This window comes from Ahaetulla prasina, chromosome 2 (genome assembly GCF_028640845.1).
Source record: "Ahaetulla prasina isolate Xishuangbanna chromosome 2, ASM2864084v1, whole genome shotgun sequence".
NCBI classification, from domain to species: Eukaryota; Metazoa; Chordata; class Lepidosauria; order Squamata; family Colubridae; genus Ahaetulla; species Ahaetulla prasina.
In genome coordinates this window covers 159,798,717-159,942,895 of record NC_080540.1, presented here as the reverse complement: position 1 = coordinate 159,942,895, position 144,179 = coordinate 159,798,717, and the positions used below count along the sequence as shown (strand labels likewise).

The following is a 144,179-nucleotide window of genomic DNA, read 5'->3' as shown; positions in this document are numbered from 1 at the left end:
TCATCAAATAAACTTCTGCCTTCAAAGAGGTTTATTTGCTTGGGGAGGTGTCTGTGGAGATTCTCAATCATCCAGGTCATAACTGTCTCAAACTCAAAGGTGCTTTTTCAAAAGGCAACGGGACTGTGTTTTTTTTCCTTGAGGAAGAGGAACAAAACACTATGTTTCTTGTCCAAGAAACTTCACAACACAATTCTTGCAGCAGTTCCAAAAAGTTTCCACAACCAAGTGGTCTCTGATTCAGGTGACCCTGAGGGCAAGAGAGTACTAACAACCAGATGACTACAAAGAAACACTATCCTTCCAACCTACCCACTCCTCCATCCGGTCAAAACCTATTCTTCCAATCTCTACTGTCAGTACCAGGGGTGAAATCCAGCAGGTTCTGACAGGTTCTGGAGAACCGGTAGCGGAAATTTTGAGTAGTTCAGAGAACTGTCAAATACCACCTGTGGCTGGCCCCAGAGTGGGGTGGGAATGGATATTTAGCAATATCCTTCTCCCAGGTATGGGGTGGGAATGGGGATTTTGCAGTATCCTTCCACTGGAGTGGGGTGGGAATGGAAATTTGGCAGTATCCTTCCCCTGGAGTGGGGTGGGAATGGAGATTTGGCAGTATCCTTTTCCTGGAGTGAGATGGGAATGGAGATTTGGCAGTATCCTTCCCCTGCCACGCCCACTAAGCCACACCAAGCCCACCAAGCCACGCCCACAAAACTGGTAGTAAAAAAATTTGGATTTCACCACTGGTCAGTACCTATCCTTCCGTCACCCAACCCGCCATCACAACTGATGAAGCTTCTTGGATGAGAAACAAAACGTTTTGTTCTTCTTTCTCAAAGAAAAACAAACAGTCCAGTTGCCTTCTGAAAAAGCACTTTTGAGTTTGCATGGGGAGAGTTTATTAAGAGACGTAGGTTGACAATGCACAGACCCAGAACACAAAGAATTCAAGTTATCCACACTCTTTTTTCCTATGAACTAAGGCCCTGAAAGGTTTACCTCCAATGTTTGCATTGCTGTTTCTCTTTCGATTAGAGCAGTGTTATTTTTTTTTTTAACTTTGGCAGCTTGAAGATGTGTGGACTTCCATTTTCCACTGGCTGGGGAATTCTGGGAATGGAAGTCCACATCAAGCTGCCAAGACTGAGAAACAATATAATTGCAGCAAGTATCTCAGACCAAAGGATGAGCATAGCCCATTACTAGTGATATAACTGCAACCTAAAATAGATATCACGAAACCACGGGTCAACCTTATGTCTTCTCCAAGGCTTTCTAAATCAGGGGTCTCCAACCTTGGCAATTTGAAGCCTGGTGGACTTCAAATCCCAGCAAAGCTGGCTGGGGAATTCTGGGAGTTGAAGTCCACCAGGCTTAAAGTTGCCAAGATTGGAGACCCCTGTTCTAAATGGTCCCAGCTTTCTTCTCCATCTGCCACTTAATTTCAGTAAAAAAATGAGATTAATTCAGTTGTTTAAAAAATGTAAATGGATTGGCCAGGAGGAATCAGTTGACTTTCTAAAGAGTTTATAGATTTTAAGGGAGAGGGATACAGATGACAAGCTCTTTTTTCCTATGAACTAAGGCCCTGAAAGGTTTACCTCCAATGTTTGCATTGCTGTTTCTCTTTCGATTAGAGCAGTGTTATTTTTTTTTTAACTTTGGCAGCTTGAAGATGTGTGGACTTCCATTTTCCACTGGCTGGGGAATTCTGGGAGTGGAAGTCCACATCAAGCTGCCAAGACTGAGAAACAATATAATTGCAGCAAGTATCTCAGACCAAAGGATGAGCATAGCCCATTACTAGTGATATAACTGCAACCTAAAATAGATATCACGAAATCACGGGTCAACCTTATGTCCTCTCCAAGGCTTTCTAAATCAGGGGTCTCCAACCTTGGCAATTTGAAGCCTGGTGGACTTCAACTCCCAGCAAAGCTGGCTGGGGAATTCTGGGAGTTGAAGTCCACCAGGCTTAAAGTTGCCAAGATTGGAGACCCCTGTTCTAAATGGTCCCAGCTTTCTTCTCCATCTGCCACTTAATTTCAGTAAAAAAATGAGATTAATTCAGTTGTTTAAAAAATATAAATGGATTGGCCAGGAGGAATCAGTTGACTTTCTAAAGCGTCTATAGATTTTAAGGGAGAGGGATACAGATGACAAGCTCTTTTTTTCCTAGCTTATTTTTTCTGCATTAGTCCCCAATGGTGGCCTTTGATTCAAAAAAGATAGTACATCCATCCTTTATATCAGAGATGAGCACTTTTTTTCACTGGATGGCATACTTTGTTATTGTTGTTATTGTTAATTGCGAAGTCATGTTCGATCCATCGCCACCCCATGGACAATGTCCTCTACCATCCTCTGGAGTCCATTTAAGCTCACGCCTACTGCTTCTGTGACTCCATCCAGCCACCTCATTCTCTGCCATCCCATTTTTCTTTTGCTCTCAATCTTTCCCAGCATTAGGCTCTTCTCCAGTGTGTCCTTCCTTCTCATTAGATGGCCAAAGTATTTCAGTTTCATCTTCAGGATCTGGCCTTTTAAAGAGCAGTCAGGGTTGATCTCTGTTGTGTCTCATTCGCTTTCCCCGCAGCCGGGCCCCTCTTATCTTCTTCTGGACGCTGAGGAATGTCCTGGCATGCCTCCAGGCCCCAGCCCTGGCACCATGCCCAGACAGGCCGAGGAAGAAGTGCTTCCAGCCCCCAGCCCTGGCTCCATGCCCAGGCAAACGGAGCAACTAGACCCCTCCCCCTCCCCCACAGCATGTGAGCCTGAGGAAGGTCAATTACCAACAGCTCGAGCCTGGAGTGACCCTCGCTTCAGGAGAATTGATAGGCGGCGTCAACAGAAGGAAGGGAGGGGCAGGCCTGGATAAGTGCTGAGTCATGGAGCCACACCCCATGGCCTATATAAAGGATCTGCTTTCTGGCATTCTCTGAGTCAGGCAAAGTCTAACTTGGATTGCTGAAGTCACTTCCTGGTCTCCTGCCTGCCTTGAGAACTTTGCTAGGACTTTGGCAGAGCTGCAGAGGCACGCCTGATTTGGATTTCCCTGACCCGGCCATCAGCGGAGGAGTGGGACACGACATCCTCCTCTAGGACTGACTTGTTTGTTTGTCTTGCAGTCCAAGGGACTGCAGCACCAGAGTTCAAAGGCCTCAATTCTTTGGCGCTCAGCCTTTCTTACGGTCCAACTTTCACAGCCATACATTGCAACTGGGAAAACCATAGCCTTGACTATACGCACTTTTGTTGGCAGGTTGATGTCTCTGCTTTTTAGTACGCTGTCTAGATTTGCCATAGCTTTCCTTCCCAGGAGCAAGCGTCTTTTAATTTCTTGGCTGCAGTCCCCATCTGCGGTGATCTTGGAGGCCAGGAAAATAAAATCTGTCACTACCTCCATTTCTTCCCCATCTATTTGCCAGAAATTGAGAGGGCCGGATGCCAAGATCTTAGTTTTCTTAATGTTGGGTTTCAAACCAACTTTTGCACTCTCCTCCTTCACCCACTTCAAGAGGCTCTTTAGTTCCTCTTCGCTTTCTGCCATTAGAGTGGTATCATCTGCATATCTGACATCTGACATCTCTGACATCAATACAATTGAACGTGTCCAGAAATATTTTACAAGAAGAGTTCTCCATTCCTCTGAAAACAACAAAATACCTTATCCCACCAGACTTGAAATCCTAGGCTTAGAAAACTTGGAACTCCGTCGCCTTCGACAAGACCTAAGCTTAACTCACAGAATCATCTATTGTAATGTCCTTCCTGTTAAAGACCACTTCAGCTTTAATTGCGATAATACAAGAGCAACTAATAGATTTAAACTTAATGTCAACCGCTTTAATCTAGATTGCAGAAAATATGACTTCTGTAACAGAATCATCAATGCTTGGAATACTTTACCTGGCTCTGTGGTCTCTTCTCATAATCCTAAAAGCTTTAACCAAAAACTGTCTACTATTGACCTCACCCCATTCCTAAGAGGACCATAAGGGGCGTGCATAAGTGCACAAACGTGCCTACCGTTCCTGTCCTATTGTTTTTCTTTTCTTCTTCCTATATATATATATATATGCTTATACCTCCTTATATTTACTCATATATGTGTTTATATACTATATAATCTTTTTGTATGATGCCTACATATATTGCTGTGACAAAATAAATAAATAAATAAATATGTGAGGTTGTTTATATTTCTCCTGGCAATCTTAATTTCAACTTTTGATTTATCTAGCCCCGCCTTTCTCATGATGTGCTCTGCATATAAATTAAATAGGCAGGGCGACAGTATACAACCTTGCCGGACTCCTTTCCCAATTTTGAACCAATCAGTGGTTCCGTGTCCAGTTCTCACTGTTGCTTCTTGACCCGCATTGGTTCTGGAACCCAACAAGACAGACACAGACTTCAGAGGATAATTAGAACTGCAGAAAAAACAATGACTACCAACCTGCGTTCCATTGAGGATCTGTATACTGCACGAGTCAAAAAGAGGGCTGTGAAAATATTTACAGACCCCTCACATCCTGGACATAAACTGTTTCAACTCCTACCCTCAAAACAATGCTATAGAGCACTGCACACCAGAACAACTAGACACAAGAACAGTTTTTTCCCGAATGCCATCACTCTGCTAAACAAATAATCCCCTCAACACTGTCAAACTATTTACTAAATCTGCACCACTATTAATCTTCTCATCGTTCCCATCACCCATCTCCTTCCACTTACGATTGTATGACTGTAACTTTGTTGCTTGTATCCTTACAATTTATATTGATATTGATTGTTTCCTGATTGCTTATTTGTAGTCTATGACTATCATTAAGTGTTGTATCATTAAGTGTTAAATTTGTACCCAATGACTATCGTTAAGTGTTATAAGTGTTGTACCTTGCTGAAGGTATCCTTTCTTTTATGTACACTGAGAGCATATGCACAAATTCCTTGTGTTTCCAATCACACTTGGCCAATAAAAAATTCTATTCTATTCTATTCTATTCTATTCTATTCTATTCTATTCTATTCTATTCTATTCTATTCTATATAGGTTTCTCAAGATACAAATAAGATGGTACTCCCATCTCTTTAAGAACTTGCCACAATTTGTTGTGATCCACACAATCAAAGGCTTTAGCGTAGTCAATGAAGCAGAAAAAGGTATACTTTTTAGCCAACTATAATTTCAGCTGCTAAGAGTTATAAGATGCATCACCCATGAGGGTGGTCTTTATTGGGGGCCCTTTTTTCCTACTGTTGGTTGGTCTGTATCGGCTAAAAGAGGCAGTATACGTAGTATATTTTCTTCTTGGCTGATTAGAACTCTGTGCCATCTAATCTTGTTAAGGGAACTCTGGATATCAAAAGTCGCACACAAATGGCCCAGCCCAAGAGAGCTGGGGTGCCAATAAGAGTTTTAAGACTAGTGAACCTTATTTATTTATTTATTTATTTAATTTGTCACAACAGTATACATAAACATTGTCATAGTAAAAAAAAGAAAAACATATCATGAAATATATATATATACATATATACATACACACACACACACATACACACACATATATATAAAGGATATGCATAGCTATAAAGGATATGCATAGCTATATTAATTAGAAATAATAAAGAGAACAATAGGACAGGAACGGTAGGCACTTTTGTGCTCTTATGCATAGCTATAAAGGATATGCATAGCTATATTAATTAGAAATAATAAAGAGAACAATAGGACAGGAACGGTAGGCACTTTTGTGCTCTTATGCACGCCCCTTATAGTCCTCTTAGGAATGGGGTGAGGTCAATAGCAGACAGTTTTTGGTTGAAGATTTTGGGATTTTTTATAGAGACTATGGAGTCAGGTAATGAGTTCCAAGCAGTAACAACTCTGTTGCAGAAGTCATATTTTCTGCAATCAAGTTTGAAGCGGTTTACATTAAGCTTGAATCTATTTTTTGCTCTTGTAATATTGCGATTGAAGCTGAAGTAGTCATTTACAGGAAGGATATTGCAATAGATGATTTTGTGTGTTAAACACAGGTCATGTCGAAGTCGACGTAATTGTAAATTTTCTAATCCCAGGATTTCAAGTCTGGTGGCATAAGGTATTTTGTTGTTTTCGGAGGAGTGAAGAACGCTTCTAGTAAAATATTTCTGGACGCATTCTATTGTATTTATGTCAGAGATATGGTGTGGGTTCCAGACTGATGAGCAGTATTCAAGAATAGGTCTGGCAAATGTTTTGTATGCTCTAGTTAGTAGTGTAGAGTTTTTGGAAAAGAAGCTTCATAAAATTAGGTTAACTACTTTTAGAGCCTTTTTTGCTATGTAGTTGCAGTGGGCTTTGGCATTTAGGTCATTTGATATGAGAACTCCAAGATCTTTGACAGGGTGAGGGTCGTCAGTAAGGTAATGACCATCAAGTTTATACTTGTTGATAGGATTCTTTTTTCAAATATGTAAGACTGAGCATTTGCTGGTAGAGATTTGGAGTTGCCAAGTTTTAGACCAATCAGAAACTAAGTTGAGGTCTTCTTGAAGGGTAGAAGTATTGTTAGTGGTATTAAATAGTTTGACATCGTCAGCAAAGAGAACGCAATAACTTGAGATGAGGTCACAGAGATCATTTATGTATAGTATGAAGAGCGTTGGACCAAGAACACTACCTTGGGGAACGCCACTTTTGACAGGAACAGGATTTGATATAGCGTTACCAATTTTGACCACTTGTTGTCTGTTTGACAGGAAGGCGTTGCTTCCTTCAACTTATGCCATCAGTCTGAGTTTCCCTCTCTGTCCTTACAGGGTGCTTGAAAAAAAAGGCATGTGACCATTTCCAAGGCCACTTGGAAATGGTGCTTGAAAAAAAAGGCATGTGACCATGTGACCATTTCCAAGGCCACTTGGAATATTGCATCCAGTTTTGGTCGCCACGATGTAAAAAAGATGTTGAGACTCTAGAAAGAGTGCAGAGAAGAGCAACAAAGATGATTAGGGGACTGGAGGATAAAACATATGAAGAACGGTTGCAGGAACTGGGTATGTCTAGTTTAATAAAAAGAAGGACTAGGGGAGACATGATAGCAGTGTTCCAATATCTCAGGGGTTGCCACAAAGAAGAGGGAGTCGGGCTGTTCTCCAAAGCACCTGAAGGTAGAACAAGAAGCAATGGGTGGAAACTGATCAAGGAAAGAAGCAACTTAGAACTAAGGAGAAATTTCCTGACAGTTAGAACAATTAATTAAGTGGAACGACTTGCCTGCAGAAGTTGTGAATGCTCCAACACTGGAAATTTTTAAGAAAATGTTGGATAACCATCTGACTGAGATGGTGTAGGGCAGTGGTTCTCAACCTGTGGGTCAGGATCCCGTTGGGGGTCGAATGACGATTTGCCAGGGGTCGCCTAAGACCATCGGAAATATGGGAAGTATACTTGCGAGTCGAAGAATCGCGCTCCAATGGTTGACTCCACAAGCCAGCTGCAGGCTCTTCAAATCGCTAGCCAAATTCGGCTTCAGGCACGATGAATTAAAAAAGAGAGAAACCTTTGCTCTGATGTCTCCCTCTCAAGCCAGCTGCAATCACTCCCAATCGCTAGCCTAATCTGGCTTCAGGCGCGATAAACTTAATAGGGGAGGAGTCTCCACTTTAATGCCTCCGTCCTCAAAGCAATCGCAAGCAGTTCAGATCACTAGCCAATACGGCTTCAGGCGCGATAAATTCAAAATGAAAATAATTTTACGGTTGGGGTCGCCACATCATGGGGAATTGTATTAAAGGGGTTGCAGCACTATCAAGGTTGAGAACCACTGGTGTAGGGTTTTCTGCCTGGGCAGGGGGTTGGACTAGAAGGCCTCCAAGGTCCCTTCCGACTCTGTTGTTATATTATATTATATTATATTATATTATATTATATTATATTATATTATATTATAATATATTATAATATTATATTATATTATATTATATTATATTATATTATATTATATTATATTATATTATATTAAATTATATTATATTATATTATATTATATTATATTATATTATATTATATTATATTATATTATATTATATTATATTATATATTTGAAATGCTCACATATAAAGACACAACCATGTACCAATCACAGTATTTCCTTGTGAGGAGAGCCACACAATGCACAAGCACCAAAAACGAGAAAGAAACAGTAAGACAAACAAATTAGGGGTAAGAAAAAGGACACAGAATAACAAAAAATAACAGGGATGGAAGAGGCCTTGGAGATCCTCTAGTAACTAGAGGTTCAAGCCCCTGCTTTATTTATTTATTTATTTATTATTTATTATTTTGATTTTTATACCGCCCTTCTCCCGAATATAATATAATCCCGAATATAATATAATTATATTATATTATATTATATTATATTATATTATATTATATTATATTATATTATATTATATTATATTATATTATATTATATTATATTATATTATATATTTGAAATGCTCACATATAAAGACACAACCATGTACCAATCACAGTATTTCCTTGTGAGGAGAGCCACACAATGCACAAGCACCAAAAAGGAGAAAGAAACAGTAAGACAAACAAATTAGGGGTAAGAAAAAGGACACAGAATAACAAAAAATAACAGGGATGGAAGAGGCCTTGGAGATCCTCTAGTAACTAGAGGTTCAAGCGCCTGCTTTATTTATTTAATTATTTCTTAATTATTTTGATTTTATACCGCCTTCTCCCGAATATAATATAATTATATTATATTATATTATATTATATTATATTATATTATATTATATTATATTATATTATATTATATTATATTATATTATATTATATTATATTATATTATATATTTGAAATGCTCACATATAAAGACACAACCATGTACCAATCACAGTATTTCCTTGTGAGGAAAGCCACACAACGCACAAGCACCAAAAAGGAGAAAGAAACAGTAAGACAAACAAATTAGGGGTAAGAAAAAGGACACAGAATAACAAAAAATAACAGGGATGGAAGAGGCCTTGGAGATCCTCTAGTAACTAGAGGTTCAAGCCCCTGCTTTATTTATTTATTTATTTATTTATTATTATTTTGATTTTTATACCGCCCTTCTCCCGAAGGACTCAGGGCGGTGTACAGGCAAAAATAAAATAGACAATACAATGTACAATTTAAAATGCAAATTAAAAAACTTATTTTATAATTAGCCTAAAAAGTTTAAAATATATAATAAACTAAAACCCCATTTAAAATTATTAATAAAAAATTACCATTCCAGACAAATGATTGTCCAATCTCTTCTTGAAAATCTCCCTTGAAGGAGCACCCACAACTTCTGCAGGCAAGCCGTTCCACTGATTAATTGTCCATTGGATCTGTTTGAGTCAACTGTCTGAATTTGCTTTGTTGGGTGCTTCTTTTTTTTTAAAAAAAATTAACGATCAACAATACAGCTCTTCTCACATTCATAAATTTTGGGATTACCTATTGAGGAACAAAAAAGCTTAAGAGCTAAGGTGGAATAATGATAAAGAAGTTGGACTAAGAGTACAGAAACATGGGTTCTAGTCTCCACTCTGTAAGGTTACCATATATCTGGACAGGCAAAAGAAAGTATAAACAATTAGAAAAGAATGGAAGAGTGGGAATGAGAACACGTTAACTGAGTTTCTTGGCATCATGAGAAAAATTACAGCAAAAACTTGCAAAAACTGTACTTAGGCCTATGTATACATGAAATTATTTTTCTAGCATCTGGTTATTCGATTGTATTTTTTTTTTAACACATCCCGATTTTAAAGAACATATGCTAGTGATAATATAGAATTAATGACATGTTTTCTGTCAGCGTTCCAGAAAACCCTCCTGCAGAAAAGACTCCGAAGCAAACATCTTTCAAAGTTCTTTTACTAGCATAAGTAAACTGGCACAATTGGATAAATTCCAAATCTGGGGATCCGGGTTTTTCCTTAGTAAGACAAACTCCAAATTCACCACCCCTCTTCATCCCTCTGCCGATCACATGCTCCAATCGCCAACTGTCCCATCTCGAGACTTCACTCTGACCACTCCTTCTCCAGATGCAGTCTTGGCCTGACCTTGACTGGCAGGAAGAATGTTATTATGTCTAATAGCCCCTTCTACCAAATACCCCCTCCTACTTTCTCACACACGGGAAAGTGGCAGCGCGGAAGCCTCTGGCCTAGTATGGCTTCCAAAGCTGACACTTTCCAAATTTCACCATAGAAACGTATGAGGGATCATGTGAGTTACAGTCTACTGTAATTTTACTTTTGAAGGCACTGGATTGAAGCTGGTTGCTGGAATCAAGAAAGAAATAATGTAAATCTAAGTGGCTGAGGCAGTTGATGATGGATGAGGGGGGAAAAAGAAGCAGACAATTATCAAGATTGCAATATATGAAACTTTGAATAACCATTGTTGCAGAAACAGTCCAAATTAAAACAACAACAACAAGGCACTCAAAACGCTGGACAATATTTGATTTGAGGCTACTATATTTGTTGGATGAAGGGCATCAAGACAAAAGGAGGTCATGTCCTCCTTTTGCAAAATGCCCTGGTAACCCAAGCAATATCCACAGTGTTTGATTTTTACTGTTTTTTTTTAATGATTAGCCCTATTATTTGTGATGCTTATGTAACACTGAATATTTAAGCTATATTTAACATTTAGCATATTTAAGGCATTGCACTAAGTTTTCAGTGAAATCTTACACCAAATTAATCAGATGAAGGTAGATTACTATTATTTCCCGCTTCACGAAATTGGGAGCTGAAAGAACAGTCTTTTAAGCTAGGTGCAACTAACCAGTTGGTGGTATAGAGAAGATAATTGAGGTCTTTCTAGATTTCAGCTTAATTTCTTTAGCAGTCATACTGATTTTGTTCCCATTGGCAAAGACTTTAGCCCATGGACTCAGAAGAGACCTCATTATCTTTGAAAGTGCTTCAAAGAGGATGGATGGTCCTCAGCATTTTTTCCCAATTATTCACAAATAGCTCACATTAGGTTCAACTCCATGAACTTACAGGAAAAACTTTCCAAAATAAGAATATCCAGCAAAAAAGCAAAAAGTGGTGCTGTGTTGTTTTTTTTAGGCCAGTATGTCAGCTGTATACAGTACTTGGGATGGGAGGATTTGTTTCTGCATTTATCTCCAATGGAGAAACAGAACTTTCATAAAGGCAAAATCCAATGAATCACTGCAGTTGATAGGTTAGTAACCTGGCTGTTAAGTGAGTCGGGTTTCCCCATTGACTTTGCTTGTCAAAAAGTCACAAAAGGGGATCACGTGACCTTGGGACAGAGCAACGGTTATCAATATAAACCAGTTGCCAAACATCTGAATTTTGATCACAGATGCTGCGAAGGTCGTAACTGTGAAAAAAAGGGTCATAAGTCACATTTTTCAGTGTTATTGTAACTTTGAACGGTCACGAAATGAACTGTTGTTAAGTGGAACTCTAAAAAGCCATGTTTATGATTGAACCCTGTATTTCTATACAAATTGTATTTCTATACAAATAGAATGAGACTATTGCCTTATACACTGTAAGCCGCCCTGAGTCTTCGGAGAAGGGCGGGGTATAAATGTAAACAAAAAAAAAAAAAAAACCCTAAAAGAAGTGTGAAGTGTGTTTTCCTCCTGGCATTATTCTTTGCAGAACCCTGTACTTTTTTTTTCTGAGCACAAAGAGTCATCACTATACTACAGTACATGGTAATTGGGAGGAAAAAAAACAGCTTGACAGCCACACAAAAAAAATCAAAAGCTAGATCCTCATTTAAAGCGTATTATACGTGTTCAGACTTCATTATCTATTTGCGGTTCCTGGGAAAGAATTTGCAAGGCAGGAAAACATGGAAGGGCTCGACAGAAGGATCAGCCTACTAGACAAGCATGTTGATATGAACTTTCATAGGCCACGTGTCTAAGTTCCAGGCTCCAGGGAGGTGGCCAAGGTTCTTGCTATTGAACAACAAGGCTTCCATGAACTTACATATGTTTAAACATTATGACAGCCTTCCCCGATCTGCTAGAATTAAAACTAGGAATGTAGCCCATTAGGATTGCATGTCCTAAATTTGGTCTCAGGGGTGCTGGGAATTATGGTCAAGTCTCAACACATCTGGAAGACCTCAGGCAGGGAGAGCCCCTTAAGACCCAGATATGTGAACCATGAGCAGAATTAAGCTCCTAGAACTGCAGTTCTCCTTCTGCATTAGTCCTACTTAAAAGGGGTTGCTACAGATGAAAAGACCTTCAAGAAGAGTATTCAAAATGAACAGGATGCGAATTTAGGGAAAAGAGGGATTAATAAAAGTTGAACATCTTGCTTATAGAAAAATTGGACCAGCAGGACCAAAATTAAAAACACATGTCCATAAAATCTTCTAACGTTCAAGGAATTATGGAGAATAACTTCTTCATTTAGTTTGTCAAATTTTTAAAGCTGCCCAACAGTTCTGGGCAGTGTACAACATTAAAAACAAGATAAAAAATTTATATGCAACAGAGAAATAAAAACAGAACCCTCAGCTTCCCATATTCCCAAAACAGACCTGCCATCTTCTTAACCCAGGACTGACGGGAACATCCAGGTCTTCAAGACTTACATAAACAAAGGCCCGGGAAACATGTGTTTTCAGAGATGTAAGCAAATTCCTCTTCATCACTACATTTTTCATTCCAGTAATGGACAAAACCCAATTTTCAATACAGTATTAACAGACATCCCTCACTAATTGCAACATAGTCAAATCAATTTCATTTCAGTGGATTAATATAATGTCATAAGGGAGCAATACATACTTACAGTTCTACTGCTTTTTCAATTAACTACCACATTAATCTTTTGTGGCACAAAGCAAACAGATAAGAAATTTCATAACACTTCATTTCTCTGTTGTTGATCACTGAAAGGATGAAAAAAAAAATGTAATTAAATTGTAATTATTTTTTAACCCATAGGTATATCAGAAAATATTATGGAAACATTACCTAGATCCTCACAGTGTATTTCTTGGCCACAACGCACAGTTCATATCAAAAAGCTAAGGAGGATAGACTAGGTTAGTACTGAATGGGAAACCTTTAGGAAACAGGCGGGGTTATAGGCTGCTAGATTGTGAAGTTCAAAACAAAAGAAAAGAAAACCTGGAAGAAGCCATTGCTATACTATTACCAAGAAAACAACCTGGATGTATTCATAGAGTCACCAGGAATTGACCTGAAAACTTTATGATGTGGAAGACTGCTGGGCAATAAATTATATCCCAGCTATCAAATGCAAGGTAATAAATAACTTAAGTCACCAAAGTAATAACCTTCCGAGAGCAAACACACGGACATGCATAGACACACATGGACACACACATACCCAGAAAGAAAGGGGGAGGGAGGGAGAGGAGAGTACTATTGTCAATACACATCATTGTAAAATACTTTAAACCAGCTCTTCTCTTTTGTGGACCCTCGTCTATACTCTGCTGAATGGGATCTGGACTTCAGAACCAAAGATTTCTCACACAGGCACTGGTGGGTTGCCCCCAGTTCAGACCAGTTCTATAGAACCGGTAGTAAAACTGGTGGGAGGCTCCATCCGCTGACCCAAACGTCATCAAAACTCTTCTGCGCATGCGCAGAAGAGCGCGCACGCGGGCATGTGAACCGGTAGTAAAGGTAAGTAGAACCCGCCCCTGCACACAGGCATCACTCCATGGCACCTAAATTGGAAGAACTAGGTATGCCCTACAACTTCACATAGTGTATTCTGTTCGCTTAGATTTCAGCCATTCTGAGCCCTTGGTCTTCAAGCTTTTCCTTCAGCAATCCAAAGGCTACTTTAATGCTGATTCTGTATTTTGTCACACCATCCATTTTTAAGTTCTGAATTTTTAGATAAAAGGTAATCTTTGCTTGGATTAAACTCACTGAAATCAATAGGAGTAAACGATTTGCTTTAAATAGCGCTAAGATATAGTTCAGCCTTAATTTTGACAATAAATTGCTTGAGCAAGCTTTTTTTAAAAAAAAAACAACTACAAGGTTGCAGTTTCTACAAACATTGAATGCTATAGGCAGAAAAGCAGGATAGAATTTGTAAAAACAAAAAACATGATACAAAATATTTCGCAATATTTTGTTTCCTGGATACCTGAGTCTCAAAGACTTTAATTATGGTCACGCATTTGACCCAACATTCTTAAACTGATTGATTGGTGTCCCCGCTGATAGGAGAAAACTTGGTTTAATGAAATGGGCTCTCCCAAAATTTTCTTTCTCACAATAAAGTTGCTGATTCCTTTTGCACATTTACTTAAGAATATCATCCAAGCATTAGAGGCTTATTTCACTAGCGTGCCTCCGATTGCACTTTTGGCATACCCTAAAGCAATATGAATACCTTTGAAATAAAGCATTTTTGTTTTTAATGCCATTCAGCAATGTCTCTAGAGGGTCTGCTAAATTAACTTCCTGCTGGGAAATCTGACGGGGCCAGATGTTATATTTTGATCTTCCATAATAATTTACATGATGACTTTGTTTTATAGCCTGCCCGCCTGATTACAATTGGAAAGCTTTGTATAAATTGTATGTTTGCAGTTGTTAAGAAAGATAATTAAGAGGTCAGGTAAGTTTTTGATTTGTTGGTTAGTTTATTGACATCAAAAATGCAGGGTATTATATAACTGGAGAAAACAGTCTCCACTAGCAGGCTGTTTTCACAAAACTCAGATTCTTATATAAAAATGACTTTGTTTTCTGCCTGAATCTTTCTAATAGCATCTTATCAGAGACTAAAGATTATTTCTACAAAATACCTAGCAAATATTCAAAAACTCAAAATGTGTACATCTATATCTAATAAGTTAGATTGAATGTATGTATTTTTTTATGTGAAATTCTCTCTGTATAACGTTATTGTCCTCTGTTCTTCTCTTTCCAGAATAAACTTTTTATTCCCAGAAACTTGGCTTGGGAATTTCTACGAACAGGGCTGCATTGCTGCAATCTTACAAAATTCTGGTTAATTCTTTTTTCTGAGGTTTTGGAACGAAAACAAAAGTATCTTTCTTTCAACTTATTCCTATATCTGGGCTAAAGGAACTGATCTTTGGAGCCCAGAATTTTTTCCAAACTCGGTATACTGCAGTCAGGAAAGGATTCATCTGCAAGTAAAAAACATTGCACACTCCATTTATTACAAAAGTGAAAACAAAGCAGCTGGGTTTAAGGTGAGTGATACAGCTGATAAATGCTGCAGGTCAGCTTAATCCATCCATCCTTGTAACAGAGCCAAAATTATTTGTATAGGGAGGTCAAAGAACTCGCAGACCATTAACATGCAATGCTTATCCTCAGCATCTAGTTGATAATAACCGAGTTTAGAACAGGTACAGAGTTGAGGGGGTGAAAGAAAAGCTGATTAATAAAGTGTAGACCGAAAGGGGGCTAATTTCCCCATATTTTGTGCAAGTATCCTTCCAAAAAGGCAGGAGGGGAGGGGAGAAGATTTCCCCTAAGCAATTGAGTTTGAATGCAGGGTGTCTGTGAGATGCAGGCAATATTGTACATAGTTCTTTAAATAAACAGAGCGCCCTGGTTCACCTATGTTTAGCGAGGTTCACAGCAGTGAGCCACAAACCAGGCTATGTTGTGGCATAAACTGAATCATGGTAAGGGACGTGCATAAGAGCACAAGCGTGCCTACCATTCCTGTCCTATTGTTTCCTTTCGTTATATCCAATTAATATAGTTATTACATACTCATACTTACATATATGCTTATATATTGTATAGTTATTTCATGCTTATGCTTATATTCTGTGTGACAAAATAAATAAAATAAAAAAATAAAAATAAATAGTCTGGTTGGTCTAAGGATGCACTGGAGAGGCTGCTGATGTGCTTTCCCCCATGTTTCTAAAGGCTTATTTACTAGATATACTGTATTGAGACATCCCTTTCAATGTATTGTCAATACACAAATGGTTAGTTGTCTTTATGTATTGACAATACATGAAATAAAGAGGTCGTTCATCTGCAGACCATCTTCAAACTCTTTCACTCACCAGGAAGTGGTTAATACATCTACCTAATATATGCAAGTAGCCGGGGTTCGAATCCCAGAAGGGTATGGCTAGCTGATGAGAGCTAAATAGCTTGAAATAGATCTATACTGGTCTCCCTTCATTTCTTTGTCGGTAAACATAAATTCAACACACAAAAATAGTTTGTCATAAAAGTGATTGCCTGGGAAGGCTCCTGGATTGGGGCTGAAAGGTGAAAGCGGAAGCAGTATGCTCCGTCCCATAATTGGGTTGCCCCGATAGACCGGTCTCACCAGAAAAACACTCACTCACCAGGAAAGAGACTGGGAGACCACTGGTCCAGCTTCCTCCTTTCTCCTGTATCTAAACTAATAAACGAAAGCCCAATATCTCTCAGGTGGGATCATCACAATCACGAGCATGGATTTTTAACAAACAGCCTCAGGACTGGGCTAAAACTAATCTCCTTAGAGATGGGTCAATTGCCCGGGTTTGGGGGTTCATGCAACATGTTAGTCACAATTCCCCATGATCCACTTAAGTATGTCATGCAAAGAAGGCCGATGTAGACTCTCCCAGAACAGGAGACCTGGACTTGAATGAGACCTGACTCTAATGCCTAGCTTAATAGATCACATCCAGATGTGATCCTGGAAGCCAGCTTGTCAACCTTGGCTTCTGCAATTAGTGAGGCATATGAAACCTCTTTAAGTAACCAGTTGGTCTAAAAACCAGGCAACTATTTTGCAGATTAGGTGAAGAGAATCAGATCATGTACAATGTATACATTAACTTCTCAGTAACATTTCCTGATTTTGGGGAGACCTGGTTGGTGAATGTTCATACCATGACTGGAATCCTTTGGTAAGTTGCCTTGATCTCAGACCAGGACTGGGAAAATGAACATTGGAGCTGGCCGCGTACAAAAGAGGTTAATAAAAACCCAAGTTTTACTGCTTTTCTTTGAACGGGTTATTTTAAAATCAGGCTAACCTCATCTAATGCTATGCAAAGAAAATCTAGATTCCTTTTTCGAATGGAACCAAAAGTTGTTGATTTCCTGTCTTTTGAAAAAAAAATCATAAGTGGTTGAAAGAGATTTTCTGCAGCGATCAGATAGCAACAATATGAATTATTTTTCTTAGAAGGGGAGGGCTTTTACTTTGGAAATGAGGAACAGAGGGAAAAGGAGGAGCAGAGTTTGGAGAAATATGAGTCTTTTCCACAGAAACTATTTGGGGAGTATCTCGCATTTGAGGTCTTCTCTGGCCATAAGGAATTCATATTGCACAATTTCTATGAAACTCTAGAAATTTTTTTTCATGCTTCACAGTTACTTTAAGGAAAGGGAAATCAATTGTAAACGAAATAACATTATTTTTGAGAGATGGCGTGTAAAAGTTGCTAAGAAGAATGCCAGTGGAGAAAAATAATGTTTTAATAGAGTAAAAATATACAGATCACCAAGCTTGCCTTCGCTTAGAAACAAATGTCGCAAAATATATTTATGTGGTATGGTAAAAAATTGTGAGACATATAACACTCTCAGGAATAAAGGCAAATATACAAGTCCTAGGATAATGTTGCAAGACCCAATTTGGGTCGGTCACCAGGACCAGAGGTTACGTTTTCTGAGTTTTTCTGACTCGTGCTGGAGCCCATCCTGAGGGAACTTTTCTCTAGCAGAATCTACACATTCTGGAGAGAGAGAGAAGTTCTCTAGGGATGGATTCCAGCGTGAGTCCGAAAATTTGGAAGACTTAACCTCTGGTCCTGGTGACCGACCCAGATTGGATCCTGCATATAACACTCTCTTTGCTTGTTCTATATCCTTCTGCTTCTGATGGTTATTTCCATCTCACAGAGGAAATGCTTCCCTCTCTTTAACATTTAATTGCTAAATGGCACATTGGGGCTGTATTCATTTAGGTCATTCACAAAAGCTCCCATAAACTTTTGGGTCAGAGGTCTCTTGCTACCTTTAGCCATATTTGAGTCAGAGAGCTGCTGCAACAGAGGCCTGTAGCCAATTCTTCCCAGGCTCCTTCAGTATTTCCTCTACATCTTCAGGATATTAGCAAGCATGCATGGTACTAGGTAGCTGATTGATAGAATAGGGGTACACGTGAAGTAAAAGAGAGAAGAAGTTTTAATCAGAACCCGTATAGCTTATGTCTATATAGATTCCCAATCATCCAGGTTATAGTTGTCCCAAATGTGCTTTTTTAAAATGCAACTGGACTTTTCTTGTTTTTTTTCCCCCTTGAAAATGTTTTGTTTCTCATCCAAGAAGCTTCTTCAATTCTTCAGGACCGAAAAAAACCAACTGTGCAACTTATGTTTTTGTTCTTAGAGAACAGACAGCATCCATAGAATTACCTCACACAGGCAGATTCATAGAGCCCATTGTTTGAAAAAAAGGGCTGTTGTAGAAGCGTTGTTTGAATTAACTCTTACATGGCATGATTGGTAAATCCTTTCCTTTTACTGAGACACTACAATCCGAAAATTTCTACAAAAACCATGTAGTGCCGAACAGAAGATGCTCTGTTAGCTAAGGATTATGAATAGATGTAATTTTATATGATAAGATAATGACAAGAATAATGAAACTGCGTGCCTCAAGACATCCTTTGTAGAGTGGGAAATAACTCATCACTATATCCCTATTCAACAGTGGAGGAGATTGAACAATGCATTAAAACATCTTCCATATAAATGTCAGAAAGATTAAATTGCTACGGGAAGGTGAGAGTCTGAGTTGGTTAATGATCTGGTTTGTATATTTCTAACTTTCATTAATTTTCCTAAAGAGAAAAGAAATAGGGTTTTGATTTGTGTGTCTGTTTTTTCATAGAAGGTCACACACTCATACAGCAGAATTAGAAAAGGAGAGTTGTATTAATTACCAATATATGTTAAGTGGATATGAGTGGTGACAGATGGATCCCAACTTTTAACTGGTTGTTAAATACAGATTGATGCAGATGCCCAAAATTAAGTTGATGAAGTTTCTGATCCCTAGTATTTTCCTGATGCTTACTTGGACTGAAGAGTTATTTTAAAGATCATGTGAAGTGTTCTACCACTTTATAAGGCCTTGGTAAGACCACACTTGGAATACTACATTCGGATTTGCCATGATGTAAAAAAAGATGTTGAGATTCTATAAAGAGTGCAGAGAAGAGCAACAAAGATGATTAGGGGACTGGATGCTAAAACTTATGACCTGGAATAAACAGATGTTGTTCTTTAAAGATATTAAAGGTATTGTCGCAGGATGTAAGCCATTCAAAATAAAGCTTCTCTTTGCAATTGATTGATGGTGATTTGGGCAATGCTGATGGTGGTCAAAGAGATGCTCCAGATGTCTTGGAATTGCACCCAAGGCACCTATTATTATTGGTACTATCCTTGCTTTCTTTTGTAACAGTGGCTCTACTACTATTTGTTGTCTTTGTGTTTTGTGATTTTTCTCCAGTGTAATTTTCTCTAGTACTTCCCCCCCCCCACACCTATTCTGTTCTTTCCAAGTACTGCAACATTCACAATCCAGACTGTGTCTTTCTTATTAATTATTATTTTTTATTTATTTAATTTTGTCACAACAGTATACATAAACATTGTCATAGTAAAAAAAGAAAACATATCATGAAAACATATTATTGTTAAGTCTGAGATGCTGTGTGGCAGATACTTGTCTATCTGAATTCTAAAATCCTTGAGTACTTTAGTTTCTTCATTTTCTGTTACTTTGTCCACTGCTTGGTCCTCAGTTCTTGCTTGTAAGAAAACAGTATTTCTTAAGAGATATTCCAATGCACCATTGTTGCTACTTGCCATTGTTTGTAGTCAGCCTGTGCAATCATCTCGCAACAGCTAACTAAGTGATCCATTCTTTCTTCTTCACTGAGGTGGCATTTGCTGTCATCTCAGTTCTGGCTTTTTATGTTTATTTGTTATTACGGCTTGGTTTTATGTGCAGCCAGTAGTCTGTCTCTTTCTTCAACTTTCTTGCCGTTAGCCACTGCCAGATCTTGTTATCTGCTTTGCCTGTGCATTTGTGCATGTGAGTGCATGTGTACATTTGCACAGATGTGTGCATGCTGGCCATGTAATACTTTGCCTTACCATGTGTCTTTTCTATTCTTCGTTTGGTTTTTCTTGTAGGTGTCGAGTCCCAGTCCACGGCTCGACATACCTGGGGGTGGGGGAGTGGGTGACGCAGCAGCCGAAGCGGCCAGCGAGACCGCATGGGACGGTGGTGGGAGAACGGCCCGGAAAGCTGACAGCAGGGCAATGATCCCAGTGAGACTTCTGGCTGCTGGCGATGCAAGGTGATGGCAAATGACGTCACTGCAGCCCCACGCGAATCAGAGCGCCGTGCCAGGCGGGCTATTTGAAAATCTGCCAAACAGCTGAGAGGTGGAGGGATGTCCAGCGCCAGATGGTGGCTTGCTGGGGTGTGTGTGTGTGTGTGCATTGAATGACTTAACCTGCATTGACTCGTTGTGTGCTGAGGTCCGGGCTTGTAGCTGAACTAAAGCTCTGTACAGTTAAAGCAACTAAAGCCTGGATTTTGTGTATCAGTACGGGCCTAGCTTAGACCGGCTGAGAGTAGGCCTGTTTGGTCTCTTAGGTATTCAGTAAGCCTTCATGGAATACTAGTACATCTTCTACATTGTCCTTCAGATATTCTTCCAATGCCCTTTTAAATTCTTCAACTGCCTGGTATACTTGCAACATTGATATACTGACCATCAATTGTGTTGTAAATGTTGTACCTTGATGAACGTATCTTTTCTTTTATGTACACTGAGAGCATATGCACCAAGAGAAATTCCTTGTGTGTCCAACCACACTTGGCCAATAAAATTCTATTCTATTCTATTCTATTCTATTCTATTCTATTCTATTCTATTCTATTCTATTCTATTCTATTCCATGCCTATATATGCTCCTTGATAAATGAAGTCCATCAGTGTTCCTATGTGGATGAATACATTTTCATTGTTTTTCTGGTCTTCCTATCCAGGACTTTAGTTCTGCTTGAGTCCAGTCCATTATTTCAGTTGTCTTGCATTATGAAATTGCCCATATTTCTGTCATATTTTCCCTTTTATTTACCTAGAGAGTATGCCTGACTGCATTTTTATGACTTTCAGGAAAGAAGTCTTAATAGCATGTTCCTAGTTTCCTTACAGTCAGAATGCCCAATAGCTGAAAAAAAAATTGGTTTTTTTTTTTAAAGTGGAGCCACCCAACCAACATTTTTCTTCTCAACCAGAAATATGCCATAACTTCCTGCTGCTTTCTTACCAGCATGGGGTGAACTGTAACAACTTCTTTCCAAGGGAGTAGTAATTTATCAGCACAACAAACAATTTGCCTGAGTTAATTAGTTGAAAAGGAAAGTTATATTGGTTAACTTCCCTCAATGTATCCGTGGGTTTCTGTTTATTTTAATTGTGTATATGGATTTCCTCAGTTCAAGAACGAAGTAGTTAATTAGCTTTGCAAAGAAGGCCTCAGCCCTTATTGAAATAAAAATAAAAATGAAACCAAACGAAACGTTCAGGACAGCTTGCTACAGGGGATGATGCCAATCGCTGAGTCTAAATCAAGTGGCTGAAAGAGTTGCTGTGGTAGGAAATATGGTGTGAGGAGAGAAACACTTTCTTTAAAGCTTTTTCTTCTTCTTCTATGCATATTAACAGAGAGAAAGAGAGGTACTTAAGATACTAGATGCAAACAGAATGTAACAGTACTCTGCTGGGTCTGACTGAGTATTCTAGCCAGAAATTTGTGGGGTTATATACCCAACAGATCTGAAAAGTGAGCTGCAAAAAAAGAAAAAGAAAAAAAAAGACTACAATTGGCAATCTGCTTATTGGGGCAACGAGTTCGTCATACTTGTTTACTTTCCTTTGGTAAAAAAAACAAACATGATGAATGAGTACTTATAAAATATGGTTGTTATCTTTACAAAATGTTTAAAGATTTTGAGTTTCATAGCTGAAGCTGCTGGATTTTAATGGGTTGCTGGTTTTGATTTATCATACCCAGACATCTGCAAGCCAACTCAAGTCACAAAATAGAGGTTTGAGGAACATAAATTTTAAAATAAAAACAATTTATGTAAAGTCATTAAAGAGCGACAAACTTTCTTGTAGCATTCAGAACCTTCCTTGAATGGTCACTTGAATTATGAGGTTTTTTGTTTGTTTTTTACATGCCACTGGCTTAAATTACACATTATAGAAGATGCACATAAAAATGGGTCGCCCAAGAGCAATGTTCGGGGGATGCTTAAGAGGAAACATTTAATTTATCCAATGCATTGGAGATCCCTCTTCCCAGAATAAACAAAACTGGAGAATACTGTTTGGAAAGAAAAATCAGTTCGCCCAGTTGTTGGCGAGTTGTTAAACAAACAAAAACAGCTATTGAGCAATCTGCTGTCATACTCAAATAAAAGGCTATTGTTCATACACCTGAATTTCTCTCCCCACCCCCCACCCGTCTCTCTCTCTCTCTCTCTCTTTCTCTCTCTCTCTCTCTCTCTCACACACACACACACACACACACAATTGGTAAAAACTGAGGGGAGGCTCTGGAGAAAGCAACAGCAGATAATGGATCTCCTGTCTTAGAGAAAGAAGGTTCATGCACAAGATTCCTGGATTAAATGAATGTTTAGCTTTTCTTTCCCTGCATTAAAAGATCTAATAGCAGGACTGGACTGAAGGTCAGAAATTAAAAGAAGCACATCTTTCAGCACCGATGAGCTCTTCTTTGACTATCTTTATTGGATCTTGTTGAACTGAGACAGCTGGCTTTGGAAATGTTCAGTTCAGAAGCTGACGTCTAGGAGTAAATCCATTCATTAGTTTGGCATGTGCCCTTCCTAAGGACAGTCTGTTACGGAAGGTAATAATTTTGGTTTACCTAAATGCATGTACTCTCATTAAGTCCTTCAACGTACATGCATAAGAAGCAGACTAGGAAACTTAAGTTTAAGTAATCCTGGCGGCCTAGCGGCCGGCCGAGCCGCCGCCAGCCTTTTTCGGCGGTTTGGCGGCGGCGGCGGGGGGGGGGGTAGGGGGGCGTTGGCAGCACCCCCTGGACCCCTGCCTGGAAGACCTGGAAGACCTGGCCAGTGGAAGTTGGGTTTGGAGTTCTGGGCGTCTCCGGTGGCGATGGGAGGAGCCCCGGAGGGGCTGCGCCCCAATGAAGATCTGGAGGGCCGCCCGGGCTCCATCGGCCTCTTTGAATCCTGCGGTGGCGAGGGCGGCGGCCTGGCCCTTCCCTCTCCGTCGGGCGTTGGTACCGGTGAGCCCTGGGTCTGCTGGCGGATTTGGCGACGGGTGTCCCCCTCTCATCTGGGGGAGCTCCAGTGGCCTGCTCACGGTGGCGATGGGGGCGTTTCCGGTGGCGATGGCCTGGCGGAGGCGGTGGGCGGCGGCGGCCTGCCCCGGTGCCTTGAAGTGGCGGATGGCCCGATAGGCCCAGGGTGGCTGTGACCTTGCCCTAGTGGCGCGGATATGTGGCAGCGCCGGAGGAAGGCCCGCGGGTCCAGCGGACACCCCTCCACTATTTACCATCTTTATAACATCCCTACCATCGTTCCTCTCCCCTTCTTCCTTAGCCCACCCCAGGTCGTTTGTATGGGGTGGTGAACTGACTGAGTCAGCGGTTTTGTCATCTACCGCACATGGATTATCTCGAACTATTTCCCATCAGGACAGACTGGTCATGGTCATTTTATCATCTGTTATGACTTTTGCTGCCAACTTGACCAGCCCAGGATGGGCCTTGCCCGGACCGTCTCAGTGATGCGAACATTTACTGCGGCTGACCTTCTTGCCCTGCGAGATGCCCTCTCTCGGGTTTGGCCTCCAGATTATCGAGGGCCCACCTTGAGGACGGGCTTTGGAGTCCCGAGAGGTGGCATGAAAAATAGGAGGCTTAGGGTTTTTAATTGGCTGTTTTAATAGATTTTTAAGGGAATTTTAAAGGGATTTTAAGGGGAGGGAAACCGACGGGCTTGGGTTGGGGGGTGGGAGGGAAGGGGTGGGTGTCAGGGGTAACCCGTCGGGGGGGAGTCCAGTTCCTGCACATGCTCGTGGCGGGGGGTTGGTGGGTCCGAGGGTCATGGGGGGAGTCGGTGTTCCATTGGTCGAGGGTGGTGCTATTTCCACGGTAAGGGGGAGGGGCAGATATGGCGGAAGTGGGGGCTCATATCATGTTAGGGGGGTGCGCGCTCGATGCCTACAGGCGATCGCGCGCCCCGAGCCCTCAAACTTCTCCCGTTCCCCGGATGGTCAGGATCCTCAGGGCCCTGGCCTTCGGCTGATGCTATGCAATGCACGGTCCGTGGCCACAAGGCCCCTAATTCACGATCTTATTCAGGGGTGCCGCGGACCTTATGGGCGTTACGGAGACCTGGTTGGGCCCAGAAGGGGCGTGCCCTTGTTCAGATGTGCCCACCGGGTTTCGAGCATTTCATCAGCCGAGGGGCCAGGGTAGGGGTGGTGGGGTGGCGGTTGTGATTAGAGAGAGTCTAGAGCCGAGGAGACCACTGTACCTCAGATTGCCGGGTGCGAATCCTCTTGTGAGATGGGGTCATAGATGTCAGATGGGCTTGCTGGTCGCGTACCTGGCTCCTTGCTACGTGACAGCTGCCCTGCCCGAGCTCCTGGAGGTGCTTGCTGGGGTGGCAGTTGAGACCCCAGACTTTTAGTCGTGGGGACTTTAACTGCCATCGTCCGCTCGTCATCGACGGTAGCTCGGGAGTTCATGGCTTCCATGACGGCCTTGGACCTGACCCAAGTAATTGATGGCCCTACTCACGTTGGGGGTGGCACTCTGGACCTGATTTTTGTCTCTGGTCAGTGGTTGAGAGATCTGGACTTAAAGGAAATAGTCATTGAACCTTTGTCATGGTCAGATCACTCTCTTCTTCGTCTGGACTTTCTGACCGCCATTCACCACCGCAGGGAGACGGAGCCGACACGCTGGTTCCGCCCCAGGCGCCTGATGGACCCGGAGGGGTTCCGGACGGAGCTTGGGCCATTTCCTGAGGGTCTGGCACACGGCTCGGCTGAGGAACTTGTTGCGGCCTGGGAACGGGCCGCGGCGGGGGCCTTAGACCGGGTCGTGCCTTTGCGGCCTCTGACCCGGCGCAGGTCCCAACCAGCTCCTTGGTTCTCCGAGGAGCTGAGGGGGATGAAGCGCCGGAGAAGACGCCTAGAGAGTTCCTGGAGGTCTAGCCGTTCAGAAGCTGATCGGACACTAGTGAAGTCCTATACTAGGGCTTACCTAGTGGCAATGAGGGAAGCGAGGCGTACCTACGCCTCCTCCCTCATTGCATCGGCAGATAACCGCCCAGCCGCCCTGTTTCGGGTGACCCGCTCCTCCTACACCAGGGGAGCGGGATGACCCGTGCAGGGACGTGCTGAGGAGTTTAACGGTTATCTATACGATAAAATCGCTCAGCTTCGGGATGGTTTGGACCAAGATTGCGGTGATACGGGTGAGACGGCTGAGGGTGGTCTTGGTGACATTGTATGGGATGAGTTTGACCCTGTCGCTCCCGAGGACATGGACAGGTTGTTGGGGAGGCTGAATGCCACCACATGTTTACTGGACCCGTGCCCCTCCTGGTTGGTGCTGGCCACGCAGGAGGTGACACGAGGCTGGCTCCAGGCGATTACGAGCGCTTCTTTGGTGGAGGGTGTCTTTCCGGCCGCCTTGAAAGAGGCGGTGGTGAGGCCCCTCCTCAAGAAGCCTTCCCTGGACCCGGCTGTTTTAGGTAATTATCGTCGTCTCCAACCCGCTCGCGCGAAGGTTGTAGAGAGTATGGTGGCATATCAGTTTCCTTTGCACCTGGATGAAACTGTCTATCTAGACCCGTTCCAGTCCGGTTTCCGACCCGGTTACAGCACGGAGACGGCTTTGGTCGCGTTGGTGGGTGATCTCTGGAGGGCCAGGGATAGGGGTTGTTCCTCTGCCCTGGTCCTATTAGACCTCTCAGCGGCTTTCGATACCATCGACCATGGTATCCTGCTGCGCCGGTTGGGGGGTTTGGGAGTGGGAGGCACCGTTTATCGGTGGTTCTCCTCCTATCTCTCCGACCGGTCGCAGTCGGTGTTGACAGGGAGGCAGAGGTCGGCCCCGAGGCGCCTCACTTGTGGGGTGCCGCAGGGGTCGATTCTCTCGCCCCTTCTGTTTAACATCTACATGAAGCCGCTGGGTGAGATCATCAGTGGTTTCGGTGTTAAGTACCAGCTGTATGCGGATGACACCCAGCTGTACTTTTCTACACCGGACCACCCCAACGAAGCTATCGAAGTGCTGTCCCGGTGTCTGGAGGCCGTACGGGTCTGGATGGGGAGAAACAGGCTCAAGCTCAATCCCTCCAAGACAGAGTGGCTGTGGATGCCGGCATCCCGGTACAGTCAGCTAAATCGCGGCTGACCATCGGTGGCGAGTCACTGGCCCGATGGAGAGGGTGCGCAACTTAGGCGCCTCCTGGATGAACGGCTGTCTCTAGAAGATCATTTGACGGCCGCCTCCAGGAGAGCGTTTCTACCAGGTTCGCCTGGTGCGCCAGTTGCGCCTTTCTGGACCGGGAGGCCCTATGCACGGTCACCACGCCTCGTGACGCCTCGCCTGGATTACTGCAACGCACCCTTCATGGGGCCCCCCTTGAAGGGCATCCGGAGGCTACAGTTAGTCCAGAATGCGGCTGCGCGGGTGATAGATGGAGCCCCTCGTGGCTCCCGCATAACACCTATCCTGCGCAGGCTGCACTGGCTACCTGTGGCCTTCCGGGTGCGCTTCAAGGTTTTGGTGACCACCTTTAAAGCGCTCCATGGCATAGGGCCGGGTTATCTACGGGACCGCCTACTGCGACCAGATACCTCTCACCGACCCGTGCGCTCTCACAGGGAGGGACTCCTCAGGGTGCCGTCAGCTAGGCAGTGTCATCTGGCGACGCCCAGGGGAAGGGCCTTCTCTGTGGGGGCTCCCGCCCTCTGGAACGAGCTCCCCCCAGGACTCCGTCAACTTCCGGACCTTCGAACCTTCCGTCGCGAGCTCAAGACACATTTATTCATCTGTGCAGGACTGGCTTAGATTTTAAATTTTATAGGGGTTTTAAATTGATTTTAATATTTATATTTCTATTTTTAATGATAGGGCACTGGAATAAGTTTTTTAAAGATTATTTTAATTTTGTACACTGATGTTTTATATGCCTGTGAACCGCCCTGAGTCCTTTGGGAGATAGGGCGGTATATAAATTTAAATAATAAATAATAAATAAATAAATAAGTTTCCAAAGCACCAGAGGGAAGGACAAGAAACAACGGATGGAAACTAATCAAGGAGAGAAGCAACTTTGGAACTAAGGAGAAACTTCCAAACAGTGAGAACAATGAACCAGTGGAACACCTTCAGAAATTTTGGGTGCTTCATTACTGGAGGTTTTTAAGAAGAGTGGATAGCCACTTGTCTGAAATGGTATGGGGCAGGGGTGTCAAACTCAAGGCCTGGTGGGGGGCGGATCTGGCCTGCGGGGTCCTTAGATCTGGCCTACGAAGCCACCCTGGAAACAGAGAAAGGTCTGGCCCGCCAGTGAAAGCGGAGCTCGTGACGGTCGCATGTGAACCTCCCGAGCTCCATTTTCACTGGCAGAGGGTTGCAGGAGGCCGTTGCAGCCAAAAATGGAGCTCGGGAGCCCGTTTTCTCTGGCAGAGCACTTGAGCTACCACAGGCACCCCAACACGAGTCACATCCAGCTGGCCATGCCCACTTTTGCCCCCGAGGTCAAACACAACCTGGATGCGGCCCTCAATGAAATCAAGTTTGACACCCCGTGGGTATAGGATCTTCTGCTTGAGCAGGGGGTTGGACTAGAAGACCTCCAAAGTCCCTTCCAGTTCTATTCTGATTGATTTTTTTCATGAAGCCATGTTTCAGCTTTTCACTATAAGATTCCCTCTCCCCTCCAGTTTCCATTATTCTACCCAGCATTCTAGACTCTCAGTTGCATACCCACAGCCTAGCTACTAAATGAATCAAGTTTAAGAATACTTCGAACCAACATGCCTCACATAACAGTCCTGAAGCATGAGTTTGACAGTGTAAAGGAATGTGGTAAAACAGCTTCTAGCAAAATACATAAACACCTAAGAACATAAAACAAGGCCTCTTGGATCATACCAACAACATTCTGCTCCCAAAGGCCAAACAGATACCACTGTGAAGACTGCATATGAAAGAGGACAATACGCTCATTCCCACTTTCCCGTTCGCATCCAGAGATATATACTTGGATGTAGATTTAGGATTAGCATCCATTGCAGGGGTGAAATCCAGCAGGTTCCGACAGTCTGGAGAACCGGTAGCAGAAATTTTGAGTAGTTCGGAGAACCGGCAAATACCACCTCTTGCTGGACCCCGAGTGGAGTGGGAATGGAGATTTTGCAGTATCCTTCCCCTGCCACATCCACCAAGCCACGCCCATGAAGCCACACCACACCACGCCCACCAAGCCACACCCACAGAACCGGTAGTAAAAAAATTTGGATTTTACCACTTATCCATTCATGTATTTGCCCAATTCTCTGTAAGTTTTCCCTGTTGGCCATCTGTTTTCATAATGCCAGCATCATGAGACAGTGGAAAAAACCCACACGCAGCTCAATGGCTGCTTCATTGGGAGCAATTCTCACCAAATTCTATAGAACTTTCACATATCACACTACTGTTACAATGTGCTATTTTGGCTTTTGCTTAGTGGAATGTGTGAACCAGACCACCATGGGATGCTAAGCAAACAATCCATGGCTTAGGGGGGAATGTGTGAAGCCAATTATTCTTAGGACTGGACTAGTGATAGCATTGTATTTGAAGCGGAATCAAACTGCAAAGAAAACCATCTTTTAAAAAAAACAAGGTAATCAAAAAGCATTATGAACAGATAGTAAAATGGACTGCCTTGTTAACAGTTAACAATGAAGTACAATCTCAGCATTAAGAATAATTAACAAAGCAACTGAAAATAAAGTATTGCTATTTTATACCCATAATGCAACTCTATGGGGGGAAAAAGAGTGCATATAATCCAATTTTCCTTCCTTCTCAGAAAGAACAGCACTGATTTTGTAAAAGCTTTAGAAAGGGGCGCATTTAATTAACAAATTGTTGAATTTCATTATTTAAAAGGAAAGACTAAGGTATTAGAGAGGTGTTGTGTTTAATAAGAACATATTGTAAAAGGTAAGAGATACAGGAGAGGAATTTGCAAAATGGCAAATGGGAATTCCCCTCTCCTTCTCTCTGATAACCATGAAGCCCAAGAGTAAATTATCAAGCTGGTTGTATGATCAGGGCCAACTTTTGAAAAAGCAGTTTAATTAACGATTGAATTTGTTTTGCAAAAAGTACGGTAATACCCCCCAGCTTTAAGCTTTTTTTTTTTCAGTGTTATAAATATGATAAACAAATCTTCTACATACCAAGTTAGCATATCTCTGATTTCCAAATACAACTTCAGAAAAAGCAAAAGGTCCTATCGAATGTTCTCCTTTTGGAAAGAGTAGTTGAATTTTCTGCTCTGGTCCAGTACAGAAGTTGTAGTACTAAAAGTCAAAGTGGACAGGATGCCACCCAAAACGATAGCAGATGCGGACTATGTTATATGGCCTATGGTGGACTATGCGGACTATGGCCGCGGTGTGGCTCAGGCTGTTAGAAGCCTGTTATTAAACACAGCTGCTTGCAATTACTGCAGGTTCTAGTCCCACCAGGCCCAAGGTTGACTCAGCCTTCCATCCTTTATAAGGTAGGTAAAATGAGGACCCAGATTGTTGGGGGGGCAATAAGTTGACTTTGTAAATATACAAATAGAATGAGACTATTGCCTTACACACTGTAAGCCGCCCTGAGTCTTCGGAGAAGGGCGGGATATAAATGTAAACAAAAAAAAATAATATGAGGGGGAGGGATTTCCTCTGCTCTTCTAGCTTTGAAAAAAATCCCATCTAGTTATTATTTACAGGCAGTCCTCAACTTATGACAATTGAGGCCAAAAATTTTTGTTAAGCGAGACATTTGTTAAGTGAGCTTTGCCCCATTTCACCACCTTTCTTGCCATAGTTTTAACAGTGAATCACTGCAGTTGATAAGTTAGTAACCCGGTTGTTAAGTGAATCCGGCTTCCCCATTGACCTTGTTTGTCAGAAGGTCACAAAAAGTGATCATATGAGCTTGGGAGACAGCAATAGTCATAAATATCTGAATTTTGATGATGTGATCATGGGGATGCTGCAAAGGTTGTAATTGTGAAGGGTAGAGTAGAGTAGAGTAGAGAACAGAATAGAATCAGAACAGAACAGGAAGGGATCTTGGAGGTCTTCTAATCCAACCCCCTGCTCAGGTAGGAAACCTTATACTATTTCAGACAAATGATTGTCCAATCTCTTCTTAAAAACTTCCAGTGTTGGAGAATTCCCAACTTCTAGAGGCAAGTTTTTTGGAACTTGCAGTGGTTATAAGTCACTTTTTTTCAGTGACACTGTAACTTTGAATGGTCACTAAATGAACTGTTGCAAGTTTAGGACTACCTGTATTTCAAAAGGAAAGCTTCCACTGAACAGCTAAGAGATGACTCATTACAGGTAGTCCTTGACATATGACTACAGTTGGGGCTGGAATTTCCATCATATGTCATTGCAGATGTTAAGTTGAATCGGACCTGATCTTACAATAATTTTTATGGCAATTATTAAACAAATCCAGCTTCCTCAGTAGGCAATTTTTGCTGTAAATCAGCAACAAAAAAAGGTAACAAATCACAATCACATCTTTACAGGATGCTGCCTGTAGCAATAAATGCAAAGCCAGCTGCCAAGAACTGAATTGTGATTACATGATGGCAGGGGTTGGTTGATGGTCATAACTGCAAGGATATGTCCTAAGTCACTTTTTCCAAGACCACTGTAACTTTGGATTGTTAAATGAAAGGCCATAATTTGAGGACTACCTGCAGTGTTACCTTTTTCTTTATGAAAGCTTTCAGAAGAAACGTAGCTTTCATGTCCAAACCATTCCCACTTCCAGAAACCTATATCCTGTCTGGCGTTCCCCAGATACACTAAGACAGCAATCCCCGAAAGTCTGGGCCAATGCTGAGATCCAAACTGGCATGAGACTGCAATCTTACATATACAGGTAGTCCTCGACTTACAATTCATTTAGTGACCTTTGAAGTTGAACCTGCACTGACAAAATAGACTTATAACCATTTTTCACAATGACCTTTGCAGCATCCCCATGGTCACGTAATCAAAATTCAAACACTTGGCAACTGATTCATACATACTGTATGATAGTTGCACTGTCCCGGGGTCATGTGATCATTTTTCTGAAAAAACGGGCCAAAAAAAAGCCTCAAAAACAGGCTGAAAAAAGCCTAGAAAACAGGCAGAAAAAAGGCTTGGAAAAGGCCCAAAAATGGGGTGCGGGAAGGCCAAAACGTTTTTTTGTTGTTGTTTTCCTCTTCTAAATTTAGGTGCATCTTATAGTCTGAAAAATACGGTAATTAACAACTGTAGTGATTCACATAACAATTGTGGCAAGAAAGGTCATAAAATGGGGCAAAACTCACTTAACAAATCTTACTTAACAAAAGAAACTTTGGGTTCAATTATGGTCGTAAGTCAAGGACTACCTGTAATAAGGGAAGAAACTCCTACTGAATTTAGTAGACTCTTCTTCTGACTAGGTGGGCAAAGACAAGCAGCTGCCAAGCATCTGCTGGTGGGAAAGACCAGACAGGCAGGAAAGCAAGCTACAAATATATGAAGGCTTTTTGTTTCCTGTAACTTGCTTTGTTACAGCATCCTTAACTGGGTTTTAGAAGACAGCAAGAACTGAACAATGTTTACACAATAGCAGAGGTTAGGAGGTGGTACTGTTTGCAGGTATCTGCAACATGTGACATTCATTATTGCCTGGTTGTTAGGCTTCACTTCCTTTTGATGACAAACAATAATCATATCATGAAAACTCAGATGCAGTTAGGAAACATAGGAATCCCTCTCAAACAAGATAAAATATTATAATGAATGCTCAGAGAAAATTTGAGAATTAACATAAAGGAAGCTGACTGCATTAAAGCATGCAGTCACAGAACACCCCACACAAGCTGAATGACAGCTATGCCTGATCTGCAATCATGGTTAAATGATTGCAGATTGTGAGCTGCTCTGGAAGCTCATCTTTCATTCCTCCCCAAGGTAAAGCACTGGTTGTCACCTCACCATTTTACCTTTCTAAAAAAGGTAAAAACTCTGATCAGTTGCTTGTTTTTTAATCTTCCTTGCAAGAATGCAATGCTCTGGCTATGCATCAAAGCCAGCTCTTCCCTAAATGGAGAACACTTAATGATGCACTCCCACACAGCTCCGGCCTCACTGATTTCCCTAGATTGAAAATACCAAACGTTCCTGAATCCAGGCAACTGGAAAAAGAATGATTGTTCACGATGTTGCCTTTTGTTTTTAACATTAAGGAAGAGGAATGATGTCCTCATAAAATAGCTTTTTTTCAATCTGTTCCTTCCAATTGGACTGGACTTCCTAAATATTCACTACAGGTAGTCCTCAACTTTCAATCGAGCCTGGAATTATGATCATAACTTGTGCTGGTTTTTCAACTAGGTCATCATCACTGAGCAGATTTTATGACTTTTTTTTTTTGTAGTAGTCAAGTGAATTTGCAATAGCATTTTTTTTTTTTTTGGCTATAAACTAGAAGTAAATGCCAGTTTCCAACAAAAAATGTAAATAAAACATGATCATGTGACTGGGGGATATTGTAAACAGCTGTAAATGCAGGCTGATTGCCAAATGTCCAAAATGTAATCACATGACCACAGGAGGGCCAAGCCGTCATAACTTTGAATTGGGAATGAGACAACATGCCACAGCCAACTCGCCATGCCCAAGTCATCATGGCCAACTCCCTGCAAGCCAACTGGCCATGGGACAACTCACTGTGGGACAATGTAACAATTCTAGTTAATTATTTAAAATAAACTAAAAATACTTTAATTTTTGCCATTCACATTTTATTTTCTCACTCCTTTGGCATTCTTTCTTTAATTACTCTGTTCCACCATTTCTTTGATATTAATGTAACTCTTGTCCCGCAGTAAGTTTATTTATTTTATTTATTTATTTTGTCATAACAATATATGTAGGTAGTTATCCTGTGGCGAGTTGTCTTGCAGCAAGTTGGCCACAGCAAATTGGCTGCGGTGAGTCAGGCATGGCGAGTTGGCCGTGGCGAATTGTCACTGACCCCTTCGAATCTTGGGCACAAGTACCTTTCTTGGGGTCCCTCATAACTTCAAACGGCTCCTAAGCGCCTGTCAATTGAGGCCTATCTAATGTCTGGAATTCTCCAACTTACTGGGAGAAAGTTCTTTGGACTTTCGTGCCAGAAATCCAGCAAGTCCGTCAGCACACAGGCAGGATCTGGATAGCTTCTTACAGCTGACAGAAGTCTGCCAAGGCTCACTTGTGATGTTTCAGAGAGATGCCTTCATGGTCTTCTAGGAAGTCTCGCTAGAGGTCAAATGGGTGGACTTGGCTTTCTCCCTCCTAAGTCTGTGCTTTTAAGAAAACCACAGGCAGGGTTTGGAATGAGAACTGACCGATGAGGGAGGGCAAAGTCCTGAGTTTAGGCTTCTACAAGCCGCTTGTCCTCTTGGGAGACCCAACACTGCAGCACTGAATAATACACCCCCCCACCCACCGCTGGTTGACTCCAAGTAGGTTCTCGAGAAAAAGGTAGCTGGAAATCTGCAAAGGAGAGCACAGATTCAGCCAAGAAGCGACTTCCTAGCCAAGACTATCTACTGAGGCTTCTCACCCCAGTGAAGCAAAGGGCGCGAAAGCGCGAAGGGCGCGCAAGATGCCTCCCCACGACCCGGGTCAGCGAGGGCAGCAAACTGAACTTCAGAGGGGCTCCGCTGAGAAGAGCGAGCGATGGAAATGAAAACAAGGCGCCCTTTGGGTCTTCTCCTCCGCCCCCACCCCTTTCTCCTTTTCTTTTCCCGCCTTGCTCCTTGTTTATTTTGCTTTCCCTCTTTCTGAATGAATCTTTCCCTCCTCCCCTCCCCTCCCCGCCATTTCCCTTCCTTTCCGCCCCCTGATCAGGCCCCACCGCTGCCGCCGCCGCCTCCTCCTTGAAACTCCGCGGCGTGCCAGTGGGAGGCCAGCGTGGGGATGAGGAGCCGGGAGGGGCGGAGGCGGAGGCGGAGGGGGGGGGGCAGAGAGCGCTTTCCTGCAAATCACATGATTGCCCAGCTTATATAAATCACAGCTTGTTTTTCTCAGTTTGCAGGAGATTTTAAAGGCATAGAGTTTCCTTCCAAAGCAAAAGGAGGTGTGGGGGGGGGGAGGGAGGAGAGGGAGAGATGCATGCTTGTTGGGGTTTTTTTTATTCTGTAAATGCAAGTCTTTTTTAAAGAAATAATAAAAAATGATGGATAGTTATATCTGTAACATTTACATTTGACTGTCTTTTCCTTGTTGACACTCTAGAAAGAGTGCAGACAAGAGCAACAGAATAGAATAGAATTTTTATTGGCCAAGTGTGATTGGACACACAAGGAATTTGTCTTGGTGCATATGCTCTCAGTGTACATAAAAGAAAAGTTCATCAAGGTACAACATTTACAACACAAATGATGGTCAATATATCAATATAACAAAGATGATTAGGGGACTGCAGGCTAATACATATGAAGAATGGTTACAAAGCTGGGCAGGGCTAGTCTAGGGAAGAGAAGGACCAGGGGAGACATGATAGCAGTGTTCCAATATTTGAGGGGCTGTCACAGAGAAGTGGGGAGGGGGGTTCAACCTGTTTTCCAAAGCACCCGAAGGCCAGACAAGGAATAATGAATGGAAATTGATCAAGGAGAAATTCAACCTAGAAATGAGGAGGAATTTTCTGACGGTGAGAACCATCAACCAATGGAACAGCTTGCCTTCAGAAGTTGTGGGAGCTTCATCACTGGAGACTTTCAAGCAAGACTGGACTGCCATCTGTCAGAAATGGTATAGGGCAGTGGTGGTCAACCTGGTCCCTACCGCCCACTAGTGGGCATTCCAGTTTTCATGGTGGGCGGTAGGGGTTGTGTCCGATACTGAAGCACTTTCCTTTTTTAAAATTTAATTGACTTTTTTAAAAAAATTCATAGCATTATTTAAAAACATTTTCATTAGGTGACAAATTCCCCGTGACAATTTAAATTTCTGAAAATATACTATTTGTATCGCCCGCATAGAAGTTTAGTTCACATTACGTAAGTGAAACTAAATGGCCCTATAGTGCGACTGCAAACAAAAGAGCCTCATCCCAGAATAGCTCGCGCATCTCCCCCCACACCACCCAGCTGAAAAAGACAAGTAGAGCTGGTAGCCGGCGCCCCCCTCTCCCCAAACCCAATCCACAATGCACAAGAGGCATGCGCAGACGACGATACACGGCGCATTATTGTGGAACCGGTGGGCGGTTAGAAAATTTTACTACTAACAGAGATACAAAAGTGGGTGGTAGGTATAAAAAGGTTGACTAGCCCTAGTGTAGGTCTCCTGCTGGGGGCAGGGGGTTCAACTACAAGGTCCCTTCCAACTCTGTTATTCTGTTATTCCTTGTGCAATGCATGAGAACGCAGCCACAGGTGCCACAGCCTAATGGAGACATAACATAATAACAGAGTTGGAAGGGACCTTGGAGGTCTTCTAGTCCAACCCCCTGCCCAGGCAGGAAACCCTACACCATTTCACCAAATGGCTATCCAACATTTTCTTAAAAATTTCCAGTGTTGGAACATTCACAACTTCTGCAGGCAAGTTGTTCCACTTATTGATTGTTCTAACTGTCAGGAAATTTCTCCTTAGGTCTAAGTTGCTTGTCTCCTTGATTAGTTTCCACCCATTGCTTCTTCTCCTGTCTTCAGGTGCTTTGGAGAATAGCTTGACTTGCTGTTCTTTGTGTCCTTAGATATTGGAACCCTGATCATGTCTCCCCAGTCCTTCTTTTCTTTAAACTCGACATACCGAGTTCCTGCAACTGTTCTTCATATGTTTTAGCCTCCAGTCCCCTAATCATCTTTGTTGCTCTTCTCTGCACTCTTTCTAGAGTCTCAACATCTTTTTTACATTGTGGCGACCAAAACTGAATGCAATATTCCAAATGTGGCCTTACCAAGGCATTATAAAGTGGTATTAACACTTCACATGATCTTGATTCTATCCTTCTGTTTATGCAGCCCATATCTAAACCGCTCATATCTAAATGGTTGTCCACTAGGACTACAAGATCCCTCTCACAGTTACTACTATTTGAGCAAGGTACCACATATACGGTACCTGTGCATTTTGGGTTTTTTTTGCCTAAATATAGAACTTTACTTTTTTCACTGTTGAATTTATGTTACCAGCCCTTTTGAGAAAATGAGAAGGGTGGCCTTATACAAATTGCTGGCTTCCCAGAAGCTGAATTCATAAAGCTCTCCACCATCTCGACTAACCTCAATCTTTTGGGGGGAGAAGCTGAGGAACCCGCTTCTAAGCAAAGCACAGGAATGCAGCTAGTCCCCAAATTTATTTTTCAAGAACAGCCCAAAGGTCTCTGATCGATTCAGCAAAACTCTTGGAAATTCAGATCATGCGCTGCAGCAAGTCAAAAAAATCACGACGGCGGTTGTGATTAAGTGGTGCAATACAATTCAATAAAAACTGGGCAGAGCTGCAGGGGGGTAATCATGCCCGCATCTTGATCCTCCTCTACTGTTGCCTTGTAGGATGGTATCGTCCAGTTTGTTTATAAATGAAACTTCCCATATACGAGGCAGTGTATGAATATTTAACATAAAAGCAACTCGTACAATAAAACATTAAACACACCCCTCGAGGCAGAGTAAGATCACTCCCCTCCATAACACTGCCCACTCCTTATTAAACATCAAAAGCCTATCTGAATAAAATTGTTTTTACAATCTAGTGAAATATCAAATGCGTCAAAGGTGTTAGTGCACCTTTTCCAAGGTTTTGTGTTCTAAAGAACACGAAATAGAATGCAAATCCTGACTAACAAAAGGAGGATTCTCTGGACATATTAGCACCCACAGACATCTCTCTAGTGGTCCAGAGTCTCTGTCACTCTGCTGCAAATTTAGCTACTGCACCACACATGGCAAACACTTAATGGCAATGACAAATATAGATGTTAAAGTTACATGTTTATTTTATTTTGTGCCTTCAAGCTGGTGTTGATTCCAAGTGACTGCTTGGACAGGTTCCTGCAGTTTTCTGGATGTGATGTGTTTTTTTAAAAAATGGTTTGCCCTTGCTTGCTTCCTAGGACAGAGTGATTGGCCCAAGGTCATCCAATTGGCTTTGTGCCCAAGGTAGGACTAATTCACGGTTTCCTGGTTTCTTTCCTGGTGCTTTAACCATCAGATTAGCTACATCAAAATTATATGATGCAACAAGAAACAAAATTTGCTGCCCTTTATGAAATAGGAACTATGCAGAAATTTGGACAGTCTGGGTTCACATATTGGATTAAATTAGGGTTTGCTTAAGGTTATTTTATTGAATATATCAACTCAACATCAAAAATATCAAAAAAAATATCCAAAAAAAAAATCAAATTGTGGCTTGGAATATATGTGAACCTAACCAGTATGCCTCATTGCTATCAAGGAACATTACAGGTGGTTGAGTTATGACCACAATTGATCCCAAAATTTATGTTGCTAAGTGTAACTTTTGTTCAGTGAAGTTGCCCATTTTATAGTTTTTCTTGCCACAGCTGTTAAGTGACTCATTGCATTTGTTAAGTTAGTAACCCGGTTGTTAAACGAATCTGGTGTCCCCTTTGATTTTGCTTGTCAGAAGATCTCAGAATGGGATCACATGACCTCAGGACACTAAATGGTCATAAATATGAACTACTTGCCAAGCATCTGAATTTTGATCATGTGACCATGGGGATGCTGCACCGGTCGTAAGTGTGAAAAATGGTCATATGTCACTTTTTTCAGTGCCATTGTATCTTTGAACGATCACTAAATGAACTGTTGTAAGTCGAGGACTATTTGTATTTACTTGGCAAATACTATCCTATTCTTCAGCAATTTTCATAATTGCAGTAAGTTAGGGTCTGTCAGGCTGCCTCTGATTATATTTAGGAAAGAATACACCTTGACTTCATTTGCAAATAAAGAAAAGTACTTTTACTAGATACATCATGACTGCAGCAGTATAAAGTTGGATCTGAGACAAAATATGGCTAACATTCCATATCCCATCGTTAGTCCCTCCTCCCCCCAAGAGGTCAGCAGGTCTGGTCCAATGCCAGCTCCTTCTCGGCCCTGTGGTAATCTTCTTCCGCAGGTCTCTGGCTGTAAATCATCTCAGGAATGCAATGTCCGTTGAAAGCCCGTGCTCTAACATTCCTGTTGAATTCAAACTATCAATCTCCCCTCCCCTTTATCTCATGTCAGTCGACACTTTTAAAGGGCCCTCTCTACTTAAACTGAATCCATGAGCTATTTACATTATTTATTTATTTATTTATTTTTATTTTATTTATTTTATTTAATTTTTATACCGCCCTTCTCCCGAAGGACTCAGGGCGGTGTACAGGCATAATAAAAACCAGCAATACAATATACAAATTTAAAATCCAATATTAAAAAACTTATTTAAATTAGCCCAATGATTAAAATTTACTCTACTAAAACCCCATTTAAAATTAATAAATTTAAAATTTAAAATCCCAATTTAAGCCATTACACATTACACATAAAACCCCCATGCAAACTAACTACTGAATATAAAGAGTACAAAAGGATGTGAGGATTGGAGTGGAGGTGGACAGGGTCATTCAATCATCATGTATGATAATGTTCATTCAATATGCCAAATCACAAACAAGCAGATCTCAGCTTTGAGAATCTAATCATCAGTGTGAAACGCAGAAAGTTTCCTTGCAGCAACATAGAGGAAATTACTTTCTTTCTTCAGTTTCTATTGATTTCTTCAGAAGTTTGTTCTTTTTTCTTTCTTTCTTGTTTTCATCCTTCAGACAAAGACCACATTGTTTTCCTGATGCAACTCCAAGTCTCCTTTTACTTTGGAATATTCCTTCCTCTCCCTTCACTTTTATTTCCATCTCCAAGCCACCATTGGCATTTATTACTTTTGGGGAAAGTTTATGTCCTGAAAAATCATCAGTGAAGCCCACTGGCTTTTACTGGCCATCATTCCTTGAGTAGCAGCTTGAGATGTACGGTACTAGTTAGCAGATATCACAGTATGTGCTGCAAATTTTGCTGAAGTTATGGTTTAGACTAGAGCATTTGAAGGCCTGGACCACCAGTTCTGCACGATAAAAGCTGTAAAATTATTTGAAAATATTTTTGCAGAATGCAATAGAAATTTATACACACACACACATATATATATTGATTTGTTTTATACCTTTGATATAGTCAGATGACTAAATCAATAGCTTTTCTGTTCTACTCTTTTAAAACTTTTTTTCCCAATTCTCTTCAGAAACACAGAGAACGGGGAACAAAATGAACCAATCAGAGCATCTTTTCTAGCTGAACAATAAGGTAAAGTTAAAGGTTCCCCTTGCACATACGTGCTAGTTGTTCCCGACTCTAGGGGGCGGTGCTCATCTCCATTTCAAAGACATCTCCTTGGTCATGTGGCTGGCATGACTAAATGCCAAAGGCGCACAGAACGCTGTTACCTTCCCACCAAAGGTGGTCCCTATTTTTCTACTTGCATTTTTTTATGTGCCTTTCGAACTGCTAGGTTGACAGAAGCTGGGACAATTAACGGCAGCTCCCCCTGTTACACGACAGCACTAGGGATTTGAACCGCTGAACTGCCGACCTTTCGATCGACAAGCTCAGCGTCCTAGCCCCTGAGCCACCACGTCCCATTAGCTGAACAATAGGAGACAGTAAAAATGTCACTCAACCCAGGGCCCTGCTGGAAGCTAGTGCAGGTCCTGGATCAACAGAAATCCTGTTACACTCTCTCCCATCATGTACAACACACACCAAAATAAATGAATTAATAAATTGCTACCTTCCTCTGCTTCCGCAGGTTTCCAGAATATGTTGTATATAGTGTCTGGCTGTATGTAGAAATGCAACCCACAAAAACTGAGCCACATAATACAGGGGTCACTCCAGGAGTGACTGGAGGAAGGGTAAAAGATGACCATCCTAACCGGATATCAAAGCCCTATCTCCCTTTTTTTTACATATGTCACACTGATGCAGTCAGGCCTATATCAGAATAATTTTGAAGCTTCCAGTTCAGCATTCCTCTGTCGCATTTAAAAGGCTATGCTGTGCTAATGAAATGGCAGAATCCTGGCAATTTGGCATCTAGAGAGTCTTCCGGTTGGTGATTGTATATTAGCGCAATAGCACAGGTGGCTGGAGGGCAGGATAGAGGGAGACATGCACTATTCCAAAGACTAGGACTACGCAGTATTTCTGTTTCCAAAGGGAAATGTGATTGTCATACTTGTCGGAATCTTCTTAAATCCAGTGGGTTTTTCCTTGAGTTTGCATGCCCCTCACATCTGGACATAAACTGTTTCAACTCCTACCCTCATAATGATGCTATAGAGCACTGCACACCGGAACAACTAGGCACAAGAACAGTTTCTTCCCGAACCCCATAACTCTGCTAAACAAATAATTCCCTTAACACTGTCAAACTATTTACTAAATCTGCACTACTATTAATCTTCTCACCATTCCCATCACCCATCTCCTTCCTCTTATGACTATATGACTGTAATCTTGTTGCTTGTATCCTTACGATTTATATTGACTGTTTCTTAATATGATTTGATTGCTTATTTGTACCCTATGACTATCATTAAGTGTTGTACCTTACGATTCTTGACAAATGTATCTTTTCTTTTATGTACTCCGAGAACATATGCACCAAGCCAAATTCCTTGTGTGTCCAATCACACTTGGCCAATAAAGAATTCTATTCTATTCAATGCAGGGGCAGCAGGAAAGTCGCTCTATGCTCCGAGTCACTTTTTCGGTTTGGAATCCAAGTTGCTGAACTGACCCAAAATAGCACTACAAACAACATTATGAACAGGATGCTGAAGGCTGTGAGCTAATAGGACAAATTTGCCTCCATACAGAAGAAAAACAAAGAGTTGCTAGCAGTCACTCACACACACACACACACACACACACACACACACACAGAGTCCATAAGGCAGCTTTCAGTAAGCTATTCCCTGCTGCAATAATTTTTAAAAGGAGAACTGTTATCAGTTTAACCCAGCAAAAGTACTGGAATGAATTTGATGAATGTTCTCGGTTTTTTCTTGCCTTTTTCGTAGGTGGAGAACAAGTCAATTGCAAAGTCCCAGGGTATTGGTCAGGAGTTCGGTATTTTAAATGACTGTGTCCGGAATAAAAAGTGGGGAGAGAATATTTATTTTAAAATGGTATCAGTAAGGTAAGGTGCATTTATCTGATGGTACACGAAAACTGAAAAGGTTAGCAGAATTGGGCTATAAAACTCAGGAGGACAACAAAGGAGGTGTGGCAAAGAGCAGATACAGCAAAATGTTGACTTTTTCCTCAGTCTTCTGGCCTAGGGTTAAGGTTTGAGGCATCTAGTGATGGCTTCAATTTTTGCACCTGAGATCTAATAAAGCAAACGTCCCCAGTCCCCGGGCCACAGACAGGTATCACTCCGTGACCTAACTCCTCGACCAACCAGTACAGGTCGATGGCCTGTTAGGAACCGGGCCACGCAAGTGGCAGGCGAGAGAGCAAAGCTTCATCTGCACATGTGCAAGATCTAGGCTGTGTGCAGAACCATCCCCTCCCCCACACACACACACAATCTGTGGAAGACAATTTCTCTTCCAAAACCAATCCCTGATGCCAGAAAGATTAGGCAGAGGGGTGTTTTTCAAACTTGGCAACTTTAAAATGTGTGGACTTCAAATCCCAGCATTCTCAACTCAGCACGACGGCTGGGGAATTCTAGGAGTTGAAGTCCACACATTTTAACATTGTCAAGTTTGAAAAACACTGCAGCAGACCAAATAGAATAGAATAGAATAGAATTTTTTATTGGCCAAGTGTGATTGGACACACAAGGAATTTGTCTTGGTGCATATGCTCTCAGTGTACATAAAAGAAAAGATACGTTCATCAAGGTACAACATTTACAATACAAATGATGGTCAATATATCAATATAAATCATAAGGATTGCCAGCAACAAAGTTACAGTCATACAGTCATAAGTGGAAAGAGATTGGTGATGGGAACGATGAGAAGATTAATAGTAGTGCAGATTTAGTAAATAGTTTGACAGTGTTGAGGGAATTATTTGTTTAGCAGAGTGATGGCCTTCGGGAAAAAACTGTTCTTGTGTCTAGTTGTTCTGGTGTGCAGTGCTCTATAGCGTCCTTTTGAGAGTAGGAGTTGAAACAGTTTATGTCCTGGATGTGAGGGATCTGTAAATATTTTCATGGCTCTCTTCTTGATTCGTGCGGTATACAGGTCCTCAATGGAAGGCAGGTTGGTAGCAATTATTTTTTTCTGCAGTTCTAATTATCCTCTGAAGTCTGTGTCTTTTTTGTTGGGTTGCAGAACCGAACCAGACAGTTATAGAGGTGCAAATGACAGACTCAATAATTCCTCTGTAGAACTGAATCAGCAGCTCCTTGGGCAGTTTGAGCTTACTGAGTTGGCGCAGAAAGAACAGTCTTTGTTGTCCTTTTTTGATGATGTTTTTGATGTTAGCTGTCCATTTTAGATCTTGCAATATGATAGAACCTAGAAATTTAAAAGTTTCTACTGTTGATACTGTGTTGTCTAGTGTTGTGAGAGGTGGAAGTATGGAAGGGTTTCTCCTAAAGTCTACCACCATTTCTACGGTTTTGAGTGTGATCAGTTCCAGATTGTTTTGGTTGCACAAATGAAAAAGAAACCTGAACAATTCATGTGAAGAGAGATGTGTAATGCAATTGACACTCTTTTCCCCTTTAAGAACCTGTGAACAAAACGATCCATCTGCTGAAGCCCAAGAACAGGGCGAGGAGATAAGTTCCTACAAATGGAAAAGCAGATTGCTTAGAAATTCTTATACAGCAGGGGTCTCCAAGCTTGGCAACTTTAAGACTTGTGGACTTCAACTCCCAGAATTCCTCAGTCAACTGGCTGAGGAACTCTGGGAGTTGAAGTCCACAAGTCTTAAAGTTGTTAAGTTTGGAGACCCCTGCTATAGAGTTTCATTGCTGCCATATTTTTTTTGAGAAAACTACTGATGATTGGGCATTTGGGAACCAGCCATTTAGGTTTTCTATGCAGCACTAGAGCCACCAGATCTGAGTTGTAAAAATCAAGAGAGGGACTCCTCAGGGTGCCGTCGGTGCGACAGTGCGTCTGGCGGCGCCCAGGGAAGGGCCTTCTCTGTGGGGCTCCGCCTCTGGAACGAACTCCCCAGGACTCCGTCAACTTCCGGACCTCCGAACCTTTTGCGAGCTTAAAACTCACTTATTCATCTGCGCAGAACTGGATTAGTTTTTAAATTTATGGGTTTTTTAATGGGTTTTTTATTATTTATTCTAAATTTTTAATCTCGGCCAATTGAATAAGTTTTTTAATTGTATTTTAATTGTATTTATATTGTAATATTATTGTGTATTTTATCTGGCTGTGAACCGCCTGAGTCCTTCGGGAGAAGGGCGGTATAAAATTTTAAATAATAAAATAAAATAAAATAAAATAAAATAAAATAAATTTGCAGCCCAGATCAAGCGCAGGTAGTCCTTGATTTACTACTGTTGATACTGTGTTGTCTAGTATTGTGAGAGGTGGAAGTATGGAAGGGTTTCTCCTAAAGTCTACCACCATTTCTACGGTTTTGAGTGTGATCAGTTCCAGATTGTTTTGGTTGCACAAATGAAAAGAAATCTGAACAATTCATGTGAAGAGAGATGTGTAATGCAATTGACACTCTTTTCCCCTTTAAGAACCTGTGAACAAAACGATCCATCTGCTGAAGCCCAAGAACAGGGCGAGGAGATAAGTTCCTATAAATGGAAAAGCAGATTGCTTAGGAATTTATACATACACACACACACACACACACACACACACACACACACACACACACACACACACACACACACACACACACACACACACACACACACACACACACACACACACACACATATATATATATATATATATATATATATATATATATATATATATATATATATATATATATATATATATATATATATATATATATATATATATATATATATATATATATATATATATATATATATATATATATATATATATATATATATATATATATATATATATATATATATATATATATATATATATATATATATATATATATATATATATTGATAAGATTAATAGTAGTGCAAATTTAGTAAATAGTTTGACAGTGTTGATGGAATTATTTGTTTAGCAGAGTGATGGCATTCGGGAAGAAACTGTCCTTGTGTCTAGTTGTTCTGGTGTGCAGTGCTCTATAGTGTCCTTTTGAGGGTAGGAGTTGAAACAGTTTATGTCCAGGATGTGAGGGATCTGTAAATATTTTCACGGCCGTCTTCTTGATTCGTGCGGTATACAGGTCCTCAATGGAAGGCAAGTTGGTAGCAATTATTTTTTCTGCAGTTCTGATTATCCTCTGAAGTCTGTTTTTCTTGTTGGGTTGCAGAACCGAACCAGACAGTTATAGAGGTGGCAAATGACAGACTCAATAATTCCTCTGTAGAACTGAATCAGCAGCTCCTTGGGCAGTTTGAGCTTACTGAGTTGGCGCAGAAAGAACATTCTTTGTTGTCCTTTTTTGATGATGTTTTTGATGTTAGCTGTCCATTTTAGATCTTGCAATATGATAGAACCTAGAAATTTAAAAGTTTCTACTGTTGATACTGTGTTGTGAGAGGTGGAAGTATGGAAGGGTTTCTCCTAAAGTCTACCACCATTTCTACGGTTTTGAGTGTGATCAGTTCCAGATTGTTTTGGTTGCACAAATGAAAAGAAACCTGAACAATTCATGAAATCAACACCTCTCCCAAGAAATTCTCCCAACAATTTAGTCACAACATCTCTCAAGTCTTCTTGGTCCACTTCTTCCAAATTTTGAAACCTAAGGAAATAAGACATTTTATCCATCTGTAGTCCAAGCACAGCATTGCCTGTCGCCTCCTCTCTTTCTGCACTGCCCGCATCTCACCCTCCAAACCTTCCACTTTCTGCTTGTTTTCTGCTGAAACTTGTTGAGTATCCTTTAAATCCTTTTGGATAGTCACAATTTCTGCTCTTATTTCATCCAATTTCTTGTCCATATTAGATAACTTTTCCAAAATTCTCCATCTCTCCAGCAGTTGGTCTCTGACCTTTGCCATTAAGGAAAAAAATACAAAATCCTCAGGCAGGCACAGTATCCTTGTAATTTCCTCCGGATCCACCAGGGGCACTCACAGGAGCAACGAGTCCAGAGTACAGTTAGTCAACCAGGAAGTCAAGGGAAGTGATGTCATCAGCCGACATTGCTTGGCTGACGGCACCCTGAGGAGCCCCTCTCTGTGAGAGCGTACCAGTCGTTGGGAGATAGACGTTGGCAGTAGACGGTCCTGTAGGTATCCCGGTCCTAAGCCATGAAGCGCTTTAAAGGTAGTAACTAACACCTTGAAGCGCACCCGGAAGACAACAGGCAGCCAGTGCAGTCTGCGCAGGCAGCCAGTGCAGTCTGTCCCCCCAATCACTTCTGGGGGGGAAAAAAAACCCAAGAAAACTGCAGGGGCTTATTCAGACAGTCTCCGAGAATCAGACATGATTGAACAGAAAACAAAAAAATACCTACCTATTTTCAGGCAAGACCTAGCTTTTTGAAAGTAACATTAAACCAATGTATATTGTGACACTGCAATACATACGATGCCTCTTTTATTATGACACACATAAGTACACAAGGGGTGGAGCTTCAGCTGTCACTGAATGAGGCCTATTTCATTTTGGCTGAAATTTCACTTGTTTACGGCAGGATATACACTTTGGAAGAAAGGGATTTTCTTTCAACCCCTGCCCCAGATACATTCTCCTTGCCTTCGGCCAATTTTAGAAACTGGATTTTAAAAAATTATCCAGTAAAATTGGGATTTTTAATGACTGTGTTAAAATGTAATATTGTTGATTCCATATAATGGTCACCAGATTTTTACAGCCCAGATCGGATCACCCTATAATATGATCAGTACCCCTTTAGCAGTTGACCACCTATTTTTCCAATAGCTTTCAAAATTTATACTGCCGCAGGGATTATTTTTATACCAAAATGGCTGCCTTTTATTTTGTGGGGGTTTTAGTCAAAAAAAGGTTTATACAAATACATATCAGGTATGGTAAATTTTCATTTTTCTTATCTAAAATAAGAATTTTACTCAAATTTTTTAACACATACAACAGCCATATGGCAAGCAGGTGACACGAAGTAGCTAAGTTTACAAATTTTAAATACGTAATAAAGAAGGGTCAAGAATAAACAGAATATCGTACAAAAGAGAATAAGGAAAACCAACAATCCCAAATATCTTTATCACTTCCTAGTTTTGGATCTCAGAACTCTGGGTTCAGCCTGACCCAACTCCAGGGCCGCAACAGCGGCAGCCGCTTCCGCCCCATGATCTATAACCTCCCCTTCTTCAATTCCTGGGTCATCTGATTCCAGGAGGGCTTTGTGTTCCTCCACATAGGCCGTAGCCTCCGCAATTGTACTGATTTTTTTCGTAATGCCCTCCCGGAAAATCATCAATCCCTCTGGCATCAGCCATCTGAAGCCCACTCCCTTCTGGTACAATTTGCTTGACAAAAAGTAATATTTCTTTCTTTTTTCACGTACCTGTCTGGGAATCTGCCTCAGAATGGCTATCTCCCTGCCCCTGTAAATCAGTGCCCCACTCCTATGTTTTCTAAGAATTTCATCTCTCGTCCCTCTTCTCACAAATTTGACATGAACCTCTCTGGGAACTGCATGCGTGCGTGCATATTGCGAATTAACTCTATAAACTCGATCCACATCCCAATTCATGAAATCAACACCTCTCCCAAGAAATTCTCCCAACAATTTAGTCACAACATCTCTCAAGTCTTCTTGGTCCACTTCTTCCAAATTTTGAAACCTAAGGAAATAAGACATTTTATCCATCTGTAGTCCAAGCACAGCAATTCCTGTCGCCTCCTCTCTTTTCTGCACTGCCCGTGATCTCCCCCTCCAAACCTTCCACTTTCTGCTTGTTTTCTGCTGAAACTTGTTGAGTATCCTTTAAATCCTTTTGGATAGTCACAATTTCTGCTCTTATTTCATCCAATTTCTTGTCCATATTAGATAACTTTTCCAAAATTCTCTCCATCTCTCCAGCAGTTGGTCTCTGACCTTTGCCATTAAGGAAAAAAAAAATACAAAATCCTCAGGCAGGCACAGTATCCTTGTAATTTCCTCCGGATCCACCAGGGGCACTCACAGGAGCAACGAGTCCAGAGTACAGTTAGTCAACCAGGAAGTCAAGGGAAGTGATGTCATCAAAATTCTCATAGTGAAGGCGGAAGCTGGACGCCACCACTGTTCCCCAGAAGGAGGGGGCCTCAAACCTTCCCTCCTAAATTTCTCCATCACCTCTTCTCCAGAGCTCCACAAAACCGTAATCTTCTTATTTTAAGTTCTCCTCTCCAGAATAACTCGTGCTCCTTCCAACCGCAGGGGAGAAAAAACCCCCCCGCACTCCGGAGCACTCCACTCACGTTAACCGATATTCCCTTCCCTTCTCCTCCTCAATTCTTCTCCGTTCCCTGTTCACCCCCAGGCCGCTCACGTTATAAATCCAATGCCCGGTGTCACGGGCACAGCGGCCCAGGCGACGACCAAAATAATGGCCGCGGCCTGTGGCCTCCAAACCCCGCCAAGCCTAGGACGCGCCAGCATCGGTCCCCACAGTCCTGTATGTCGGCTGGGAGACCCCTGGCGAGCCGTCCGTGCGGCAGGTGTCCTTTTCGGAACACCTGGCCCCTGAGGGCCTCGGCGGCGGCTGGATTCGGGCGCTGGAGGCAGGAGAAGCCTTCCAGACGTCCGTTGCCGCTGGACACCGGAAGTCGTCCCTATTTTGTGGGGGTTTTGTTCCCAAAGCTCCTGGCAGAATTTTTGTTGGTTTCCCATAAAAAATTGCCATGATTGCTATCTTATCATCTTAATTTTCTAGCAGAGGGATGGAAAAACAAGATTATGGGCACCTGAATAAGTCAGTTGCATAAATAGCTACCAAAGCTGGGCTGCAAAAATCCAAATGACTACTCCATTTGCAGCCCAGATCAAGCGCAGGTAGTCCTTGATTTACAACTGTTGATTTAGTGCTTGTTTGAACTTACAACAGCACTGAAAAAAGTGATTTATGACCATTTTTCATACCTACGACGGTTGGGGCATCCCCATGGCCACAAGATCAAAATTTGGATGCTTGGCAACTGGCATGTATTGATCATCTATTGCTACCTTCTGACAAGCAAAGTCAATGGAGAAATCAGATTCATTTAACAACTGTGTTACAAACTTAGCAACAGCAGTGATTCACTTAACAACTGTATCAAGAAAGGTCGCATATCACTTGATAACCAACATGAGCGCCAGTTAGGTATAGAAGTTAAGCATCAGGCTAGCAACCAGGAAACTGTGAGCTCTAGTTCTAGCCTAGGCACAAAGTTAATTGAGTAATCTAAAGCAGAATTCCCCAACATTTTCATTTACGGACTAGCGGGGATGTGTGTGTGTGTAAGGGGATGGTTCCACTCACCTATCACCACTGAGGCCAGTTCTGAAAGGGTCAAGACGTGGTGGTGACTTAAAGGGACTCTCTCTCCAGGGGTGAAATTCACTTACATTCCCTACTGGTTCGCAAATGTGCTCGCACCATCATCTGCGCATGCGCAAAGTCTTCTGCACATCCACGCGGGTCGGCAGAGCCTCCTGCAGCCGCTGCTACCTGTTTGCCCGAGATGGATAGAACCGGCTGAATTTCACCCCTGCCTCTCTCAGCCCTAGGAAGGAGGCAATGGCAAATCACTTCTGGGGGGGGGGGGGAACCAAGAAAACTGCAGGGGCTTATTCAGACAGTCTCCGAGAATCAGACATGATTGAACAGAAAACAAAAAAATACCTACCTATTTTCAGGCAAGACCTAGCTTGTGAAAGTAACATTGAACCAAGGTATATTGTGACACTGCAATACATACGGTGCCTCTTTTATTATGACACACATAAGTACACAAGGGGTGGAGCTTCAGCTGTCACTGAATGAGGCCTATTTCATTTTGGCTGAAATTTCACTTGTTTACGGCAGGATATACACTTTGGAAGAAAGGGATTTTCTTTCAACCCCTGCCCCAGATACATTCTCCTTGCCTTCGGCCAATTTTAGAAACTGGATTTTAAAAAATTATCCAGTAAAATTGGGATTTTTAATGACTGTGTTAAAATGTAATATTGTTGATTTCTTCTAATGTACGATTTACTTCGCAATTAAATAACCTCTATGGGATGCCAGTTTCCATCCTATGTATGCAGTCCTTTTTTTATTATTATTATTATTTTATGTTTTCCTTGGAAGAAACGAACCAAAGAATGTAGCTCTGGCCACACAAAAAGGACATCTATTTGCTTAATTATGTAACCTTCACTGAGCACACTATGCGCCCAACAGGTATTTGATTGTAGGCTTGATCTACGAAGAAAATAACACCGAGATGCCAAGAATAGATTGAAATTCTTTCCCTGTAGCTGAGCCCCTTTCACAAGGCAGCAAAGCATGGGAAGACTTGGCAAGAACTAGCTCAGGCCTCACAATTAGCAGCACAGAAACTCGGGGTAATACTTAAAATGTGTGACCCAGCTCATGCCAAAAACAGGTCCAACCAGCAAAACAAATCCAGATTGACAAGAGACACCAGAGCAAAATAGGAAGTTTGATTAAGAATACGCTGAGCCTGGAGCTCACTTATGAGTAGAAACGATACAAAAGTGGTTGAACAGGTATCAAAGGAATGAAGCAGTTGGGGGAGGTCTTAGGACCTGAGGAACAAAAATCAGGATGCAAAGAATAGGCTGTAAAAAGTAAAATTTGCCACCTATACTTTTCTTTCCTATCACAATCCCTTCGGTCTATCCAATTTAAAACAACTTCTGTCTTATCCTCAACCAGCCATTTATAATATTGATAGGACTGGTACAAGTTGCTAGCCTCTAATATACAGGTAATCCTTGGCTTACAACCACAATTGAGCTCAAACTTTCTGTTGTTAAGTGAAACATTTGTTAAGTGAGTTTTGTTCCATTTTACGCCTTGTGTTCTGTCCCCCTCGCCTCAATCCGAGCGATGACTTAATTAGCCGGCAACTATCAGCTTCTGGCAGCAAATTAGCAAGCGTCTGCCAAGTGTCTCTGTTATCTCCCTTGATGCCGATGAGTCAACCAGGAACAAACAGTACTTCAGCTCTTAGTTAAGCAGTTGATTTGCCTGCTACGAAGAGGCACAGCAGCTCTTGTTGCCTTTATATCCTGTGGGGTGTGGCTCCATGACTCAGCACTTCCTAGGCCTGCCCCACCCCTGCTTCTGTTGTTCCCGCCTCTCCTGCCTACGAAACCTAGGGTCCAACCAGGCCTGATTGCCATCAGCCGGGTCTGGAGGCGTGGCCTGGGGGGAAAGAGTCAGGGGATGGAGGCCTCGTTATCTCCTCCACCTGGCCTGCCTCTGGCTCCTGGAGCTGAGCCAGGGAAGCCGGTGCTCCAGAGGTAAGTCCTGATGGCCCTTCCCCCTCACTTTCCAAGTCACTTTCTGGCAGGGGGCCCAGCTCAGGGGGCGCAAACACAACACCTTGGCTGGGACATCTTCATGCTGAATGAGTCTCCAGACACATTGGTGAGTTCTGTAGAAGATGTTTGCTATTAGGAAAATTGTATGTCCATGTCCATGACTTTATAGAAGCCACGAAGCTTGATTCAAAAACATCTTCTCTGTCTTAATTCCTTTGTCTGGAGTTACCCAAGTTAAGCTTCTTATTTTTAGAATAAGTTGTCAGAAAAGCAAAATGCAAGGGTGCCGCTCAGTGGTGAAATCTAAAAATTGCCGCTACCAGTTCTGTGGGCGTGGCTTGGTGGTCATGTGACCAGGTGGGCGTGGCTTGGTGGTCATGTGACCAGGTGGGCGTGGCCAACTTGACATCACATATGTCACTCACTGTTAGAGTCAGGGGCAGCCCATTCTGAAGCATATTCTGCCCTTCTGAAACCCCCAACGCTTTGAGTTTCACTCCGCCATCTGGCTTGACAACTAAAGATGTATCACTGTAAAACATGTCTAGTCCCTCTGTGCTTTTGATGAGCTGTTGCTCCCAAAGCTAATGCCTTTTAATAAAATTTCTTAGCCAGAAAGGTGAGTAATAGAAGTAACAGAATAATAGAGTTGGAAGGAACCTTGAAGATCTTCTAGTCCATCCTGCTCAAGCATGAAATTCTATACCATAGGTATTATATCATATAATAGGGTATAATACAACATATTAATATAATTACTACACTATGCTATGCTATGCTATGCTATGCTATGCTATGCTATACTATACTATACTATACTATACTATACTATACTATACTATACTATACTATAAAATATAATAGGGTATAGGGTATAACACCTGTATAACAGCTATACCTATAGGTGTTGCTAGATTTCTGCTTATCAACTGTTTTGTTTAACAACAAAATTGCCCATCCCAATTTTGGGCATCACATTAGGACAACCCGTATGGGAAATAAACACCCAGTTTTCCAAAATCACATATGAGGCAAAATCTAGGGCGAACTGGTAGCAACCCACCACTGGTTTGAGGATGTAACAACAGAGTCAGGTAATGAGTTCCAGGCATTGACCACTTTATTGCTGAAGTCGTATTTTCTGCAATCAAGTTTGGAGAGGTTTACTTTGAGTTTGTTATTGTTTGCCTGTGTATTATTGTGATTGAAGCTGAAGTAGTCATTGACAGGTAGGATGTTGTAGCAGACAATTTTGTGTACTATGCTTAGGTCAGACCGTAGGTGGCGTAGTTCTAGGTTGTCCAGGTCCAAAATTTCAAGCCTGGTGGCATAAGGAATTCTATTGTGAGCAGAGGAGTGGAGTATTCTTCTCGTGAAATACCTCTGGACTTGCTCAATTGTATTAATGTCTGTTATACAGTGTGAATTCCAGGCAGATGAGCTGTATTTGAGAATTGGATTGGCAAAGGTTTTGTATGCCCTGTTTGCAATACAATGTTACCGGAGAAGAAGCTTCGCAAAATTAAGTTAACAACTCTTGATACCATTTTGCCAATGCTGTTACAGTGAGCTCTGGGGCTTAGATCTTTTGAAATGAGTACTCCTGGATCCCTGACAGAGTGAGGGTCTTCTACGAGGTCGTATCTGTCCAGTTTGTATTGCTTGGGAAAGGAGTTTCTCTTCATTCAGACACTATGAGAAGCACAGTTGGTCAGGGGGGCAGGAGCAGCTTTTCACCTCAGATGCAGAGTCTGGACTTCTCTGCCAAACTTTCTTTGTCCAATCAGCAGGCAAAGACATTTTAACTCAGGGAGGCATTTCAATCTTTAAGCTAGCTGTCCTTATCAAATCCCTTTCATAGGAATTTACCTCATTAATCTAAAGCACAGGTGTCAAACTCGCGGCATCACATTGCCATCACGTGACATATCGTGATGTTTTCCCCCTTCATGGAGCTGGGGTGGGCATGGCTTGCACATGACTCATCTGCCCCGCAGGCCGCCAGTTTGTCACCCCTGAATGGATCCGATCCACAAAAGCTTATATGATAATAAAATTGGCTGAGTGCCACAAATGTCCTTGATTTATTATTATTATTTTGATTATTTGCTTTGGACCATTTGATGAAGTAGCTTTTAAACTAGGGGCATTGTTGTTACTTTCTTTAGTAGAATGTATTTTAATAGATGTATATTTCATTGATGTTCTTCACTGATGTGTTTTAAATACAAATAATATATTGCATATACATATATATATTCCGAGGTTTTCGCGGGTGTTTGTATGTAGGTCTTTGGTTATTCGGGTTTTCTCCCACGTAAAATTGGAAGTGTCTTGGCGATGTTTCGACGAAGTCCCATTCGTCATCTTCAGGCTTCAGCTTCGTGCTTCTGGGAGCAATGTGTGATTGCAGCTGTTTCTTCCTTTTTAACTGCTAGTGGGGGTTTGAACTGATTGGGTGGGAGCTTGGCTGTGCTCTGATTGGATGGGGGTTTTTTTGTGCTCTGATTGGATGGGGGGGTGTCCTGTTTGGGTGGGGGCTTGGTTGTGCTCAGATTAGTCTGAGTTGCAGGGGGATTTGAGCTGGTGAGCTGCATTGCTTTGGCTTTGGCTTTCCTCACATAAGTGTGCTTTGCTCACATAAGAACAAAGCCAAAGCCCGAAGATGATGAGTGAGATCTCATCGAAACGTTGCCTAAATACTTCCAAACTTACATGGGAAAAGACCCGAACATACCAAAACCTGCATACATATACCCATGAAAACCTATGAAAACAAATATATATATATGCATATACTTATACGTACACACAGTGGTGGGATTCAGCCAGTTCGCACCACTTTGGGAGAACCAGTTGTTAACTTTCTGAGCAGTTTGGTGAACTGGTTGTTTGGAAGAAATCATTAAAGCAGAGAAGCGGTTGTTAAATTATTTGAATCCCACCACTGCATACACATGTGTGTGTTTGTGAGTCTTGACTTTGTTTCTTATCGCATCTCACACACACAAACACCCACATTTGCATTTAAAACACATCAGTGAAGATCGCTGATGAGAAATGCATCCATTAAAGCATATGTATATATCGTTTGTGTGTGTGCACGTACCATCTATGTTCCCCTTTAGTCAAAAGGCTAGATATGCCTGAAACAAACAAGCCTGTGCATTCTTCATCCATTGGCATTTTTTTCTTCATCCCTTTTCCCAGCTTTTTAAAATAAGTTTTTAAGGCTAGGGAAGGTGACCTCAGTATTTTACAGTAATTTTAATACTATTATCAGTCTGTAGGTGTTCTCCCCCGCCATCATCTCATTTTTATGCTCCACTTTTACTCTAACCATGCTATGTTTTTTCTCTCCTAATAAAGTAGCAGAGTGGTATGTAATTAAATATGACAGCAAGGTTTACCATCTTTTCTCAACCCTTCCCAGCTCCATTTAAATCTGCTTTGATTTTTTTTAAAAGAAAGAAACAATAGGCTTGTCAGTGAATTGTGAGCAGTTGGAGAGCAATGTAATTTAAGAAGCGTTGCCTTCATCTCTTACCGCGTGACATCTCCTTTCTTCCCAACCTCTGTCTCCAGCCTGTGTAGATGCTGCCAACTGTAGCAAATTACCAGTGTAAGCCCATAAATGTCTATTCAGTTCACTAAACTCTCTGGGACTTGCTCCGATGTAATGTATTGCAAATGAACATTGTTTGAGCAGAAGCAAAAAGCAGAAAGGGGCTGGATCACCAATTGGAACCTTTCTCCTTGGTTGCAGAATTCTTCGGCATCAATTTGGATTCGAGTAATTGCCTGCCATGAAATTCGCCAGTTCCCGAGTGAAATTGTACACTCCATTTTCCTCTTTCTCCTTTTTGAAGTAGCATATGAGAAAAGGTAGAGTTAGGGAATTGATAGTGTGATGGTGTGATGGTGTGAAATGGAATATGTTTTATGTTATATTTTAAATTATGTTTGTTAGTTACAATACCTGGTATTCTGTTCTGGGAAGTCTCGGGGGGGGGGGAAGGGGAAGATTATAAATTGATTGATTGCCATTGTACAGGAATAATGGTAGAATTAAACAAGTTGGAATGGTGTAAAGTCAGGACTGCTCGGTAACCACTCCCGAAGGGAAAGGGTAAGGAAAGAGGAGTAAAGAAGGAAGAAAGTAGGTAGGTAGGTAGGAAAGAAGGGAGGGAGAAGAAAGGATAGGAGGAGAAGGGGAAGATAGAGGGTTAGAAAGGATGGTAGTGAGAAGTGGGAAAGAGGAGGGGAAGTAGGAAAGTGAGGAGAAGGATGGTGGGGAAAGTCAAAGAAGGATGAGAAGGGTAGAAAGGATTAAGGGAGGGAGTGGTGGTCGAGCAGCCTTGATTGAGCATAATTTGAGTATAGGATCGATTGTTGGATAAGTGATTGTATTGTATACTGGTCAAATTGTGGGAATTATTATGGAAAATTTAAAAAAAAATTGCCCTGGAAAAAGAAAAGGTAGAGTTAAACAGAAGCACGCTGCAGCAGCTGGCTACTCTAAATGGAGTATATAGAAATGCATGAAGCCAAAGTGCATCCCATGGGAACAAATTGTTAAGCCAAGGTCTCTTTCATACTGCAGCTTACAACTTCTTCATTCTTAAACTGTTTGGGAATGAAACCTGGTTACACGTTCCCTTTTCAGATTCCACCTGCTTCCTCCTCTTTGACCCCTGGGATGATATTGTGTTCTGTTCATGTATTTAGTACAACCTCTGATCCGTGGATCCCCTATAACCGTGATGGCGAACCTATGGCACGCGTGCCACAGGTGGCACGTGGAGCCATATCTGTGGGCATGTGAGCGTTGCCTTAGCAAAGCTCCAGCGCGCATGTGCGCACCGGCCAGCTGATTTTCGGGCCTTCTGGGCCCACTGGAAGTCAGGAAACAGTCTGTTTCCTGCCTCCAGAGGGCCACTGGGTGGGTAGGGAAGGCCGTTTTCACCCTCCCCAGGCTCCTAGAAAGCCTCTGGAGCGTGGGGAGAGCAAAAAACGGGCCTACGAGGCCATCACATGCCAAACACAGGGGGAGCAGAGGGGGGGGTCACGTGCACATGCGTGGGGGGGTGGGGCATATTATTATTATTATTATTTATTAAATTTTTATACCGCCCTTCTCCCGAAGGACTCAGGGCGGTTTACAGCCATTAATAAAACAACAGAGATATACACATAAAACCATAAATTAAAAAACTTATTACAAATGGCCGAATTAAAACATTAAAAATAAAACCCCGAATTTATAAAATATTAAAACATTAAAACTAATTAAAATCCTATTAAAATCCTATGCCAGTCTGGCGCAAACAAACAAATAGGTCTTCAGCTCGCGGCGGAAAGTCCGAAGGTCTGGCAGTTGCCGGAGTCCAGGGGGAAGTTCGTTCCAAAGGGTGTGAGCCCCCACAGAGAAGGCCCTCCCCCTGGGGGCTGCCAGCCGACATTGCTTGGCAGACGGCACCCTAAGGAGTCCCTCTCTGTGCGAGCGTACAGGTCGGTGGGAGGTATTCAGTAACAGCAGGCGGTCCCGTAAGTACCCTGGCCCTAAGCCATGGAGCACTTTAAAGGTAGTCACCAACACCTTGAAGTGCACCCGAAAGACCACAGGTAGCCAGTGCAGACTGCGCAGGAGAGGTGTTACATGGGAGCAACGTGAGGCTCCCACTATCACCCGCGCAGCTGCATTCTGAACCAATTGGAGCCTCCGGGTGCTCTTCAAGGGGAGCCCCATGTAGAGAGCATTACAGTAGTCCAAGCGAGAGGTAACCAGAGCATGAGTGACCGTGCATAAGGCATCCCGGTCAAGGAAGGGGCGCAACTGGCGGACCAGGCGAACCTGGTAAATTGAATTATGGGTGTGGCACGCACGCCCCACCTCCCGCACTCCCCTCACTTTTGGCATGCAATAGCAAAAAGGTTAGCTATCGCTGCCCTATAACAATAACAGAGATAGAATAGAATTTTTATTGGCCAAGTGTGATTGGACACACAAGGATTTCCTAGAAATCTTCTAATCCAACCCCCTGCTCAGGCAGGAGATCCTATTCATTTCAGACCAATGGTTGTCCAATTTCTTAAAAACGTCCAGTGTTGGAACATTCACAATATCTGGAGGCAAGTTGTTCCACTGATTAATTGTTCTAACTGTCAGGCAATTTCTCCTTAGTTCTGGAAATCTCTCCTTATTTCTCTTAGTCACTATTCCAGTGATCCCTATTCCACTGAAAGACCTTTTATATAGCAATAGTACTTAGCAATAGCACTTGGACTTATATACCGCTTCGCAGTTCTTTACAGCCCTGTCTAAGCGGTTTACAGAGTCAGCATATTGCCCCCAACAATCTGGGTCTTCATTTTATCGACCTTGGAAGGATGGAAGGCTGAGCCTCCTTTTATTGATATTTGACACTTCTCATTCACTAGTGCAGCAGTTTTCCAGCTCTATTTACTGGCAGTGGCGGCGATAGCAGCAACGGGAGAGGAGCGGATGGTTTTGCGCACTCACCTGCCGCTTGCGCAAATGAAGTTTTGGGAGATCGCCCACCGCTTGTGCACCCCAGTTCCCAATGGGCCGTGGACTGATACCGGTTCGCTCACCGGGGATTGGTAATCCCTGCACTAGTGGATAGGTCTGAAAGAAACAGAAAGAAAGAAAATATTGCAAATGCACTAGAGGTGGGTTTCAGCAGGTTCTGACCAGTTCTGAAGAACCGGTAGCAGAAATTTTGAGTAGCTCTGAGAACCAGTAGTAAAAATTCTGACTGGCCCCACCCCCATCTATTCTCTGCCTCCTGAGTCCCAGTTGTTTGGGAGGAAGTGGGGTGGGAATGGAGATTTTATAGTATCCTTCCCCTGGAGTGGGGAGGGAATGGAAATTTTACAGTATCCTTCCCCCGCCATGCCCACCAAGCCACACCCACAGACCCAGTAGTAAAAAAATTTGAAACCCACCACTGCAATGCATCATCTTGTTGTCATTTAGAATGGAAGGAGAAATTGACAATGCTCTTGTCAATTACACTGCATAAACAAGGCCCAAGCAGTTCCATATTCTTATAAAAGAAAAAGAAAAAAGTACTTCCACTCTGCCCCTTCCCATGAATCTAGTGGTAAGCTTATCATCACAAAAAGAAAGAAAAAAGAAAGAAAGAAAGAAAGAAAAGGTCCGACATTTTATTGATGCATCAATCAGTATGTTGGAGGGGCAGGGAGACGTTCATTTTGAAGTTGGCCAGGCAGCCCAGAATAAAATGGCTGAGGAAGACAGCAACAGAGCAACCGATAACTGAAAAGGGAGGATCATTTCTGCCACAGCACAAAGTTAGCCAATTGGGAGGAAGGAATTTGCCTACAACAAAATGAAGTGCAGGAAGCAAACAGTGGCGATTACAGTTTCCAAGCTGGCACAAGTTTTAAAAAAATGCTGCGTTCAAGACCTAGCAGGAAAAGTGAATAAAAACTGCCTTCCTGATAGGCTGGGGATGTCAACGTATTTTCCCACTCTTTAAAAATGATGAATGTCCTGTACTTGTGCCGGTCGTTGGGCTCAACCCCAGGAAGAACGTCATTCTATTTGAATCAATGTGTAAAGAATATTGTCTATGTATATATTGTTCTCATATGTTTTATCTGCAGTCCTGCAGAGGAGGACAGGCTGATAACTCCCTTTGTCCTATAATGCACATGCAGAAAATACAATTGCGAGATGCCTTATCATATCAAGCAATCAGGTATCCAAGTCTACAGCTTGAATCTATTGGCTACGTTCATTTGCCTATGGGTCACTGAACCATGGTTTATTCAGATATAATCATCTTGCTCCACAGACAGTACTTAGGAAATTTGTGGTTTAACACTGTTACGAACACAGCCGCAGGGAAAGAGAAGGCTACCATATATGGGATGCAACAGTCTGGACAACAAAATTAAAAATAATAAAATGTTTTCTTTGCTACCATCTAGAGGGCATCTGGATATCTGCACACCATATATAATAGCCATAGCTGAATTGGCTAATTTTCAAGTGAATACGTGTTCTAAATAAAGAAGGAACAAAATCTTGTTGCTTAACAAAAATAAAGTTAAATACATCTATTAGGAATTTGCAGAAAATATTAGGTGGACACACAGAGTGTAGTTCTGACATAAACTAGTCACCATTTTTGCCTAGAACAGCAGAGAGAAAGAGAGAGAGAGAGGAAATTCAAATTACTCCATTAATAACTTCAGTGGCCTGATTCTGTGACCCTTAAGTGACTCTTGCAGGAATTCCTAAGGATAAGATTGAGTCACAGGGAAGTCAGACTGAGATGTGGCACCATGTAGATTATGGTCTGTTTATGTCTGGGAATGCCCTTTGTTCAAAGCCATGGTCTAGTAAGGAAAAGGCGGGCAGGATTTCTCAAGTCGTATTTTAAGCCTTTTGAATTCTTTGGAAAGGAAATTTGATAAGCAGAAGTGCAGATTCCTGAACTCCATGCCTGCCATGAACTAAGATAACTGGAGGAGGTTCCCGACTGGGACACCAAACGTCAAATCCTGGTTCTGTGGGCTGGCCTGGAGCCCAGATAAGAAGGTATCTAATGGGGTAGAGAGATGATTCTCCACGTCCATGTCGCCTCTCCTCTTGGTTTTTAGTTTCTTATATAATCCTCATATGTTTAATCATCTTGCATTATCTTTTATACCTTTTGATCATATTGTAAGGAGCACAGAGTTGCTGTAACAGTGAGATGGTCAGCATATAAATTCAATAAATAAAAATAAAAGCAAGCCTCTCGGTTGTTGTTTTTTTCATTAGAGCAAATATTCACAGATTATCTATCTTTCTTTTTCTTTTTTTGTCAGAAGGCTGGTGGAATCTCAAGAAGGTTTTCTTAGAAACCGTAACTCTCTTCTAATAAGCAAAGATATCTCCGGGTTTTTAAAAGCCCTCAGAAAACAAAGAGTTCTCTATCTCTAGGAAGGGACTTCCTTCCTTTCAGGAAATATGCGAGAGCCAATTTGTACTTCTACAACTCAGAAACCCAGAGCTATCTTCTCAAGTTGGTCCTTGAACAACAGGAAGGACAAAGGGATTTAGGAAGAAGGGGCAATTAGAGAGCACCCTGATGCTATGTACTTTGGATAATTCCACCACTTGGATGGAAACTAATAATTGCGCAAGCTTCCGGTTTGATTGAGAATCCTTTTGGAGAAAATCCAAAAATGGCTATGTTTTGATTTTATACTTTAGTTGGAACACAAGGGGAATTACATAAAGCAACTATAAACAAGAAATTGGTATAAAGCCAGCAAACAATGTAGCCAGGAGAATGGCGACATCTGCTGGATAAAATAAAAGAATGCGTTGGTAAACTTGGTGTCTGACCTCAACTAAGGGAACTGCGTGTGCCAGAGGTACCAGATCTTGGTTTGTTGCCCCAAAACCAAGATTCTTCAGGATTAGCAAATTGTCATGGATGAAAAGCCAATTCAAGAAAAATCATGTCTGTTTTGGCTGAGATGGCGAAGATATCAGCCTTTTTGAAAGACAATACGCAAGAAAGATACTTAAAGGAATGGAAAAAATGGATTGACTATATTCAACGTAGATATCAGACTAAGAGTTATCAGACTGTTTTTGAATGATTATGATGTATTATTTTTGATTGTTTTCGGGGGAAGTTAGGAATTGATGATTGTAGGGGTATAATTAAGTTGGGATGAAATTTTTTTAGCATATGTTTGTTTTATTTTTAACTATACCTTGTGTTCGTTCCGGGAAGTCGGGGGGGGGGGTTGTGAAGGGAGGGAGGGAGGGGGAAAAAAATTTGTAAAACTTTTTGAATTAAAAAAAAAGAAAAAAAAAAAGAAAAATCATGTCTGTTCAAAGCAGCGGCCCACAACCTTTTGGGCACCAGGGACCGATTCTGTGGAGAGAGGTTTTTCTGCAGACCGGAAGGGGCATGGTTTCACACCAGTGGTGGGTTTCAAATTTTTTTAATACTGGTTCTGTGAGCATGGCTTAGTGGGCACGGCGTGGCTTGGTGGGCGTGGCTTTGGCATGGCAGGAGAAGGATTCTGTAAAATCTCCATTCCATCCTCAATCCAGGGGAAGGTTACTGCAAAATCTCCATTTCCTCCCGATCAGCTGGGACTTGGGAGGCAGAGGATAGATGGGAGCGGGGCCAGTCAGAATTTTTACTACTGGTTCTCCGAACTACTCAAAATTTCCACTACCGGTTCTCCAGAACTGGTCAGAACCTGCTGAAACCCACCTCTGTTCCACACGCTGCCTGCATCTCACAGATGGGGTTTTGCTTGTTTGCGTGGCCTGGTTTTTGCCACATCACTGCCTGGTGCAAATCCACAGACTGGGGGTTGGGGACCCCTGTGTTAAAACACAAGCACAGATAGATGCAAGGCACCTGGGGGAAATCATTAAAGCAAGGGGATGTGAAAAATAGAAAGCACAATTTATTTATTCCAGAAGATGCTATAACATTCTTTAGTTTCATAGACAAAGTATACCATTTTAAACTATTTATAGAGCGGAGAAAACAAAATTGAAATTAAAAAATATACTTGTCTTAATTATACTTTAATTACTGGGACATGATAGCTATTCCCATTTTTGTTGAACATGATATAATTTCTGTGTAAAATGTAAAGTGGTCAAAGGCGGGAACTTTCAAGCACATTATTTTTTACCAATTATTTTCCAATATTTTTATGATTGTTTATGCACCTATTAATCTAATTATTAATAAATTACAGAATAAAAATTTACAGAATAAAATAAATCAATAAAATTAATCTTAAGATTGACCTAAAACAGTCTATTCCAGGGGTGTCAAATTCACAGCATCATGGCAACATCATGTGATGTATCGGCACTTTTCTCCCCTTCACTAAACCGGGCATGGGCGTGGCCAGTGTATGACGCATTCGGCCCATGGGCCGGGTTTGACAGCCCTGGTCTATTCTCTTATGTACATAAAATGAAAGGATGTGTTGGCCTAGAGCTGCTTTCTCAAATATTGCCACATCAATTTTGTGTGCATTCTGTTAAACTAGCTAGGGACAAAGAAACTCACAAGCATTTTTGAAAATGCTATGTCTATATTGGTAATTGTACTTTTTTAATTGCACCTTCCACTCCCCATTTTTCATCTTCCACCAGTAAAATAAGATGATTCCTATAATATTAATTACTAAGATTCATTTATTTATATATTAGATGTTACAGAAATTATTACTGAAGAAATTAAATATTCAGATTAGAGCCAGATACAGTCGGCATCAATACTATGTAATATGCATTCCATTGCTTTTGTTTCTTCTCAGTACAGTATATCATCCTGGAGAAACTCTATGTGGTCACTATGAGTTGAATGTAATCCATTCATTCAATCAGTTCTCAACACAACTTAAACCTGGATCTAGAACTTTATCTTCAGTGAAATGGATATTATTTTTTAAAGTGCTGATTTATTTAAGAGAGCTATGGGACTGAGACCATAAAATATTTGGATTATAATACTGTAAGTCTAATTATAGAGGGAAGCGTGCAGTGGGGTACCTCAAGGTTCGGTCTTGGGCCGAGTACTGTTGAAATACTCTAGACAAGGGTTACCAGGGGAACTTAACAAATTTGCTGATGACACCAAGCTGGGAAGAATTGCTAACAGTTTGGAAGGTAGGCTCAAGATTCAGAAGGATCTTGACAGACTTGAGCATTGGGCCCTAGCCAGTGGTGGGTTTCAAATTTTTTTTACTACCGGTTCTGTGGGTGTGGCTTGGTGGGCGTGGCATAGCGTGGCTTGGTGGGTATGGCTTGGTGGGTGTGGCAGGGGAAGGATACTATAAAATCTCCATTCCCTCCCCACTCCAGGGGAAGGATACTGTAAAATCCACATATCATCCCCATCAGCTAGGACTTGAGAGGCAGAGAATAGATGGGGGCGAGGCCACTCAGAATGTTTACTACTGGTAAAAAAAACCCACCTCTGGCCCTAGCCCTTGGCCCCTTAAAAGAGTGCAGAGAAGAACAACAAGGATAATAAAGGTTCTGCAGGATATATCGTACAATGAATGGTTAAAGGAACTAGGTACGTTCAGCCTAATGAAGAGGATTAGGGGAAACATACTAGCTATCTTCTGATACTTGAGGGATTGTCACAGAGAAGGGGTCAATCTATTCTCCAAAGCATCTGAGGGCAGGGCAAGGAGTAATGAGTGGAAGCTCCTCAAAGAGAAATCCAACCTGGAACTAATGAGGAATTTTCTGACAATGAGAACAATTAATCTATGGAATAGTTTGCATCCTGGAATTGTGGGTGTTCCATTGCTGAAAGTTTTAAGAAAAAATTGGACAACCATTTGTCCGGGATGCTATAAGATCTGCCTTGGACAGGGGATTGGACTAGTCCAGGGGTCTGCAAACTTGGCTCTTTTAAGACTTATGGACTTCAACTCCCAGATTTCCTCAGCCAGCTTTGCTTAAAGTCTTAAAAGAGCCAAATTTGCAGACCCGTGGACTAGGCAATCTCAGAGGTCCCTTCCAACTCTGAATCTGTTCTATTCTAATTGAATTGCTTCCTTTTCCTGTTCTTTTAAGAATCTTAAAGCGGTGAAAAGATAACTCAACATCCGCCTTTCTTTAAACTAGAAAAAGTCACAGTCAAAGAAACCCTAGATTCAAAGGAATCTTTCTTCCCACCTTTGTTCTGAGAACACAAACGCTTCAGACAGATCCACGCAACAGTATGCTAAATGACAGTATAGCGTTGTCCCAAAGGTGCTTTTTCAAGAGGCAACTGGATTTTGTGGTTTTTCTTTGATGACGTTTCGCTTCTCGTCCAGGAAGCTTCTTCAGCTCTGAGTTCACCTTTCATGTCACAGCTGAAGAATCTTCTTAGATGGGAAGCAAAATGTCTTCAAAGAAAAAACCAGAAAGTCCAGTTGCCTCTTGAAAAAGTACCGTGGGGACAACCATGACCTGCATCCAGACAATTGCAGTCTAGATGTAGGCAGTTCTAGGCTGTTCTTTTAATTAATTCTTTCATAAGATCACCGATTAAAGCAGAAAACCTGATTAGCACCATAATCAGCCATCGCTTCCCTCCCTCCCTCCCTCCCTGTTTTCAATGAGTGATATTTCTCTACAGCACTTAAGTTAATCGATTTAAGTGCATTTATGGATGCCATTTTGTATTTTTGGTCTGGGTACTCAGACACAGGTGGCTCTCTGGGTTTATTTCCTGAATGAGTGATCTGAAACATTCCTTGAAATCTTTCTTGCCTTTTCCTTCCACCAACAAGGAAGGGGGAAATTAAGCTGGGAAGCTCACTAATAACATTGGGGTCTCTGCATCCCCAAATTATAGTACCGCCCATATTAGCTTCCTCTCTTTCTTCACCCAAGAATCAACTGAATTGTGATGTTACTGAGAGGGATGAATGGAACACCTGTCATTCAAATGCTCCTTTTTCTCACGATGTAACATGGCTTCTTCTAGGTTAGCAAAAGCAGCCAGGAATGATAGGAACACAAGAAAAGCCTGGAGGGGCAATCTTAAGATTCTCCAGAATTCCTTTGGCAACCTTAGTCTTAGATCTCCGGCTGGGAAGATCAACTTTTGTTACTGCATTAATTTACTACCTCTTGTAGGGTAATAGTGGATGTTGAAATCTAGTTCACAGGGAGGGTTGCTGGTGAAATGTAGGAACAACGGGTTGAATTCAGTCTCTGCAGAGTTTTGATGGCCTTTAAACCTGCAAAGGAGAAAGTGATGTGCAGAAGACATGAAAGCGAGAATTATCGACTTTGATCTGACGAGAAAGAAAGCCTTTGTCTTCTCGCGATGTAGCATCTTTCAGACATCCAAGTATAGGGACTGTGGTATACACCTCGTGTTCTGAGTTTATTCATTAAAATTTGAGACATGTTCTCCATGAAGTTTTATGTGCTTCAAGTTGAACTCCGCTCCTGCTAACTTCAATCTTTTGTTCTCTCCTCCTCTGCAAAAACAACAACAACAACAACAAAACACTACAGAAGTGATTTGTCCTTGACTCCTTCAACTTTTCTTTGGCTTTTTTGGGAAAATATATATATAAATTGTCATGTCCTGGAAAAAATCTATGTGATTGCTAGGAGTCAAAAACAACTTGATGGCACATAATTAATCTTTATCTTTCAAGTGGAATGGGCTGACTTGGGCTTTCCTTGTGGTCTCCTATTCTAATGCTAAGGAGTTCTGATTGCTTTAGCAAAGGCCCAAAGCAGCTCAGCCTGCTGCAACTCACTAAAGCAGGGGTGTCAAACTCGCATTGTCATGGCGTTGTCATGTGACGTATTGCGACCTTTTTTCCCCTTTGCTAAACCAGGCGTGGGCGTGGCCAGTGTGTGACTTATCCGGCCCGTGGGCTGTGAGTTTGACAACCCTGCACTAAGGCTATATTGTAGGGACCTGCATGCAATGTATCTCTGCTGTACAGTATGTTATATATATTGTACAATCTTAACTATGTTTTACTGGGGGAAAAATCACCCATGGCTGGTTATAGACAACCCAGTGTACTGCATAAACCAGCCTATTTGGCTTCACATAACACTAAGCCACAAAGAGCAATTCATATTTTTGCTTAATGTATTCTGAATCCAGCTACAGAAACTTGAATTCCCACTAGCTGCATGTAACCATCAGGTTTTTCTAATCTATTGTACCTGACAAGTCAAAATAATAATGGCTACCGATCACGCCTGTTTCATTCAGCTTCAAGGGAGTTAAAATGGATTTCCATTTTGAAATTCTGAGAAAAGAAAGTAAGAAAACAGTGCTAAGCAAACTGGTGTGGAAAATGGAAACATGTTGACTAGAAAAAAATAAGAAAAATCTTTCCTCAAGCTCCCATTTATAAAATCTGATCCTTACAGTTCTTGATTTCTAAATTTGATAGGCTGAATCCATCCTTCTATTACTACCATTCAAAAAAGCAAGTTGTGAGGGGCTTTTTTTGCTAAATGCAGAAAATCTGCCCAAACATCAACTTCATTTATTTGTTTGTAAGAATAAGGACTTGGCATTTTTATGAGATGTGAGAAGATGCTTTTTTTACCGTATTACTTTTGTCCAGGAGGATAGGGATGGTCAAATTGCTATAGAACATCTGATGAATGAAACTGCTTTTAAAACAATTTTGTAATAAGATAAAGGGCAACTCAAAGTCCAGTATGTTTAACCAGTGGCTGTTGGTAAATTATCAACTTGCTAATAAGGAAAAATCGGAAAAAGGTAGAATATAATACTTTTTAAAAACCTGTATTTCGGTTATAAGACGTTCTGTTAGAAACATTGTCTTCTCAGTCAAAAGTATTTCCCCAACTTATTTAAATACAGTCCAAAATTACTTCAAATATTATAGTTTACTTTTTAAACAAAAATCAATCCACCTGCAAGAGCAATTGAGAAATTAACAAAATGCATTGAAGCTGAGGGAAGTCACATATTAGATTTTTTTTAAATCACCCATAGTCTTCAAAGTGTAATTATATTTGTCTGTGGCAGCCATCTCAGCCTGTAATTCGACTTCACCTCCAGTAATTGAGCAAAGGGTTCTATTTTTATTTTCCAAAATTAACATTTCCAGCCAGAGCTCGATATTAATCTCAAGTTTAACATCAAGGTGTCATTTAAATTGATGGGAAGCATTGTGATTGCACCTCATTTAACAGGATTCTGTTTGTGTAATGTAATAATTAAAATCACCAAGAGTTGAAGCAGGCTAGAGAAATCTCAGGGGGATGAAGCGCATAGGATGACAGTGAGCCTGGAACTATAAATCAGCTTCTCAGGATCATTGTCATGTGAAAATGGGGAGCCCAGGGTGCCATAATGAGCTTCTTGGAGAAAAAGCTTTCTTGGGGATAATGTGAAATGGTTGTTTCACGAGATGAACCCTTTTTACGGTTTGCCATTTTTCTGTCAAGCAATAATTTAAGCCCATTCTCTTCCAGCAAAGGCTGTGGTCTCTTCTTGCGAATTTTGCCATATTAATAATTAATTTTAACCTTTGGGGAGTTAGTCTTTGCTTCCAACAGTCAGCTAATTAGAAATGTGTTTCGTTTATTGTTGTTACATTATTATATTTTCAAAATTGATTTGAGTGACTCCTTTTTTTTTATAGAATGGGAAAAATAAGCTGGAAAGTCCTGTCCCGTTTTGTTTTTTTATTTTAAAAGACACGCGATGAATAAAAAACATCTTACTATGCAGGTTAAGAAGGTGGTGGATGCAATAAAGGCAAAGATAATAATGTTAACTCTGTATTTGATTAAATAAATGCATAATACTGATAAGAGCACAATAGTCAAGCAAAGCAAAATGCATGTTAAATTAATTGTTTAATATTTCAAATGTTGACCAGCCACAGAATCTCAATTAACTACATAAATATGACATAAAACTGAAGGGAAAAAATGAAAATGCCTGGAAAAATATATATACACACGTTTTCCTGAAAATAAGACCTATTCCAAAAATAAGCCATAGCTTGATTTTTACACGTGCGCCCAATATAAATCCTACCTCCAAAAATAAGCCCTAGTTAAGACCCCACCCACTCTGTTGCACCAGAGTGGGGCCAGGCACATAGGTAAAAATTAAGCTAGGGTAGGGATGGGGGTGGTGGAGCTGCTTACCTTCAGACAGTTGAGCCTTATACACCCCAAAACTGCCTTGCCTTGCCAGGCCACTTCTTCTGCGGCCGCTTGTGCATGTTGCCCCTGGCCTCCGTTTCACTGTCAGAGGCCTTCAGAGGCCTTGACATGTGACCACAATGAAACCCAAAATGTATGTTGCTAAGTGAGAAATTTGTTAAGTGAGTTTTGCTGCGTTTTTCGACGTTTCTTGCCACATTTGTTAAATGAATCACTGCAATTTTAGAATAGAATAGAATAGAATAGAATTTTATTGGCCAAGTGTGATTGGACACACAAGGAATTTGTCTTGGTGCATATGCTCTCAGTGTACATAAAAGAAAAGATACCTTCATCAAGGTACAACATTTACAACACAATTGATGGTCAATATATCAATATAAATCATAAGGATTGCCAGCAACAAGTTATAGTCATACAGTCATAAGTGGAAAGAGATTGGTGATGGGAACTATGAAACGATTAATAGTAGTGCAGATTCAGTAAATAGTCTGACAGTGTTGAGGGAATTATTTGTTTAGCAGAGTGATGGCCTTCGGGGAAAAACTGTTCTTGTGTCTAGTTGTTCTGGTGTGCAGTGCTCTATAGCGTCGTTTTGAGGGTAGGAGTTGAAACAGTTTATGTCCTGGATGTGAGGGATCTGTAAATATTTTCACGGCCCTCTTCTTGATTCGTGCAGTATACAGGTCCTCAATGGAAGGCAGGTAGGTAGCAATTATTTTTTCTGCAGTTCTAATTATCCTCTGAAGTCTGTGTCTGTCTTGTTGGGTTGCAGAACCGAACCAGACAGTTATAGAGGTGCAAATGACAGACTCAACAATTCCTCTGTAGAATTGTTAAGGTAGTAGCAAAGTTGTTAAGTAAACCTGGCTTCCTCATTGACTTCGCTTGTCAGAAGGTCACAAAAGGGGATCGCATGACCCTGGGACCCCGCAGCGGTCAGAAATATGAGTCAGTTGAGAAGCATCTGAATTTTGATCATGTGACCGTGGGGATGTTGCAACAGTCGTAAATGTGAAAACGGTCATAAGTCACTTTTTTCAGTGCCGTTGTAACTTTGAATGGTCATGAAACGAACTGTTGTAAATCGAGGACGACCTGTATTTCTGCTCTGAGCAGAGGGACGGACGCAGGAATCCAGAAGGAGCTGCTCAAGTGCAAGATCCCATGTCATAAGTTGCTTTTTTCAGTACTGTGGCAACTTTGATCAGACACTAAATAAATAGTGTCACTAATTAATGTTTTGAATTCCTTAGAAGAGAGACAAAATAGAAATATGATCAATCAATCAATGAGCGGGCTGGGTTTTGGAGTATGATCGGAAACCATATTAACAGTATGTTTAGTATTGTGGAGACGGTTTCTCCAGTTACAGAAATGAATTGGCATAATTTCAATTAAATTATATCTGAATCTGTTGTCTGATTGTCTTTAGCATTTTTCAGCATGGATGTTTTTTTTACATGAACGTATTTGATCCTTATTTGACTTAATGCACAAAGCACTATATAGTTACAGTCACAAATACTCTCATGTCTTCTAGCCTTGTGGTTCTGGGTCTCAAAGCCAGGGTTTTGAATTTTCTTTCTTTAAAGAAATGAGATGCATTTGCAATTATGACATTTGAATGCATTGTCTTCCCCCCACTTTATACTGACCAAGGTTCCAGTGATTTGGGGTTAGCATAATATTTGGAAATCGTAGTCCTGACTTCCATTTCCTGATGGTATTTGCAATAAATTAAACCTGTGGCTCCAGAGAAATATTTACTGAGGATGGGGTTTATGCAGGAATGCTTTCTAGTTTAATCTGGAGTTTTGGATCTCTGCTAAAGCCATTTAAAAGATGGGGGAGGGAAGGAAATAGATTTAGAGTCTATTAGATATTTTTATTTATTTTTTTAATAAAACAACAAAGAGAAAAAGAAGGATCAAACGCAAGAGAATCAAGAAAAAAAGAGAGAATGCTGCAACAAATAACAAAAACCTTTATGTCAAGACAACAGAGTCTATAGTTCCGTTAAATTTTCATAATTAAAAATTTGGCAAGCAATTGGTAGAATCCACCTTCTGAAGCAAATATGTCCCTAATGGATTTTTAATCATGGAGTGGTTAAAGGTAGTTTTGTTTTGTTTTTATTTCTAACAAGAGCTTTGTTTGAACTTCACTTTGTGGATATTTTCAAGGTTTAGTATTCATTTTAGTGAAGTTTCTTTCTTTCTCAATTTATCTGTGTGTGTGTGTGTGTGTGTGTGTGTGTGTGTGAGAGAGAGAGAGAGAGATATTTGGGAGCATCAGAAATGAAACCTAGACTAGGTATAATCATATTCAGCATAATAAGTTTGGTTCATACCTTCTGATAAGCTATAATTTTAAAATGAATTTACTGAACAGGTAAGTGGGTTTATACATTAAGCCCAGATTAAACAAACTTCATGTTGAATTGTAAGAAAATAACTAATGTGGAACCGAGTCTTTATGTGATGATTTGGTATTGTATTGTCTCAGCTGGATACAGAAGTGTAAAGATTTACATCAAGAAACAAGCAACATTGAATAACAAACCAGCCTTGTTTATTATATATCTAAAATGTTTAGGAAGAAAGGATTTTTCTCCAAATGTCTGAAAACTAGGGCAGTCTAATTAGGATGGATGAATTCCTCTCTTAATTCTTTTAAAGCAAGCAAATAAATCAGGCTAAAGGCAGGGAGATTCAGAAGTAAAAGTAGTCCTCGATCTATGACTGCAATTGAGACCAGAATTTGTTAAGTGAGTCAATACCCAACTTTACAATCTTTCTTGCCATGATTATTAAGCAAACCACTGCAGTTGTAGGAGCTTCATTATTGAAGGCTTTCAAGACGAGACTGGACAGCCCCTTGTCAGAAGCAGGGAGTTGGATTAGAGGACCTACAAGTCCCTTCCAATTCTGTTATTCTGTATTCTGACCACTGATCATCTCCAGAAGAACCATATTAAAACAGGATCGTTTCCAGTACCAAAAGTGATTTACATAGAGAGGAGCCATGAATACCACCATGTTAATTTGTATGCATTGTTGCTAATTCCTGTGAAAACATCATTTTTTTCTTTAGATTATGCTTGCAGTTGTAAGAATTTTTAAAAAGAGGGTTTGGAGTCATTATGTTGAATTTACACATCCAATGTGAAGAAACAAAAAGCAAATCTAATGCTTTTTACTGATTGTTCTTTTAAGTTTAGCGGATCTGGATATTGTCTCACTTCAGGACAATATTGGCAGGGCAGGATTGATACTCTCGATTTTGGAGAACAGACACTAAAGAAGTGGAGTTTATAAATGACTGCTTTAAGAAAAGCACTTGATTTCAGAATGGAGCTGTTCAAGCCCTTTTATTTTAGGCTGTGTTTAAAAATCAATAGGTTTTTTTGTCACCTGCAATTTATTTAGCTTTCTGTTTCAAAGTAATGGAGGTAATGTGTTACTTGTTATATCTTGTTTTCTGAAGTTGTCCAACTTTTCTCATCAACATGGAACATCATTTCTGCACTTCCCGAATAGTTGAGAAAAAACAAAGTTAACACTTTTTCAGTTTCTGACTTCCTCTGAAGCATGGCAGTGAGGCTTCCAGCCCTATTTTTACTTCGGGGAGGTTAAGTGGAAGATTTTACAACATAGGTGCATTAAGATTACTGGAGGATTAAGGAACCTTTAAAGCGCTCCATGGCTTAGGACCGGGATATTTACGGGACCGCCTTCTGCTACCACCTGCCTCCCACCAACCGGTGCGCTCCCATAGAGAGGGTCTCCTCACGGTGCTGTCAGCCAATGTCGGTTGGCGACCCCCAGGGGGAGAGCCTTCTCTGTGGGGGCACCTACCCTCTGGAACGAGCTTCCTCCAGGACTTCGTCAACTTTCTGACCTTCGGACCTTTCGCCGCGAGCTGAAGACGTATTTATTCTTCCGCGCAGGGCTGTCATAAAACGGGTTTTATTAGGATTTTTAATGGGGTTTTATGATGTTATGTATTTTATATTTAAATTATTGGCTAAATTGAATAAGCTTTTTAATTCTGGTTTTATTGTATTGTATTTGATTGTTATTTTATCTGGCTGTCAACCGCCCTGAGTCCTTCAGGAGAAGGGCGGTATAGAAATTAAATTATTATTATTATTATTATTATCTATTTTACCCGCATTTTTAATGGATGATTTTGCCGCCAATATGTAGCATTGTAGGGGGCTCTGGAGAGGGCAGAAAGGACCTGGAGACCCACACATGGTCTGCAAACAACTCACTCCTGCACTAATCGCGGCATTACTTATATACCGCACATGTCAAAAAGTCAGATGAAGTATCTTATGGATTCTATACATAAAGTCAACTCCCAGATTATCTTTGATATAATTAAAGGTTGCTCATCATTCTAAGCAAAGTCAGAGAGCTAATTCAGGTAACTGGCAGTCTGTAAACAGGGAAAGATGGAAGCTGCGACATCGCAACACAATCCCCACCTCCTTTGCACATGCATGAACGTAATAAAACAGACAAGGCTTCAGTCATGATCCCACAATTGTCATCTTATCTGTGCAGACACCAATGCTGGCATCTGCCTTGCCCTAAGATGGGCACCATTTCTGGGAATAATTTTGAAGTTTCTGCAGCACATCGAAAGTTTTTCCACAATGCCCACTCAAGCAGTTTCTACCTATACATTTTCTGATCTTTTTCTCCCTTTCCCTTTCCCTTTCCCTTTCTTTTCTTTCTTTCTTTTTTTCTTTCTTTCTTTCTCTCTCTTTCCTTCCTTCCTTCTTTCCTTCTTTTTTTTCTGTCAGGGTTCCAAGTAACACCCCCAATGAATGAAAACTCCAAGGCTTGAGTTTCCTCAAAGTTACACTTTATTAGAGATGTCATATTGGCACATCTGGGGAAATCCAAAACTGAAAGCTTCCAGAGTTTCCCCACCCAAAGGAAAGTTCAAGTCCCTGCCCAACACCCACAAGTCCATCACATGGTCCAATTAAAGCACTATCCCAATTGGAGATGCCTCCCAGTTCCAGCCTCCCAGGTGCAGGGCAAGATGTCCAATTTCCCATAGTAGTAAATGTGGCAGGTCTGAAGGCCCAATACAAAAGATGGCTTCCAGGCCTGACACTTACATACTTACTTTCTTTCTTCCTTCCTTGCTTCCTTCCTTCCTTCCTTCCTTTCTTCCTTCCTTCCTTTTCTTCTTCCTTTCTTTTCTTTGTTTTTTCCCTCTCTCTTTCTTTTCTCTCTCTACACCTCCCTTCTTCCTTCCTTTCCTACCTTTCAAGTATACCTCAAAATAAATTCCTCTATTTATCACTAATCATCTACCTCCCCTCTGAAGCTTCAGTGTTCTTCCTCTCACCCATCCAAGTGTTCTTACAATTATCATTCAGACAGAAGAGTGAGGGGGGAGAGCAGTTCCCACATCTGCAATTACTGTACCTAAAGCAGTTCTGTATTTGTTAATTTTTGTTCGTTTTGTTTTCAATTTGTTAATTTAAAAATTGTTAATTTTTTTAAAAAGTCACAGAACGCAAAGAATTGTAATGACATACGTTTGGTATAAAATGAGATCCCAAAAAGAGGAGTAAGTATTTGATATTTATTTGAAGAACTGGACTTTCATTTAAATAAACAAAAATGGCTGATCCAACATTTCAAATAAATTAGTACCAAATGTCAAACAAAATTAACAAAAGGGAAAATGGATTTTGTAACATTAAACTTTTAAAGCAACTGATACCAAAAGCAATAAACCAAATATTTTATTGCCCGCTTACAAATATTTTGAGCACCTTGAATAATTTTCATTGCTATCTGATCATTCTGGTAGCACCATCAACCTAGTGAGTTCAAATGTACCTGTGTATCCAGGTCTAGTAAGGGACTCGGACAACAGCTTGAGCTGAATATTATGTTCTTCAATCTGAAGCAGAAAGCAAAGTTTTGGCAACAACTTTGCAGCCAGTCTTAGAAGCCAGTCTCAATTTATTGCTGAACACGACACATCTGTCCCTGTTGCCAAATGACATCTCACTGTCATGGTTAAAGACTGGGAGGTTTTGTTGGCATAACTTTGTTTTAAAGCTATGTCAACAAAAGTCAAAGAGAATATCCGGACAACTCTAATATACAGAGATAGGATGTATCATGGACAACTAAAGCAGCTGTAGTATTTATGAACATTAGCGTTTTTTACCAATGTTGCCAATTTATTTCTGAATGTAAGGATTGGTTTTGGGGTGTGAGGAGGAAATTTCAGAAATCAAAGTTCAACGTTGGGTGTGTCTATTTTATTTTTGCATCTAGGTGCATCCTGTTGTAAAGGTCTGGAAATTAAATTAAATCTTAACACCAGAATGTGAAAACAGTAAATAAATCTGGTCATGCTGAACTCCAGATGTACCACCAATGATTGTTAGAAAGGGTGAGATAGGAGGGGAAGGCAGGCCACGTTTACGTAAAGAAGTTGGTTCATTACACAACCATCACCAACTCTTACAGCATGGACATATGACTGGGGTAAAATGAGAGGCTTATTATCAAAAGCAGAAAAGGAGCTTTCTTACCTGTAATAAACTTACGCATCAGGACATTAGACAATGCAAGTTGGAACAATTTATATAATTGCATTGTGCATTTTACAATGAGAGATACCACACTCTCTTTTATTTCAGATGTGAGATCGAAGATATGAAACTTGTTTGATGTGGAGCACACCTTCCCCTACACTATCTTTAAAAACCTGTCTTTTTATTCTGGAGTTGGACTGCAGGAAAATGGAAATGGACTTCAAAGCTGCTTTATAAATAGAAGAGAACATGGACAATCACAGAAAAGAAGAGGAAAAGGGAAGTGAAAGATCAAATGCAAAAGATGGGATTTTAAGTAAAAGATATATATTTTATCACATGTGGCTTTCTTTTCATTTTTTTAAAGCTGTCCTGTCATGAGGGCTAGAAAGCTACTTCTCAAAGGGAAAAATGATATTCTTGTACCACAAGGATTGAGTGGATAGTCTGTGCTGGAATTCTTCCGATCTTAATTCTGCATTGAATAAGCTTTATGACAAAGCTTAGAAAGCACAAGGTTGCAAACTTGTGCATGCTCAGGTAACATTTTGAGTAATCTGTTTAGCACTATATTGTTTTCTATATTGTTGGTTTCTGACTTGAAACCAAGGTGAACTATGTAAATCAGATTGGGTATAATCTATATCAGGAGTCTCCAAATTTGGCAACTTTTAAGACTTGTGGACTTCAACTCCCAGAATTCTTTAGCCAGCCATGCTGGCTGGGGAACTTTAAGAGTTGAAGTCCACAAGCCTTAAGGTTGCCAAGTTTGGAGATCCCTGATCTCTATCAAAGGAATTCCTCCCAGTTCTGTCTCTCCAACTGTAAAGATGTGCCTGAAACTTTCATTGTATTTGAATGATCAGACACTTTTATCCAGAGCCTGAGGCATCACTTGAACAATGCTAGCAGAAGACAGAAAGAGCATAGCAGATTAAATTCAACGATGAGAGCAAAAGTCTTCAGGATATAGAAGCTCTGAGCAAAAGGCTTCACGTTTAATTGAAGCTCAGAAAAAAAGGTTGACTAATCTTCAAGAAATTGAGACTTGGGAGAGTTATTATTGAGCATGTTACTTCTATTCCTTCTTGTTGATAATTGTCTTTGAAGATCAGGGACACTAATGAATCCAAAGCTTCCTTAACCCACTTGGCATGCCCTTACATTGCTTGTGGAACAGCCAGAGTTCTGGGACCCTCACTGGGTTGGAGTTTTCCACCAGCAATTAAGAAAGAGGACCTAGAGTGGATTTCTTTGGGATTTACCTTGCTCTATATTCTTCTTCTCACTACTCAACTTTCTTGAGAGGAAGCAACAGCTGTTGGGTTTATTTGTCTTTATCATGTTTTTTCCAGACTGAATTAGACTTACATGAAAGAAAAAGAAACAAAAAATTCCCCACAACAATTAAACAAAACAGGGAACCAGATGGTTAAACGAACACTTGCCTTTCATGTATGCAAAGCACAGGAATATGCCATATGAAGGAAACGGGATGAAACACATTGAAATAGGATAAGAAGACACAGCTGGGAAATCTACCAATTTTCTTTTTTCTTTTTGTCTAAACCACTGTTTCTCAACTTTGGGGACTTGAAAATGGGGGGACTTCAACTCCCAGAATTCCTCCGCCAACTGGCTGAGGAATTCTGGGAGTTGAAGTCCACCCATCCTCAAATCGCCAAGACTGAGAAACACTGGTCTAATCCTAAAGAACTTGAAGTGTGTTCTTATTCCACCTTCTAATCGCTCATCTTTATTTAATGTCTTATATAGGGCTCATCATGCAGATATCCTTCCTGGTTGATTACGATCATTAAGAATTTCAGAAAGTTCTGTTCAATTTTTGCATTAAAGCAGGATATTGCTTAATTTCTACAACACCGTCTAACAGCATTCCAGAAATCAGAAGGTAAGAGAGAATTGTGAATTCCTCCAAAACAGATTAATGACACTTTTGTATTAAGTGGGAGGCTTCCTATCAGAACTTTTATTTACAAATATGTACCTATTTATACCAATAAAGAGGTGAGGATTTCTAAGTGGAAAAAAGGGGGAAAAGGTACCAAACTCTCCCTTTATTTGTGACTCTCTCCAGTGTGATTCTCTTCCAGCTACTTTCCCCATAAATGAACTGAGATGTGCAAAAAAAGAGAGAAATATCAAGTTCAGCCCCCTTATTCCATTCAGAGCGCTTCACCTTTTTGTTACCTTCTGCATTTTGCAGGTGTCTGTCAATTACAACCATTTTTGTCACTTATGATGCAAGATATGCTCCAACTTTGTCAATAGACTTCATAGCTGATCTCATGTACAGCCTCTAAAAAGGTCTGTTTCCCAGAGTAACAGATAATTCTTTATAATTTGATTCTCCTTCCTGCTTCTTCTTTTAAGGGGAAGCTCGGTCTCCACTGGCAATTCTTGATTTGTACCCGCTCATTTCAGAACCAATCAAAATTTGGTTTTGTGCAGCATTGAAAGGGTGTTTCAAATAAGTTACGCTCGGTTGACGGTGATGGACGGGATTTCATCTATTCGTGATTGGGACAGCATCAACATTGTTCAGAAGAAAGAGTTCAGGCTGAGAAGTGAGTCCCAGGTGATACTAGGCAAGACAAAAAAAGAAGTTGATGGCAGTTAGAAATGTTGTTTCAGAAGCAAAATCCAGAAATCAAATATGAGATCACCAAATTCCCCAGGAGGTAAAGGAACCACTCAGGAAATGGCAATCAAAGCTGCTTCATATCTTCCAGAATATCATTTATTTCATTGGCTAACCTAGGTTTTTTGTGTGTGCAATTCTGACACAACTCCAAGCTGAGTAAGGACCTTAGTATAATGAAGTACGGCCCTATTCTAATTTTTCCAAGGTTGTTTTCATCTCTTGAGTTCTCTTGGATAATTTGAAGCCAGCTTTTAAGCATGAAGAACAGCAACAAAATCTGTGGATTTTAAGAGAAAATTGACATAGTAGGCCTTTTTTTTTTGTAGGCCATAATGCAGTTTGACTGAATTCACACATTTGCTGAATGCAAAACAGGCCATGTTATGGCTTAGCAGAGTAGGCAAACCCAACCCATTGCTAAATAATCCAAACGGCCACTTAATTATTAAGATCTATTTCAGAGATGCTCGATTTGTCAGGCTCCCTTTTAAAATTAAGCGAGAACAAGCATCCGGTGTGCTACAGCACTGAGCAGATTAGAAGCGAGAAGTTACTTGACAGCCAATCACAGGAATGCACAATCCAATCACAGTGTTCCAAAGTAGGCACCATTGGCGATGATTCATTATTCAAGAGGGCTGAACCAGGCTCTAATGAATGAACCACTCCCAGCCAAAGTCCAAATTGCTAAATTTGCAAGTAAATTACATCTAAGCCTAGAAGTTATTTTTTTTCCTTCCTAGAATAGGCGGCTTTTAAAATCATTCTCAAGTGTCTTTGCAGTTAGAAATATTTTATAGAGGTTTTTTGTTGTCAAAATCCAGTTAATGACTCCTGTTTTATATAAAGGGCAGACCTATTTGGTCTATTCTAAGAGTTAAAGGGATTTGTTATATCAGTGAATGAATCTTTGATAACATAGCAGCCATTATTTGACCCTATTCTACTGTTCCTTGGCTAAATATTTAAAAAATACAGTTGGCACTAAATCTCTGCAAGAGTTTGTTTCGGGACTTATTGAAGTGCTAAAGAAGGCTTCTGAAGATCTTCTGAGCAAAGGTCTCAAAGATGAAAAACTTCCTCATATCTGGAATTTTATATTTACAATTTCAATTACCCCTGGCTAGCATAGCCATGGAAATCAGCGGTCAAAGCAGTAAGTTGGGGGAACCTTAGTTTCTTGAAAACATCGGAGAACCAAGTCCCTGAGGACAGATTTTCTCTCTCACAAGGCCTGTTCTTTGCAGCTGACGCTTGGAGGGATCAGATTCCTTGCTGAAAAAACACGTCATCGTTTCAGCAATACCCGATAGAAATCTTGCCCATATTTTGCCTGAAGCTGCAAGGCAAACGTTTGCATCTGAGTAGGTGGTGTGTTTTCAACAGTAGATGATTGCTAGCCAGTATGGTATGATATTCGGTTGATTTCCTCATCTTTTTATGCCTCCTCACAAAGCTGTAAAGTGATATTCAGAAAATAAGACCCTGGTATGGAATCATTCAGCTTGGGTGAATGGGATCTCCCTCTCCAGCTTGCAAATTCTAGTACTCCTGAAGTTTGTATAGCTGATTGAGGTGATACATGTAGGGCTTAGAGTGTGTTCAATTCTGCATTAGGTGCAACAGTTTCATTTTACCTTAAGTTTAGCGGTAACAATTGCCAGGGATAGCCATGAGTTAAAGGGTGTGAAAAAAGTCAATATGGCAGTCATTGCCATTTTAAGTATTTGACACACACCTCCTCCTCACAGATGCCCTTACTGGCTGGTGGTTGGGAATCACATCTACATTAAGTAGACTTTCCATTAATTTGTTATCAACTTTGTACAAATTAATGTTTTGCTGATTAACATGATACTATTTGTTGTACTGCTTGACTGATAGGAACTTTTTTTAGTTATGCTTGGCAATCATTTTTCTTCAATTCATATAGAAATATTACTGTTTGACAACCCCCCTTTCCTATTATTTAGGAGTGAATTGTTGGATTTAACTTCATTATTGGGTTAAGTGTTTTCATTCCTTTGCCCTTTTCATTATAATGGAAGGAATGCACTTTTCTTAGTCATGATCTGAATCTGCTCTAGGAAATTCCAGAATTTCTATCCTGGAACACACACAGGGATCACTGAATCAGCGTAAGCAAGCCTCATCAGATTTTTAGAAGCATGAAATTGGGGTTTAAGTTACAGAGAATACAATTTCAGCTAACAATTACACTAACACCCAATCTCATTTAGACTCACAAATTGAAGACTATTTGCAATACCAATTACTCACTACCTTATTTGTGTGTTAAGAGAAATACACCAAATTAATATTTCAAGTTATTTCTGCATTCCTAGTTTTGGAAAGAACTGATCTGTAACATGTTCCTACCTGCTATAAAAACAGTGGGCGTGGATTACTATGAACTAGGCATACATATCTCATATAATAAAGGTAAAGGTTCCCCTCGCACATACGTGCTAGTCGTTCCCAACTCTAGGGGGCGGTACTCATCTCCGTTTCAAAGCCAAAGAGCCAGGGCTGTCCAAAGATGTCTCCGTGGTCATGTGGCCGGCATGACTCAACGCCAAAGGCGCACGGAACACTGTAACCTTCCCAACAAAGGTGGTCCCTATTTTTCTACTTGCATTTTTTACGTGCTTTCGAACTTCTAGGTTGGCAGAAGCTGGGACAAGGAACAGGGGCTCACCCCATTATGTGGCACTAGGGATTCGAACCACTGAACTGCCGACCTTTCAATCGACAAGCTCAGCGTCTTACCCACTAAGCCACCATGTCCCTATATCTCATATACTAGTAAAATATGAAGAAAGTCAACATGTATTGAGTGTTCATATATGGCAGTGCTTCTCTCTTCCTTTCACTTGGAATTTAACGCGTTTAAATGGATATAGTTCAGTTTAAAAGTGTTTTTAATGTTCTTGGGAATCCTAGAGATTTAAAAGTTCTTTTCAGCAGTGCTTCTAAAAATCAGGGCTTAGATTTTAGAAACTTCATGGTGCGATTGGAGAACTACAGATGTTCTATATTTGAAGGACTATTGTACGTACAACCACAGCTTGTGAGGAGACTTGCAACACGTCATTCACAGGACACTATTAATCTTAAAATGTGTACCCTTTTCTAGCACAGAAAAACAACACTCTAGGATTACCTAGCAACTAGATGAATGCACACATTGTTCTGGCTTTTACAAATGCTGCTTTACATCTCGATTTGCCAGACCTGCACTAAATTAATATTTCAATGAGTCATGATTGTATTTTGAAAGCTTTGACATTTTTTTCCCCCAAGAAGTCTTTTTCCCCCATTTGTATATGGCATATCGAATATTACCAAACATTTGTGTGATATAAAATTATGTATGTTTTTCGTATTGTAGGAATTGGAATGTTTCTTAGGGAGAAAAACAATTACTTACACTTTCCAGTTCCTTTAAAGCTGGCAAAGAAAGCTTGTCACAGAAGAAAGAAAGAAAGAAAGTTCTCATAATATGTAGTATGTATGAAAGAGGATGATTGCATTAGTTTTAATTTAATCTGCATATAAAAATTACTTGGAATATACTAGAAATAAATTTTCTTAGTAGGAAGTATATAAGCCTTATAACATTATTACATTGGCCAAGAACCTGTTAACATTTTATTTTACCACTGCAAAATGTTTGTTTCCGCAAATTAGATCAATAATATGGCTATGGAGTCATATGAAACGCATATATGCGTGTGTGTATATGTGTGTGTGTATGTGTGTTGTATTTACTACATTGTCTAAAGCAGGCATGTCCAAGCCACACATGGCCTTGGAGTTAGTAATACGATCCCACAGGTTCATAAATTTTTAACATCATATGATTATATATATATGAATATACATTAATAATATATATATTTTATTTGCAACCCAAGGCAATTCCATTTCACTCAGTGCAACCCAAGCAAGACAAAAGGTTGGACACCCATAATCTGAAGCAAGACCAATAACTAGGGTCAAAAGTCCTAAAATGCTTTAATCTAAACTTCCACATTGCTTGTCCTATTTGTGTAACTCAGTTACCTTTTGACTTGATCAAGATAAAAAGTGAAGGATTTTTTAAAAAAAACCACCTGTTTCTTTCCAAGAGTGATCAGCAACTGAAATTTCAGCAATTTCTTTGTTTTCCATCTTATCTATTTGTCAATGTCCCTGTTTACTAATACATTGCAACTTTACAGGGGTGAAGACTCAAAGTTTCTTTGTTATTTGCACGGAATGAGGTATTAAAGCAAGTTTTAAAGATGACCCTTTAGGCCTTCAGTTTTTGTTCATCCCTTCTTAATAATATGAAAAGATCAAATTGTTCACTGGAAATCTAAAAACAAAACAGCATTTTTTGACAGATGGAGATATCAAAATGCATGAAGAATGCATGTTCCAAAGAATCCATATTTGTAAAAATTAAGAGGTCAAATCAGTGCTTCTGGTGCAGTTCTTGAGTAACAGAAGATCTCGGGGCAGTCACAAAAATTATTTGTAGTAGGTTTAGAGAAGAAACATACAATATATGGTTTCACATCATAAAATTCACTGCCATAGGATGTGATGATGGGGATAAAAACTCAAATAGTTTTTTTTAAAGTTTTATTCAAATACAGGAAACTATATTTAGCAACAGGTATTAGTTGAGAGGGTTCAATACACTTTGATTTTTTCATTCAAACTTTACCCTTTGCCGAAGCATCTGGCCAGTCCCTATTATCAAAATAATGGTCAACCTTGGTTCTCATACAGTCAAAAAATCATACAAACTAGCAATAGCAATGGCACTTAGACTGATAAACTGCTTCAGAGTGTTTTACAGGCCTCTCTAAGCAGTTTACAGAGTCAGCATATTGCCCCCAACAATCTGGGTCCTCATTTTACCGATTTCGGAAGGATGGAAGGTTGACTCTACCTTGAACCAGTCAGGATCGAACTGCTGGCAGTCAGCAGAGTTAGCCTGCAATACTGCATTCTAACCACCGTGCCACCACAGCTCAATTACAGCGTATCTGCCGTTCTAGGTCCTTACTGTTCATTATAAGGATAATGCAAAACTTCACACAGATGTTGATACTAGAGCAGGGGTGTCAAACCCGCGTTGTCACATGACATATCGGGACTTCCCCCCCCCTTTGCTAAACCGGGCATGGGCGTGGCCAGCATGTGTCGGCCGGGAGTTTGACAGCCCTGCACTAGAGAGAGGAACAACTTTCAGATTTCTTTCAACAAGGGGATGCTTCATCAAGATGTGTTCAACCTTCTTCCACACTCAAATGATTACAGGATGGAAACTACTCATTCTCTAAATTGGAGGAAAGGTAGCTATCCTTTATGAAATGTTTTCCATGTGTGCTTGAGAAAGATATTATGCTGTGCCCCAAATTAGATCATCTTCGTGATGTTAATTTAAAAAGAAAGAGACCCAAGCTGAAAAACGTTCCATTTTTTTAATCAAAATTAGGTATACAGATTGGTTTAGGTCAGATAAAAATAGACATTTGTTTCACATTATACAAGCCATTATGTAGCTCAAATGTTTTAATACGTGATTGCTACATATCTCTGTTTTTTGAAATCTCGTACTATGTTCAAATAGTGTCAGACAGAAATTGACATCCCAAGAGGCAGTTTATCTTCCTTCTGAGAACTTACAAGTTTAAAGTGCATAGAAATAGTGTAGAGCAGCTGAGAGCCTGCTATATGTTTTAAACAGCAGAAATCCCAACCAGCCTCAGTGTAAACTATAATGCTAACAAAATCAGAAAACAGTCATCCATGCACAATACAAAGTTTGAAACGTCTACACAGAGAATGCAAGATATATCTATCCTTAGAATCTGCAAAGCATTAACATATAGTGTTTGTTGTTGGTTCAAATGTGGGCGGGATATGCCAAACCTTTTCTCCTGATATACACAGAAAAAGGGATAAAATACGCAAGCCAGCAAACTTCAACACAGAGCTATGAGATGATCAGACAAATTGCTCTTTAACATGTAGTACTCTGCTGTAGGAAATCTACATTGCCTACAACAGGAAGTGGGTGGTTCTCCATCAAATCTTAAGTCCTGTATAAATTCCTTTCTATTGAGTGGAGGTAATGATCCCTTGTTGATCTCAATGATCTATGAACTTTGTAGGCATGGGCATTTCTTTAAAAAAACCAAAACAAAACAGGAACAACCACCCAACTAGGAAAATAAAATTGTAAAGTTGTGCAGTCACTGTTTTAATTTAGATATGTGAGGTAGAAGGGTAGGTTTGTTTCAGGGGGTCCCATGCATGCAAAGTAGTTTACTTTATCACCCCTAAGTCCCAACTCGGAATTGTGGGATGATTCCAGTTAATTCTATTGAAAGCTTTGTGTATTTAATTTTACCTCTTCCAGGCAAATATTTTTTCCCCTTAGCAGCCAATGTGTGACCCAAAATTTTACAAGAATAGCCCCTGAGAGATTTTAACAGGGTAAACTCTTCCCAGACTCAACATGCAAGCCGACAAATCAAGCTGACAAATCTCCTACATTTGCATCCTTCCAACTGAAAAATATCATTAATAAGAAATGCTATGGTCAGCTAGGAGGTTCTCTGTTTAGGAGTCTGTTCCCATTGAAGCCAACAAAATGCAACAGTGACAATGTATTACTATTTCAAGATATCTGCTTAATTCAAGGTTAAGCAGCTTAGAATTTTAATAGAACTTGAGTCTGCTTAACTAGGTAACTTTTGACATAGACTGATCAGGAAACTGGGATAATTCTGATAAAAAGTTACAAATCAGCCTGAGTAATCTTTTCAAACTTATAAATACTTGAAAAGAAAAATGATAAATCACCTCTTTTAAATCTATACAAATAATGTAGTTTTAACCCAGACCCCGAGCAGTCCAATTTTTAGTAACAAAGAAAAATTAACCTTGCTAAAATGCATTAGTCATCCCAAATTTATCATAAATACTTCAAAAAAGTGGAAAAGTGCAAACACAAACCTCTTGGCATTGATGCTAAATGGGATAGCTGGCTGAAAGTGTCTAAGGGAAGATATTTTGCTTACACTTCATTCAGTTCTGACTATTATACCATAAAGAGTCTTTCTTTAGTCAAGAATAGTAGTTAGTATTATAATATATAAAGAACATATTTTTCAAATCAATTAACATCTGAATTTAGGAATTTCTTCAGAATTTGAAACACAATTAACAATTAACAACATACATATCAAAAAGTTAGTACCTCTATCTCAACTGTAGCAAAGTAAACAAGTAAACATTAATTTCATCACAAAGTTGTATTTGGACATCAGTAGTATTATTTGCAAGCGAGTCTTCGCCAACCTTTGCCTTCCAGATGCGATGGGGAAGTTAGAAGCTGTATAGTGTCAGGATGGCGTAGGCTGAATTATTGCTCAATGCGACTCTTAAAGACTCAACCCCCTCCATTCAGACTCGGGAAGGACCTTCTTTTTAAAGTGTATTGTACTTTATGAAGGTGGTTCTGCTCAAATTGTAGTAAGAAAATCCTGTTCTTTCTCATTTGGTTGCTCCCCCTTGTGATAGTACTACAAATCCCAGAATTCTTTGTTATCACTCTTACTGGTTGCAAAGACTGGGAATTCTGGGATTGTAGCCCCAACACATCTTATAGAGGCCTGATAGGAAGATTGCACAAGGTTAAGTAAGTAAGATAGTAAGATCTTTAAATAAGATCCTTGGGGGGAAATATATACATGGATTAAAAGCTGTTTGCCCTCCATCTTGACCAAAAGCTCAGGAGTGAAATATTCTCGGTTCTTAATATGGTCTCTCTCTCTCTCTTGATACTTATCCCTTCCCTGAGAGCAACTGTTAAGATATTAGGAAAGATTTTGCAATGCTTTGTTTGAGGAATGGGGCAACCAGCAAAAACATAGGTAAATCATTAATGAAAATGACAGAGGGAGCAAAATCGAGCCACTTATAACACACAGTCACATTCTTAGCTGAGCATATGCTTTTTAAATGGATGCTTATTTAATATTTCATGCCAGGAAACATTTCTGGCTAAAGGAAAATGTTCATATCCTCATAGATAAGTAATTTGACAGCCAGAAACCCTTCCTTAATATAAACATGCCTGCCATAAAGAATGGCAGGAAATACAAATATAGTACTATCTTGCTTGAGCAAATGAGTATTAAGCACACAAAGGATGGAAAATATTTGTAAATACTGAATACAATTTTTCTGTTCTAAATCTGGATTTGATCTTATAAGCAAGCAGTCTCTCTGCAGTTAATGACTGGGCTTATATTCTCCATTATAATCATGCAGGTCTTTCTTCATGATTTTGACTCAGATGCTTAAAGAGTCTGGCCATCTGTTTGACCATAGGGTGTCCACTTTTGGTAAGTCATTAAGTTATTTTTGCAGTATCTGCACCTTAGCTGGGAAACAGCTCAGCCTGGCATCACAGAGAACTTATTGTTGGCACATAGGCCACTTGGTATCAGAAGACATTCCCAGCTTTGCCAATTTACATAATCAACTGAAAGGAGGAGTGGTCTATATGGGTTTAAATTAATTAGATTGGATATTTCCCCCCAGATTCTAGCTCCTCTTCATTCACAGATAGTGATTTAACCAACACTACAGATAAACTTTTTACTCTAGATCTGAATACTGGCCTCTGGGGGGGAAATGCCCTGACATATAGAAAACAAGCTTGACAATGATTAAGATTTAAGGAGGTTCCCCCCCCCTTTTTTTTTTAAGGCAGGCAGATTCTTCTCCCACCTATAGTTTTATTGCTTCTACAGAAATTTATTTGTCGCTTGAAGCACAGAGTATGGGCAAAGATGCATTCCTGAGCTCCAAAGAACTGTTGCTTTTAACTAGCAAACTTAGATATCTGTATTCCAACTACAGATGCTGGCAACATTCTATTAAAGGGCAATTTATGAAATGTAATTTTATGCCATTCGGTTTATTAACATTAATTCGGTAAGTCTCAACTGGAGTGAATTAGCTTCTTGGTTAAATTATAAAGTATCTTAGCTTTTAGCAGCAAACAGAGAGATCTCCACTGAGAACTAATGCAGTACTAAGAGAATCAAATTTTATCCCGAGTGTGATTGTTGGGGATTAACAGGGAAAAATACACATAAGCTTTTCTCATATACATCCAATAATTTTTAAACACCATTATCACAATTTTAACACTGTGCAAAATTGCACATACATTTGGATATGTTTACAAAGTAAACCATAGAAACGCACTGGCCCTGATGGCTACTTTTTCTGCAGTAGACACAGTAATTAATTAACTGCCGCTGAAGGCGGATCTTCAGTTAGCAAAGTTCTTGTGACTCTTACCGTATGCCCACAAGCCAGGAAAGAAACTCCGAGAGCAATTAAGCACTGCCAACTCTGAAAAAGAGAGAGGAATCCCAAATTAATGGTGCGTTTATTAAAAGACTCAAAGACTTTTTCCCTTCAAGCAAATCAGGGAAGCACCACCATTATCCCTCCCCCTGCTCTGTTCTATGAAGCCCCACCATCCCTCAGATTCTACTCCGTCTCCCCTCCCAAATTTATTTCAGAGAGAAGTGTCTGCAGACAGGCTTTAAAATAGGAGCCAGAGATGACACATAATTCTGATTCTGGTCAAGGAGAAGAACAACACTGTCAGAAAAAACAAAGCACTTACTTTGCAGCACTTGCTATATATGCATGTCAAGAAACAAACCTGATCGAATTATTTCACCCGACGTTCCCTGGGAAGATTTTATGGCTCTGCCTGTCTACATCCTAGGAAGCCTTTTCCTACCAGCTGCAAATCTAAAAATCATCATCTTTAAATAGATGTTTTTTATTCCTACCAATTTCCTAGTCAACCATACAGATAAGTAGCTCTCTGATTGCGAACGAACTCATAAAAATCATTAAAACAGTTTTTAATCAAGCTTGATACACATGAATATTATAGTCATTAAACAAAGGAGGCCTCTGGTAGACGCCGATGGATACAACTTGCTCTAGTCAGCGTACAATGCTAGGAGTTATAATTAAGCTCTATTTGCCAGGCTACAGATTTCTCAACCCTGTTCATCCTGTCTTGGATGTTTCCTAAGTTGTTTCCTTTTCTCCTTTTTGTTGGACACCAGCTGTCTTCATTTCCAAGCTGTGAGCTTTCTGGACGGTCACATGGCTGGCCCAAGTAAAATAAATAGTAGGCTAAGTGGAGGCTCTGCTTTGACTTTGCAAGATAGTTCTTCTCTTCTCAAAAGACTACTACTGGTCGTCCTTGATTTAACAATGGTAATTGGGATAGAAACACCAGCACCAAGCAGTGTGGTTATTAAGCATGATGTCATGTGACCACACTGCTTAGCAATGGTAGTTCCAGGAGCCCCAGCTGCCACTCTTAAGCAGGGATCCCACATCACCATGATTACTGATTTCCTGTTGGCTTCCCCATTGACTTTGCTTGGGGGATGCTGTCAAGAAAGGGCACATGATTGCAAGATGACTGCAGGCTGGTCACTGAGCATCCAAACTATGATTACGTGACCAGACAATATTAACTACGTGACATTCCCCAACTGTAATAGCCTGTAACAAATGTTCACCTTTTGTTCATGATTCCACTGGATTTCCTTGAGTTCTAAGCTGACAATTACAACCAAGCTGTTTACTTTGATCCTTATTTTGTTTGTTATGGGTAGATACCACCAGGAGTGAGAAATATGGAGGGGGGTGGGCAAGCAAGGAAAGAGTCTTCCTTCAGGATTCCAGCTTGTGTGATAAACCCATAAATTTCAGTTGATGCTATTGAGAACTGGCTCTAAATTGTATGGCCCTTCCCTGTCCCTACAAAACCATATCCTGGCTGTTTGTTCTGAAACACTTGACAAGACGAATGCCCAGAATGGGGTTTAGACATTGTTCAAACAAGGCCATTGCATTATTTCTAAAAGGATCAATGTTTCTAACACAGCCATTATTTTCTAGAAGTACACATGCTGTCTTGCCTTCTTGTACTCTGCACAATTCTAGTTTATTTCCTCTAGAGCAGTGGTAGTCAACCTGGTCCCTATTGCCCACTAGTGGGCATTCCAGCTTTCATGGTGGGCGGTAGGGGTTTTGTCCGATACTGAAGCACTTTCCTTTTTTTTTTATTTAATTGACTTTTTAAAAAAATTTCATAGCATTATTTAAAAACATTTTCATTAGGTTTTCATAAAATTCCCCATGACAATTTAAATTTCTGAAAATATACTATTTGTATCGCCCAAGCATAAGTTTAATTCACGTTACGTAAGTGAAACTAAATGGCGCTATAGTGCGACTGCAAATAAAAGAGCCTCGTCCTAGAATAGCTTGCGCATCTCCCCCCACACCACCCAGCTGTAACAGACAAGCAGAGCTGGTAGCCGCCCCCGCCCAACCCGATCCACGATATGTGAGAGGCATGGCAGACGGTGCATTAATACACGGCGCATTACTGTGGAACCGGTGGGTGGTTAAAAAAATTTACTACTACAAAAGTGGGCGGTAGGTATAAAAAGGTTGACCACCCCTGCTCTAGAGAATATATGTTTGTGAAAAGAGCAGTAGGTAACTATAAGCTGATATAACTAAAGAAAATGTGATCAGAGTTTTATTGAAGTGTGACAGAAAACCAGCATTTCCCTAGTGCAGTTTCTGTGTTGGTGGGCCGGAACGGAGGGGGGGGAGGGGGGCTATAAGAGCTTGCAACACTTGCAGCAATGCTTTTATGAGTGGGCCGTGACTACCTGTGACGACGCTCACACAAGTGGGACTGTGTGCGGCCCAGTGTCAATTAGGCCACAGCCCTGTATCAGGCCGTGGCCCACAGGTTTAGGCCCCTGCCCTAGTGCATTATTTGAACATTGCTATCCTTTAGAAGGGTTGGATGTAATACCTATCAATGCCAACAAGCTCTGACTAAGAACTTCAAAAGATTCTTTGTAGACTAGGTGAACAGACAACCAAATGGAAAATGTGATTAACATAAAATGTGATTTACATAAGTGTTAAGTGACCCCAGGGGAAGAGCCTTCTCTGTGGGGGCACCTGCCCTGTGGAATGAATTACCTTTGGGGCTACGCCTACTGCCCGACCTTCGGACCTTTAAGCGCGAGCTCAAGACTTTTTTGTTTCACCGAGCAGGGCTGGCCTAATGCAATTTTAATGGGTGGTTTTATTGATGGTTTGGTTTTATAGTTTTACTCGTTATTTTTGATATTTTGGCCAATTGAATCAGATTTTTAATTGAAATGTTGTGTTTTAACTTTTGTATATGTGTTTTATCTTGGCTGTAAACCGCTCTGAGTCTTCGGAGAAGGGCAGTATAGAAATGTAAATAATAAATAAATAAATACACATTCAGATAACTGCCCAGTGTTACCCTGTAGTAAGATGAGCCGCCAATAAATTTTATATTTAAAAAAAATCCCGCCTCAATTGCACACAGCCACTGAGGGAACTAAGCTGCCTGTAGCTACTTTGGAGTCACAGTAGATGGCTCAAGGTGACCATTCAATGAGCAACAGCTGTTTAAAAAAGAGCTATTTCATACTTGTGTTCATTAGGGAAATAAAATTGTCAACATGTGTAATGCCCTTATAAAAATGTATCTGGAATACTGGGTAGAGTTCTGCGCATCCTTTTTTAAAAAAAAAGATATATTTGAGCTAGAAAAAAGTGTAGCATCGGGGGACTCCAACACATGCCTTATTGGAAAAGAGTGGATTGTTTAGGGCTTTTTAGCTTCAAAATTAGGTGACAGAAGAGGAGCTGATTGAGGTTTATCATGTTATGGAAAAAATGGACAAGATAATTGTTATTTCCTCTCTCAGAATATAAGTGTCATCTAATGAAGCTGACTGAAAGGACAGCTAAAACAGAAAAAAAAAGGAATGCATTATTAACCTATGGAACTCACTGTCACAAGAAATGGGATATGGTGGTGACCACTAACCTGACTTTAAAACAGGACTGAATGAATTCATGGAATACAGGTCTGACAGGGGCTGCTGTTAATTATAAAACTCTGCCTCTACCAATGGCAGAAGACCACAACAGGGCAGCGGTATCCAGCAAGTAACACAGAAACATAGAAAATTGGTAGCAGAAAAGATCCAGTGTCCATTGACTGGTCTATTGAGTCTGCCCTTTGAGTACTTTGTTTTGTTTTGTGTTTTGTTTCGTATCCTGTCCTGTCCTGTCCTATCCTATTTATTCCAAGCATGTTTAAACTCAGTTACTGATGATTGAGCTATGGTGGCGCAGTGGTTAGAATGCACTACTGCAGGCTACTTCTGCTGACGGCTGGCTGCCAGCAGTTTGGCAGTTTGATCCTGGCTGGCTCAAGGTTGACTCAGCCTTCCCTCCTTCTGAGGTAGGTACAATGAGGACCCAGACTATTGGGGGCAATATGCTGACTCTGTATACTGCTTAGAGAGGGCTGTAAAGCACTGTGAAGTGGTATGTAAGTCTAAGTGCTATTGCTATTGCCCCACTACTTCCGATGGAAGTTGGTTCCAATCTGGCTGGTCACTGTGAAAAACCAAATGCCATCTTAAAATGGGTCCTGGCCTCACCCAAAGGACTGTTCTACTGCTCCTATGACCCAGGATGGCTGGAATCTAAGACAGCAAGTGCTGGAGGAAGAAAATAGGAGTATATGGTAACTGTACCATGAAATGTGACTTAAAAAAATAGCCTCAACTGCCTTTATTTGTTTTGTTTTTTAAAAAAACCCTAAAGAGATCACTGCTAAGAGAACATGGAAAATGCCTATAAGGAAAGCTGAACATATAGGCCATCACTAACTCACCAGATATGCCACGAAGGCCAAGTAGAGAATGCTGATAATTGAAGCACATACATATAATACTGTTTGTCCTAGGGTAGTCACGTAGATCACCACAAAGTACATGTTAATGCTGCAGATGATCACAATGAGAATTCCCCCAGCGATTTTCCAGCCCCTAGAAGACAAAAAAAAAAAATTACAAAGAAAAAAAATGGACCAGGAATAACTACTTAGAACTAACTGTGGATAAAGACACATTCACAATTTAATTTCCCACTGGATTTCAATTGTCCTGACGTACCCATCTCTCACTTACACACAGCATAGTGGACAAAAATAAAGCCTCATTCTTTGAACCATACAACATACTACAATGGCTTAAAAACCATTACTTTCCTACTAGCACTTGCAGGACTTAAAACTTCTTCAAGCGTTTCCCCATTTAAAAAATGTACCCAAATACAACTTTTTGCTTTGATTATTTCCCCAACATTTTAGTTATAAACCTTCAATCATTCAGTACATTTTCCCTGACAACTGTTTAGATTTTGATATATTCATTTTCTGGTCTTCCAATCCTTGGACACAGATCAAGTCCTCATACATGCTAAACAAATTGCATTGTCAGTTGGGATTTCATCTCCCAGGAATCTTGACCTCCCGTTTTTTAGCCAATGTAAACAAGCAATAAATAAAACAGCTGAAATCAGTGCTTTGTGGGCTGCAAATGGGATACAGAAGGCTTCATGTGACCTTCAGATTTTCCATTTCTGATTTATTCTGAATAACTTAGAAGATTGAAATTCTGCAATGGTTACAGCAGGAAATTAATGCAACCTTTGGCAAAAGAATAAGCAACACTGCATAAGAAATGTGAAAACGTTTCTTTCTATATATTAGGCATCAGATAGTTAGGCATGGATTCGAACTTTTCTTCTGTTACTGAAAGGTATTTTGATCCTCTAAGACGTTTATATAGCAAATCTAGAAATACTGCATGTCAACTATCAATATGCAAAAAGTCATAAAACCTATACCCAAGTGCAGATTCGGGGTAATATTTACCCTGAAAAAGAAGAAGCATTCATCGGCAGATTTTGTGCTAGTGTATGATCTGCTAGTCTAGATTCTATCTTTTGAAAAATAATCGCAAATGAATAGATTCTGGTGTTCATGCTGGTTATAATATAAACTCTATTCTGTCATTGGCAGACAGAAAACAGAAAGGAAGGGGTAATGTGACAGGGTGGGCATGGCCAACTTTTTTTTTTTAACTTTTAAAAGCATTTTTTCTACAACCTCTTCGGCCAAAGAGGTTGTAAAAAAAATGCTTTTAAAAGACTCTGACGATCCAAGCTGAGTTATCTAATCGTCAGAGGCTTTTGTTTTCTTTTAAAAGCATTTTTTTTGCCTTTAAAAGAAAAAAAAGCCTCTGATGATAAGGCAACTCAGCTGGGATCGCCAGAACCTTTTAAAAACATTTTTTTAACAAACTGTTGGCCGAAGAGGTTGTAGAAAAATTCTTTTAAAAGGCTCTGACAATCCCAGCTGAGCCACGCTATCAACAGAGGTTTGGTTTTTTTTACTTTTAAAAGCATTTTTTCGGCCGAAGAAAAAATGCTTTTAAAAGTAAAAAAACAAAAAAACAAAAACCTCTGATGCTCACGCAGCTCAGCTGGGCATGGGGAGGGGCAGGGATTTTTTCTACTGGTTCTCCATACCACCCACCGCCATCACTACCAGATTGGGCAATCTGGTCCAAACCGGGAGCATTTCACCCCTAGTTTTAATATTCATGACTTTGGTATTAAGTCTGGTCTATGTCATGGAGTGGACACAATTTGCTAAAAACATAGGTGGTCATTATGCACAACGCAGGCCGTGCTGTTACATAGTGACAATGAGAAAAAGTCAGGAACAGCTAAGCTTAATCAAGTATAATACTCGATACATTCCAGATGCCTGCCTTTCTTCATACTTACAGGCCATTGGCAAAGTCATTCATCACGGGACGCAGACTAGTGAACGTGAGCACTGGGATTAAAGCAAAGGGCAGCTGGAAAGGAAGAAAAGGAAATTATGCTCAGAAAAGGATCTTTTTGTTATCTGTGTACAAAGAGAAAGCTGGCTTAGTAGTGAACTATTAATGCAAAAAGCTGAAAGCACTTCCAAACCACGGCTTATTCGCTCCAAGTTTTTTAACTGCTGAACATTTTTCTGGTCTGAACAAAGCATCTTCTAAGAACTGAACACCAGAAGCACTATTGTTCCTTTACACTGAGGCCACCATAAAACTAGATGGCTGAATATAGGCGACCGTGGCAATAAGGTTTGATACTGATGGTATTCAAGTGTGGACAATCCATCCTATAATGAGGACACATTCAGATTTCTTTGCTCTTTCCAAGGTTTTGAAGCTCTTTCCAAGGTTAACACATCAAGTCTGACCCTTCTGTCATGCTTTGTTGACCTCAGACAATGGGGAACAGGAGAGGGGGAAAGAGAAATAATAGCAGAATTATCCAGTTTCCAATTAGGCAGCTAATTCAACATAGCAACTCAGAAAAAGAGGATTGGATCTAATCGTTTTTAAATTACAGAAGAGTACATTTTGTTTAATATTAGGAAAAACATTTAGCAATAAAGGTAGTATAACTCCAATCTAGTAAGTCTAGGACTCCCCAATCAGATAATAAGATCTCTCTCTTTCTCTCTTTCTCTCTCCCTCCCTCCCTCCCTCCTTCATCCCAAATCTTCAGGATAATGGCTTTAGCTCCAGATTTTGAATATGAATCAGAAGTTCAGTATTATATGCTTCTACATCCAAGCAAAGGAGAACATAAAAATAGAGAATGAATAATGAAGTGAAAGTATTAAGTGGCTTCAAAATTACAAGTTGCGAAATCTTCCTACTGGGAAATAAACATTTGAGAAAATTGCAAGAGGAAAGGAAGATAACCGGATTTGCTGTAGTTATGGTTTATTACTTTAGAAAAGGCAGGCTTAAAAAGCAGAAATTCAGCTGGAATGATTCACAAGTAAGATCTAGGATTGATTTGGCACATTAGGCTATTCACAGGCCTTGTTTCACCACAGGACATCCAATCTCTTAAGATTAGTGTTGATAATTCCCAAACCGCTGAAAAGACATTTCCACTTGCAGTTGATATATTCTATGCTTAAGGAGGGTCCAAATGTTCTTGATTCATCAAATGTAATTAGTTATCGAGAATTAACTGCATTTTCATTGACTTATTAGTATCATTTGAATAAAAGTCCTCTTCTTAACAGAAGAACAGCTACAATAGACTGTTCTCATTGTAGCATGCAAGGCTACAAGCCAGCATAGCCTAATCCTAGCATTTTTTTGCCTTGCGCTTCTCTGCACACCATTTCTCAGCAATAATCTGCAAGAGGTAGCAGCCATCCCTGAGGGAAAAACCTTCCTAGTTCACAAAATAATAAAATGATCTCTCTGCTTCACATAATGTAGCCCTGATCTGAACAAAATAAACGTGAGATGGATTCTCTAGGGACCCAACTCCCTTCCAGCTATGAGCCCAAGGAAACAGAACCATAGTCCTGGATAAGCTTAGATAAAATTTGTAATGTAATTCTGGAGAGAAAAAGAATAATAGAAGGCCATGAAAAATATCCCCTTAAAAGAAAATATTTGTAGCTCAAGAGTTGATATAAAGGGTCCTAGGTGTTCTCTGAGCTTGGTTGTTTTTTTTGCAGAAATGCTAGTTTCATTACCCAAATTAGCTAATATCATCAATGCAAATCAGTTCTAGTTGATCATGTTACCTAGTTTGAATAATGAAACATTTGCAAGAAAACAACCAAGCTCAGAGAGCACCAAGAACCCTTCAAATATCCCATTGTATGCCATCACAAGATTTTAATCCTTAAGTGACAAAAAATAGGATTTTGAGGAGCTTTTCAGTGGAATTGTTTTGGTCAGCCATTCATTTTAAGGAAGGTTTTTTGCTGATGTTTCTAATATCACTGAATGTATTTATTCACTCATTCCTTGTTTCCATGCAGGAAAAAAATGAGGCTGGTATTGTTAGACTGTCTCAACACGTTTGCATTTACTTGCCAAACATCTTGCAATGGATTGACAGTACAGGTAGTCCTCAACTTACAACAGTTCATTTAGTGACTGTTCAAAGTTATGTCAATGAAAAAAGTCATTTAAGAGAGTTTCTCATACTTATGACTGTTGCAGCATCTCCATGGTCGCATGATCAAAATCCCAATATTTGCAACTGACTCATATTTATGACAGTTGCAGTGTCCTGGGGTCCTGTAATCACCTTTTATGACCTTCTGACAAGCAAGATCAATAGGCAAACCAGTTTCACTTAACAACCGTGTTACTAGTTTACCAACTGCAGTGATTCACTTAACAACCATGGCAAAAAGTCATAAAATGGAGCAAAACTTGCTTAACCAATGTTTCACTTAACAACAGAAATTTGAGGCTCAATTGTGGTCATACATTGGGAACTACCTATAGTAGTTATCCTTTTTTATTTATATCAGTTTTGCACATCATGGTATTAGATGTAGATTCTGCCTTGCTGCTCAGATGAAACCTCTACTGCTTTTCTGGGGAAAAGAAACATCCTTAATTAGATGTCTATGAAGATTCTTGGTCATCCAGGTCATGTTTCAAGAGGCAACTGGACTTTCTGGTTTTTCTTTGAAGACATTTTGCTTCTTATCTGAAGAAGCTTCTTGGATGAGAAGCGAAACGTCTTCAAAGAAAAACCAGAAATTTCCAGTTGCCTCTTGAAAAGAAAAAGCACCTTTGGGACACACCTAATTAGAGTCTCTACCTGTAAACTCATGAGGACATTGAGGAAGTCATTCATTCCGGTCAAGTGTTCCACATCTTTGAAAATGGCAACCAGAAGAGTTGGTGTGATGGCAATGGAACGGGTTAGAACCACACGAGCAAATCGCGACCACTTCAGATTGAGGAATCCCTGAAAATAAGGAAGAGACCATTCAATCAGGAATACAAGTGTACTGAAATACTGAAGAAAAGTAGTATCTTTCTTGGATGAAAGACATGTCTGACTATAACTTTCACAAACTCTTTTACTTTCTGCAGTCAAAGTCAAAGTACTTTTCCCGCTATTGACCAGACCAGAGTAAAATAGCAAAATTAAATTTATAAAATAACACTGAGATAAAATAGGATCAGAGTAAGACAAATAAAGTTAAATTATATATTGTTGCTGGGCAATCTTGGGAAAAGATGCAGCTGCCACATTTGCATTTTTTCAGGAATCAAATCTAAAGCGCAGCTTATTCTAAACCATGTTGGTTTAGATAATATGGCCTGAAACACACAAGTGCTAGGAATATGCAAAATTCTCCAACCTAGGAATTGAACATTCTGAAGAACTTTGGAATGTCTTCTTCCAGTTTATGCTCAGTCTCCCCCTGGATCATTTCTTCCAGGAGGCAGTTTGATAGTGTCCAGAAGTAAATTTTCTAAACTAAAAGTAATTGGATCTGGTCCTAAAACCCATTCTGTTTCATCCAAAACTCTTCCAGTACTGAGGACTTCCTTCTGGAAACCCTCAAAACACCCCAGGAAACCGGGAGGGGGATCAGCAAGGAAAAGAGGATCATTTTAGAGTTCTCTAGAATGTTCTATTTCCAGATCGATAATTTTTACAGATCTCTAATGAGACTTATGATTCAGCAGCAAACAGCAAGTTGGAGACAAATAAAGTTACTGCAGCTTGTTTTCAGGGCAATAAATTAAGGGAATCAACCCTTCCTTCTGTCTAATGGTAAATGTAACCAGATCCCTTTATATAAATATTGTCTAATCCTAACCTATTTTGAGGGGGACGTTGTTATGAAGAATGGAAACCTGCTCTTAAATAATACTAAATACTTTCAATTTATTGGACATTACATCAAAGTCAGATGGTGTACTTGACCACTTATCAGTGGTTTAATCAAGGCATAAGGAAATTTAGCTGTGTGTGATTGCTCTAACCCAGTGGTAGTCAACCTGGTCCCTACTGCCCACTAGTGGGCGTTCCAGCTTTCATGCTGAGCGGCAGAGGTTTTGTCCGATACTGAAGCACTTTCCTTTTTTTTTTAATTTAATTGACTTTTTAAAAAATTTTCATAGCATTATTTAAAAACATTTTCATTAGGTTTTCATAAAATTCCCCGTGACAATTTAAATTTCTGAAAATATACTATTTGTATCGCCCGCACATAAGTTTAGTTCACGTTACATAAGTGAAACTAAATGGTGCTACAGTACGATCGCAAACAAAAGAGCCTCGTTCCAGAATAGCTTGCACATCTCCCCCCACACCACCCAGCTGTAACAGACAAGCAGAGCTGGTAGCCAGCGCCCCCCCCCCCCCAAACCCAATCCATGATGCGTGAGAGGCATGCGCAGACGACGATACACGGCGTATTACTGTGGAACCGGTGGGCGGTTAGAAAATTTTACTACTAACAGAGATACAAAAGTGGGCGGTAGGTATAAAAAGGTTGACTACCCCTGTTCTAACCTAACAAAAATAGAAATGCCGGGTTGTAGGAAATGGTCTTTTTCTTACTCAGGCCTTTGGTCCATCTGATCCAGGCTGTCAGCATTAGCAAATAGCAGCTTTGGGGGATTTTAGTGGGATTTCCCCCCCAGCCTTATCTGCCTTTGTAGCTGATTACCCAATTTATTCTAATTTAATTATGGATATTCTTTGCAAATTTAATTCCAAATTAATGAATTTAATTACAAAAACTGAAATAGGTACAGTAGTTTGCTTTGGATTGAAAATTGTTAAGTTGGGCACATGTCACAAGAGAAGCAGGCGTAGGACCACAGAAATGGTAGGTTGAAGACTTTGGTAACCTTATGAACAACTGAGCTTATACAAAGGCAAAGAGATTTGATTCATGGCAGCCTAACTGGTATCATAAGGAAAACACCTGAATGGCATTTCATCCACAGGTTAATATAAAGAGAGCATTTTACACACCATGGTATCCTTTAATTGCCTGAAAAGATATCCTTTATCCAGTCCCATATCCCAGATACAGGGCTGGATAGCGCTTTGGATGCCATTTCCAAAGGTTATTTTTGAGTGCTTGGGAGCATGAAGGTGGTACCAATCACCAATCCTTTAAAGCAGCTGTATCTTCTCCTAGTTTTGCACAATTAGCTTTTGAAGGAACTACAGACCGATCTCCCTTTGCTGCGTCACCTGCAAAGTCATGGAATCTATCATCAATCAATCCATTACCTCACACTTAGAAACTAACAACCTACTCTCCAACAAACAATTTGGTTTCAGGAAAAGTTATCATGTAACTTACAACTTCTCCACTGCAAAAACATATGGACTTCAAATCTAGATCAAGGCAAATCAATAGATGCAATCTACATAGACTTCTGCAAAGCTTTTGACTCAGTAGTACACGATAAACTTCTCCTTAAACTAACATCCTATGGCATCTCAGGACCCCTCCACAAATGGATATCTGCTTTTCTGTCTAACAGACAACAAGTGGTCAAAATTGGCAATGCTTTATCAAATCCTGTTCCTGTCAAGAGTGGCGTTCCTCAAGGCAGCGCCCTTGGACCAACACTCTTTATTCTATACATTAATGATCTTTGTGACCATATCTCAAGTAATTGTGTTCTCTTTGCTGACGATGTCAAACTATTTAACACCACAGACAACACTTCTATCATTCAAAACGACCTTGACCATCTAACCGCTTGGTCTAAAATTGGCAGCTCCAAATTTCAACCAGCAAATGCCCAGTCTTACATATAGGGAAAAAGAACTCTAAAACTAAGTACATACTAGATGGACATTACCTTACAGACGACCCCCATCCCGTTAAAGACCTTGGAGTTTTCATGTCAAATGATCTAAGTGCCAAAGCCCACTGCAACTACACAGCAAAAAAACCTCTAAGACTTGTAAACCTAATTTTATGTAGCTTCTTTTCCAAAACACCACACTACTAACCAGAGCATATAAAACATTTGCTAGACCAATTCTAGAATACAGCTCACCTGTTTGGAACCCTCACCACATCTCTGACATCAATACAATTGAACGTGTCCAGAAATATTTTACAAGAAGAGTTCTCCATTCCTCTGAAAACAACAAAATACCTTATCCCACCAGACTTGAAATCCTAGGCTCAGAAAACTTGGAACTCCGTCGCCTTGACAAGACCTAAGTTTAACTCACAGAATCATCTATTGTAATGTCCTTCCTGTCAAAGACTACTTCAGCTTTAATTGCAATAATACAAGGGCAACCAATAGATTTAAACTTAATGTAAACCGCTTTAATCTAGATTGCAGAAAATACGACTTCTGCAACAGAATCATCAGTGCTTGGAATACTTTACCTGACTCTGTGGTCTCTTCCCATAATCCTAACAGCTTTAACCAAAAACTTTCTACTATTGACCTCACCCCATTCCTAAGAGGACCATAAGGGGCGTGCATAAGCGCACAAACGTGCCTACCGTTCCTGTCCTATTGTTTTTCTTTTCTTCTTCCTATATATGTTTATATGTGTATATACTATATAATCTTTTTGTATGATGTTGTGACAAAATAAATAAATAAAATAAATAAATATTGTTGCTGGGCAATCTTGGGAAAAGATGCAGCTGCCACATTTGCATTTTTTCAGGAATCAAATCTAAAGCGCAGCTTATTCTAAACCATGTTGGTTTAGATAATATGGCCTGAAACACACAAGTGCTAGGAATATGCAAAATTCTCCAACCTAGGAATTGAACATTCTGAAGAACTTTGGAATGTCTTCTTCCAGTTTATGCTCAGTCTCCCCCTGGATCATTTCTTCCAGGAGGCAGTTTGATAGTGTCCAGAAGTAAATTTTCTAAACTAAAAGTAATTGGATCTGGTCCTAAAACCCATTCTGTTTCATCCAAAACTCTTCCAGTACTGAGGACTTCCTTCTGGAAACCCTCAAACCACCCCAGGAAACCGGGAGGGGGATCAGCAAGGAAAAGAGGATCATTTTAGAGTTCTCTAGAATGTTCTATTTCCAGATCGATAATTTTTACAGATCTCTAATGAGACTTATGATTCAGCAGCAAACAGCAAGTTGGAGACAAATAAAGTTACTGCAGCTTGTTTTCAGGGCAATAAATTAAGGGAATCAACCCTTCCTTCTGTCTAATGGTAAATGTAACCAGATCCCTTTATATAAATATTGTCTAATCCTAACCTATTTTGAGGGGGACGTTGTTATGAAGAATGGAAACCTGCTCTTAAATAATACTAAATACTTTCAATTTATTGGACATTACATCAAAGCCAGATGGTGTACTTGACCACTTATCAGTGGTTTAATCAAGGCATAAGGAAATTTAGCTGTGTGTGATTGCTCTAACCCAGTGGTAGTCAACCTGGTCCCTACTGCCCACTAGTGGGCGTTCCAGCTTTCATGCTGAGCGGCAGGGGTTTTGTCCGATACTGAAGCACTTTCCTTTTTTTTTAATTTAATTGACTTTTTAAAAAATTTTCATAGCATTATTTAAAAACATTTTCATTAGGTTTTCATAAAATTCCCCGTGACAATTTAAATTTCTGAAAATATACTATTTGTATCGCCCGCACATAAGTTTAGTTCACGTTACATAAGTGAAACTAAATGGTGCTACAGTACGATCGCAAAAAAAGAGCCTCGTTCCAGAATAGCTTGCACATCTCCCCCCACACCACCCAGCTGTAATAGACAAGCAGAGCTGGTAGCCAGCCCCCCCCCCCAAACCCAATCCATGATGCGTGAGAGGCATGCGCAGACGACGATACACGGCGTATTACTGTGGAACCGGTGGGCGGTTAGAAAATTTTACTACTAACAGAGATACAAAAGTGGGCGGTAGGTATAAAAAGGTTGACTACCCCTGTTCTAACCTAACAAAAATAGAAATGCCGGGTTGTAGGAAATGGTCTTTTTCTTACTCAGGCCTTTGGTCCATCTGATCCAGGCTGTCAGCATTAGCAAATAGCAGCTTTGGGGGATTTTAGTGGGATTTCCCCCCCAGCCTTATCCGCCTTTGTAGCTGATTACCCAATTTATTCTAATTTAATTATGGATATTCTTTGCAAATTTAATTCCAAATTAATGAATTTAATTACAAAAACTGAAATAGGTACAGTAGTTTGCTTTGGATTGACAATTGTTAAGTTGAGCACATGTCACAAGAGAAGCAGGCGTAGGACCACAGAAATGGTAGGTTGAAGACTTTGATAACCTTATGAACAACTGAGCTTATACAAAGGCAAAGAGATTTGATTCATGGCAGCCTAACTGGTATCATAAGGAAAACACCTGAATGGCATTTCATCCACAGGTTAATATAAAGAGAGCATTTTACACACCATGGTATCCTTTAATTGCCTGAAAAGATATCCTTTATCCAGTCCCATATCCCAGATACAGGGCTGGATAGCACTTTGGATGCCATTTCCAAAGGTTATTTTTGAGTGCTTGGGAGCATGAAGGTGGCATCAATCACCAATCCTTTAAAGCAGCTGTACCTTCTCCTAGTTTTGCACAATTAGCTTTTGAAGGAACTACAGACAGATGCTATTTCCATAGACTGACACACACTGCAAGCCCCTTTTAGAAATCAAATCCTAAACTCTGCAACTCTAACAGACTTGCTCCCAATCCTTCTGAAGTCCCTCATCTCTATTTCCTTGCTTCGGTTGAACAATGATAGTTTTCAGTATCACTCGGTCGCTGTATGTAAAAATCTGTTTACAAAACAAGGCACCACAATAGTCATGCAGGGAGGACAAATACATTGCTTAAGGATCACACGAACTGCCCAGCTGAAAGGGGGAAATGTCAGCATATAATTTTTCTCACAAAGAAAGTGTCCATGTCACCTGGTTCCCAGATTCCTAGCTGTGGCCTCGGGGAACTGAGCCTCTTGGACAACATTCTTAGATTCCTATTGCTTTACAGAGCCTATAGAGATATGGATTGGGAGGACAAGTCAAATGTAAATCCACAACATTTTAAAAGATTAAAAGATTAAAATACCTCCATAACAAACTGTCCAGAGTAGGTTCCTGTCATTGTTGAACTCTGTCCTGCAGCAAGGATGCCAATAGCCCAAATGTAGAGAGCAGCAGGGCCGAAGTAACAACCGAGAATTACTCCCTAAAACACAAAAGAGTTCTTTTTTTTTTTAAATGAAGCTGTAAACCTTAGATTAAACTTTCTATGTTAGCAGTCTAATGCAAAGTGACATTTTACAAAATCACTGTTTGGATTAGTATGGGCCAATTTACTCAGAGAGACTTGAATCTGAATGCTATAGTTATTGTGCACATGCTTATTTTCCAAAAATATCACCGTGGCCAAAAAGAACACTTTGCTCATAAACCCATCCCAGGTAATTACATTGTTCCTCTGGATGGAAAAACCTAACAAAATAACCTGAATATCATATGACCTTTTGCAGAATATGAGCAATGGTAGGGAGAGAAGGCTCACAAGTGCCTTATGCTGAAAAATAATTTTCTTGATCTTGAGAGAGATGTCTGGAAGGCAAATAACTACCAAAGTGCTAATTTTGGTACGGAAGCATCTGGACCTTTTTTTTTTTTTTTTTGCAAATGTTTGTCTCCTGATAGAACTTCAGTTGCTTTGGTATTTTGAGTGCTAAAGAAGGCAGAACTGGAAGAGCTTGTGATCTTTTCACAGATCTGTTTCATCTTTCCACTTAGTCTGTTTTAGAAGTACCTTTAGGATATTCAAAAGCTGATTCGGAGATTCAAGAGCATTACCTATGGAACTTTAACTCTTGCTAATTTGAACATGTAAGATCTTCACTCACCCCTTTGTAGATATCCACATCCAGGGTGCTATTATCTGACTGAAACATCACAGCTTGGGCAAAGCTTTTATTTGCACAGATGTCATGCTGTAAACATACAAGTAGACATTTTGTTTTACAACTAAAAGACCCATGTGGCACAGAACAGTGTTTTAAAAGAATAACAAATAAGAATAATTCTGGTTTACATTGACCTTTTCCTCCTGTAATGAGGAGGAGGAGGAGGAGGGACTGCTGGCATTCAAGGAAACTTGAAACACACAAGAAGCTGTCCTTCCAGTATAGCCTCAAGCTCTTTTGTCCATTCACTGATCTTGAAAGACCAGCCCAAATAAAAAGGGAGTATGACAGGTACTACCTTCCAAGAGAGGAAAGGAGAGACAAAGAGCATTTGACAGATGACTTTTTTCCACCACAAATTTTATTGCCTTTTATTTATTGTAAAGCATCATGTCTTGGTTACATAGTGCTGATAATCCTACTGGGGGTTCTATTCTATTATCCTTGGTACTTGCTGTAGTGGTTTAATTCTCTCCACTAATTCTCCCTTCTAAAAGCAGGGGAAGAGAAGCTGAGGTTCACATACAAATCCTCCAATCACATGGAAGCGTAACAGTGTATGCAACACTGTTTCAACTCCTACCCTCAAAACGACGCTATAGAGCACTGCACACTAGAACAACTAGACACAAGAACAGTTTTTCCCCGAAGGCCATCACTCTGCTAAACAAATAATTCCATCAACACTGTCAAACTATGTACTGAATCTGCACTACTATTAATCGTCTCATAGTTCCCATCACCAATCTCTTTCCACTTATGACTGTATGACTATAACTTGTTGCTGGCAATCCTTATGATTTATATTGATATATTGACCATCAATTGTGTTGTAAATGTTGTACCTTGATGAACGTATCTTTTCTTTTATGTACGCTGAGAGCATATGCACCAAGACAAATTCCTTGTGTGTCCAATCACACTTGGCCAATAAAAAATTCTATTCTACAATTCCTCCTCCTCTTTTAAACCAGAAGCGTGAACAAGATGAAGAAGGAAACAGGATACAGGTGGTGGGAAGAAAAGGTATAACAACATTGGCAAGAGAGGCAAAATAGAGGAACAAAGCTGGATGGAAGGAAGGGAAGCAGTAACTAAGCAAGAAAGGAAAGAAGTATGTAAGAAATTGGAAAGTACATTAACCCATATGATTTGGTCATGTCCATTTTTGGTGGTGGTGGTGGTTTTTTAAAACTGCATACATATATAGAAGTGGCTGTATGGGGGAATCTTTTCAAATTAAAGATCAATGACATTTTGTATTATATTCCAAAATTAGGGAACCTGAACATTTTTGAAGAATATTGCTTATATTGGGCATGGGGAATAGCTAACGAGATATTGAGAAATTGGAAATGCATTATTGCATTGGATATCAAATACTGAATTTAAGAAATATGTAAATCATCTTTGAAAAGGTTATTTCTCCTAATATTTTCTCCTAATCAAAAAATGATAATAGTATTTATTTATTTATTTTATTTATTTTATTAGATTTATAAACCGCCCTTCTCCCGAAGAACTCAGGGCGGTGTACAGCCAGAGTAAAAAGAAACAATATACAGTTAAAATAAAATTAAAAAACTTATTATACAGTGTGGCCGAAATTAAAATAATTAAGAAACCCCAATTAAAACCAGAGAGAAATTTAGAATTTAAAACTAAACAATTTAAGAAAGCCCCGCATGAACAAACAGATATGTTTTCAGTTTGCGGCGAAAAGTCCGAAGGTCAGGTATTTGACGTAAACCAGGGGGGAGTTCATTCCAAAGAGTGGGGGCCCCCACAGAGAAGGATCTTCCTCTGGGGGCCGCCAGCCGACATTGTCTGGGGGACGGCACCCTGAGAAGGCCCTCTCTGTGCAAGCGTACGGGTCGGTGGGAGGCATGAGGTAACAGAAGGCGGTCCCGTAAGTACCCAGGTCCCAAGCCATGGAGCGCTTTAAAGGTGGTTACCAGAACCTTGAAATGCACCCGAAAGGCAACAGGAAGCCAGTGCAGTCTGCGCAGGAGAGGTGTCACATGGGAGCTACGCATTAGTATGCTAGCATTAGTATGCTTCCCTTTGGCATAAACTCTATTATATTTTACAAAAATAAATAACTTCATGGGTAATTTTATATATTATGAACAGATTAAATGAATTGGAGATAATTAATGGAGAACGTATCTTTTATGTACACTGAGAGCATATGCACCAAGACAAATTCCTTGTGTGTCCAATCACACTTGGCCAATAAAATTCTATTCTATTCTATTCTATTCTATTCTATTAGTTATGCCAGTTTGGTATGTTATTTTTTTCTGTTTATTTTTTTCTTTTCTTGTTTTGATATTGCAATTTCTGAATGGGAGGCCCCTCAGTTAGGATTGGATTAGAGTTGCTGTCACTAAGCAATACGGTCTTGAAGCATGATGTCATGTGACTGCATTGCTTAATGATAACGGTCCCAGAAATTCTGCTTGCCATAATTAAGTAAGGACATCATATGACTGCAATTTCCAACTTCCTGTTGGCTTCCCCATTGATTTTGCATGTGGGAAGCCAACAGGGAACGTCAGGAATCATGATTACGTGATCATGGAACGTGGTGATGGCCAGAGCCCATTTTATGTCCTCCTTGTTCAGTGTCGTTGCAAGTTTGAATGATCACTGAACACATGGTCGTAACCTGAGGACCACCTGCATTACTGTTTTACTTCTAATTTGCTTTTTATTGGTTTTTTTTCTGCATTACTTTTTTAAAAATTGCAACAAAAAATTAAGTAAGGATTTTTAAAAAAATATTTAAAATAATCCTTGCACTATAACGGAGCATTTATTGCTTACTAATATAACATGAAGGAAGAAAAGAAAACACTCACCACTTCTTGGTTTGTCTTTTTATAAAAAGCTTCGGCAAAGACTGAGACAACAAAGACGTTGATAATGAAGGAGATAAAGAGGGCAATGCAGGATTCAATGAAGAAATACTTGTTGGCCTCAGTAACTTCCTTCTTTTTGGACCGATTCACCTGTCGAGACTAAAACAGAAAAATACGATTCACACAGCCAGCAAAATGCAGCTTCACTAAAGTCTCTTCTCTCTTCAACTACCTTCATTTATTTATTAGATTTTTTTACCCTGCCTTTGTTATTTTACAAGTAACCCAAGATGACAAACATACCTAATACTCCTCCCTCCTATTTTTCCCATTGGCCCAAAGTTACCTTCCTGGTTTTCATGCCTAAGGCAAGCCTAGAACTCCTGGTGTCTAGGCCAGCACCTTCACCACCATACCAAACCGGCTCTCACTTCAGAAACAAACCTAATTAACAATGCTTGTGGAACCTCTGCCATACAGGGAGTAATTTTAAGAAGACTAGGAGTTTTTCTTTGCTAATCTAGTGCTCTTCATGGGCCGGAGATCCTGAAGGAAAACCTGCTCATGGAATTTCCAACTGTGGTGAAAGCACAGCCTTTGTCCAAGAAGAAACAGGGGCATTCATGTTGAATGTGATTTCACTGCAGCAGGAGTGAGGAACTATGGGAACTTGTGGACTTCAACTCCCAGAATCCCCAAGCTGGCTCAGGAATTCTGGGAGTTGAAGTCCACAATTCAAAAAGGGACCATTGTTCCCCATTTCTGTACTATGCCATTGCAGAAAGAAGACAGGGGTGCAAATAGCTTCCATGAGGAAACTCACACTTACCTTGACCAAAGCAGAATGCAGGTACATGTTGTGAGGCATGATGACAGCGCCTACGATCCCAACCGCTTGCTCTAGCTGGGCAGGCCCACAACCTTCACAATAAGGCATAAACATCCCTTTCAGCAGCTGACCCTGGTCTGGTTTTACAGTTATATACTGCAGAAGGCACATGAGAAGGCATACAAGCAACAAGAAAAGACATTGGTATTAGCAGTGTCCTTGGCAAATCTCTGAATCTCATTCTTAAAAAAACCCCACAAATATAGAAGTACAAAGTTTTCCCTACAAGATACTTTGTTTTGAATATTTTGTTTTGAATATTTTGCCCAAAAGACAGGAAAAGACTTCTGGGAGATTCAAAAGCCTGTACTGTTCATTTTAAAGATCTATAAATACAAAGGCAGTGTTACCTCATATCCAAACGTGACGGCCATGATAGTAATGAGGAAGGCAAACAATGCTTCCAGTTTCCTCAAACCTAAAAGAGACACACAACCACGATTAATAGAAAAATTAGTATTAGCTAATTAATATAATTAAGATTGTTTTTACCCAGATTGAAAAATATGCTCAGTTCATTGAATGATCACAATGGAATACATACATACATATAATGCAGCTATTATATTCTTGGGTTATAACTAGATCAGCAGTTAAAATGCATCCAACTCAGCACCATTGTACCCTGTTCCCCTCTCTCTCTCCCCACCCCCCCAAAAAAATCAGAAGCTGAGCTACTGAGGGGAATGGAAGAAAAGAATAAACGCCCACCTATAAAGCAGAGGCACAGAAAGGACAAAAAAGCCACCTCCTTTATCATAGGAGAGAAAACTCCAGATGAGTGGAAGACATTCCCACAAGGCATGAGGTGGCACAGAAAGAAAACTGTATAGCTCATTGAAAGAGGTGCCAGAATCTTGCAACATTCACAAGCCATCTGCTGTGCTCCATTTAATGAACTCACTAGCTTAGATAGACTGTGAGCAAAGGGACAAAGCTAACCCTATGCATATTTATTCAAAAGAAAAAAAAATAGCTGAAATCAAAAACCTACCTTCTCAGATTAATAATGTAAGGGTTTACAAAAAGCAATATATCTAAGTGTATAGTAATCACAGCGTTGTTGTTTTTTTAACCACTGGATACATTTAGAATTCTGGGAACATGATGTTGGCATTATGGCTACTGCTGGGGAATTGAGAGGTGAATTCAAATTCAAAAAAGCAGATAGGATATGAAGCCCAAATATCATAAAGGTAAATTGAGGCTTATAGGCACTGCACTGAGGAGCTTAACATTATTGCAAGCTGGTGAGCTAGGTCAAACATGCCACTGGGTGCACACATGCACACCCACAACCCCTGTTCAAAGACTGATATGAGGAGCAGAGAATAACTATCTTCCTGACATAAGGATCTGATGAATCCAAAGTTTTCCTCAAAAGGTGCACTGTGACATTATGCTGCAAGTTCTGTCCTTTGTGTACATAAATGCAATGTCATGGCACACTACAAATCAGCAAAGTTTATGTCATAATGCTGCTGCAATTTGCACACCACCACTTCTACCACCATCCAGCCTTGCCAACCCCAGCCAGTTCCTATCATTCACTCCCCTCTCCTCATCACTTCCATTTCTCCCATCAACAGGGCCTCTAATGCCTTGGATCTGCTATCCTGGCTCAGCTGGCTGAGGAATTCTGGGAGTTGAAGTCCAGGAGACTTAAAGTTGCCAAGTTTGAAGAGTCCTACTTTACAGGAATCTACTATAATCAGGAGTGAAATGCTCCCAGTTTGGACCGGATTGCCCGATCCGGTAGCGATGGCAGCGGGTGGTTTGGAGAACCCATAGCAAAAATCCCTTCCTCCCCCCCATCCCAGCTGAGCCGCACGATCATCAGAAGTGGGGGTTTTTTTACTTTTAAAAGCATTTTTTCTTTGACTGAAAAAATGCTTTTAAAAGTAAAAAAAAAAAGCTTTTGATAAGAAGAGGTTGTAGAAGAGATTCTTTTGATAAGAAGAGGTTGTAGAAAAAATGCTTTTAAAAGTAAAAAAAAACACTTGGCCACGCCCACCCAGTCACATTACCCCCACCACCAAACCACGCCCACAGAACCAGTAGTAATTAATCCTGCCTGACTATAATCAATGGTACAATTTCCATAAAGAGCCTGCAATCCTTCCTCAATGGAAGAACTACAGATTTAGCAGCTGTTCTAAGCACAGGAATAAGACATAAAATTCTCCCACTGCAGCTGCCAGAGGAGCTGCTAATACAGGTAAGGCCTGAGGGGCTCTAAGTTAAATCATTTCAGCAAGATGGCGGCAGCAGCACTGAGAGAAAGTGGGATTGGAGAAAATCCTAAGATTCTCCCATAGTACCTCTGGGGCATGTATTTGGGTTTCCACAGGAAAGAGCGGGAGAAAGCACATATACTGTAATTGTTTTCTCTGCACGGCAAGTCATTTTTGAAAGGAATCAAGTTAAAACCTTTCCAGATTTGTGCACAAAGTGAAATCTCTGGAGCATGGCAAGCAGAGCCCTTCCCACACATCAAAATGCCTTAGCCTCATCGATCGAGAGATTATTTAAGAGACAAAAGAAATTTACTTCAATAAGAAAAGAGCTTACCATACTTATCCAGGAAGAGAAACACAAAGGTATCAGCTATTGTTATGAGCACGCCACCCCACAAAGGGATTCTGTGGAAAGACAAAACAAAAACAGAATGCCTCCTTAACCAGGAAACAAATGGGCAGCTTACTAGAAATTTATGGAGCAAAACATTGCCCATTTCTAGCAACCCAGGCAGAAAGTACCGTATTTTGTGTAAGCTTGGCTGTTTCCACTGGCTCTATCAGTGTTGAAGTGTCATTTCAAAAGACCAAACATTGTTTTAGGATGCATAAGAGAGCGAGCCGATTCCACTGTTTGTGTCAATACTTCAAAGGAAGCCATCTACCTGAGCTGCGGCTATCTATTAACTCTCAGCTCTGAAACGGAATTTGTATAAGCTTATTCACAAAAGAACTGAAGCAACTATAGCTAGGTGCACAATGCAGGAGTCCCAATTAAGCTGGCAGGCACACTCAGAATTCGCAGAACCTTTTGCTTTTGTTAACTGCACAATGATTCCTGGAAGGGGTCCCCCATTCAAAAAATGGCTGCTATGAGGAATACAACCTGTTGCAAAGTGCTGATTTCCCAGGATATCACCTGACACCCCTCTAGTGCCTCACTCCTAGCTGCTTCCTATCACTCCTGCTTTTCTTTGTCCCTTTTGGAGAGCAGAGGAACTTGGAAATTTAAGATGCTACAGGTGCTTTTGTGACACAGCGGCTTCTTTTTTTTAAAAAAAATGTAAATACCATGTTTCCCTGAAAATAACACCCTGTCTTATATTTTTTTGAACCCTGAAATAAGCGCTTGGCATGATTGCCATGCGCTCAAAAGCCCGATTGGGCTTATTATCAGGGGATTTCTTATTTTGGGAGAAACAGGGTATTTTAAATAGATCTAAAAAGTAATATTGGGTAATGAGCATGATGGCTACTAAAAAGGTGCCTGGTGCCATTTGGTAGGGCTATATCAAAGGATTATATTGAGGACAGGTAGTCCTCGACTTACAACCACAATTGAGAGCAAAATTTATGCTAAGTGACAAATTTGTTAAATGAGTTTTGCCCAGTGATGGGATTCAAATAATTTAACAACAAGTTCTATGCCCTAATGATTTCTTCCAACAACCAGTTCAGCAAACTGCTCAGAAAGTTAACAACCGGTTCTCCCAAAGTGGTGCGAACTGGCTGAATCCCACCACTGGTTTTGCCCCATTTTACAACTTTTCTTGCTGTATTTGTTAAGTGAATCCAGCTTCCCCATTGACTTTGCTCGTCAGAAAGTTGCAAAAGGAGATCACATGATCCCGGGATACTGCAGCCGTCATAAATATAAACCAGTTGTCAAGCATCTCAAAGTAAATAACGTGGCCATGGGGATGATACAATGGTGATACGCAGCTTTTCATAACAGTGAAAAATGGTCATAAGTCACTTTTTTCAGTGCCATTGTAACTTTGAACGATCACTAAGCAAACTGTGTTATAAGTCGACCTGTACTACATTAAGCTACATCCTGGTATTATATGTGACCCTCAAAAGTGTTGGTGAGTTACTTCACGCCTTTCAGAAGGTGGTGCATCCAGTCTGTCTATGGTCCTCAGCCTGGGATAAGATGTTCACCCATGATATACAATTAATGGAAGTAATGCATCAAGGTTTCAAGCAGCTTTAGCAAGATGTATCTGTCGTGTCCCACTCCTCCACTGACGGCCGGGTCAGGGAAATCCGAATCAGGTGTGCCTCTGCAGCTCTGCCAAAGTCCTAGCAAAGTCCTCAGGGTAGGCAGGAGACCAGAAAGTGACTTCAGCAAGATATGTTTAGACTTTGCCTGACTCAGAGAATGCCAGAAAGCAGATCCTTTATATAGGCCATGGGATATGGCTCCATGACTCAGCACTTATCCAGGCCTGCCCCTCCCTTCCTTCTGTTGCCTCCGCCTATCAAGTCTTCTGACGCGAGGGTCACTCCAGTCGGCAGCTGTTGGTAATTGACCTCCCTCAGGCTCACATGCTGTGGAGGAGGGGGAGGGGTCTAGTTGCTCCGTTTGCCTGGGCATGGAGCCAGAGCTGGGGGCTGGAGGTATTTCTTCCTCTTCAGCCTGTCTGGGCATGGAGCCAGGGCTGGGGCCAGGAGGCATACTAGGACATTCTTCAGCGTTCGGAAGCAGATAAAAAGACCCCGGCTGCGGTGAGAGCGGGCAAGACACAACAGTATCAAGAGTTGAACACTGGACTGTGATGTTCCTTAGACATTGGACTATGGCCATGATGGCGAACCTATGGCACGCATGCCACAGGTGGCACACATAGCCGTATCAGTGGGCATGCGAGCTCAGCTCTGGTGCGTATGTGCGCACCGGTCAGCTGATTTATAGGCCTTTTGGACCCAACTAGAAGTAGGGAAACAAGTTGTTTCCTGCCTCCGGAGGCCTGGGGGGTGTGTGGGGAAGGCCCCTTTTTCTCTCTCACCTGGCTCCAGAGCCTCTCTATGAGTTTGGGTGAGGTAGGGTTGAAAATTGCCTTTCCCACCTCTCCCCAAGCCCTCTGGAGGCCAAAAAGGGCCCGTTTACCAACTTCCGGTTGGACAGGAAATGACGTTTTTTGCTGTCCCCAGCCTCCAGAGTCTCTCTAAAAGTCTCTGGAGGCTGGGGACAGCAAAAAACATCACTTCTTGTCTAACTGGAAGTTGGTAAACGGGCAGTTTCTGGCTTCCAGAGAGATGGGGAAAGCCATTTCCCACCCCACCCACCCCCAGACTCATAGAGAGGCTCTAGAGCCAGGTGAGAGAGAAAAACGGGCCTACCAGGCCATTGTGTGTCAGGAGCGGGGTGAGGGGAGGGGGGACTCACGTGCGCATGCGTGGGGCGCATAGAATTATGGGTGTGGGTACGCGCGAGACCCCCCCCACACACCGCTCCTGGCACATGATGGCAAATTTAGCTATGACTATGGCTTTCTCACCAACCCATTATACAGGTAACCCATTATACTTACGGTTCATTTAATGACCGTTCGAAGTTACAATGGGCACAGAAAAAAGTGACTTAGGAACGTTTTTCACGCTTAATAACTGTTGTAGCATCCTCATGGTCCCCTGATCAAAATTCAGATGCTTGGCAACGGACTCATATTTATGATGGTTGCAGTGCCCTGGGACCACGTGATCCCCTTTTTTCTAGCCCGCAAAGTCAATGAGGAAGCCAGATTCATATAACCACTGTGTGACCAACTTAAGATCTGCAGTGATTCGCTTTACAACTGTGGCAAGAAAGTTTGTAAAATGGGGTGAAACTCACTTAACGAGTGTCTCGCTTAGCAACAGAAATTTGGGGCTCAATTGTGGTCATAAGTTGAGAACCACCTGTACTAGAGAGGGGTCTAGGCATACTAGTATTCGGAGGATGCTCTCTTGATCAGGCTAGAGATCCTTGCAATCCAAGGCTCAGTACCACAGAATTATCAGCCAAACTGAATCTGGAAGCTTGCAAGCAGGATATGAAAGCAATAACCCTCTCCTGCTGTTTTTCCCTACTAGCAACTTGCATTTAAAACATACATGCTTCTTTTGATTACGGAGTTAATAAAGTATCAAACAGCCTAATTCTTCACAGACTACACTAATTAAAATCAGCGGCTATTAAACAGTGAATTTCATAACAACTGCATTTGATTAAAATATCTTTTGAGTATTCCTGGTTCAATGTTAGTGAATGCCTTAGGGTTTTTCAGGGGAAAGACACAAGAAAAGGGAAAATATCTTTAATTAGTTGAAATAAATAGGGAAAAAAACAAACCTGAAGGAACTGGGGCTAGTTTTGCTTAAAAGTCACCTGCCTCATTTCAGTCACTGAGAAACTTTTCACATTTGAAAAGTTCATTTTCAAATATGACCTATCTAGAATGGCAAGAATCTTGCCCTTAAAGTGTGATGAGTTTACACACCCCATGACTAATATGTAAATATTATCGGTGCCCAGTTGTCAAGGGCTGCTTCAGTGATGGAATGCACTGATTGGAGAAAGAATTCCTAGATTTGATATGGAATTTTCTTGCTTGATTGTATCTCTGTAATTTGCTTGATTGTAATGACTGTAACTCATGACTAGCAGGAGACTGTTGAAACCACAAGACACTCAGAATAACATAGCTAACTTACTTCCCAACAGACAAGAGGTTAATGGCAATTGCAGAGCCGATGACTTCCTGCATATCTGATCCAATGATAGCCAGCTCCACCATCAGCCACAAGATAAGTCGAGGAACCTATGATAGGCAAAAACTCAGAAGGTCATGCTTGAAAGTGGAATCTTCTCCACCACACGTCCTCCACCCCCGGGAATAACCAGGAACTGCGGCAACTAGTTCCCTTTCAAAAACCCTTTGCAACGGACCCATTCATATCTCTGCCAACAGCAGTCTGCCCCCTCCTGATAATCCACTGGGTGGCAAGTCACAAAATTGGAGGGAAGAAAAAGAAAGAAAGAAGGAAAGAAAGAAAGAAAGAAAGAAAGAAAGAAAGAAAGAAAGAAAGAAAGAAAGAAAGAGGAAGGGTAAGAGAGAGAAAGAAAGGTAAGAACAAAAAAGAAAGAGAGAAAGAGTGAGAAAAAGAGAGTGAGAGAGAGAGAAGGCGGGATATAAATGTAAACAAAAAAAAAAAGAGTGAGAAAAAGAGAGTGAGAGAGAGAGAAGGAAAAATGGAAAGGGAGAAGGAGAAGAACAAGGTGAGGCTCTAAGTCTGCCTACTGCTTAATTAATTAAATTTTCTGTGAAAGGAAGCAATATTTGCCCTGAACTTCTGGATAGTTTAGAATGGAAATGTTTTGTCCACCCTGAAGTTCCTTCTGTAAGAAGTCAACAGAAAGCGACACACTCCTTTTCCTTTTCGGGCTCCAACAGGAGTGATGTGGACTCAATTACACAGAGTAGATGACTTGCAAAATATGCTTCAAACCTTAGTTTAATGCTTTGGTCCAATTCTAGCTAACAATCTCCACAATGATTCACACACCCACAGCCTTCAGAAGCCATCCAAAAATTCCTTCCTCCTCCCCCATGCATTCATTGTGCAATGAGAAAGAATCACCACAAGCTAATTTTGGAAAGCAAACTCCCCCAGCAAAGGGAGGATTAAGCGTCTCCTGACCAGCAACCACCTACACCAGGGATGTCCAAACTTGACTTCTTGAAAAGTGGTGGACTTCAACTCCCAGAATTCCCCAGCCAGCAACTTGCTCATATTTACAGCTCATGCTAGCTGGGGAATTCTGGGAGTTGAAATCCACCACTCTTCAAGGGACCAAGTTTGGACACCCCTGACCTACACAGATGGTTGTGTTGAGAATTTGGCAACTCAAAAAGATACCCCAAAAGTTTATAAGCTCACTTCTAAACCAAGAGATAGCTACACAGTAGATGCTGGAGCTGTATAAGACACAGCTGTACAATTACAGGCCAAGAGTTTCCTAGTAAGTGCCATAGTTTTGTGAAAGACTTTTCTGCTCTGGAAAGAAATGAACATTGAGAAGGTTGCAAAAGGTGATTCTGGATTTGGCTGAATGTTTGCCAAGTCTTTTCAACCCTCTCCTGGTATTACCTCCCTACGGTATCCCAGAGAGGGAAACCTAAGGAGGCCCAGGCTTACGAGAAGTGCCGCCTTTGCAGCTTCCTTCTTATGCCAAAAGTATCGGTCCTCCCAGAAACTGACTCCTCCTATGTAATTCAGAAGTTTCTGATGGGACCTTCATCCTGGCAAGGAGGATCTGTGTTGGAGCAGTTTCCACACCACCTTAGGAAACGATAATGGTTGCAATAGGAATTTAACCTGGATATTACCAGAATTAAACAGTCTACTTACTAAAAATATTCTAACTCCAGGGAAGGGAAGGCAAGCAACAGGCTTTGTCCATTTTTAAAGATTTCTATGCTATTTTCCTTCAGATGTGCCAGATCCAGGAAATGTGTAATTGCCAAATCATCTATGAACATGTATACATGAGCACAGACCACCCAAAGATAAAAACAACGGAGCAACAAAACAAGGGATAATTAATACTGAAAGGGTGGGGGGGGGAAGAAACCTGGGTTTTGTAGGAGATTTCTGCAGTCTGTAAGCAACTGTCTTGCCGAAGCAGGCCCAAAAGGAATTTCATACTGAGGAAAATATTCTATAAGCCTGTCTATAGCCAGGTGTTTAGGAGATTCCTTTATCAGTAATTGAAATAATTATGGGAAAAACATCAAACAAATACTGTAGAAGCATTAACTTGAACAGGGAAGACAGAAAGGGAGCATTGACAGACTAATATGGAAATCAAACTCTTAAAATAAAAAAATATGCTTTTACTCAGTGATTATTTATTTATTTATTTATTAGATTTATTTATTTATTTATTAGATTTATTTATTTATTTATTTATTTATTAGATTTTCAGAAGACATCCACTGGTTGTATTATTGATCTATTGTTAAGCAGTTATTCCCCCCATTCACAATAAGAACTATGCAGCTATGCAGAAGAGAGTCCGTATGCACAGGAGCAAAAACACTTTCTGAGGATCTGTGCAATGAATATTTGCTCAAAATTTCCGCTACTGGTTCTGCAGAACCTGTCAGAACCTGCTGGATTTCACCCCTGCTCTGGATGCACCCAATCCTAGAAAAAGTAAGCCCCTCTGTCCACTGTCATGTTCATGCAGAAGAGCTGCACCATTAATTTTACCCACCTTGGGGTATTGTCGATTGCATACTTCTGCCAGGTGAAGTCCTGTCACCACACCCAGCCTTGCTGCCAGACGTTGTAAGAGCAAACCAATGACAGTAGCCAACAAGAGAACCCAGAGCAGCTGAAAAATAAAAATATACACACAAAAAATGAAAAGGAGCTCAGGATGGCAATATTCTGGAAGAGGAACAACAAATCTAGGGATTCTGTTAACTAAACAATACCTGCATTTCTGGAGATACTTATCCAAGCCCTCTCACAATCAAAACCTGCCCCAGAGAACCCTAGGGCCCGGGTACTTACGGGACCGCCTGCTGTTACCCTATGCCTCCCACCGACCTGTACGCTCACACAGAGAGGGTCTTCTCAGGGTGCCGTCCGCCAAGCAATGTCGGCTGGCGGCCCCCAGGGGAAGGGCCTCCTCTGTAGGAGCACCTACCCTCTGGAACGAACTTCCCCCTGGTTTGCGTCAACTACCTGACCTTCGGACCTTTCACCGTGAATTGAAAACGTACTTGTTCATCCAAGCGGGACTGGTTTAATTTTTAACTTTTAATTTTTAAATTCTGAAATTTGAATTTTAATAATTTTAAATTGGCGTACTGTGTTTTATTGGGGTCAATTTGACGGTTTTACATTTAAACTTTTAAATTTTTCGGCCATTATATAATATGTTATTTTAATTTGTTGTTTTAATATTGTATATTGTATATTTTTAACTTGGCTGTACACCGCCCTGAGTCCTTCGGGAGAAGGGCGGTATAAAAGTCTAAATAATAAATAAAATAAAAAATAAATACTTTTCATCAGACATATTTGGGCTTTTGTTTTGGAGAATTTAATGCTCAAACAAAACATTCCAAATAGGTGTTTGCTACATAAACATTCATCTGTTTATGCAGAACTTTGGAAATTTGAAATGTCTCAGAGAGATCCCTCTGCCTACTTTCTCAAAAGAACTAGGAACCCTATGCTTCCTGGAATTTGACCGGTAGCAAAGACAGGTTGCAACAATAAAACATAAGATCTAGTAATTCTTTTTAAACATGGGAAACCACACACATTGCTTCAAACTAATCTAACCAGCCAACCACGAGGCAAATTTATTAAAAAAGCTAAGGGTGAAATAGTAAGGAGAATTACTAGGGTAAAAGTTTTGTTTTTCAAATTTTTATTTTGTTTTGTTTTCATATTGCGAAACCCTAACATTTAAAAACCAAAGTTTAAATGTTTCAGATTCTTTCTGAGAAGGTTCCTGGTCAGCAGTACCTTCCCACTTAAACAGCATCTGTAAAAAAATGTGTTTAGAAAAATCCTTGTTTTGATCAGTGCCCTTGAACTGAATTGTTAAGGCATTCTTCTGATCAATCTCTACAACAGGTTTCAAAGTGAAAAGCTTTACAAAAAGACAGGTTAGCCACTTACCTTAAATCCTGCAACTGCCCCAGATTGTAGATCTGATTCAATGTTACCTGGATCCAAGTAGGCAATGCTCATCAGGAAACCAGGCCCAGTGAAGGCCCACAGTTTTCGAAAACTGAACCATGGGTGCTTTACAAACAGAAATGGAGAAAAGAGAGGGAGAGATATTAAGTATTTTCACACAAGGGAATATATAAATTTACACATTAATATCAACTGTTATGCTATTAATTATTTTTTACTATTTATTTATTTTATTTATTTATTTAGATTTTTATACCGCCCTTCTCCCGAAGGACTCAGGGCGGTTCATAGCCAGATAAAATAGACAATAATATAAATACAATATAAAATACTATTAAAAAACTTATTCCAATTGGCCAAAATTAAAAGAAATTTAAAATCATAAAACCCATTTAAAAATTAAAAACCCAATAAATCTAAAATCCTATGCCAGTCCTGCGTGAGTGAACAAATAGGTCTTCAGCTTGCGGTGAAAGGTTCGAAGGTCAGGGAGTTGGCGAAGTCCTGTGGGAAGTTCATTCCAGAGGGTAGGGGCCCCCACAGAGAAGGCCCTTCCCCTGGGGGTCGCCAGCCGACATTGCCTGGCAGATGGCACCCTGAGGAGTCCCTCTCTGTGAGAGCGCACAATTTAAAATCAAGAAAAATGTTACTTCAAAGAGGCAAAGAATTATATTTTACTTACACTATATATATGGCATGGTGCTATCAAATCAATTTATTTCCATAATTAATTATATTAGGTCTTGTAAAGTCTGTCCTAGAAAAGCCTTATATTTTTCTTAAACTTTGATGTTTGAAGATCAATTAGCAACTTTTAGACAACTAGATGCAACGGATCAATTTTCAATTTTTTAACAACTCAGTTTTTAATAATTGTTTAAATTATTTCTTCATCTCCATTCTAAATGATACTGTTCAAATAAAAAAGGCTGAAAATAATAAAAAAAGAATTCGTGTTTGTACAGATTATGAGCCCTATTCAATATTCAGAATTGCTAGAGAGTTAAAAAAAAAAAAACCATCGTCCTTAGCTTGCCTATTCCTTTAATGTAATTCTTATTTAGAATTCCAAAGTGAAAGTTTATAATAACAGAAGGTCCTTAAAGTCAGGACAATCCATAGATGATGGAATCTTTTCAACAAACAAAATGAACAGAAATGAACAGGGGTGCAACTATTCATTTGAGAAATTAAAGACAGTAGCTGTTATCTTCACAGAGGATTATTGTCTCCTCTGTGTAATCATTCAACAATTACACTGGCTAGTAAAACATCACCATCGTTCTGTCATCTCCCATCCTTGACAAGCATTAGGAAGAAGAAGCAAAGAAGCATTGGAAAAACCTTCAAATTGCATTTGAGATCAAATGTAGTCCATGTCAGGAAGAGTGCAGGAAAGAGAAGCACAGATTTTTAAATACTAAAGACATTATTTGGTCTTTAATTGAAGCAATTTCATGCTTAGAGCAGCTTTCTCTTCTCTGGATACTTCCACCAGTTTTAGAATATAACCTTCACTCACTCCAAATGACGTAGTCAGAGGCTAGGGCTGATGAAAATTACAGTTAAAAGCACTTAAAGAGGGAGACTGATGGAGCACAATACTTAAAGAAGGCTCAGTCTCCACCAATCCCCAAGTTTCTGCATCAATTACTGATTTAAAAGAAAAAGCAAGCAACTCCAGAAAAGTGACTCATCCAGACACATAACAGGCAATCAAGAGACCAAGTTTAATTCTCTTGAACCTTGAGAAACATCAGAATGTTCCACTAATATATTTTGATGATTTATATTGAACCTCAGCATAAGCTGAACGTATCTTGAGCAAATGTTACTGTGACCAGGAATTCTTCACACTACCATCCCCTCTTTGACACAACGGTGCCCTTCAATAAAATGCCAGGGAAATTATCGCCAATGGTGACCACCACCATCACTCTTATTACCCGTACTAACCTTTTCATCTTCTGGTATAGGTATTTTCTGATCAAAGTAGGTGGTAAATTCATCTGTAGAGTCTGAAGCCTGTGGCGATACTGGGTTGCTGTAAATGGTACTAACACCATCCCCAGAGGTATCTTCTGCAAAGCATGAACAGAATGATGTGATCAGGAAAGTGGAGTAGGAAGGGCAGAAGAGTAGCAAGACGGATGTAATATAAGTGTGTCATGTTATGCTTTATCCACTGGGGGTGGGGGTGGGGAAATCTCATCCCATTTGAAAATATTATCCATTATATTATGGAATCAACACATTTGCAGGGAGCCAGGTAGGGGTAAGATGATCTAATCTTATAATGAACTTAAAATTAACAACGGAATGCTAGCCATTCCTTGCACACAGTAACTGAATATACACACACGCACACCATGTTGTTATCATTTATGCGATTGCCTCCCACCGACCCGTGCGCTCTCACAGGGAGGGACTCCTCAGGGTGCCGTCAGCTAGGCAGTGCCGGCTGGCGACGCCCAGGGGAAGGGCCTTTTCTGTGGGGGCTCCCACCCTTTGGAACGAACTTCCCCCAGGACTTCATCAACTTCCTGACCTTCGAACCTTTCGCCGCGAGTTAAGACACATCTATTTATCTGCGCAGGACTGGACTAGAATTTTAAATTTTAAATTTGGTTTTAACGGGGTTTTATTATTTTATTGTGGTTTTAATATTCGGCCGTATTTAATAAGTTTTTTAAATTGGGGTTTTAATTTGTACTTATATGTATGTTTTACTAGGCTGTAAACCGCCCTGAGTCCCTTGGGAGATAGGGCGGTATAAAAATATGATTAAATAAATAAATAAATAAATAAATAAAAGTGTGTTGAGATTCTCAGCCATCCAGGTCATGGTTGTATTATGCTATTTAATCCTTAACTGCATATTTGTTTGGTAAAACAAACAGAAAACTGAAATTTGATTCGAAGACAAACATACCGACTTAAATCATGTTAGATAGGAATGACTGCTTCTATACAGCATATACTGTGCTCTTCCCAGAACTACAACTAAACACAGACAACTTGATAGCTGTTCCAATCCCCAGATGTAGAGCTTAGAAGACACACATTCATTATCTAAGACCTTGCAGGAACAGAAGAAAAAGGAGAAGGGGACACGCCCTCGTGCCCGCTGGCTGGACACTATAAAGGATGACACCGGGATGACCATGGTGGATCTGAAGGAGGCAGTGTGAGACAGAGGGGGCATGGAGAGTGCTGATCCATACAGTGGCCAAGGGTCAGACATGGCTGAATCGCTGACAATGACGATACCACTGGTCCAGACTAATGGAAGTATTAAGACTGACAAAGAGCCTCTAGCTTTGATAGAAAGCTAGAAATCTATATGGGTGATTTTCTGCTGCAGCTATAGAGTTGTCTTTGGATGAAGACACCTATCATTCTTTCGGGCATTTCCTATAATCCCAATTGCATGTTAACATGCCTTCATTTGATTACAATTATAGTTCGGCTGCTTCTGGCTCTCCCTTTGCAAGCTGTAGCATTCTGGGATAAGAATGCTCCCCCCCCCCATCTGTCTAGTATGGGAAATAATTTGCTCTCCTCCCTACTTAACTATCCCATAACCATGTACCTCCCTTTCCTTATCTGTTTGTTTGAGAAATTATACGTCTGATTGAACATCTACAGAGTGGGGATCTGGGCACTGTTAAGATTTTCATCTTGCAGACATGCAATCAAATACTGTTAAAGTTTTACCTACCGTACTCTGTTTATGTCTGCTTAAATGAATTTATTTTGATATGCTTAATTGTAACCCTATAGTTGCCAACTCGTTTTTTTTCCCCAAACCTTCCATATACATATATATTCATTTGAAGTTATTGCGTGTTTTATTCATTCATGAAAGAAATTCTGATCTTTTTATTTCCCTACCTAAAACTCAGTGGCTATTCACTTCTGGAACCCAGATGCTGGACTGGGCTGAACTTCATATCTATTCATCAGGGCTCTTTGAAATGCAAACATTAACTATTGTTAATGGGCTTTGTAGCTATATTTCCCCCTAAACCTAGATCAATAGCTTAATCTATTAAAACGACATCTTGATTTTGTTTTGGAAAAGCGTTGGGAATAAACTAAATCTCTTCCATCACCCTAGCAAGAAATAGATCAAAGGGTTATAGGGACACCACGTCCCAAAGAAAGCATTCACAATACCTGTACTTCTCCTCAAAATAGCAAAACAACCCACGCACAAGGAAGAAGTTACGTCTGCAGACAACTTCCCAACACAGACAATGATTTTATAAGTACCACCTGACCCCTCCAGTGCTCCAATTGTACTCACTCTTGTATTCAAGTTTGTATTCTCCACGGGCCATTATATGCTCAGCTCTGCTTCCACAGATAAAAAGAGAAACAGACTGACACCTGCCTCCTCGGGATGTACAGAAGTGACCAATTTATAGCTAGAAACCAGAGCAGCAAAGAGAGAGAGAGAGAGAGAGAGAGAGAGAGAGAGAGAGAGAGAGAGAGAGAGAGAGAGAGAGAGAGAGACACGGGGACTGCGGGCGGTTCTGTTGATTGAGACAATGAACTTGGTTTCTCCTCCTACATCTCCATTCTCTCCGCCTTCCAAGGAACAGGAGATGCTGCTGGGGTTTTACGTGAGAGCTTTAATGCAATAGCCACCCTGTGTTATGAAAACCACGCCCCAAGCAGCTAAGCTCACCTTGCTCGGCTAGTTAACCAATGCTGGAAAAAAAAAGTCTAAGGAAAAGTAGGTAGCACACAACTTGAACCTGTTGCCAGCAACTTCCGTGAAGTTGCACAGTAAATAATAAGCAACTTGATCAAAGAGGTAAGCTCCAGCAGGACTTTTGGCAGAGAGCAATGTAATGGAATGTCCTCTCTTAAGTCGGTATGTTAACTGCCGGTCAGCAAGGAAAATAGTCTGTTCTACCAGGAAATAATAGAATGATTTCTATTCATAACCTACTGGCAGGGCAACTTATTTGGGAGGAAGATGATTAACCATCTTATGCAGAACTATAATGAGGGAGAAAGACATTTCAGCTGGGGGATTTTAAATCGGGAATGTCCCAGATTTAGGCTTCATTCTGCGCTAGGTGAATTGTTCAAATTCAAAAGGATTTAGCCCCAAGCGGTGCTCTTCTGCAGTTAGCATTCCCAAAAGCTCAGAGAACTGCATGACTTACAACAGTCCAATTAGTGACCATCCGAAGTTACGACATCACTGAAAAAAGTAACTTGTGACCATTTTTCACTGATGCAACCATTGCAGCATTCCCATGGTCACAGGCTCAAAATTTGGATGCTTGGCAACAGATTCATATTTATGACAGTTACAGTGTTCCAGAGGTGTGTGTGTGTGTGTGTGTGTCATACCTCCCCCCCCACTTCTGACAAGCAAAGTCAAGATTCACTTAACAACCATCTCATTAACTTAAGAACTGCAGTGACTCACTTAACCACTGTGGCAAAGAAGGCCGTAAAAATGGGACAAAATTCACTTAACAATTGTCTCACTTAGCGACAGAAGTTTTGGGTTCAATATTCGTCCTAAGTCGAGGACTATCAGTATATGATTTTTTGGGGAGGGGATCTCTTCTGGGTTTGTTTGTTTTTTGTTTTTGTTTTATTGAGGCCAAACCAATGATTTCTGAACGCCCCTAGCTTTACTTCGGAAGTCCATCAGGACCTCCCTGTTATAAAGCAAGCCACTTTTTGTACTCTTACATTTCCTTTATGAAAATACTGGGATGATTTGAAATTCCACAAACTCTTGTTTGTATCAGAGAAAGGGGCAAATTTAAGAGCCACACAGGATGGCAACCACGGCTTGTCTCCTCCACCATTCTGATCCCACAGGGGCCAAAACCAGATGCTTTTGCTATGGGGATCGCAGGCTCTCGCTACGGACAGTCCTCAACTTACAACCAGACCTTCTGTAGTTACAGCGGCACTGAAAAAAAGGGACCGATGACCATTTTTCACACTTACGACTGCTGTAGCATTTACCGCAGTCACGTGATCAAAATTCAGACGCTTTTTTTTAAATTTGAATTTATATCCCACCCTTCTCCGAAGACTCAGGGCGGCTTACACTGTGTTAAGCAATAGTCTTCATCCATTTGTATATTATATACAAAGTCAGCTTTTATTGCCCCCAACAATCTGGGTCCTCATTTTACCTACCTTATAAAGGATGGAAGGCTGAGTCAACCTTGGGCCTGGTGGGACTTGAACTTGCAGTAATTGCAAGCAGTTGTGTTAATAACAGACAGACTTAGTCTGCTGAGCCACCAGAGGCCCCTCTGTCCTTTGCTCGTGGCCAGCAAAGTCAATGGGGAAGCCACTTCACAACCGTGTTACTAACTTAACAACTGTGGCGAGAAAGGTCATAAAATGGGGTAACAACTCACCTGTCTTGCTTAAAAACGGAAATCATTGCTCAACCGTGGTCGTAATTGGAAGACTAATTGCACCGACACCAGAATAATGAAAGCAGTATTGTGGTATCCTGTTGCAAGCTCTGCCTTTCCTGGGCTAAAACTGTTGCAATGTATATCGAACAGGGGAGGGTCTGGGGTCTGGGGGTGGTCGTTTCCCCCACCCCACTCTCCAGTTCTGCTGTGCTTTCGCGAAACCCACAAACAGGTAAGACTGCAATTGCACAGTCACTCATCTTCCTTATGAGAGACCCAGGGGCTTATCAGGATTAAGATAGAGCCATCGTGACTAGTAGCTACCGGCAGCGTTATCACCCACCTATGAATCAAAATGCTTTTTAAAACCATCCAAACAGAGAACAGCACTACAGGTCTGAGAAGCACAATATCTACTTTTGTTATGCACTGAGTGAATCATTTTGGATCAGCAAAAAAAAAAAGAGATAGGGATACTGTCAATGAAAAATTGTGCAGACTATAATTTTGATTCTTTTGACATTTGATCTCAGCTGAAGGACTACCTGTACTTTTAACAAACTGGATCTTTAATCCCTTCAAATAATGTCCTAGAACTTGATTTCTTTTCATTTTTTTCTTTGTGCCCTGCCCCCCTCCCAAAAATCGTTCAAACTTTTAGCAAATTTCTTTTGCAAACAGTATAAGAAAGTTATCTGGGTCACACTTTTGGTTTGCTATTTGTATATCTTTTAATTATTAAGACATCAGCTAGTTTCATGTGTGTATCCAATGCAGCTTCTTTTCCATATCATCCTTGTAGTCTGTCATTTTTAAATCCACTTTAAACAATCTTAGTCTTGGTAAGATAAAACTTTTTTTTTCCGTAGCAACTTTTAAACAGCCTATCCATAAGGGCAGACATTCTCAGAGTTAACTTCTGAATCCATTGTTCATAAATATTCTTCAGTATGTCCATGTTAAAGGAATTTGCTCCAATCTGTATTAGTGAGTCAAATTTAAGTGTTCTTCTCTTTTGTAATTTTTAGCTCCTTCCCATTCCCTCTAGTGCCCAACCTGTAAAGTCACATTCTATTAGAGTTTGGTTTTTTTAAGAACTCAAAACAACCACATTTTCCCATGGGAAGGATTCTTATAATTAATTTCAAAAACTTATTTCAAATTCATCTGGATCCTTAATCTCTTTGTAATTTCCAAATTCAATGTTCTAATCACCCTTTTGTTGTTTATTCTCCTCTCCCCAAAATAAATATTTTTTAAGTCCTTAAATTTAAAATCTTTCTTGCTAAGACTTGAAGGCAACTCACGTGGTGCTATAAAACTTGTAGATCCAAAAGTTCCTAATAATTTACAAGCGGTTAAGAAGCAATTTCTCAAAGTGATTAAGAAATGAGGCTCAATGTACCAATAAGGCTACATTACAGGTAGTTCTTGACTTATGACCACAACTGAGCCTAAATTTTCTGTTGCTAAGCGAGACAGATCTTAAAGTGAGTTTTGCTTCATTTTACAACTTTTTTTGCCACAGTCGTTAAGTGAATCACTGTAGTTGTTAATTCAGTAACACAGTTGTTAATCTGGCCATTCCCATTTGCTTGTCAGAAGGTCGTAAAAGGTGAACACATGACCCCAGGACACTTCAATTGTCCAATGAGTGACTTGCCAAGCGTCTGAATTTCGATCATGTGACCCTAGGGATGCTGCAACAGTCATAAGTGTAAAAAATGGTTTTAATCGCTTTTTTCAGTGCCATTTTAACATCAAACAGTCACTAAACAAATGGTTGCAAGTCAAGGACTAACTGTACATCAGTGAGTTTGATTGAAATCTCACAACTCCCTACTGCTCGATTCACAAGCTGTAATGAAATGTGTGGATGATCTTGAGGAAAGAGGAGAAGAGATGCTGCCTAGAAAACAATCTGACAAGAGAAGCAGGACCTCTGAAGGGCTCAACGATCAGGAAAAGAAAATTAGGAAGGGTCTGCCTTAATTGATCAGTCCATTAAAAGCAACGATGGGAGGTTTTACCTTCAGAATGATTCTGTTAATGTTGCCTGACAGTAAAGTAGAATTAGTTCATCTAGTCCTGTTTCCTGTAGTGTACTCTAGACCAGAGGTCTCCAACCTTGGCAACTTCAAGATTTGTGGACTTCAACCCCCAGAATTCTTCAGCCACCAAAGCTGGCTGAGGAATTCTGGGAGTTGAAGTCCACAAATCTTAAAGTTGCCAAGGTTGGAGACCTCTGCTCTGGACTACTGTGTAGAGCACCTGTTCAGAGTGCAAGTGGGTGATTTTACTATCTCTCTTTTTTCCAGAAAGACTCTGTTGAACAGAATTCACTGTCTGGCCACTGATCTCTGCCACCATGTCATCCCTACTCTTTCAGGGGCGTCTAATTCATCATAAATCCTCACTGGAAGTCTACATGTGATGCAATTTCTTCTAACTTTATTTTGATGAGAAATAGATGTATTTTAGATTCTCTAAACTCCCTAATCAATAAAATCAATTTGCTATCCTAGCCATACTTTGCTATCCTACACATACTTGTGTATTCTGCTGATTATAACTTCTATTTAACAATAACTTTGTGTGAACAAATAATATACCATGGTTGTTTCTATTTAGACCAACATCAATAAAACTCAATGCTGATTTACATGATTTTATTTCTCTTCTCTCTTTTTTTCTTTTTCTCTTTTTTTCTCTCCTTTCTCTTTTCATGTGCACTGATCCTTTTCTGCTCTATTCCTTTGCTTCTATGACTAAGTATCAGCTGTCCTTTCCTCATATATTTCTCTCCCTTGCTAATTTTCTGCCTCAATTTCCTTACAAGGAAGTATCAAGTTAACTCTTTGTATACATTCTCTCAATGCAATAATTTATTGTCTGATCACATTTTCCCACTTTGCGTTATACTCTCTTCCAGAAAATTAAAAACGGCACAATCAAATTTTCACAAAATTTGAATTCCAACAGCTTCAGAGGAAAAACAAAGGAACTAAAAAGAGAATTAAAAGCAAGCAAATATCTCTGTTTTGGCCATCTGAAGTTACAACTAAATCTGCTAAGACTTTAAAGTATTGATATTTTATCTGCAACTTGAAACTTGAAAATCTGATAGGTAAGAGGAGATCTAATTAAAAATATTTTAAGATTCAGGCAAATATATGTTAGACTAGAATTTCATAATTCACAAACATCTCGCAACACAAAAAATAAAAAGCAAAAGTTCTTACAAATAAGTAAGTAAGGTAATGAAAGGATTTGATAAAACTTCTAAGGAAACAGTTAATATTTTGGGGGAATAACTGGGGGAAATAATTAGTGACTACCCTTGCAAATGTTAAATTTTTTGTTTGATATTAAAATGGTTTAGATGGAAAACTTTAAATATATGTTACTGATTTAGAGGCAGAGGAAGACGAAGGGAAGAATGTAATTGTCTATGTGATCTCTGGGCAGTTTTAAGAAAGAGATTTTAGATAGGATGAACTTTGATTAGTAATGTAGATATAAAGCTGAATGGTGAAATTTTAAAACGTAAATAGAATTTATTAATGATGTTGAAGGGAATTAAGCACGGGGACTAGACTTCATTTAAATATTTTCCTGAATGGGCTGAATTTGATTTACTTCTATAATCAGATTGTGTGCAAATAAATAATCGAATTTAAAGAAGAAGAAGGAAAATACATTGTATTAGACTATAACTTAGGTGAAACTTGATATGTTTAAAGATGTACCTGACCAATAATTTTTTCACAATGATTTTTTTTATTATGCTTGTAAAAATTTTTTTAAAAAATTGGCAAAAAAAATAAAAAATAAAAAGCAGACTAACTAAAGTTTTGGCAGACAAGATGGCCAATCATCCAAATATCTTATGTTTATGTCACAAAGAGACATAGTGCATATGAAAAAACATGAATGAATTTTTAGGCTGTAAAATGTTTTGAATAATAAAAGACAAAAGAGTGACTGAAAGTATGTTATGGCCAAGTTAATACAGTAGGCAAGATTGAAATTAAAAACACACAGATAATTGTGTGTGTGTGTGTGTGTATGCATACATGTGTGTATACATCTGTGTGTATTATGTACTGTGTATCTATGGTGAATGGCTTTATGATAAACTCCAAAAGTGTTTCATCAAATATATGCAGATCACGCATGCACGTACAAAACCATCTAGAAAATATCTTCATGTCAAAATGAATTTTTAAATTTTTTTAATAATGTCTTTTACGTCACTGTATTTGGATTTGTCACTAGAGACACTATTATTTTACAAAATTTATTATTTATTAAACTTATATGCCACCCATCTCACTATCCAAAGTGACTCTGGGTAGTTTCCCATTCTATTACGAATGTGGTCTGTTTAGATTCGCCCCCAGTGTCTCTGATTAAAAGGTAATAAGGAAGAACCAAAAACCATCAACCTTATTTAACTTTCTCTGACACATCTGAGCACCACAGTCTTAGAATGGTTCTTCTAAGAATCACTGTCTTAAGAATGAGGAGGAATTTATAGCCTGAATGACAGTATTCCTGGCCATAATGTTACTTCAAGATAAAGTTTTAAAAACGTTTGCTATCATGGATTGGGTTCTGGTAATAGCCTGATTGCAGAGCCATAACAATTATCTTGCAGAATATTGCTGGGTGGTTTAACAACTAGGCAGATAACGAATTTCTTTCCCAGTTCCAGATAGTTCACTTATGAGAAACCTGAGTTAAAGAGAATGAGTTACATTGGAAGAAATAGAACAATCAGCAAAATGTCTCCCTTTTTTCTCTTTTAACAACCCTGGAATCTTTTGCATCAGGGTAGAGTTGGGATGAGCATTTACTGGCCAGATGCCCTTCCTGACACCTACATCAGTGGTGGGCTGCCCCCGGTTCAGACCGGTTCTATAGAACCAGTAGTAAAACCGGCGGGAGGCTCTGCCCACTGACTTGAACGTCATCAAAAGTGATCTGTGCATGCAGAGTGAGTGCGCAAGCACGGGCACGATGCGAACTGGTAGTAAAGGTAAGTAGAACCCACCCCGATCTACATGTAGTTTGCAGCAGATATTTTCTCTTTGTGCCCAGAGAGAGTAATATCTGCCACTACCTAGGATCAAACTCACAGGCTCATTGTGAGGCGAAATCAGAATGTCTATATTTTGTCTTAAATATTCTGTTGCTGGAGTTGGAGAGCTTTTCATTAATTTTTCTCATTTTCATATTTCAAAAGGATGTTGGTGCAAACTAAAACAGAAATCTACACCCACTTTTCTGGAAGCAAATCCCCTTAACTCAATGGAATATCCATTTATGAAGACACATAGGATTTATGCTAGTCATACTTTGCACACATAAATCTATAGGTCTCTCTTTCAAAGAACTTACAGCTAAGGAATATGTTGGAGGAAGATTATTTCCAAATTCTTTTACCCAATGATAAACAAAAAAGTAAGCATTTTTCATAAATGTTGTAACTATAGCCAAGCATTCATGTTTCATCATGGACTTAAATAAAAGGCATGGTAAACTGAACTGTCCTTAGCTTTTTATTATACTATAAATTACTTTGGGAAATCTCATGAGCCAGAAAGCAATGTAGAATGAGTAGAAAGCAAAATGAAGGGAGTTTTATAGAGCCATTTCAGATGGCACAATGATCCAAACTGACTGAGAATTTTTGTTTTGGGAAAAGATTCTGGGGGAGGTTGTGGAGATAAGTAGGCCTTATTTTTCAAATAATGTGAAGAACATCACTGTAGAACTTGCGGTAGTCCTTTTCATGTGGCTTTCTGCCTGAAAACGGTAAGAAATTATGCCACAATTTTTAGCAGTAATGGTCAGATGTGGTTCTGGAAGTCACACAAACTGAGCTTGGGGCTCTGTATGTGACCCATCTTAAACCAAGGATGCCATTCTAGAAATGCTGTAAAGAACAGTAGACATTCAGTTATAAAAGAGATATATTTGAGCCACCAAGTTGTTTAAAAGATATGTAAATTAAATGACTGATTTACCATACAGTGCTTCCCTTTCCTTGCCAGGTGTCATGGTTAGAGCTTTCTCTCCAGAATTGGGATCTTTAGAACCAGTCACAGTAGCTGCAAAAGAGAATAAAAGACATGAAATCCATATTTTAGAGTAAAGTCGCAGGAGCCAGGCTACAGACCCAGAGTTCTGCCTAACACTTTTCTCTTCAAGCTGCAGCAGAGAAAGGCAGATACGGTTGAGGTCGTGCTCTATTTTTATGGTATAGGGGTTTGACTCATTCCCATGACTCATGTAGAACTAAGGATTATTTCTTGGCCAACCATGAGCAGTACTTCCCAAAAATACTACCGGGGGTGGGGGGGGGGAAGTGCAGTTTCTTGAAGGGTGATTTATACAATTTATTGTGCTTATGCAGATATATAAATCCAGGAGATAAGTAGACATCTGGCCGCCATCAAAATGTTTTCTTAGAAACCAAAACATCTGGTTCAAGTAAAACTTTTTTTTTCCTCCAGCAAAAGTTTATCTCTCTGCAAATGCAACAAAGGGACAACCTAAGGGAAAAGGGGGGAGGGGCGCGGGCGCGCGCGCACACACACACACACACACACACACACACACACACACACACACACACACGGAAATGGATAATGGATTTTCAGAGTTAATGAATAATTCCTTGAAGCTTTACCTATATTTTATGTTCCTATTCTAGAGAAAGAATGCAGTCAAACGCTTCTATATTGTAAAATACGGCCATAACTTCTGGCAGCTGCCTCTATCGTATAAAAATGTAGTGGTTCAAGTAATGTTGAAATTTCCTACCCTGTTGTTGTTTTTTAAGGGGGGAAAAAGCAGGAGGCTGGAACGGAAAAATATGGGCTTTCTTTTAATTACTTTTAAAGCTTTATAGACATAAAAGCGTATATTTTATAACAGTTACCTCAGTAGGTTACATGGTATATTACAAAGCAATCCTGTATATGTTTCCTCAGAAGACTCAGACTATTTGGGACAGGCAATTCTGAGATTATGCTCCCCTCCCTAGCAAAGATATAACTCCTTTATGTGTAACTACACTATACAACTACACTATACAATGACCCACAAAGAGCGACAACCATTTGCTTTTCTGTTGTTTTCCAGTTTTAATTTCTTGTTTGCCGCCCAGTTTCAGTAGTCAGATAGGAGGATGGAGGGGGGGGCAGAGAGGGAGAGACAGAGATAGACACGTGTGTGTGTGTGTGTGTGTGTGTGTGTATTTGTGTGTGTGTGTGTGTATTTGTGTGTGTGCAGATAGATAGATAGATAGATAGATAGATAGATAGATAGATAGATAGATAGATAGATAGATAGATAGATAGATAGATAACCGGTAGATAGATAGATAAAATAAAAATACATAAATCCTATACTACTCAAGTACCTCTATCTAAGTTTTTGCCATCTGAAAAAGAAAAAGCTGAGAATAAAAATCATACACATTTTATAACATATTTGATTATAATAAATGAACATGTCATTGGAACATAAACAATGTCATGATGCCACATAAAGTTAAGTTACAATGCTAAAATAATTCTGTGTGCAGTAACAGAGACAGACTTCCTCCAGCAAAAAGGCTGTAAGTCTCTGCACAGATTTAATACACCAAAAAAAATGGCAAAATTCCAAAACTTTTTCAGAAATCCAATCAAATTACTGAGAACTACTCATGTCAATATGTGTGTGAGTGTGTGTGTGTGTGTGTGTGTATGTATGTATGTATGTATATAAAAATGGGGCCAACCAACAGAGATTTGTCTAACTTGGTACACAGGAATTATTTTTTAATAAAACTAACTTAGATAATAAAAATCTTCATCTTTGTATTACATGACAACATATAAAATAACTTTTTCAGAACAATTTTTCTACTGGATTCCTCAGGGAAGACGACTCCAAGACCAAATTTTTCTTAACCTAAAGCTTGCTAAAATATCTAGCCTGACAAAACGACCTTTTAACTCTTTTCAAATGATCTGTTTGCTCTTTTTTAATCTTTCCCCAGAACAAATTCTTTCTTCTTAATAATGTGCATACCTCAGGCCTGCCATAACCCTGATGAATATGGAGTTAGTGCCTCTTTGAGACAAGAGGAAACTAACAAGCAAATGTGTTTAGTTTTATGTGTTAGACTAAACCTCGTCAAGGCAGCATGTGACTTTCAATTAACATTTCTTGATTTTATTATCATGGTTGAAAAACCTTAATTCAGTGTGGGGAACCCTCCCCCTCCTAGAGAATGAAATATTTTGCGGAATATTAAAAGAGGCAGAATATTATTTTTCAGCGTCTTTTTCCCAGCTTGGAACCAGACTGGATTTTTCTTCCAACATCAGTTTGCAATATTACTCTGTAGAGTGGATAGTGGGCTAATTATCTCAGGAGTGAAATGCTGCCGGCTCTATCCAGCTCGCGGGAGCCTGTAGCGCTGGTGGCGGGTAGTTCGGAGAACCGGTAGCGCTAGCAGTGGGAGGCTCCGCCCCCCCAAACCGGGACATTGTCATGGCCCAGTTTTGACCATCTGCTCATGCACAGAAGGCTTTGCACATGCACAGATGACGGCGCGGTAGGTGCACATCAGTGAACCGGTAGGAAAGGTAAATACATTTTACCCCTGAATTATCTGCACCACTTTTGATACTCTTCAAGTTTTGTTTAAGGTCAGTCCAAGACTTTCGCTAATTTAATTTAGGTAGACTTGAATCACTATTCCCAGTTCCTTTTCTGGCTGTCCTAGAAATCAAATTAAATGTGGAAAATGTTTAAAAACAGGCTATTTTGTTTCCAGGAGATAATTTAAAAAAAAAGAGGGGGGGATTTTGTGATAGGGATAAGAGAAAGGATGTAAATATAAAATTCTTGGCATTATTGGAGGAGTAAAATCAGTATAATAGTATAATAAATAGATTCTTGGTGTATCACAGAAGTTGTTCACAGTAGTGACGGATTGGGATAGCCTAGAAATTCAATGGAGAATTCACTAGAGAAGAGCCTAATGCTGGGAAAGATTGAGGGCGAAAGAAGAAGGGGACAACAGAGAATGAGGCTGGATGGAGTCACTGAAGCAGTAGGCGTGAGCTTAAATGGACTCCAGAGGATGGTAGAGGACAGGAAGACCTGGAGGAATACTGTCCATGGGGTCGTGATAGGTCGGACACAACTTTGCAACTAACTAACAACAACAACAAGAGAAATTCAATAAATACATTTAGTCTCATCAAACCAGTGTTTTTCAACATTGGCAACTTTAACGTGTGAACTTCTGAGGAATTCAGGAAGTTGAAGTCTACACACCTTAAAGTTGGCAAGGTTGAGAAACGCTGCATTAAACAGTAAGTAAAAACTTTGAAACCTTTCCTCACATAATTTCTAATTCTGACCACTTAGGTGCATCTCTTTCCAACTCTACAGTATCCTTTTATAAGTTAGGCCAATCAGAAGGTAAACAAGACCCAAGCGATAATGGCAGCATATTTCAATAGAAAGAGTGTTTTCTTTAAAAAAACCACTGGAATTATTTTAGATTTGTTTCTTGAAAATGCTACTTACTATGTTGTCTTTTTATTTCCCCCTGAAGTTGACAATTTTATTAAGTAACCCATAATTCCAGCTTTCCTGAGCTCCCACTGTCAATGAAATACAAGCAAGAATTCTGAAGGCATTCCTTGCCCAGCGTCATATGACCAAGTGGCACACTGTTAGACGTGCCACTTTACACCTCTTGCTGGCACAAATTTTAGCTACCTTTAAAAACGCTCTATAAAGTTGAGTGCAATTAAAGGAGTGGAAAATTATGGGCCATAAAGCTGTCTAAAGATTACTGTTCTTTAAATTTGTTAATCTTGGTTTTGGTTATGGCAGCAAAGGGTGTGAATTCGCATACCCAGGATTATTCTTGTACATATACAAAGGTTATACATGCACAAGAAGCACCGTCTTGCAAATGATAATGATACCCTAAAGGGTTGGGGTTTTTTTTTGCTGTTTCAACTGATTATCTAACCTCGTTGACCTATCCACAGTAATTATACATGGGTATAATTTTCATTCCTATAATTCAAAATTAATTGAAGAAGCTTGGGCACAGAAGCCAGTGGTCTGTGGAAAGCATCAAAAACCTGTATAAAAAAACTATAGGGTTTCCTGCCCATCCCAAAAATAAATCAATTTTCCATACTGAATATCACAGAAAAGAAAGGATCGGCATACCTGTTTATAGAACGAAAAGCAAATACAAGCGGGAAATCAGACAAGTGGCCCTGACCTTTGTTTTTGTTTTTTAATAGGAACAGAGGCAATTACATTTTATCGGAATTGTCTTCTCAAAAAAGCTAAGAATCATGAATGGCCTGACTCCTCTGCCTCTCCCAAGTCAGCAATTTTCAACTCAACTTCTCAACTCCAGTACTGAGCTATAAGAGTTACCACTGTAAGCAGTGGTGGGATTAAAAAAAAAATTATTACCGGTTCTGTGGGTGTGGCTTGGTGGGCATGGCGGGGGAAAGATACTGCAAAATTTCCATTCCCACCTCAGTCCAGGGGGGAGGATACTGTAAAATCCCCATTTCTATCCCACTCCTGCCCCACTAACTTGCTTTCCAGGTCCGTGTGCAGGGCAGCAAAAGAAGACCCAGCCAATTAGCTGGGACTCAGGAGGCAACGAATAGATGGGGGTGGGGCCAGTCAGCGGTGGTATTTGCTGGTTCTCCAAACATTTCTTCTACCAGTTCTCCAGAACCAGTCAGAACTGGTTGAATACCACTACTGGCTGTAAGATAGAATGTGAGCCAGTGCATATCAATCCAAATGCAATTCATCCCACTGAATTCAATCATTTAAGTTATTTCAAAGTTAAGTGGCTTAAACTTTTTAAAAGTTTTTTTTTTACTAAAGGTAGAAACTTTAGATAGCAGTCACTAGAATGCTTTTACTGGAACTTGTTATTGAACTCAGCAGACGTGAAACCCTGTTTACATACAGACCATTCCAAAGAATGAGTGTCACACCTCTACTGGAACATGCTATAATACGAAAGACACATCTGCTGAACATTAAAAACATAAATCAGCTCACGGCAAAAATGTTCATTGTAACAGTACAATATAAACCCATCACTGTCAACCTTTGCAAGCTTGATTATCCAGTATCAACTCTCAATACTTTCTGAATCTAGCCAAATACAACTTATGCTCATAATCAAACGTATTCCTATGAGATAAGTAAGTATGATCAGCTATGTACATTCTCTCCTGTTTTAATTATATACCAAACAAAGTCTTCATTTAACAACTGTATTGTTTAGCAACCGTTTGCAGTTATGACAGTGATTAAAAAAAGTAACTTTACAACCAATCTTTGCACGTACAACCTTCATAGGTCTGTAAAGCAGAAATAGAATAGAATAGAATAGAATTTTTATTGGCCAAGTGTGATTGGACACACAAGGAATTTGTCTTGGTGCATATGCTCTCAGTGTACATAAAATAAAAGATGCCTTCATCAAGATACAACACTTACAACACAAATGATAGTCATAGGGTACAATTTAATACTTAATGATAAGCATAGGGTACAAATAAGCAATCAGGAACAATCAATATCAATATAAATCGTAAGGATTGCCAGCAACAAAGAAGTAGTAAGATTTTAAGTACACTAATGGTTTCAATTAGCAACCACTTCCCTTCTACTCCCAACTGTATTCACTAAATGAGGACTTGCTCTACTCAATCTACTCTGCAGCATCTAGGCTAATCTGAAAATAATTTAAAAGTCTGCCTAAATGGGCTCCTAACATAGCACAAATTAAAACTGTCATATTTTCCATTCCCTAGCCTATACACGCATATGTAATGGATGGAATTTTATACGCCTAGTTTATAGAGACCAATATTGTCAATAGCACCTATAAAGAAAGTTACTTCCTAACAAGGGAAAAAAGATGGGGAAAATCCTTTAAAATTAAAACATAACTTTTGCTAAATGGCTTGTAAATTTTTAGAAGATGCTACTTGAGCAGAACTGGTTTAAAATGCTTTCTCAGCGACTCAAAAATTAAATGCTGCTGTCCCTCACGCCCACTTACGTGTTAAAGCATGATTTCTTCTTGGGAAAGAAAACCAGATCTCACATTTATAGGCCACAATAAGTTTGGCAAACTTACTAAAAAGAGAGACAGCCAAATCAACTTGTGAGCTGAGCCAGCAAACACTGATTAGGTATTATTCACTCCTCGGATAAAACCAGCCCCATGGCACCCCACAACATGCAAACCATTCTTATATAAAAGCAGCTGTGGTCTCTATACAAGCCCTCTTTTATGTTTGAAATAAAGCTCAAATTACTTAGCAAGCCAGCTTTTCTAATTCGGTAGGTGAAGACAAACAATTATAGTCTAAAACAGTGGCCTCCAACCTTTTGGGCACCAGGGACTGGTTCCGTGGAGAGAGGTTTTACCACGGACTGGAGGGGGCGTGGTTTTGTGTGCTGCCTGCATCCCACAAATGGGGCTTCGCTTGTTTGCGTGGCCCAGTTTCTGGCATGCCGCAGACCGCTGCTGGTTCATGGACCAGGGGTTGGGGACCCCTGGTCTAAAAGATCTAGAAGGCATCAAATTAGAGAATGGGCGTGCATACAGTAAATGGGTGGTGGGCAGTGATCCTCCAAACGATGCTGAATTGCAGATATTCCCAGCATCCTGTGCCTTCATGGTCAATGATAAGCCATGGTGGGAGGTGCTATAAGAAATATTGAAAGACATCATTTCCAATGCTGCTTAACGGAAAAATGTCACTTACAAGTTTTTCCAGATGGTTAGGTTGTTATAACTCTCGGTGGTTTATAAGGCTTAAAACAAACAATATCACGGTAAGAAAACAAAATGCACCTGGAAACAGGTGTTTTGTAATCAGTGTTTCCTAGTGCCCAAAGTATCAGGACAAGTGTCATCTTTGTGCAATAGAAACAATATAGTTTCTTCTCATTTAGAATCCCCTTGTGCTGCAGTAATTCAAAATATTGACTAGTGATTTTGCTGGTATCTCAATATCTTATAAGATTCAGCTTCAACTTTGGAGGAAAAATGCAAGAGGAGAATATACATTGTTCAACTCTTGCCTTAGTAAGTGAAAAGACGAGATGGCACCATGATGCCATAGGCAACCAGCCAATTGTTTACACCCAGTTGGCTTGAAGTCCTACATGAAGGGGAAGAAATACCCACCTTGGTGCTATCCATACACCTTGGGTTGTATGTCCCAAGAGAAAGCCAAAGTCTATAGTGGCTAGTTATTTGGAGTACTACAGTCCCTAATATACATAGAGGGCACCAGATTAGGAAACACTCAGTGTTCAGCTGAATCTTTAAGAAAAAAGTAAAGTTCAGAGCAAAACATGCCAAGGGTCCTTGTGTGGGAAATGTTAAGACATATCGCATTACCGATTATTGGTACGTCTGTAACGTATAAAATATTAAATGCAATCTATTGATCCCTAAACTGGCTGGGATTGCTGGATTTAAAATCTGCCTGCTCCCTTGTGAAATTACCTTGTCATAAAGATATTGGCTCTGCCTGTTGACACATTGTGCAAATAGTTTGTTTGGTTTGGGCTTAGTATGCTCATGGAATTAAAGGGCTGGAAAGGGCCAGAGGCTGCTGAGTCTGACCTTTTACTCAGGGCAAAGCACCCCAGACCAAAGCTTGCTCTCTGCAGCTTCATCCAAATGATTAATTAATACGTGCCGCCATTTTATTTATTTAACAATTGGCTCTGGATTGCAAATTAAAAGACCCCCCCCAAAAAAAGATTATGAACTTAGTTTGATGAGAAAACACTGATTAGAGTACTATTTAGTACCACCAGAAAATACTGGTTAGAGTAGTACTTTTGAGACTCCCATATATCCAACAGACAATCATGCCATTCATCTCACTCGCTATCTTGCTAATTAGTATGTCATGGAGTGTTTTGTTAAATGTTTGGAGTCAGGGTATATTGTATTAACAACCTTCCCACAATTTACTAAGATTGCTATCCAATCAAAAATTGTCTTTGTGGGGTAGGTTTTATTTTATTCATTCAACAAATGTATAAAGCTGCCCAACTCACACAGGTGGCTTACAACTTTTAAAAAAACCACAATCTAAAACCCCTAAACCCCCTGCCCAGCGACAAACAGGTTTGGTGAGTGCCAGGCCTAAGGGCATAAAGTGAGGTTTATACTGGAACAGGGATTTGAGGTTGGGTCTTTCTAACTCTATTCTATATTCCAACCTCTACACCATGCTTAGTTTTCAACACGTTCCAACAGCTATCTTATCATAACCAGCAGCCTATATGAATTTTCACAGAACAGTAGCCAAGCAGATAGTGTGCAATTCTTGGTACTCACTAAACATGGATTCATCCAACTGTTATTAACATCTTGGTCTACTTGCAATGTCAAGTCTTCAGCACTGTTCTGAGAATTATAAATTTTGTTTGCAATAGTGGTGAATAATATAAATGCTGTCTTATTTAAAAGAGATAATTGAGAAATGAAGCCCCTTCTCAGTCCCAGAATTTAAATTTCACTTGAGATATAGTCTTTATAATGGGGGAAGGGAACATAGCCCAATGATCAGGGTTTTTTCCCTGCCTGGGTTCCTATGTTTCATCTTACCTCATAAAATTATTGCTCAGGGATAATTGTAAGGGAACCACCGGTAATTATATTTCAACTCTGCCTGTTAGAACAGCCCCAAACAATAACTCCATCAGAGTACCTGGCTAGCAGAACCACACAGAAATATACCTATCGCAAAACCCCTTTGCAAAGTGAAAATTTAACACATACACAAACATTCCCTTTCAGATTATTTCTCCATCAGTTTTACAGCACTCCAGAAAAAATCTACCTTTGCAGGAAAAATGTGTCCTAAATAGCTAAGAAGAATGCACTGGGTCACAGTTAAATCTTTTTTCTTTTTAATCCCCCTTTGCATTTTATATCCAACAGGGGTTATTATCAAATATTTCTAGGAGACTTGCAAAGCAGGGCCCAAAAGTTAGGACCATTTTCTGCTTGTCCTAGCACTTGATATTCAAATGGAAATTGCCTCCTTTATCATACTTCAGGTTTTAGCTGTTGAGTGAGAAAGCAATTCCCTATGTACAAGAGCCTTATAAATAAGACCTGTCAGTTTGATTCCTAAGAGATAAGACAGATTCGGGGTCCAATCAGGACTATCTTTACCCTGGAATAAATTGCATCACAACACTGATTTGTATCCAGACATACAAGATTTGTAATGGGTTGCAAAAAACGTCATCTACAAACATCCTAAAGGCCTTTCCCAGAGTGCTCCATGACTTCCTAGCCGGCTACAAAACCTGCGATGGATTCCCTTACCAACTGCTTTGATGCCTAGCAATATTGGTCAAGAGTGTGGAATGGAGCCATACAATAGCCGCATACTAAAGGGGTTAATTTACACGTCATTTTCAACAGAGCAGAAAACATTTTCTCCTGTCATAGTGCCCCGCAGTTTTATTTAATTTGGAAAAAGCTTCTTTCATCCCTTCCTCCATAGATATATCCTTTATACAGGTCCCGCCTGGCAAACTGCTGGCCGATCTTCCCTTTTCTAACTAGGTGAAGGGGGTGGGGGGAGAGTCAGACAAAAATCTTGATCTTCTCTTCAAATAGATCAGTAATTTATCTGGCTCCTCTGATCATTGCTCCCTTTTGGAGATAATTACATTAGCCATTGGGGAACAAACACAGCCAGGGGAGGAGTAATTCTCCCAAGTTACCTTTGAGAAGGACACACAAACAGGGGGTCTTGTGTGCGAAAGGTGACCCTGCTAATCTTCACAAAGAACAGATAAAGGAACTTCCAAAGCCGCTGGTGGGAGAAAAAAAATAAGATGCAATACAGAACTTCTCGACAATAATGCCTCCTCCTTTAAAGACTTTCAAGCTACCCCCGAAATGGGATACTGAGCCACCCAGAAAACGATGCGATCGTGCTCACGAACCAGAGGGTAACCCAGTCCCACAACACTGGGGGGTGATTGATTGCGTTTTGAAAACCTCACTCGCTTATAGTATGGAATAAAGACGGGGATGTTTATGATATTATTAGCAACCCACCCACGTCCTTTAGAGCAGGGGTCTCCAACCTTGGCAACTTTAAGCCTGGAGGACTTCAACTCCCAGAATGCCCCAGCCAGCAAAGCCAGCAAAACTGGCTGGGGGATTCTGGGAGTTGAAGTCCGCCAGGTTGAAAGTTGCCAAGGTTGGAGACCTCTGCTTTAGAGGTCTTGCTCTGTCCCTTGCATTCAAGCCACTCTTTGTACGTTTCAAGTATTCCGCGCAAGTTGCGCGCTCCTAAAAGACAGCCCTCCTAAAAGACTTCCTCATCACGCCGGCAATACCGATTCACCCCACTCAGCCGCCTTTCTCTTCTGCAAAACAGCCACCGCTTCATTCATTCGTTCGTTCGTGGAAATGCAACCGCCCGCTGCCACCTCCTCACCTCGATCAGAGATGCCCCGCCGGCAGCCACGCGCGCCCCATTTCCCCGGTCCAGGACAGCAACTCAGCCCCTCCCTCTTAGAGCTCTATGAGCCCCGAGGAGACAGAGGGGCTCCGGCGAAGGCGGCACAGCGCCTCCTAGTGCAATTCCGCCACAGTGACAGCCTGCAACTTGGCGCCTGTTTGGGATTTCAACTCTTTTTTTTAAAAAAAAAATGCTTTTGGAGATCCGGTTTGGTGTAGTGATTAAGGCAACAGGGCAGAGACCCTGAGGCAGTGGTGGGATTCAGCCAGTTCGCACCACTTCGGGAGAACCGGTTGTTAACTTTCTGAGCAGTTTGATGAACAGCTTGTTGGAAGAAATCATTAGGACAGAGAACCGGTTGTTAAATTATTTGAATCCCACCACTGCCCTGAGGCCATGGTTTCTAATCCTGCCTTGGGGCACAGAGTCAGTCAGGTGAACCTTGGGCCAGTGACAGTCCCTCTCTCTCTTTCTTTCTCAGCCCTAGGAATCAAACAATGGCAAAACATTTCTGAAAAAAACTTGCCAAGAAAACTGGAGGCAATGGAACAGGTAGTCACTAGAAGCCAACACTGACTCAACAGCACAAACAAAACAAATAGATATGATAGACTCGCAGGGGTCTCCAAACCTTGCCCACTTTAAGACTTGTGAACTTCAACTCCCAGAATTCCTCAGCCAGCCTTGCTCAGAATTCCTCAGCCAGCTTGCCCAGAGGAATTCTGGGAGTTGAAGTCCACAAGTCTTAACGTTGCCAAGGTTGGAGATCCTTGTGTTAGAGGTAGTCCTCAACTTATGACCACAATTGAGCCCAATGTTTCTGTTACCAAGCGAGACATTTGTTGAGGGAGTTTTGCCACGTTTTACAACCTTTCTTGCCGCATGTGTTTAGTGAATCACTGCAGTTGTTATTAGCATGGTTGTTAAATGAATTCGGTTTCCCCATTGACTTGGCTTGTCAGAAGGTTGAAAAAGGGGATCACTTTTTCATTTTTCATTTGACACACTGCATTGTCAAATATGAGTCAGTTGTCAAACATCTGAATTTTGATCATGTGACCATGGGGACGCTGCAATGGTCAAAAGTGTGAAAAACGGTCATAAGTCACTTTTTTCAGCGTTGTCATTAACTTCGAACAGTCACCTACCAAACTGTTGTAAGTCGAGGACTACCTGTATTTATCTAGCACGGCTGCATTGGGAAGGCTCGCCAAGTTGGGGGAAAATGGGATACTATTACATAGTGTTTTTAAAAATAAGCTCCCTTACAACTTTGAAGTAACCAAGATGGAAAAGAAGTTTATTTTTCTTGGTTTAAGGCACGGGTATCAAACTCGTGGCATCACGTTGCTGTCACATGACATATCGTGACTTTTTTCCCCCTTCACGGAGCTGGGGTGGGAGTGGCTTGTGCGGGCCACATCCGGCCCATGGGCCGCCAGTTTGACTTCCCTAGTTTAGGGTATCCTATAAGAATGGATATAGATGGATTTGGATTCTAAAGGGAGCACTGCCATGAAAGAAAAACAGCATTCACTTAAATGAAAATTAACACATAGAATTCACTCTATGTTAACTATACATCTTCGTGATTCTCCATCCACCCTCAATTTTTCATGCTCCTCCAAATCACTCTGCTTTTTACGCCATCAAACATTCATTCAATGCTAGGCTTTCTAATACCCAGAAAACTCTGTCATTTTTGGGGGACTCAGGAAGTACACCTTCTCAGTTGTAACACCTGTCCTCTGGAATGGTATTCTCCCCAATCGTCTCCCCAAGATTTGTGTGGCTCCCAACTTTATAATATTATGGACATTAATAAAAACTTTGTGGGTCTCTCAGGTCTTGGGATAGAACAGTTGTGGATCACTTCTTAGTTCAGCTTAATTTTGTTATTTTGGTTGCTCATGTTCTCTTTTACATTGGAATAAATGAATAAATATTCCCCAGACAGAAAACCTCAAATGTATCTTGAAAACAGCAATTTTCATATTATTTCATATTATCTATTGGCAGCCTATTCAGTTGTTCATTTTGTTCAGAATATTATTAGGCACTTTTGTCTTTTTCTCATACAAATATGTACTATTTAATTTATAACTTCAATAGTTAATCATGCAACAATCATAGTATATCAAAATGTTCAATGAAAGTATTGCAGTTATAGAAAAAAAGTAATTACAATTTAATAAAATTAGAATGATCAGTTAAAATTAAATAATTTTAAGCTCTTTTTCCCCCCCTAAATAAAATAAAATACTCTTCAGATCCGGCCCAGCTCCTGGTGACTTCACAGGCATGTCCACAAGTTTCCTGGCTTCAGTTCAGAAACATTTTGCTTTATTCTGGAATATTTTCCACAGCCTGCTCTGATAGTTTCTATCCCCACACAAAACACTAATCCAACCCTGCTCCCTTTCTATACCCCCACAAAGTCAGTCAAGCACTGTGATCTATTGAAGACTTCTCCAAAAAAAAAAAAAGAGATGGGGGAGTCACTCATCTAAAGGTGATGCATGATTTGATTTATTTGTGCCTCATATTTCTCCATATAATTAAGACAATGTAGGTTAACTTTCAGTTTCTCAATTACAGACCAGTAAACTTTAGAAAATTTGCTTTGTTATATTCTACACATTATTATCTCCAACCAGTGAATTACCAGAAGCACATTACCAAAAAGAATGTCCTACTATCTAACTCTGGGTCAGAGGAGCCAAGGGGCAGGAGCTGTTAAATACAAAGAAACAGGGGCCGGTTTAGCTCACGCTGGTAAAGCCTGTTATTAAGAACACAGTAGCCTGCAATTACTGCAGGTTTGAACCCGGCCCAAGGTTGACTCAGCCTTCCATCCTTTATAAGGTAGGTAAAATGAGGACCCAGATTGTTGGGGGGGCAATAAGTTGACTTTGTAAAAATATACAAATAGAATGAGACTATTGCCTTATACACTGTAAGCCGCCCTGAGTCTTCGGAGAAGGGCGGGGTATAAATGTAAACAAAAAAAAAAATGGATCAACAAACTTAAGAGAAAATTTCAGAAGAAGTGAATAATTTTTTTAACATTCTTATTCTATTAGAATCTTGTGAAGTCAAAACACATCAAGCCCAATTTTCCATCAGGTCACAGTTTACCAGTTTACCCTGTTCCTAAAGCATTTTTCTGCAAGCAACTCACAGGCTGATCAGAGCAATTGAACTAAGCTAAATATCATACCGGTAGTAAAGGCACCAAGCAAAACTAATAATTATGGCCCACTTGCTACCAGAATACAAGTACTATTTCATTTTGAGCTTCTATTTGTTTGCAATCCAAACAACTATTAATACATACCCAATTCACAGTTCTCTGGGCAATATTTTAGAGTCATTATACCCAAAGGATATTAGCTCTTGAAGAACGGCTCTAAGAAAAAGGACAACCCCACACCTATTCCACCCTATTTATATAAATATCCACACTTGGTAATGACTTTTTAGGGCTGGCTTTCTCAGTAATGTGCAAGTTCATTACATGATTTCAAAGGAACCAATTATACCTTAGTTTTTGCTTTTTTTTTTTTAAAGATATAGCACTACAAATTGCTAGCATGGACTAGTAATCCTGAAAATAATTATTCAGATGACTCACAATTAATGGAGAATTAATTAGGCACATGAAACCTTGATCTTAAGTCTCTTCGCTGATTAAGGATCCTGGCCTAGGGTGCGACAGGATTATTCTGAGCAAATTAGTGATAGGAAAGAATTTAAACTGTCATTTGTGAAAATTAAAGTACAGTAACTTTTCAAAGTAT

The 144,179-nt window shown here is 40.3% G+C and overlaps 1 protein-coding gene and 1 long non-coding RNA gene across 5 annotated transcripts; both read right to left on the bottom strand.

Moving 5' to 3' along the window:
• Positions 1-53,876: 53,876 nt before the first annotated feature.
• LOC131192332 (uncharacterized) lies at positions 53,877-58,275 on the bottom strand. The gene is made up of 3 exons (XR_009153713.1): positions 58,092-58,275; positions 57,646-57,771; positions 53,877-54,981 (listed from the first exon to the last, which is right to left on the bottom strand). It is a non-coding gene; the product is annotated as an uncharacterized LOC131192332 (long non-coding RNA).
• A 15,137-nt stretch (positions 58,276-73,412) lies between these two features.
• Positions 73,413-140,482, bottom strand: SLC11A2 (solute carrier family 11 member 2). Of its 4 annotated transcripts, XM_058168711.1 has the most exons (19): positions 140,356-140,417; positions 139,631-139,722; positions 136,471-136,572; positions 129,817-129,900; positions 119,331-119,455; positions 117,354-117,479; positions 115,930-116,049; positions 113,364-113,470; positions 109,219-109,289; positions 106,998-107,065; positions 106,588-106,743; positions 105,759-105,917; positions 102,835-102,921; positions 102,036-102,155; positions 95,784-95,933; positions 92,922-92,995; positions 90,961-91,114; positions 86,472-86,525; positions 73,413-77,033 (listed from the first exon to the last, which is right to left on the bottom strand). In XM_058168711.1, exons 3-19 carry the CDS (start codon positions 136,529-136,531, stop codon positions 76,956-76,958), a joined length of 1,794 nt encoding a protein of 597 aa, XP_058024694.1. In that variant the 5' UTR covers positions 136,532-136,572; positions 139,631-139,722; positions 140,356-140,417; the 3' UTR covers positions 73,413-76,955. The 4 variants fall into 4 exon arrangements, with proteins under 4 accessions (XP_058024694.1, XP_058024696.1, XP_058024695.1 ...); XM_058168713.1 differs by lacking the exon at positions 136,471-136,572 and having other exon boundaries at positions 140,356-140,420; XM_058168712.1 differs by lacking the exons at positions 136,471-136,572; positions 139,631-139,722 and having other exon boundaries at positions 140,356-140,482.
• Positions 140,483-144,179: the final 3,697 nt, after the last annotated feature.

Excerpts from the sequence above, each read along its gene's own strand:
- SLC11A2 (XM_058168711.1), bottom strand. The coding sequence starts at position 136,531 with ATGCTGGGAATATCTGCAATTCAGCATCGTTTGGAGGATCACTGCCCA. Across the intron at positions 105,918-106,587 it reads TGCATTCTGCTTTGGTCAAG|TCTCGACAGGTGAATCGGTC; the intron begins GTAAGTGTGAGT and ends TTTCTGTTTTAG. Across the intron at positions 92,996-95,783 it reads ATGTCCTCATGAGTTTACAG|CTGCCCTTTGCTTTAATCCC; the intron begins GTAGAGACTCTA and ends CTTCCTTTCCAG.